Below are 144,179 nucleotides of genomic sequence, written 5' to 3'. Positions count from 1 at the left end.
GTGTGTGTGTGTGTGAGGGGAGATTTTTTTTTTTTAATGATAGATTCCTTAATTTCGGGGTTCTGGGACCTTTTGGACATGGTGTCTATTTGAACACCTTGAAAGTCTATCATCCTTGGGATGCTACTCGCCTAGTTTGTTGAAAATCTGTCATTACATGGGGTTTTTAAAGAGAATCTGAAAATGATTTTTGAAAATGTATGCATGACTGACGACCGGACGGCAGAAGATAAATGATGACTATTTGCAATATTAGCTTGAACCTTTGTTTTGCTGTCTTGAACCTTTGGCTAAGATAAATTTAAAATCTCATGAATCAAAGTCACTTAATTTCAAGAAAACTTTCTTTCGTTTCCAGTACATTATTTTCATTTTCTACCTTGTGATAATACAGATACTCAAGGTATGTAATGTGATCACTGAAAATATAGATCAATGATAAAAGTGTAAAACAAGCACACAAAACTCGCTTACACTCACAGTGTTCTATGCGTTTACCACAAATTCTGGACTAGGATAGTGTGAAATTGCAGTTGATTAACTTTAAAGCAAACAGGATCTCGGCTCCATTTCATACTGAAGCGTGGTAAGTCTCACGTTTGTTGTAAACTGTGTCGATGTCTTTTGAGAATGCTTCTTATTCCTAGTCACCAATTAGAACAGCATCATCTGACTCCTCACATATTTAAGAAACACAACATTACAAGTGTCTGATATATAATGGCCCACATCTGCCACTGGTATGGGTTGTGTGCAGTCAAATCTGTTTGCCCTGCAACTATACACTGCCAGTCGCTAAAAGCCTGTCTTGCAATTGCATCAGACTTCCTGCAGGAGTTCCTTAATAGCTGCAGCTTTGTCTGTAGTGATCAGAACATATTTTTGATTAAACATCTTCCTCAAATCGTCCAAATTCCAATGATTGTACAACTGTATGTCATTTCCCTTCCGCTGTTTAACATGAAAAAAAGCTGCTGCTGAAGTGGAGGGAAGGGACCTTTTGGAACAGGAACAGAAAATGATGTTATGTATTTTGTTTTGTTTTTAATCTGACTTAAGACTGCTTTTTTGCCAGCAAATTGAATTCAGTCTTCATGCTGCTCGCATTAACGAAAAAAAAAAAAGCCAGTGTGTTGATGAAAATGCTATTAGTGCGAAGCCTCAATGCAATAGGAAACATTTCTTTTAATAAAGCTGGAGATACACGTACAACGCGAAAAATGGTAAAAGTAAGATTTATAAGAATTCATACGTGTTGTACGAGCTTGAAGCCGATGAGAAGGATGCTGTTTGTATTAATTGACTGATGAATCCAGAGTAATAGTGATAGAAATGTTAAGGCATTTCCTTTTTTTCTTTTTTTTTAATCTGGCTGTAAATCACAATGTTTTACATTTTCAGTAAGTCACTGGGTCACCTGGTGAAACCGCGCAAAAATATGACAAAATCCACTTCCATACAAATTATCACTGTCATATGTTGCACATAGATAAACATGCCTTTACCGAAAGTTTTGCAACAAAAGACACAAGTATCGACTAAACATGGATACAAATCATCGCACACTTTGAAAGCTATATGAGATATGTCCAAACTCATGAAACTTTTGTAGAGTAGCTTATTGATAATCATGAACTTGATGACATGCCCCCCCCCCCCCCCCCCCCTTTGGCAACAAAAAAGGAATGAATAATGAATTGCAACATAGACACAATTATAAGCAGTAAACATGAGGGCAAATTACAAAATATACTACATTGAATATACATGAAATATTTTAACGATTCCTACTACATAATTTGAGACTTTAACATTTGTTTACCTATTGAGCACACTTTGGAAGCTACGTTGAGATTACAGTTAAATAAAGATGTTCTATTCGATGCTACTTACAGTTGTTTTCTGTTCTGAGGCTTTATGTCAAGAAAATGTGAGTACAATGTAATATAATACTTTTAATCAATGCAAGAATATAAACACTAGGTGCAAGGATAATCATCAAGGTTGTGAATGGTATCATAACAATTTTCCCTTGAAATCTTGGATGTATACATTACAGTACAATTAACGTTCTGCAGCTCATATTCGTATATCTGAAATTATATTCTCGGTAGCATTTGAATAGATTTGTGTATAAATATATGCAATTTTTTTTTGTGAAATATAGGTATTTATTCCTGAGTGGAACATATTCTACATCAGTGATTCTCAGCAGTAAAATTAAGACCACAGACACCATCACTAGGTACCTTTTACAGATAGAAATATAAGATGTAGTGGCATTATGGCGGCCATTTTGCATTTAATTGAATGCAAATATATGCAAAAAATGTATAAAGGGAAGTTTGAAATTTACTGCTTATATCAAAATTGTATTCCCCGACCTAAAAAACATAGGTTTAGACACCAGAATCTATTTTCTGCGGGTTTTATGTCCAGATATATAGCGACTTATTCCTGAGTGTACTACATTAATGGTATACGAAGATACGGGCTTGCAAAGGCAATTCGGCGGCCATTTTGCATGTAATTATATGCAAATATATGCAAAAACTATATAAAGGGATGCTTGAAAGTTGCTACAGATAACAAAATTGTATTCCTTGACCTAAAAAACATAGGTTTAGACACCGGAATTTACTTTCTGTGGGTTATATATCCCGAGATATGGGCATAAATAGGTTGTATGGCGGCCATTTTGAATTTATGCAAATTAGACACTGATCCACCACTCGAATTTTAGGGAACTTTTAATATGTTATTTTAGTTGCCCTTCCAGTTCAAATGCAAGTGGAATCGTTTCTGTTGCAATTAGTTGGGGATCATTTCATATTTTGACTGGACTATTGATAGCCTGGTATAAAGAACTTTGTTTTCGATTTCTTAAAAAGAAACAAAAAAAAAGAGAATCGCACTTGCTTTGCAATGTTTACAAGCACACTCATATTTTTCTTGCTCTTTTGTGGTTTTGTTTTACTCAGATCTGGACGGCAACTATTGTCGCAATCCTGCCTACGGTCCCAGACCATGGTGCTATGTCGCTGATGAGGACATTGACTGGAAGGAGTGTGACGTTCCTCAGTGCAACGGTAACATCATATCAAATTTAATTACTTATCTCTCCCTTTAAAGGTTTACAATATCAATTAAAAAAAAACACCTTCACAGAGTGTACACTGTTACACACAACCTATACACTCTATAGACACAATCTTTGTGTGTGCGTGTGTGTTTGTGTGTGTGTGTGTGAGAGAGAGAGAGAGAGAGGGAGGGAGAGAGAGAAAGAGAGAAAGAAGATGTCAATGATAAAAGCAAAATTAATGTGTAAAGCAGCACACACGTCTTGGTTTCAGTTTTAGAATGATGCGCAGTAATACGTAACCTGTATGTGGTCTGTACTGTGTCGGCGTTTCCAAAGATGTTTTTTTTTACGATCGTATTTCAGCGTTCTATCCTGCAATATCAAAAATCTAAGGCAAGGGAAGATGATAACTTTGGTAACAGAATCTTTATTTCGTTACAACGTTATTTCGTTATAACCGTGTTCGTTATGACGGGAGTGCATTGTAAAATGTAACCACTCGAGTACTGGAAGTCATTTCTAATGTTTGATTATTAGACAGGCTCGCACTCTGTCATTGTCTCTCGTTTAGCTCCTACTGATTGCTATGAGGGTGACGGCTACCTGTACAGAGGAAAAGCAGCGGAGACTTCCGGCGGGAACAAGTGTCTCCCCTGGTCCTCTCTGGACAACCGAGCTTACTACAGGCCGGAGACTTTCCCGGAAGAAGGTTGATGAACAGTTTACTTGCATGTCACATCTCCAGCTCGTTTATTTCAGATAGATCTAATCCTTTGCATGCAGAAACCAAATTGTGATGTCACAAAGACTTTGTAGGGATTTAGGAATACCAAAATGAAACGAGTTAGCTTTATCTCTACTCCCACTTCCACTTCTTTTAGCTATCTGCCTCCCACCCCCCCCCCCTCTCTCTCTCTCTCTCTCTCTCTCTCTCTCTCTCTATATATATATATATATATATATATATATGCATATATATAAGTAACACTTGGTCCTAGACCTTGTAGGATATATCCCTTTGTTGTAAGTTTGTGCCTGTTATTATGCACAACGTTTGGAATTGTTTGTTTCGTTTCTTTTAACCGGTGGCCTTCATTAACTAGACTCCGTTATAATGTATGTCATTTCTTGTATTTCGCCTTGTTGAAATTGGATTGAGCGTTCCTGAGTTATTGACATCCTGCATATTAGGAGGTCCCATTTCAAAGAAATAATTATGTCTTCTTGTTTGTTTAACTTTGTGTTTCCTATAAACTTGGACATAGAGTGATATTTTCCTACCTTCCCCTTCCTCTCTCTCTCTCTCTCTCTCTCTCCTCCCTCTCCTCTCTCCCCTTCTGTCTCTTTCTCTCTCATTACTCTCCTTCATTCCACTTATTTGGGATTTTCCCCTTGTATTTTCCCTCCATATTGCCAGGTCTTGAGGAAAACTATTGTCGAAACCCTAGCGGCTCTTCCTATGGCCCCTGGTGTTATTACAGCGAAATGATTTTCGGGTATATGTCGAGTTCCTGCGGCATAGAGAAATGCAACAGTGAGTGTGCAGTTTCCACCTCATTCATCCAAACGCAAAATGTCTGTTTATCGACACCCATTATTTTTTTTTCGCCCTACATGAGAAGACAGTTCTTATTCATTTCACTTCGTTTAGTTTGCACGTGTAACATTAGCTTGATACAAGGATTTATATCGTACGAAAAATGCAACAGACGTGGGCATGTTTGTTTTACACAAAAGTAATACACTGAATAACGTTGGATGGCATCAATGGAATTGTTGATCAGTATCATCAATCGTTTGTATTCACTGCATGAGTTTTCTACAGATTTAATGGCCCGAATTCACGAAGGTGGTACAATTAAAACCATGGTTTCAACCATGGACATATTGTATGGAGCGCCAAGTGTCGCATGGCCTATTTCGTTACGAAATCAGTCACGTTGTCGACACAATGGCCATTTCGTTAACGAAATAATCATCACATCAACGAAATGTTGTCATTTCGTTGACGCAATGATCATTTCATTGACGAAATGACTGATTTCGTAACGAAATAGGCCATGCGACTCTTGGCGCTCCATACAATTTGTCCATGGTTTAAACCATGGTTTCAATCGCACCACGTTCGTGAATTCGCGCCAAATCATCTGACATATTCAAATGATATATTTCCTTGACGAAGTGAGTCAGACTATCTCTTCAGATATGCTCTGTAACCGGAGGAAATTTGATTTAATTTGATTTTAGTGTGATTAATGTGATTTATTCTCTGTATGGCATCATTTACAACCTTTTTTTTAGCAATATAATAAAACATTATGTTCAAATATTTCTAGAATTTCAGTAACTTTCATTACACATACATCTGTGACATAATTACAAATAAAATTAAATCAAGCAAGGAACTACAATACAACCTCTTCAAAACAGTCTACCAATTCATTCTATTTGAACTTTACTTTTTCCTCTCTCCTTCTCTTTCCAACTCCATTCATTTCCGCGTGTAGCAACCGGATGTTACGAAGGAAATGGTCGCAACTACCGCGGAACGTTCAACACAGCAGCAGATGGCAGCGACTGTGTGCCTTGGGATCAAGCTACGTCCATGCCGTATAACCCGACAACATACAACAATTCAGGTAATTTGTCGGTATAATTTCCTGGAGCACAACTTCAGAAGTACAGTGGGAAAAGGTTAAGGCAGGTGCACGCATGCGCAATGACCTGATGTGGGCTTACACTTAGATTTATAGTAGTATTGAAAAGCCAAAATCCACAAGGTAGACCTATTATGCTTACTAATATAACCCTTAATCTCTCTCTCTCTCTCTCTCCCTCTCCCTCTCTTGCTCCATTTGTTACGTTTAGACGGGGATCTCGTTCCAAAATCGCGACCATGAGACACTTGGCGCCCCATAGAACTTATCGTCCCAGTTTGCTTTCACCGAAGGAAGGATCGTCGTTTGAAATGTCTACATGTCCCCCTTGAATTGTTCTGAATCAATAATGCGTCCATGTGATGTGTCATTCTTCTGATTCAGTTATGTATATAATGAATATAAATCAGAATGATGTTTTGATTTCTGACGAATATAGATAATAGCCCTTTGTTGACATATTATGTCAACAAAGGGCTATTATCTATATTCGTCGAGAAGTATGTTAACAAGAATGACCTGCACTATTCACGTTTGTCACAGGACTGGACGAGAACTACTGCCGGAATCCTAGCGGAGATGACGAGCCGTGGTGCTATGTCGACGTTGATTTAAAACTGGTGCAAGAAATGTGCGACGTGCCACACTGTTCGAGTGGGTGAACTCAGAACTCTTGATTCTTTCTTAGCATTTCTTGTCCGTCTTGATGTGGTTTTGTTTGTATTTGTGGTCTGTTTTAGACGTTTTAGACATTCTGCTCCGATAAGGCCCTGTCATAAGAAAAATCGTGTTTTAGATAGACGTTCGCTCTAGTAATAATTATTGTCATGTGATAAGAATTAGTCGTATAAGAGGAGAGTTCGAACCCAGAATCTCCTCTTTAACCCTCTCAGTGCCCTGGACGTTGAGCATTGTGTTCGACAGCTGATAATTCCTTGTTGCAACTCATTTTTTTTTTATAGCAACTTCGACTAGAATTCCACGCCACACAAGTTGGCCTATAATGCTTTTGTGTAGATTCCTCATATTTCACTTGGATTCATTCTCGCATTTGTTGGTGTCAATTTGCACATTTAATTATTGATATGTCTATTTTCAATTTGTGAAATGTAGAGTATGGGACAATAAAACCAAACCAAACCAAACAAACTTAAAGACCCGAATTCACGAATATGGTGCGATTGAAACCATGGTTTAAACCATGGTTTAAACTATGGACAATTTGTATGGAGCGCCAAGTGTCGCATGGGCTATTTCGTTATGAAATCAGTCATTTCATTTCGTCGACGAAATGTTGTCATTTCGTTACAAAATGGTCATTTCGTCGACGAGATGACTGATTTCGTAACGAAATAGGCCATACGACACTTGGCGCTCCATACAATTTGTCCTCGGTTTAAACCATGGTTTCAATTGTACCACCTTCTTGAATTCGGGCCAAAGTGACCCGATGGGCTTCTCTATGCCCGTTGGCACTTAAAGTGCACCAAGGGTTAAGAATCTGAAGCCCACATCCAACAGTGTCCAATACATCACAGGAAAATCACTTCTGATGTTTAAGTTGTCATTGACATTGAAGCCCTTGCTTTCAAATGTTGCGATCAATCTCGTTGCAGATGACGTTGGATGTTACGTTGGTCGGGGTTCGACCTATCGTGGAGAGGCCAACTACGTAACTATTGGTCGGAGTTGCTTAGACTGGGTTGATTTCATTGACGAGTTCTATCCAGGTGAGTCTTAACACTCGTTACTTACCTGCGAATATGTCAAAAGTATCTTTCCCGAACAGAAAAATAAGTCATAACACTTCAGATAATGTAGGTCGTTTCTAATAATATTCTTGGCAAATAAGAAAAAAAAATGTATGTATATGTTATTTGTTTATATCATTTCAAACATGTGGAGACAACGTTTTACTATTGACCTTCTTTGTGCATTAGAGTGTATTCCATACGTGACGTGAAGAAAGAGTGCGTGTTAGCCGGCCATGACACAATTATGATTATATGTCATATCATGCAGCATTATTTTAATGCCATTCTAATCATACCAGACAAAGTATTACTTTTTATGCCTTCACCATGGGAAGAGAGTTATCTATGGTGTTGTCGCTGCCGTTGTTGTTGTTGCTGTTGTTGTTGTTGTTGTTGTTGTTGTTGTTATTGTTCATGCGAACGTCTGCAATGAGAAAGAGCAACCACTTTTCATAACTTCTCATAAAGTACCCGAGAAAGAGTTCGCCGTGACTACCTTCCACTCCATCCGTGACGTCTCCGAGGTCATCGAAGACATCTCTCTCAGCCAGTGCGCGTACGAGTGCCTGCACGACCACTCGCACTTCTGCAAGTCGTTCAACTACTACTCGGGCTCTTCCGGCACCCAGTCGCTCTGCTCACTGAGTCAGTACAACGACCAGGACGGCGACATCATACCAGATGGCCACACCGACTACTATCAGCGCAACATGACTTACGGTCAGTGTGTTATTCATTTTAGCGGGCTGTAGAAAACCATGCAACGTTATTCTAGATTCATCGCCCGCCTTGTTTAGCTTTTGAATCTGCGTTTGTCCATCTCCGAGTTTTGTTTTTGCAATTCGACAGTTTTTCTTTTCCCCTGAAATTCTTGACTTCTACTTCTGATCCATGCTTTTTCACTTGAAGAGGTCTGAGATGTCGAAATTACAAAGATATTTCTTTTTCACTTCGTGAATTCATAGATATCCTAAATAACCCTTTACTTGGAATTAAGAAGTTAGAGTTTGCTGCGTTCACTCTTTCGGATAAGACCAGGCGTCCACTAGGGCGCGGACAAGACCCGGACAAGACCCGGAATGCAAATTTGGTATTCCGCACTCCTTCGGCAACCTGTGCGCACGGTCCTGAACGTGTCCGCTCACTGTCCTAAACATGTCCGGGCGTTTCCGCACCTTCGGGAGAGAGAAAAATTTCCGCGCCCAAGTGGACGTCCGTCCTAACAAACCGGAGCTATCTTTTCTCTGAGAAAATAAATGTCTGCTCATACTGCTGATTGTAGACCAATTCGGTTTGGGGACTGTTTTTATGGTAATTTCTAACTGAGGGACTTCAGGTATGCCTAACAAAAGATAGTTCATGCACTGACAAAGAAACGCACCTGGCTCATTGAATAACCCATTGACAGTGTTTTTGATCTTCGTAGGAAGATTCCCAGTAACGGCCGCCATAAGTTACAATGCCCTGAAGTCGGATTCATCTACCGTTTGTCCCCCCAAAATTACAATGATACCCTCCGCAACGATAACTTTGAAAATAGTGAATTAATCCAAATACGATTTCAGGGTATGAAGCTATAACTCAGTGCCCACATCTTACAGAAAAGCCCATTTGATTTGCTTTAATGGTCAAAGAGAAATGAGGAACAATTTTGTAGAGCATGTCAGGAATCTCTTCACTCCAAGTTCTGTCTATTGTGTTCACACATTAATTTGCGCTTCCAAGATCATCTAAGTGCTAAACTTGGACGAATCAGACTCATGACGTGCTTTACAACAATCCACATTTCTCTGTGACCGCTTAACCAAATTGAATGGGGCTTTCTGCAAAATATAGCTAGGATTTCATATTTTAAGATCCTGAAGTAGCATTTAGACACTTTAATTATATTGGGTGTTATCAATGCGAAAATCCGATTGTAATTTTTTTGGGGACATACTGTATAGTTTTCTGTAGTCAAGGTCGATGAAGCTACACATTGTTGCTGTTCTTTGATGTCTCAGTGGTTTACATAATCTATGTTCCATGCCCAACGATAACCAACAGGTCTTGAGGAAAACTACTGCAGAAACCCGAGCGATGCCGCCGCACCGTGGTGCTATTTCCACGATCCCCGAAATAACAGGACGGACTGGGGCTACTGCGGCGTACCAGAATGCAATCGTAAGAAAACAAAACAAACAGACAGAAAGTAAAATGTTTTCATGTAATCTTCCGTATAATGCAATCTGACATTGTCAAAGATTTAATATGCTCTACATTCGGTAAAGTATTTTTCCCTGCACTTTGAATACATTTTCTGTTTCACAACATTAACTCTTCTCGGTGTAATGATAGATGAGTGTGAGATCTTAAACATCACTTCAATAGCCGGGTTCACACGTACATCAATTAGCGGGATACAAATCTCGAGATTTGCATCGCGATCGTCATCCCGCTAATTTGTACGTGTGAACCCGGCTATTGACTTGATTTGTGAAACATTGCTGTTTCCCAATACCTAGTTTTCTTTTGTATTGAAATGTTCCCTGTATGCATTATGCGCTGCAATAATGTTTATCAGGGCCAAAAGTAATACTGTTGATTTCAGAATTCCCACAAACAATGACTAAGCTGCTACACATTGTATTCTATTGTTATGCAAATGTCCATAATGTATTTTTACAAGATTTACCAGGTGCATGTGGTCACAAGAATTTGACGGTGCAATGGGATAAAATGTTTTGTGTTTGTCTTTTTGGTACGTGACAATTTAGCCCAGGACGTTGGCTGTTACAACGCTCTGGATGATGGGGCTTCTTACCGGGGTGCGGCCCGTACCACTGCGTCAGGTCATGTCTGTTTGGAGTGGAAGGACACTTTTTACACACCGGACAGATATCCTAATTCAGGTAAAAGCAGCGTCTGTTTCATGACCAAAATATATCCATACAGTCATCACAGCTCATGATAAATTCAGTATTTACCCCCAAAGAGAAAAACATTTCACAGGAGAAGTATTTAGAGAGCGAGGGGAAATATTTTCCGTTGAGGAACGATTCGCTCGTTTTGTCAGTGTATCTCAATGCTGCGATGTTTTATCAAGACTATGTATATGGATAAGCTTGAATCACAGAGAACAATAACAACAACAAGAACAATTAATTAAAAACAAGGATTCATCTTTTAATCTCTCATGGAGAAATAACTGTGACAACAACAGTAATAATCTTCAAGTTTGCGCAGTATAACTTGTTTCATTGTGAAGATGTTTGCCCCCCCCCCCCCCGAAAACTATCCAATCGTCCCAAAATATATCCTCATATTACAACAGTAACCGAGAAGGAGACATTCGAGTAACTATGTTTGATCATGTCAACTGAGCGAACAGTCCCTATTTGCACAATAAGTGATAACACGATTAGACGATAACATGATACATTCAAACGATTAAGTTGGTCAACGGTTAAAGGGATGGACACATTGGTACAGTATTGGTGGAAATGAGAATTTGGCTTTTAACTTTTGCGGGATACCAAGAAAACACTTATGACATACATGTAGTACAGAGCATACCATTTTAAGAGGAATTCAAAGTTTATTTGATGAAAATCGGGTTTGGAATGACTGAAACATCCAAAAACAAAGTAAAACAAAGCGATCGCAATATAGTGTGACTCCCACACTATTAGAACCGCTCTTTCTTGGATATCTCAGCCATTTCAAAACCAATTTTCATCAAATAAACGTTGAATTCCTCATAGAATTACATGTTTTTTCATATTTCAGAAGAGGTTTCTCATTATCTCACCAAAAAATGTTATAAAACCTGAATTTAGGTCTCAACCAAAACTATACGATCCCTCTAATTCTATACCGTGTGAAGGAGCTGGGGTACCTTTGCTGAATACACATACATACAGTCGATCATAATCAATCTATACAATCTTATCTTTCTATTTTTGTTCAGTGTTTAATTGATGAATTGCTCTGTATGTGTGTATATATGTGTGCTTTGTTTTATTTTGTTTTACCATATCTCTTAATCTTTCCATGGCACAGGTCTTGAAGAGAATTATTGCCGAAATCCGACTTTCTTCAGATATGCTCCCTTCTGTTACTACAAGGGAACGTCCGGTATCGTGGCAGAGTACTGTGACATTCCAGAGTGTGAGGTTGAGGGTAAGGGAAGCTTTGAGGTCGTCCCATTGCCCCTTTCACTCCAAAAAGTTGGATATGTCTCCACTCTTTGCGGCGGTTGATTAGATTCGGTCTGATTTTTCTTGTTTGTTCTCTTTGTTTTCTGACTCTCTTTGGGGGAACTGGAAAGTGAGCCCCCTCCACTGATAGTTGGGGACTATTAAATGGGGAAATAGTAATACCTAAGTCTTTAGAATTGGGTGCTACACTTCACTTGCAATAACAAAAAGAGAAGGGAATTTACGGTTATGGATACTCCTTGGTGAAAGATAGTGAAAGGACTACTTTGACTGCAGAAACAAAAGTTTAGACATAATCATACTTATTTGGTGAAAGATGGTTTATTGATAAGTTGTTAAAACCGATGATATGACAGCATAATGCTCAAACCTTTTTTGTATGTTCTCTAGGTTGTTGTGAAGATCACACTGTAGAGTTAAAAACTTTCTGAAGCTGATCCACCACAATAGTGAAAAGTCAGTCTATAATCCATGTCTTGGGTCTGCCTATGTTATCCTGATAGAACTATGTGCCGGTGACGACTGGATGGTGGGCCCGACGGAGGAATGGTGCTACAAGGTGGACACAAACACCCAACAAACCTTCGAGGAAGCACAGGAGAAGTGTGCCGCTGAGAGCGCTTCACTCACCAGCATCACGTCGGAATCCGAGTCCACGTTTCTCTTCGGTAATCCGCCGCAGACTGCCGCAGCCTCTCCTGCCGTTTTATGACCTTGTCTCTGCACCTTTGGTTTATCTCATTGAACCATTAGTTTATCTAATAATTTGTTTGAATATCTAGCTATTTGTTTTCATTTTAATGACAGTGGGGGCGCTATGGAATATTGGATAAAAATGGACAAAATGATTTTACCCACTGTCCTTCTCGACCCAGGTGTATGAATGGGTACCTGGCAACGCTAGGGTAATAATAATAGCAGGGCCCTCTGGTAGAGCAGTGGCAACGCTGAAGAGGCTACCCTGGATAAATAAGACATTATTATTACTACTATCACTATAGTGGCATTTTGAAGTTTGTAACGGTTTCTTTCGTCTTTGGCAGGAAATTTCACTAAAGGATATTGTACAGTGAAGTCACAGTGAAGACGCCTACTTATTAACTGAAAACTTTAAAAACCTATTTGAGTTCTAGCCATGTTTTTACAAGTATGTATATCACTTTTCTAGATAGGTTATAAATAGCTTCTGGAATGCATGAAGAGGATGTACAAGAGAAAGTACTTTCGATGGCCAGATATGCTACATGTACTTCTGTTTCTATCTCAAACACAGGCATGGTGCAAGATCTGAATCAGCTTGGGTTCTGGATCGGGGCCACGGACATACAGCAGGAGGCCGGGTGGGAGTGGACGGACGGAAGTCCGTTTGCCTACCTTCACTGGGGGCCGGGTAAATAAACATGATAGAAATTGTATGAAAAAGTCAGATTGTGACAATGATGGTAATGATTGTTGTGATGATGATGATGATGATGATGATGATGTGGTGGTGGTGGTGGTGGTGAGGGTGATGATGATGATGATGGCGATGACCACGACGAGATCACACTGACATTAGATATAGCAATATCAATGGAAGTGACAGAAAAATACCAGTGATTGAAATACTTCTGTCAATGAAGACGTAGTCAGGATAATTACTATAGATAACAATCATCCTAAGCACCGCGACCATGACTATCACATTATCTATTTTGAAAACGTGAAATCGAAATATGATTAATTTTGTTATCAGTCTACCATGTGTATGTTGAATGTCTTACTGTTCTAGGGAGGGGGGATGTAATACACTTGTCTTTTCAACGAAAAAAAAAAAACAAGTACACGTGATATATGGCGATGGACAAACCAAATGCATGCAGGTCTTTGTGAGTTATGAAAGTAACAATTGATGCCTTTAAAACTTCAATTTCAACTACACTGTATTGCACTTTCTTCCATCTTGTTTCCCTGTTCAAACGAAAACTTCAATAAATTTAAAGGGGATGGCTAGTAACTGATCATTGGGAATCGGTGGGAATGCTGGGGGATGATGGCTCCAATTCTTGTGAGATTCATTTAAGAGTATATTATATATCTATTGTTGTGTGAAAATTATTTGCTTCAGAACAGTCTCGTATTCAAGTAATGTGCAGTTTAATGCCCCGTCACTGTACGGGCATGCTAACATGGAAACATTAAACTGCACATTACTTGAATATGAGACCATTCTGAAGCAAATAATTTTCACAAAACGATAGATATATAATGTACTCTTGAATGAATCCCACAAGAATTGGAACAATCATCCCCCAGCATTTCCTCTGATTCCCTCTGATCAGTTACTTGCCATCCCCTTTAAGAACAGTGTAGATCTAAATAGCTAACTAGCTGAACATCAATACATATCAACATACGTTTTCTTGTCTTAGTTTGATTCGAGTAGGATTTCTGATCCTCGGATATAGTTAGTGCTAGTATTGGTTTAGGATATTCAACAATATAGGTAGGTAAGGGGACAGAATTTTGTTATAAATACTTATGAGCGCCATCTCCGTTTCCCTCAGGTCAGCCAGACAATGTGCACGGGACCGAGGCCTGTGCTTTGATGTCAGGCATCGACGGCAAGTGGACTGACGAGGACTGCGATTTGACTTTCTCACACATCTGCAAGAAGCGAAGTAAGAGCAGTTAATATCCAGTCAAAAAGGGTCAATAATTACTTACCCATGCATCATCCACACATATTAATATTATGATGAGTGACTTGACTTCTTGGCAAACTATTGCCAAAGGACAGCATCGATTTGCTAATGTAGTTGTATGAAAGGCGGATCCCCTGTACAGGGACATGGCATATCTACCCCTCATCTCTGCTGGTTTCACTGGACGTTGAACCCAAGACTCGCGATTAGAAAGCAACCCAGCTATCAAAAAGCGTGTAGTTTAAATCTGTTTGACTGGACTTACTTGTGAAAATCACGGAGAGAACAGTTTCGTGACTCGTCCGAGTCACTTCTTCAGCTCTGTCTAGCTGGCGGGTACAGATTTGATTTACACGCTATGGATGAATCAAAATCTACATCGATAAAAACCCAGCTATCTACTTTATAGCTTTATCTCACCGTTTGAGTAAATTGACTCATCTCTACCTTTATGCCCACGTGACAGTTTATTCTATCATATTTACCAATCCTTGCAGCTTACGTCTACCTTTCCATCTTCTTTTATGGCCATTAATCTGTATGTCAACTCATCTTGCCGACAAATGATGCCTCAAAATATTGTCATTTGTCGCGCCTTGAATATGTCTAAACGAACATCTTTCGCCCATAATGTATACAAAATAATATTACTGCCATATGAACTTGCATGCTCTCGATATGTGCCTTCACTAGGTGATACAGGTTCTTGCAGTTAAGACTGATAGCTCCCAACATTAACACTTACCGTAATCATAGTACTCAGTTAACTCTTACATTCGGAACCAAAGTGATTAAAGAGATGCTGTCATGTTCTTCTCCTATTTTCTTCCCTTATCCAGGCGACAAACCGTTCACAACCATGGAACCAACAACGCTAGGTAAACAAAGAGGACTACGCATGAGGCAAAAAGTACTATACATGAGGCAAAAAACAGAAGGCATACTAAATCAGAACGGAAGACACTATAGGATACAGTGTTTAATTCGGCACTAGTATCCGTTCTACAACTGCATTAACCATTGACATTGAAGGGGTAAAGTGAGAAAATAACATCTTTTTTGTGTGGTTGAGTCATCTGATTAATCCCATTCATCTGTTTGGATGGATTGTACGTTCCTGGTATGTATTTATGGCAATGAATCCCTCCTCTTATTTTTTAATGTTTTTCCGTTATCTTGATTTGATGATATTCGTTTAGCTTGTCGAAAATTCAGTTTCACTGGTTAGTTTTTGTACATTTCTTTGTCTTCTTCTTGCTCTCTCTCTCTCTCTCTCTCTCCCTCTCTCTCGGTTTTGCTTAAAATTTGAAATTAAAATTTGTTTAATACACCTTCAACTTTTCCACGTAGAGTAGAAAATGTGACCAAGAATATTATTATATACGTTCATTACAGCCTTCACTAAAATTCCATGTCTGTTCCTTGTAATTTCCCATTCTCAAGACTCAGTTCCAGCCACAGTGTGTATTAGAGCAAACTGAAATGCAGGAAAAGTTATTTATGAGAGGACGTAATCAATAGTCGTTTTCACATCAGCTCGATGTTTCGAAATAGCGCGCTATTTTCTGACTTGGGAAATTGGAAAATAACTCGAGCTTGGATTTTTATCGGGCTGATGTGAAAACGCCTAATGCCTGATTTTAATCGGTTATGCGATATTGTCCTCCAACCACTTGTTACCAGTTCTTAGGGAATATGTTCAGTGCTCAAGGAATATGATCAACCTAGAAGTCCAGACTTATGTCTTATACGTGTTATGGGCAGAAACATAATTATGTAGTGAAAGCTTGGAAATTTATTATGGGATTGAAAGAAAGGTTGTATGCATCATATACATGCATTATCTCCAGTTATCATGGCAGATGCTCTGTTTATTATTGTTTTGCTGTTGTTATCATTATTTTTATACCTTACTAGCCCCTGGTATTCGTTGCCCAACGGACTGGTCTCGCTACGGCTCGCACTGCTACCTGGTTCAGCAGGACCAGACGGATTGGTACACCGCTTCCAGGGCGTGTGAAGACCTGGACTCCTCGCTGGCCTCAGTGCACAGTGACGAAGAGATGAAACACATCGTCAGCAAGCTTGAAGAAGGTTAGGGGAAAATCTTCATGTTCTTGAAACTGAAGACTTACTCTCAAACTTTGTAAGTATCTTGTCAATGATGCGCTGAGCAGAAATGGGATACAACGTATACAACAGGAGTCACATTGAAATGCAGGGTGCGTTTAGTTAAATATGGCCGTGCTAGCAAAGATAATAATAATTATTTCTCGGGACATAGAATGACCATAGGTTGTAATTCAACGTTGGTCAGTCCGGACAATGAGATTGAAACCATAGGAAAGCAGCAACTGATAGTCCTCTTCGAAGTCTTTGTCAGGTTAGCCTTTACAAAGTTATAAACAAGCGGCGGAGTTGATCCAGAGCCATCAAGTTTGACAGGTGATTGAGGGCCCTTGGTGTTTTTTAGTAAGATATATAAATCTTTTCCATGTTCTGATAACATATATCGTCTTTTCGTGCTGTTGTTTTGTTCGTTTTTGGACGTTACAGCCGGCAGAGAGTATTATTTCTTTGGAGCGAACAGCATCACTAACCAAGATCAGTGGGTCTTTGGAAACGGGACGGGAGAAACACCAATCAGCTACACCAACTGGGCGGACGGACAGCCCGACAATTTCGGAGCTGACGGCGAAGATTGTGTTGCCATGTTGTAAGTTATTGACCGTACGCGCGTTTAAATAGTAATCATTAATCATTAATTATTTCATCATGCACGCTGAAATTTTCTGGCCTGTGATGAGGTTTTGAGGTAGAGCTGTGTTTATGTTTGTCCGTGCATATGCGTGTGAGTTAGTTTGAAACACTAGAGGCGAATGCTCGTACAAGGGTGCGTCATTGTTGTGTTTGTACGAGATGGATTCGTGACAAGAAAGGGAAGGGTAACGATAAGTACTACGACCCATTTGACGTCATACGATTTCTAATAGTGTCATGACCCACGCTGAATCTAAGGCTATTAATCAGTTCACGCAATGAAAAAAAAAGTGAGTCGACTTATTTTTGTTTTCTGAAAGACGATTGTTTTCATTTTAGCATTCTCACTGGGTGATCTCAAGAGAGATGGAGATGGAGAGAGAAAACGACAAAAAAAGAGAGTGATGGAGAGGAGACATCACAACATAACCTATTCCCTTATTCACGTGGTTTCTCACTGCCCGTCTTCCCCGAAAGGTACTCGTGGAACTGGCAGTGGAACGATGCAGACTGCGAGTCGCGGTACCAGGTGGTCTGTGAGGACGAGAACAACTCTGGCGACATGCAGCTCGGCCGCTACACGGCTCACCGAGAGTCCATGACCTTCGCAGAAGCTCAGGACCACTGCAAGAAGTACGATGGCACGATGGCCACCATGCTGAATGATGACGACCGAGACACGATGAAAGAACTGCTGAATGCTTTCTACGACCCTTTCTGTAAGTCGAGGCAGAGATCTTGTTAAACAACATTAGTTGTCAAATTGGCCTTACATCTGATGGACTACACGTTTTCTCTTTTTTCCTCTCTCATGGTTCTCCATGAAGGTCTTACTGATCGATCCTGGGCCCGTTTCATAAAACTTGTCATCAGTGACAAGTTGTCTGATTGGCTGAGAGAAAATTTGTCATAGAAATGTGGCAGTTGTCACTTATGACAAGTTTTATGAAACGGGCCCCTGTTCGTTCGTTTTAAGGAACTGCTCTTTAAGACACATTTGAATACTGTGAATCCGCTTTCCATGCATCACTCGTACCACAAAGCTCTGTTGGGCAACATTTGGACTAGCTAACCGGTAGTCATTAGCAAGCGTTTTCATATCTAACGGGGATGCATGATATTTGATGTACTATTATCCAGTCTATTCGGACTTGACGTCATCAGTTGATTAAAGACGGACATCTGTGAGAATCCGAGCAATAAGCTTGGAAAGATTGATGAGACAAAGACGTGGTTCTCGTCCAGGGGACCGTGGCAGTGAGCACGTCGACTCTATACCAGTTGGCACATGCTCGACAGATTTCTGTTGCAATCGGCGTGGTTGTTTAGCCGGGAGATGGCAGTGTGACATGACTACTTAAACTAGGTCGGCAAAAACATAGGGGCGAGAACGAACTTGCCTCGGGTTACTGACAGCTGAGACGAAGTAACTAAGCACATGCAGAGCTTCAAATGACATCATTACATGACACTTCACCACGCCGACGTGCATATTACAAAATAATCTTACAAGTACTTGAATACATCAACAAAATATAATCATTTTTTGGGGGGGGGGGGGGGCGGCGTAAACACCAATTTCCTGTAAGTCTCCTAATAAATCTATTTAGTGTATTAGGAGAAAAGCAATGCACTGACGATTAAAGCACGAAGACAGAACATGAATACCGTCAGATTCATGGTAATTATTTATCTACTCTCTGCTTGTATGCCTGTCTCTGTCTTTCCCTTTCTCGTTCTCTTTCCTGCACCTTTTCATTTAAGATCCCGACATCTTCTGGCTGGGTGTGAATGACATCAAGTCCGAGAATTCCTGGGTGACGGGAGGTGACCCGGATAGTAAGACGCCACAGACATACACGGACTGGCACGCTGGCGAGCCGAACAACTATAAAACAGATGGTGAACGCTGCGGCATGATGGCGTAAGATTTTCATTCCATTATAAAGCCAGTTGCAATGCACTCATGTCTGGTTTTTTTTGTCCGTCCGTGTGTGCGTCCGTGTGTGATCAAAACGTTCAAAATGCTACTCCTTCGTCATTTCTAACCCAATTTTGATTCTGTTTGCTTTATATGATAGCACTACATGGGAGCTTTGAAACTTCTATACAGAATTTCAATTGTGACCTTTGACCTTGACCTTTGACCTATATTGTACATTTTGCTTCAAAATGCTACTCCTTCGCCATTTCTAACCCGATTTTGATTCCGTTTGCTTTATATGATGGCACTAGGTGAGGGCTTCAAAACTTCTACACAGAATTTTGACCTTTGACTTCTTTGACCTTTGACCTTGATTTTTGACCTATATTGTACATTTTGCTACAAAATGCTACTCCTTTGCCATTTGTAACCCGATTTCAATTCCGTTTGCTTTAAGTGATGGCACTAGGTGAGGGCTTCAAAACTTCTACACAGAATTTTGACCTTTGACTTCTTTAACCTTTGACCTTGATTTTTGACCTATATTGCACATTGCCTACAAAATGCTACTCCTTCGCCATTTCTAACCCGATTTTGATTCCGTTTGCTTTATGTGATGGCACTAGGTGAGGGCTTCAAAACTTCTACACAGAATTTTGACCTTTGACTTCTTTGACCTTTGACCTTGATTTTTGACCTATATTGTACATTTTGCTACAAAATGCTACTCCTTTGCCATTTGTAACCCGATTTCAATTCCGTTTGCTTTAAGTGATGGCACTAGCTGAGGGCTTCAAAACTTCTACACAGAATTTTGACCTTTGACTTCTTTGACCTTTGACCTTGATTTTTGACCTATATTGCACATTGCCTACAAAATGCTACTCCTTCGCCATTTCTAACCCGATTTCGATTCCGTTTGCTTTATGTGATGGCACTAGGTGAGGGCTTCAAAACTTCTACATAGAATTTTGACCTTTGACTTCTTTGACCTTTGACCTTCATCTTTTTACCTATATTGTGCATTTTGCTACTAAATGCTACTTCCGGCGGGGACACTTCATATTTTTTTTTTCCTTGAATGTGGGCGGCTTTTTTTTTTTTGGTATCACAGCATAAAGTCATTAAGGAGACATGGAATAGGCTATACTTAATCTTTGTATTCGACTGCCATGATTTGGATGGCATAACACAACGTCTATCCATGTTTATGATATTATAATTCAATGTAAATTTGTTTTATTTTATCTCCAACAAATTTTGGATACAATGAAATATTGAGTATACAAATGATTTTACAAAATCAGTACAACAATATAATGAACAAAATAACATGTAATAAAGGCACAGGTAATTGTTAACAGAGATACAAATAAATGCTATATCTTTATGGTAAACTCCGAAACAGAGTTGTCCCGGAAGTTTTTTTTTTTTATCCCAACAAAACTTGGCAGACTCGTTTCACTTCATCCATGTCAGTCGTATTATCATAAAACTGCATTTTTAATTCTATTTCAAACCAGTACACCATTGTTTACATGTGCTTGCTTGTAAGATTCCTCAAACAATAATTTGACTTTGAAAATAGATACATGTGCTATTTTGGTACATAATGTACCTTCAGAAAAGGGATCGGAAAGGTTCGCAAGACGTCTACTAGTAGATAATTCCACGTTGTATATCCATTCAAGATTTTCTTTTTTTTTGAAGTAGTGTGGTGTCTAACTGTGGTGTCTAACTGTGGTGTCTAACTGTGGTGTCTAACTGAACAGTTCTCATAGCCAGACTGCGTGTAGATCATAATTATTATAACATTTTTTTCCCCCATGAAGACTGCAACATCAAGTGTTTACTTCGTGGGAAAATGCGAAACAGTAAACTGTAAACTAACTTAAGGTAATAAAGCAAGTTTTTGCCACTTCTTTACGAAGTTATTCTGCAGAAATCGTTGTAAGCATGATCATTATTGCCAGGCGTTGCTCTGTGATTCATTAACGTTCAAGGGGTCCATGATGCTCCTTGTATGGTTCTATCAATATACGTGCATTTCTCAGGCTATGTGATTCTGGAGAATTCGTAGTTGCTTGTGGACATTAACCACTAGATGTTATTATAAGCCGGTCTTGCCTGTGTGTTCCTTTCATACATGAACTCATGCTCTATCCCTTCATTGTCTTGTTTTCTAAAGTCCACAGGATGATTCTGATTCGGACAATGAGCAATTCGAATGGTATGACTGGGGTTGCGGGAATGCAGAACGCTACATCTGCGAGAACATTGACCCGGAGAGCCAGTACACTGGAGATAATGGTACGCACAAGTCTCTGCCATGAACTCAATGTAAAATCCCCCCTTTTTCCCGTTATTACTCTATCATGATTAGGTTAAAACACACATAAAAAGAAGAAAAATGGCAACACATAGAACATGAGTCCAGGGTCCCGTTTCATAAAACTTGTTATCAGTGACAACCGCCACATTTCTGTGACAAATTTGTTCTTGACCAATCATACTTGTCATATGCAAGGATTTCAGTAGCTTATAACAACTCAGACAACTTGTCACTGATAACAAGTTTTATGAAACGGGGCCCAGGTCTTGCCTTGCGGTTGACAAATATATCTGATAATTGTCCGAAAGGTCGATGATTAAGGTATTACGAGATAAGATATAAGTCCTAGAATTCTTACGATTTGAAAACCTTTTTTACTTTAATTTAAGAAGAATTTTAGGATATTGGATAGAATCGACCATTTCCGTTGGAAACATGTTGAGTGAACATACATATGTCTTATTCGATAAAGTCGATTCTGGAGAGTGGAGAGTGAGCACTGTCAGTAATGGTCGGAAATAATGTATCCAGTGACCTGGGTAATATTATCTATAAAGCTCATTGAGATACTAAACAAGTGTGAAATGCGCTATGTAAGAAAACATCTATTATTATTATTATTATTATTATTATTAGTATTAGTATTATTATTATTATTATTATCATTATCATTATCACTATTATTAAGTCTTTGTATTCGAGGATGCTTTCCCAGCGTTAGCTTGCTAAATTTTCAAGAGCGAATTGTGATGAATAACATCCCAAAGCCTAATAAAGAAGTCTCCTGTCTGATGAAGTCGACAGCTCTCTTTTTAGTATCACTGTAGTGACATCACAGCATATCGGAGTACATGTTTGAGGAGCTGTTCAGACTTGGCTCGATGAACAAGACCAAAGATTATCAATTATAGAGCCGACGGTCTCGTACATTGTAGTTGTGCCAATAGGCAAGGCACGTTAAACATGTATCCTCATCGTTCAGTCCTCGGCAGGGGACGACGTAAAACAACTCATGATCCATATTGATTAAATTCAATGGTGTCTTCTTGTTTCAGATCGAACCTTTACTGTTGTCAACGAGGCGCTGACTTGGGCAGAGGCTAACGCTGACTGCCAGAAGAGACAGGGCCGCCTCGCTCAAGTACTCTCTTCTTATGACCAGAGGACCATCAACTACATGCTTTATGACAACAAGGAGAAGCGTAAGGAAACGAAAGAAAGAAAAGAAGACAAATACGATACTTTATACTCTGGCTCATGTAGAACTGTCATTGACGGTAACTTGCGATGCATAGCTTTGCCGCTCTTTTCGGGAGCAGCTTAAACTATTACCCGGTCATAGGGTTTTTTTTTTCTTTTTTTTTTCTTCCAAGTATTACAAGTTGTCTTAAAGGCAACACAAACATACGAACAAACCAATACGGGGCAGAGCAAAACAAAAACAAAAACAAATACTCTTTCCCATTCAGTCAACCTGGGTGAGGTCACCAGAGCTGCATTATAATTATGTACTGTGGTGATTTAAGATGATTTCAGTTGATGTCCAATAGACATCTCGACATGACCGCCTTTGGAACTTGACTATGACGTCACATATGATGTCACATTGAAGCGCTCCTGCCCCCCCATGACCAATGAATGTTATACTATATCTTTATATATATATATATATATATATATATAGGTGAGAATAATGAAGAGGCGGTGGATGTAGCTTTTGAAGCCAACAATATGATTTTATCATATTATGAGGATTCAAAAGCTACGTCTACCCCTTCTTCATTATTCTCACCTACACGTACACTATTAAGATGCGACGGCCCAGGGGTTTGGCAACTGAAAACACACCCCTCTCTCTCTCTCTCTCTCTCTCTCTCTCTCTCTCTCTATATATATATATATATATATATATATATATATATATATATATATATTACATATATATATTTTTTTTTTTTTCATTTGCCAAGTTATGACATATCTATGTATAGTTGTTAATGCCATCTGCGTGTGTATGCTGTGTTTAAGTTGAACCTTAAAGGGTGTGTACAGTTCTGGTCGAGGTGAGGATTCAGCATTTAATGTTTTGTGAGAAATTCAGAAACCGCTCTATGGGATGTCAAAGAGCGTGCAATTCTAAGGGGTATCAAAAGTTTATTTGATGATAATCGGTTTTGGAATGTCTGAGATATTAAAAAGCAAGATGAAACAAAGAGATCCTAATAAAAGGCGTGGCCTGTCACCTTTATTATTGTCACTTTTTTTTTTGATATCTCAGCCATTTCAAAACCGATTTTCATCAAATAAACGTTGAATCCTTCTTAAGATAACATGCTCTTTCATATTTCATAAGAGGTTTCTCATTATCTCAATTAGGAATGTTCAAAACATGAATCCCCACCTCAACCAGTACTGTACAGTCCCTTTAAGATGTATAGGCATTCTCAAGGGAAGGAAAACAATACGCGGACGAAATTATTTACCCGTTAGATCATTTGTTTTGCTTTCTCTTTTCTTTTTTCTTTCTGTAATCGTAAGTTTTGACCAGCAAAGGAGCCTGGCTTGGGTTGAACGATCGCATGCACCAGATGACGTATGAATGGGTTGATGGTTCAGAAGTCACATACACCAACTGGAACTCGGGCGAACCGGACGATTTCGCCGAGGCTCAGGACTGCATCTTCACGTACTCTCAGGTACGCTGTAGTTCGGGATTCTTCACTATTTCTCCACTCTTAGGTCTGAGAATAACAGTGTGAGGGGGCCTTTTTCCGCCAGGCCTTTATTGAGGGGCCAGATGCTGAGGGATATTATCAGTTCTTCAAAATGAATGTACTAAAGTCATAATGACACGCCCTACAAGGTCGCAAGTGCAATTCTGAAAACAATAGATTCATGTTTGCAGATCGGGTAGTAATGTAAAACCACTTCATCTACCATTCATATTCATGTGCTCTCAGTTTACTTTGTTTTGCTTTATTCTCTGTAACCAACGAAAGTGAAATGTCTATGTTCTTTTCTAAAGATAAAATGAAATTTGAATTGAATTGAATTGATCTGCAAACATCAGACTGCTGAGCATGGATCGATGGATGAAATAAAAGAAGTATCGGTGCAACCATGGAAAACAAAGCAGTGACGGAATATTTGGTCATATTTTCGTACAACTGATTCAAGAAAGCAAGCTTTTGCTATTTTGTCAGCCTTCGCAGAATAGTTTTCGTCCATTGTTTTGATACCCTCATCCATTCAAGTGATGACATTTTCTGTCCGTTTCTTTGCCCCCTCAGAATGGCAAAGAGAGCACAGGACGGAAGTACTATGCCGGTAAGTGGGCAGACTACCAGTGCGATGACGAAGATTTCGGCTACGTGTGCAAGAAAACGGCATCTGCCTTTGGTCCATCCGAGATTCCACCACCAGAATTTGACTGTCCAATGGTAATTCATGGGAAAAACACCACACAGCAATCTTTCACCAGACTATACAGGACACGTAAAATAGAATGAAAATGAAGAAAAGGGGGATTCGAAATAGGACCTGGACTGTTTGATGCATTTACACACCCAGCCTAAAATGTTGAACAGGTCTACCGGTCTGTGCAAAGACCGAAAATAAGTAGTCTATTAGGATCGAAACAACGTGATTCAAACGCTAAGATGGCGAGCAATCTAGAAGTTAGAATTGCTCACATCATGTAAACGGACGCACAGCAGTGTATCAAAACAGGTTGTTCAACCGGTTATTTTACCACAGAACGAAGATAGAACGTATGGGTGATTACGCACTCATGTTCCATACCTTAAGAACGTCTAAACTTCTCTCGTCCTACAGGGTTGGTTCGGCAGCGACACGTTCTGTTACCTGCTCCTAGAGACACAGCTGAGCTGGGAAGATGCCGTGGCAGAGTGCAAGTCCTACACGGATCACGGCAAATCTACCAACACAACCATAGCCTACATTCCCAACAGGTAAATCGAGTTCTAATATGTTGCTTGTTGGAGTGATCAGGACTTGCTTACATTCGGCTTGCAAACCTTTTCATAACTTCATTTCACACAACTGTCTTTGGCTCAATCTGAGGTTGTTTAAAGCCCAAATTGTTGTTAAGCGTACTTTTATCTTAGTTCATAGTTACATTGTTTCTCTATTCCTATTTTTTTCATTGTCTCGTTGATATTGCTCTCAACAATGACATCATTATGACAGTTTATGGTATTTGAAGAGTAGAAGCAGTGATGGGGTGAGAAAATTCTGTCTTTCTGGCCTTTCTTTCGCATATTAAAGTGAAGAGGAAATTGCAATCATGGACGCTCTGTCTGGTAAGAACGGCCTGTACTGGATTGGACTTCACGATCCGAATCGGGAAGGAACTTACCACTGGGAAGGCGGACAACCCGTGACGTACACTTACTGGGACACCAGACAGCCAGGTAAGGGATCTAGAATTCACACACACACACACACACATACACACACACACACACACACACACATGCACACACATGCACACACAACCAGTGTGATGTCTAGAAATGTATATATGTATGTATGTATGTATGTATGTATGAATGTATGTATAGGCATATGGCCTTTGAAATTATAGAAAATGTGTTTTATAACTTTATGCATATTGATGTATGGAATATGGAAGCGTGAACCCTTACCACGAAAGGTTCAGCAAATCGTGTGTTTGGTTTTTGTTTTTTTTTTTGAAATTTTCTATGTATATGTATTCGGAAAGGAGCTCTGATGATATCAATAAATATCCTAGAATTTACTGTCTGTGAGTCACAATAGTCGAGAGTAAACATTTATGGATATTTGATCTCCACACCTACACAGCAACTTGGCGGTAGTGTAAAGTAGTAAATGACGCCCATTACTAACAAGTTAGAAACATTATGTAAGAGGAATATTTACCAAATAACGCCCAGGGCTGAAGGAGACATGAAACTTTCTTTCCCTCTGTCTTCTTCACATGGTAGGCAATGACCAGCATCCGTGTGTAGCTGTGAGTGCAGGGGAGGACAGCAATGGTAGGTGGGACGACCAATCGTGTGACAGCAGGTATTCCGCCATATGTCAGAAACCACGACGTGATGACTACGTCCCAGAGTACCCACCAACACCCTCACCAGACGGGTCTTGCGCACCTGGCTGGGTGGGCTACGAGTCTTATTGCTACTTGGTAAGATACCAACCAATATACTGTACGTTACGAACTATAGAAAGTATAAAGTTCAGAAGAAAAACAATACACAAACAGTGACACGAAAAAATTTGAGAATTTGATTGCATAACGATTTGTTATCATTCTTTTTCTTCACACACACGCACACACACACAAAAAAAAATTATTCGCATACAAACACTTAAGTACCAAACGTGAGAATAAACATTCGAATTTAACAGTGTAATGATGATTTCACTCTCTGAATGATGATTCACAATGTGTTCACAATGTTAAAGAAAGACTCAAAGACAGTTCACACTGCACTGTGTTCACAATGTGTTCACATCGTGTTCACACTGTGTTTCACATCGCGTTCACAATGTGTTCACATCGTGTTCATACTGTGTTTCACATCGTGTTCACAATGTGTTCACATCGTGTTCATACTGTGTTTCACATCGTGTTCACACTGTGTTTCACATCGTGTTCATACTGTGTTCACATCGTGTTCACACTGTGTTTCACATCGTGTTCACACTGTGTTTCACATCGTGTTCACAATGTTTTCACATCATGTTGACACTGTGTTTCACATCGTGTTCACACTGTGTTTCACATCGTGTTCACAATGTGTTCACATCGTGTTCACACTGTGTTTCACATTGTTCCATTCTGTGGGACACTGTGTTCTTTCCAAGAGAGAGAGAGGGAGAGAGAGAGAGAGAGAGAAGTTAATTACATTCTTTTTTTCCCCTTCCACAGGGTGTTTTATTTATACACATATTCAGAAAGTGACATTTACAAATATTTCTTTGAATACAAAACAGAATAATAATTCAGTCATCGACAAAAAGTGGCCTACTGCACTTGTACATAATTACAATAACAACATTTCTTTAACTTTTTTACAACATACCATTTATGTTACTTCTTTTTTCATTGGCAGAAACAACCCTGAAAACATTTGATAAATAATTTTGATTAACATTTTTAGTTACATTCTTGTTAAATTGAGATATTTCCGATTAAACTTGCTGGAAAAAAAAGAAAGTGTGGAATATGTTTGATTACGACTCCAGGAATATTATGTATATGCATGTTTTTTTACCAAAGGGTAGGACTAGAAATGTTTAATTTGCATCTAATGATGCATGTTTGAAAATGGGGCATGGCCAATATTACCATCAAACTCATATGTGTTGAGTGTATGTCAGTCGATGAATAAGTAAACTTAAGTCATGCTCAAACTGGGCCGCAAATGTAAGTAAATGATAAACAATTACATAAAACATAAAATAACGTCTTCTCGATATGATGTGTTATTAAAAAAAATATCACGAAGGGTATACTCGAAAGTTTCAGTACTAAACCTATTTTAAATCTCCGCTTCAAACCTATCACTAGATTCAGCGGGAGCAAAATGAGACCAACCGTCTTTCTTTCATCAACGCCCTCTACGACTGCTTTTATCGCACCTCTGACTGGTCCTCATACTTGGCCAGCCTTCACAGCCATAGGGAAGAGCTGTTTATACAGGAGCAAGTCCAAGCACTGACACCAGAGTACTGCTCAGCCCAATTATTTTGTCAGAATACTTTAAAGTCAAAACATAGTTCTCGGAAGGGCTCAAAATTCATCGTTTGAAATTTCCTTTCAGTACATCGAAGGGGTCTACCAGGAACCTGGCTGACGCGATCTGCCACGATGATGATTTGTTTAGCGTTTCGAGATTTAACTATAAAAGTGTAGAATAATTTCGATCGCAGTACACGACTTTTACTACAGAAGAGCCCTCCCCGTAAACCTCCCGTTCAGCCTAGAACGTTAACGTGGTGATCGATCGCATGCCCTTGCTGTCTTATTTTCCAACAAGCTGCATAATAGTATTCAATCTAGCGTGGAAGATCAATGGATATCGTTGTGGCCTAATTTGTCAATTACTAAAATAATCGATTATGACAAAAAAAAAGTAGCAACCACTATGGGGTAACCTCTAAGATTGTTGACTTGCGGCACTTTTTGTGTGTGTGTGTGTCAATATTTCGCATTTTGGGCGTAACCCAACTGAAATCGTGTACATGTAGGCTTATTACAACGTTATTTCACACATTTCTTATGTATAAGCATACATTTAAGAACAATAATCAACAGTTATGCTTGCATACGAGAACTATGTTTTGGCTTCAAGTCTTACAATTGCTTTGAGTAGCAGTAAAGTATGACTACCTCAATTCTAAATAAATCTTATGCCAGTTGTTAGTTTGTCTTTAGTTGTATTAGTCCTAGCGTAAACATTCAAAAAAAGGTATACTAAAGGGAAGAATTTGCGTTGATGAGGAGGATGTGGAAGAATATTTTCTTTCTGTACAGATATCGTACAGGCACCCTGAGCTTCTTGCTTGGAGTTGGCGCGATACATGTAGCTTTTTTTTTTATTTGTACAACCATCATTATCACAATATCCATGTCTCTCTTAATTCAATTCGAAATACATGTTATGCATAGTTTGACGCTAAGTATATGCCGCAAATCCCTATTGCTTTTTGGGTTTAAGAATATGTATGAAAATTCAAATCCATATCATGGCTTATCATGGCTACTACTAAACACTGATCAATTCAGTGCTTATTCACGTCGATGTAGGGCAATTTGTCTATCATTTGCAATGAAAACATCTCGACGGAAGATTTTCATGAATTTGAATAATTACGCAGTACCCACTGCATGCTATAAGGATTAGAACCAACACTTGCTGTCGGGCGAAAGCTCGGCGGTCTAGTGGAGATGACGCCTGTCCGGAGATCAGGAGGTCGTAGGTTCGAATTATGCTCGAGTACGTACGCCCATGATTTTATCGTGGCTACTACTAAAACACTGATCAATTCAGTGTTTATTTACGTCGATGTAGGGCAATTTGTCAATCAGTTGCAATATATGAAAATGTTTTGTACTTCTGTGTATTTGTTTCAAGTATGAGATAACTACCTTCTTATCTCATTTTGTTTCTTTTTGGTTTCTTTTAGGGTTAACGTGGAGGAAGAATTCTGGCTTGGTCTCACAGAATATGGCGGAGGGTGTATGTGCTATTTGACGTTTAAATCTATAGATACCATTATAATTAGTGACGAAATTATGAATCACCACGCGATCATGATGGAAGTTATCGTGCAGTCTTTCTTCAGACTATTTACATCACGAATAGAATAGCTTTAAGTACATAACATTAAGGAGACGATATTAAAATGTTTTTAAAAATTCTTACGAACTACATACTGTACAGTTTGTAGAGGATAAAGCTCAACAAATTGCACATCAAGCAAGGTGAATTAAATGAATGAATGAAAAAAAAAGAATGAAGGAAACTGAATGAAATGAAAGAAGCATTAATTTGTCTGCTTTTCGTCGTCGGTCGCAAAATAATACTCTTTTTTCCATGGGCTTAAGACGCTTGCGGCAAATGACTTTTCAACCTTTATTTATTAATAAGATCAAAACAAAGTGTTCACCTGGCCGGAAATACACTTAAATAAAGGGTCCGTATCATGTTGTGCTGTGTATTTGTCTTGCAAGCAAGTGAACGATACAAAAATCTCGAAATTGCCTTGCTCCACTTGCCAGCACTCTTGTGGTTTTCTGTGAAACCTGTGTTGTCTGTCTTGCCCATTGCAGATTTCCAGTGGTACGATGGCAGTGAGCTGAACTATGTGAACTGGGGACCTGGTGTACCGGACGATTTAGAGGACGGACAGTATCTAGCGGCTGTGATGTACCCCGCAAATATAGACAATGGTTGGCAATTCATACCTATGGAATCCAAGAGGAGCTGGATATGTAAAGCGCCAAAAGGTGACGTCGTCTGCTATCCCCCCTACTCTCAGAAACCACTCGGGTCCTAATACCTGTGATTTGTTGTTGTATAAAGTTTATTATTTTTTCTCTTTTATGTAGTTTGAAATTGTATGTATATGGTGGAGTTAAGAAAAAAAGTAAGTCCTAGTTGATCACGTTTAATTGTGATGGTTGCAGAATTTTCAAAATCCTCTTATTCAATAAGATTAACCTAAGACTGGTTCTTAGCCTGACTTTATCGTTTTAGAAAACTGACGTTTAAGTTTCCCTGTCATGATAATTTTCTTTTCTTTTTGTGAATTCACATTGAGTGACCATTTTTTTTAAATATTTTTTTTTCACTTTGAAATAAGCATCCGAATAAATGGTCATTGGCATAGAATCGGAGCGTGTTACTTTCAATTGGTTCAATGATGCAAGGTCACATATTTTCGCAAAAGTGTTACTAGTATAACAAACTTCGTAATTCTGATGATAAAAAACAAATAATAATTTGATGTCCTGACGTGTCTCTCGTTGACTACCGCTCAAATCTCTTCTACAATTCTATATCTTTATGGCATGAAATCGAGGGGAATATCTATAATCGTACCGTTACGGATTTTGATCGCGTTGCGATGCCGACTTTCAGAAAGTTATAATCTTTACTTTATCTTGAAAAGATGCAGAATACTAGTACACTGAAATGTTGAATGGAAATTTTTAGGTATATAAGTATGGTATTAGATTAACGATGAGAATGACTACGATTATTTTCAATGTATTTTGTCTTATCTGTGCAGGTTCAGAGATGTACACAACGATGCCCCCTGTTTCGCCAGGAAAATGTGAGTCTATAGAATGGAGTTCGGCAGCACTCACTCAAGACGATGTTGTGTGAACTGCTATTTTTGCAAAGTTATCATTTTTTTCTTATCCACTTCACATAGTGGCAGAGTCATTGAACTGAATAATATTTGATAGACGTATTAGTGTCTTGTAGATAGTAGACATGTGATGTAATGGATTGATACATTGAACATTCTGTTGAATACTTTCCGACAACGTAGAACATTGTGTTGACATGTGCAATTGTGATAATACTGATGACTTTACATATTTACGCCCGTTTACTATGAAATAATTGTATAAAACCCTCCTACTATAGAGGGGCAAAATAAACAACAACAACAACAACAAAAATAACCAAACCGCGCCCCCGATAAAAAACAACAACAACAACACAACAACAACAAGAACAAGACAACATTGATCTCGTATTCAACGTACTATTGTCAGGTTTGTCCGAGAGTCAACATTTCGCTATTTATTCCAACTTGCATGTTCACTATTTGAATTACGTTGTCTTTTTTTTTTTCATTTGCATTTGCGCCAATCTTTTTATTTTTTTCTTTCTTCTTTTTATAGCCGAGCGGTGCGAGGAGGGCGGAAATTGGCAACGCTGGGACTACAATGCGGATCTCGACACGTGTTACCTATTCATGGGTAGTGATTCGGCCAACCGCGTTACGTGGTTCGACGCCCTCTCTCGCTGCTCCGCGGAGCAATCGAACATGGTGTCTGTGCACAGCAAGGACGAAAATTACTTCGTCCAGGAATTGGTGAGTCTTATCATCTAAAAACAGATTTGTAAAGCACAAGTTAATATGAACAACATTAACGACAGATGTAGTCAGAAATTACTGAAAGTTGACATAATAGTGGTTGATTAAAGTATAATCTAATTTCTGGTAAACTCTGCGAAACATCCGTATGAAGTGTCTAATAAATGTATTGTATCATTATTGATATTGTTTTTTTCCTTCTTCTTCTTATTATTATTACTATTATCATTATCATTGTTATTATGATCATTATTGTATTATCATTATCATCATCATCAGTAATAGTAGTAGTAGTAGTAATAGTGGTTGAATTGGGCAGCTTGGCAAGAATTCATCCTAGCAAAATGAAGTGAAGTATAGAGTTCGAACGTTTTGGCCGAGGTCAAGATATATTTCCAAATAGTGTTCCACAAAGTGGTAGAAAGATTTTTCATAAGAACCCCAAATTTTATCCATGTACATGTGTATATATATATATATATATATATATATATATATATGTCACTTATAGGCATAGTTTTCAGTATCGGAATGACCTTGAGATTTAGTTTCTCCTAGGCATTGAAAAACAGCTCCCATTTCAAAAGTTGAGACGCACACTATGTCGAACTTTTTTTGTCATACTTTGGAGCTGCGACAAGTTTAGATAGCGGTTCAAGAGAGGGAGACAGACAGACAGACAGACAGACAGACACACACACACACACACACACACACACACACGAACCGTTCGCCTCGCCTAATATTGTACCGTAACTCTTAAAATTCCTATCCTCTACATCTTTCACTTTAATAGGTTAAGACGAATGGGGTCACTGTGATGTGGCTTGGAATGTACGATCAAGAGACACATGGAGGATTTCAGTAAGTTACTTCTTGTTTAACCCTAAAAAGACTGGCCCCCCCCCCCCTTCGGCATTTCGCGCGATTACTCTGCAACACGCAATGCTCTCGCCGCGATGCTCTGTGACTTTTTTCTTTCGAGTTTCCCGCACATTTTGACACCAAATTTGTGACGCCCGGGGGTACGGTTCTGAAGTTACATAACTTTTTGTACATGCACGTGAGGCCGAAAATGGCTCAAAAATGTGATTTTGTGTACAAAGTCAATGCAAATTGAGTTTTTGTCACATGGTCCATATAATATGCTTAATTTTACTCTCAATGGCTAAAATTAACTTGTTTTAGGAGTATCATGCTTCAAAAAGTGTCTGCCACAAATTTTGTAAAAAAACAACAAAAACAAAAGGTCGAAAAAACAGAGAAATACATAAGAAATTCATGAAACAATAAAATAAGTAAGAAATTAATTTTGATACCGATTTTTTTTTCAAGTACATTTGCTAAGAATGCCACAAAGAATAAATACACCAGAAATGAGCACTTTTGGAGCTTTATTTACTGATTTAGATCAAAGAGTCTGATTTCTCGCATAAATTAGCATAATTAATCAAAATAAAATAAAAAAAAGGCAATTTTCGAAAATTTGAATATACCATCTTGTGGATTACATCGCACACTACCACTGTGCAAATTTCCGCGGCGATCGCGCGATCCACGACCGAGATCTTATGGGGGGCCCTTTAGCCCCCCCCCCCCCCCCCGTCTTACCAAAATAGCCCAGTCTTTTTAGGGTTAAAGGGGATGACTAGTAACTGATTAATGGTAATCGGTGGGAATACTGGGGATGATAGTTCCAATTCTTGTGGGATTCATTTAAGAGTACATTATATATATATATATATATATATATATATATATATTATATTATATATATATATATATATTCTTGAGTGAAAATTATTTGCTTCAGAACGGTCTCATATTCAGGTAATGTGCAAATGCCCCGTCTCTCTACAGGCATGCTAACCTGGAAACATTAAACTGTACATTACTTGAATATAAGACCATTCTGAAGCAAACCATTTTCACACAACAATAGATATATAATGTACTCTTAAATGAATTCCACAAGGATTGGAACAATCATCCCCAGCATTCCCACTGATTCCCACTGATCAGTAGCCATCCCCTTTAAATTTTCAGCGGTTACCATGTTCGGCTTACCTTCAATCCAGTCACATGGCTTGAAATGTTCACTCATTATTCCATACCGTTAAGTGTGTTCCTTGCATAATCCTTCAAACGCACAATCTGATCCGCAAGATTTGGTTTACATGACTCAGCATTTCATTGTAATTCCATATAAATTATGGTTCTTGACGCAGATGTTAACAATGCTCCGCGTCATCATGTTGCCCGTGTACAGACGAAGGTCATAAAAGGAAGAAAAAAGCACGCAAAGCCGACTTTGGCGTTACTAAGTATATTCTTTTAAAATTTTCTAATTTTTAATTCTGGAATATTTTCTTGTAATGAAGTAGGGCAAAGTATATATAAATTTGAAGCTTAGCATCTAACAAATACATATCTGCATTATTTGCCAAAAACCAGAAATATATTTTCTGGACATTATAATGGCTTTTGTGATGACGAATAACAAGTAACTAGTTACTGAGAAGAGACAAACTAAAAAAAAAAAAAAAAAAAATGATCAAATATGGAATGTAATGGCAAGCACATATTCCCGGATCGTGATTTCAGCGCCATCAGAAAGGTTAACTCTTAAAATGAGTATATATATATCTGAGAGTAGATTTAAGTATGAACAAAGATATCAATAACATTTATACCATGCGCCTAATTATAGACAACAGATTATCATGTCATGCATGTGTGTTTCTGTTTTATATAATTTTCTATGCTTTGTGTGTGGTATACATTAAAATGGATTCTTATCATTAATTCTAGTTCTAATTATATATTCAGTTTTAAAATTCACTTGTAATGTTGAGTTTATATTCATTTTTTACCATTTTCTAGCTATTCATCTTTTCTTTTTCTTTTTCCTCTTCTTCCTCTTCTTCTTTTTTGGCAATTTCCGTGAAAATTAGATGGACAGACGAATCACCTGCCAACTATTTCAAATGGGACGCCAACGAACCTGGTAACAGTGTGACGTCCTGCATTTCCATGGACTCTGAGACGGGTAAGCAGGAAAATAGTTATCTTATTTTTTTATTGAATAAGTATTCAGATATTTTTTTCACAAATATGTATACAACGTAACTCTCATAAAGTAGGTTGCAAATTAGCTTGCTAGAAATTTGCTAACCCAACCCTAACCATACCAATAACTTACACAGATATCTGGAACTAATCGGTTGAATAATGATTAGAGATTATCCAATCCAGATCTAATCCCTATCGTATGACCGTGGCCAATTTCTCTCGTACTTATGCACATATTACTACATACGAGTGGGCTTTTTAACGTTAAAGTAGATCAGGCATGGAGGAATTACTCAATGCTGACTATAAAGATTTAGCAAGTACAGTGCCTGCTATATGGACACATGAAGGCTAAAGTAACTTGGTTTAAATTTCGTTAATACCAAGTGAAATTATTAGTTGAGAGTAAATTACTTCCAATTTCCAATTTCCCCTCCACTCACATCCAAGAGGACCGAGCTGCTGATAGCAATTCATACATGTGGCGCTCAGCAAGTATATATTATTCTCCACATGTGTGTTCTTAAACATTTTGTTCTTGTTTTTTTCCGTTCTTTGTTACAGGTGGCTGGAAGCTAAAAGACTGCGGAGAGACAATGTCGTTCATGTGTAAAAAGAACCTTGGAGGAGGGTCGGTGACTCCTGCTCCGACCGAGCGCGCCGCCGGATACTGCCCGAAGGGGTGGGTGACGTGGGGCAACAAGTGCCTACAGGTCCAGGACCACTTGGACTCCTGGACTTCGGCTAGGAACCACTGTATGGTCCTTGGGGGAGACCTGGCCTCCATACGTGATGACAAAGAAGAAGGTATAGCATAATATGTTCCCAAAGAAAGAATATAGGTCTTGACAACTTGGTCGTGTTTAGAACGAGACCTATCGTTATATGGAAAGACAAGACCTCGTGCGTGTTCCCTAAATCTCCGGTAAAGAGGTTCGTACTTTCCGCGCCACGAAATCCAACCTCACGAATTTGAAGAAGGACCCCCTGGCTGTCTTTATGGGTATTTCAGAGATTTTGATCTGTCTTCCTCTTTGGACTCCTGAGAATTAAAAAAAAAAGGTCTACAATGCCTGCAAATGCATTGAATAAGTAAAAAAAAAAATACAAGTACGTAGGCTTAATGAGATTGTAATTTTTGATTGGTTACTTAACACTTTGTACTTTATGCGCCACCGTGTAAACCCCCTGTATGCCACATTATTCTGGACCGCAACGGAGGTATGCTATGCGAAAGCATTCCGTTTTTCAAATCTATGTATCTTGACAAATGGTATAGAGTGGGGGTGGCGGAGGCGGGGGGTGGGGTGCGGTTAGACATTGCTCCAGCATCTGGAATGCTGTTAATGAAAGCAGATAGCGACAAAATTCTTTGATATTTCGTTTTGTCGATGGAGCAGCAATTGAAAGATATTACGGTCTACGCGTATTGCACACAGACGGTGTTAAGAAAAACGAAACGAGGAAAAAAATAATCATACCTACATGTATTACTGACATTTTTTATCGACTAAATGTAACTACTAGAAGGAGCAAAAGACCCATATTTACAAATATTTCTGTTTATGCTGGTTTCACCAATGTACCTTCCCTGCCCTTTTGGTTGATGTTGTAAAGCGCTCGCCGTGTCCCTCCTCGAAAACGTCGCGGGACCCGTCTGGCTCGGCCTGAATGACCGTGACCACGAGGGCTTGTTCACGTGGTCTGACGGCTCGCCGGTCTTCCACACCAACTGGGCTACTAACGAGCCTAACAACTGGGGTGGCGTGAGTAAACCTTCATTCATACGTTCAAAATTAATTCACAAGCGCCTATTAATCGAGCCACAAAAAGATAGCCTTTTGAAACTTGGTCGCCACCGAGCCAACGCTAATATAGAGCCTTGTTTTAATATAAGAATACTTTCTTTCCCTCTATGGATTTTAGGAATATGCAGTAATGCGTTTGTATTTGATGTGTGTATGCACATAGTTCCCCCCTCCCCCGGTCTCACAGCACCAGTGATGATATCGGTCATCAGTTACTCTGTTTGAAGCTCCTTGTTCATACTCTTGCTCATGCAGTTGTGTGTGTGTGTGTGTGTGTGTGTGTGTGTGTGTGTGTGTGTGTGTCTGTGTGTGTTTGTGTGTTATAGATAATATGTATGCTGTAACAATTTGAATTACGTATGGTTCAAAGTGTCAAATGTGTAATTGAAATAATCATCTACATTGTCACACCCTACAGCTAGAGAATTGTGTCCACATGTACGGATCTGATGGTGCCTTACCAGGCACGTGGAACGACGCTGAGTGTACCCAGCAGTACTATGCTTTGTGCCAACGTCCTCGAGGTAAGCATTGAACTTAAATGCTAGACTGCTTTATACCATCAGCATTGTATACGTCACAAACATTCAAACACCGCTTATGGGAAGTTATTAACACTTTACAGGCTGGCATAGTGGATAAGACTATCGACTTTTAATCTGATGACCGAGTTCGAATCCCGTCCAGTAGCCTACATACTTGGACAAGATGTTTTTTCCCACCATGTCCCTCTCGACCCAGGTGTATAAATGTGTACCTGGGAACGCTAGAGTGATAAAGGCAGGGCTCGTTGGCAGAGCAGTGGTAACACTGAAGAATCGACTACCCTGGATAAAGAAAACCGTATTATTTTAGGGATCACAGGTAATTGAAGGAATAAGTTAAAATAGATTTTCCTGAACGAAAACGGGATGAGTGTATGTTAGGTAGCCACGGATTAAACTGCAGAACTAAAAGACAATATAATACGACGAAACAGACAGACAGAAATTCAGATAATGTACAGTGAATATGAAGTATTCTGTCCTAAAAAGAAATCTCACTGGTGAATGCATCAGGCGATGAAAAACAAAAAACAAAAAAACAAGCGTCACCATGGGAACAACTTGTATGCTCACATTCCAATATACTTTATTGTCGTTTTTCCCCTTTTCCATATAAAGATTTTTTCCACATTCAAATTTTCCAACTCAGGTTTTCTTTAAGGCCTATACCGTATACTCGTATACTCAGATGAATAATCAGATCTCGTTCTCTTGTATTTTTTTCACGCTTTATGCGTCTTCATAGCATAGTATACAACATGTACAATGTACGTACTATGTTGACGCCGCAACACGTATTTGGTATGTCGCTGGTAATCGGGGAGCACTAACGCTGTGATGGATGATACACGATGGTATAATTTAATATTACGTGACTTATTCTTTTTTCTTTCTTAACAAGGTTAGATATGGCGCCTTAAATATCATAATCAATATCATTGAATATCAACGTAGTTTTGATATTTTGTATCCCCTGCTGATTATACCACTCAGATCCTGATGGCACTCCCGTGGCACCAACGTTGTCACTGTGCCAGAGTTACTATCACTATGGCAACTCGTGCTTTAAACTCCACAACGGATCGTACACACGGGATGAAGCTGAGGCGTGAGTCCCTTTCCTTCATCTCTCCTACTCCTTTTTCCTCTCAATTCCCCCCCCCCCCTCCGGGCTCCTCTTACGCTCTCTCTCTCCATGTCTTTCCTCTTTTAATTATCATTCAAATGTTGTTTTCCCTATAATTGATATGTGTGTCATGAAAAAGTTTCTGCTATGTCTTTTCTATTTTTTTTATTTCTAAATTTTAAAATTTCTTTCAAATTATGCTACTCCTCTGAACGAAATTATATTTCAAGACTTCGCTTTGTTTTAGCGTTTTGCATAACAAACTTGCCTCTTTTATTGAAAGTTAACCAGAAGGTTTGTTTTTCCCCGTCAACTGTCTCGTTGTTTTTTTTTTTTAAGACAAAAAAAAGTATTGCAAAGCTATCGAGTTTCGTGCTCTGTTTCTGACAGGTTATGATATAACATAATTTCTAATATTAAACATAACTCTGCTCTAGAAGGCATTGCACAAAATGTCAGCTGCACTTTTACCAGACAAGTTTGGGGTCTTTTTCCTGCAAAAATTAACCCTAGGTAGTCATCGCATCGGCAACCGCATTTTACTCCGTGTCGTATGGTGGAGAAAAAGTAGATGATAAATATTCAAATTTATTTTATTTGCGTGAAAACAGAAAGAAAAAAATTCACCAGATTGCTAGAGTAGAAATATATTTAAACTTCTGGAAAAGTGTTACCAACAATTAGATAATCTGTTGCAAATCCTGCCCATTTTGATAGACTATGCGTATCGGATGGGCTTGACAGCACACTTGCTTCAATAAACTCCGTCTATGAGCACGAAAATATTCTCCTCATGATGGCTTCTGAAGGTATCACCTCCCCCATGTACATTGGGCTCACCTTCGTAAGTATTCAATCATTTCTATAAATTCGTATTCCTCTGCTTCTTTGTCGCTGAAAAGGGTGGGGTTGGGACATACCCCCCCCCCCCCGCCTTCAACACACAACATACATACACACACACTCACACATTTATACTTTGAAAATGGAAAAATATGTATTTATATGTATATTTTCTATTTACAGTTAAAAAGTAAGCTCAATGTGATACATACTTTCAAACATGAAAGGCACAAAACATATCTGAAAGCAAATTATCATTATTATTCTGAAATATTGCAGCTTGTACAATAATAATGAAACACTCATTAGCTTCCAAGGTTCCACTTTAGATCCTTCGCCCTTCAACAGACGTACACACATAGATCCACTTAATAAAATGAAAGTCCTCCTGTCAATTATATTCCAAACTGTCGACTAGGATTGATCGATTTTATTTCAGGGCTTCATTTTTAACAGAAAAATGTAACCCAAAGTCTATCGAAGAAAGTATTTCTCGAGTATTGTTTGGACCTTGCATCAGAAGTGATTGATGAAATATATATTTTTTCTCTATGGAAAAAAATAAAGATAATGTTTACAGTGAAATGTTATTATTTTCATTGTAAATGACAGAGTTTGCCATCTAGTTTTTAGTTTGTTTGTTTGTTTGTTTTACTGGTATTCTTCACGAATATAACAATGTAAATATCCGGTAGTTAAGTTTTGCTGTTACGACTTTTGTCATTTGTAGCAGTGGTATGAAAAAACAACAAACAAACAAACGCCATGTTATACAGAATAACAAGAAACAACTTCATGGAAACAAGTTTCTTTTATCCATGAGTGACAGCTACTAATGCAGTCTATCAACCATTGTAAATCTTCAGAAGATACAGTGGCATGGCTTGAAAACGAGACCAACCTACCTTTTGATGTACCACAAACAAGTGAATTAGTAAAACGAATGTATCTCACATTAGTAAATGCATAAGTATATTATGTAGGTATTCGTGAAAGTGTGAGGACCAACGATACTGCGAAAAAAAACCACGTGATAGATAATCTTTAGGTCTATAATAGTAGTACGTATGCTTTCAGAGGCATAGATTGTCATGGTTGTAGTATTATTTGATGAAAATCGGTTTTTGAATAGCTGAGATATCCAAAATAAAGTAAAACAACATGGTCTTAATAAACGTAGGACCCACCTTTTATTGGACCTCTTTGTTTTGGGATATCTCAGCCTTTTCAAAACCAATTTTAATCAAATAAACTTTTGATTCCTTTTATATTTGTATGCTCATTAATATTTCATAATTAATGGTTTCTAATCAACATGCAGAAAGATAAAACCTGAATCCCCATCTCAAGCAAAACTGTATCATCCCTTTAATAGTTAATGGTTGGACGATTATTGGAATTGCATTGTGTGTTTTTCATGTTTTGAAGTTTGATGTGGGCCATGGCGTTAAGGGGTTGGGATCAGGAGTTAAGTGATATTTTTTTTTTTTTTTTACTTTTGAATGATTGTTAAATGTTTCTTAGGGGCAACGTATGTGGGTTTGCATGCCTACGGGCAATAGTACATGTATTTACTTTTGTGTGCCCTGACCCCTTGTAGCCTCCATTCATTTCATTTTCATTTTGTGTAACGTATACAGTGCAGTGTATCCTTTGTAATGTTAATTCTGGTTTTTGTTTCATGTTTGTAATGTTTATGATTTGTATCCTATATTCTTTACCTGGTCGAATAAATACTACTACTACTACTACTACTAAAAATGATGATGATGATAATAATAATAATAATAAAAAATTATAATAATATTAATAATAATTGTAATAATAATAATAATTATAATAATAATAATGAAAAATAATAATAATAATAATAATTATTATTATTATTATTATAATTACAATGATAATAATAATGATAAGAATAATAATAATACGGATCCATACTTCCCTGATCGCACACTGAATGCAGGCTGATCATAGATTTAGCTGGGATGACGGTTGGCCTGTGTCCTACACTAACTGGGGCCACGGCGAGCCAAGCTTGGGCCCGCTCGAGACCTGCACCATTCTGGACCCTGCCACCGACCGCTGGAGCGATGTCATGTGCAACGAAACGCACGGTGCCGTCTGCAAGTTCACGTTCGGTAATGATCAAGACCTTGAACATGTTGAAGTTTTTGCAACTGCGAGGTTGAGAAAAAACAAAGAGGTTCAAGAGATTGGTGTTACAATAACTGTCTTATTCCCTTTGAACCCATATTCGATGCCGCAACTAAATATAATGATAACAAAAATACATAGATAAATGAATGAAATATCTGAAGTATATATCAAACTGGATCTGCCTCACGTACCGGCCATGCACGTAAAGATAATATTCATGTCTCATTGCATAATGACAAGCCACTCTCTAAGGAAAATAATTACCTGTAATAGTATGTCTTTATGACGGTGATTACCCTGTACGTTCCGTCATCACTACTTGCAAAAAAATGAGCAGTAGGTCTATCTATAATTGTAAGGACAATGCTTTGGGATGCTAATGAGATGTGTTCAAATTCATGAATTTCTTCCGTCGAGATGTTTTCTTTGCAACTGATTGACAAATTGCCCTACATCGACGTAAATAACCGCTGAATTGATCAGTGTTTTAGTAGTAGCCATGGTAAAAAATCATAATGAGATGTGCTTGTAGAAATTGCGCAAATATTGATGAAACAGAGATCAAAATTGCTCGACTATGAATGTCCGGGCACTAATCTGACATATATCACTAAGTGGGAAAGGGATAAAGTAGGTTTTACTGGAGGGTTCAGTTTCAAAAACTTTTACAACATATATGGAGTTCTGACTTTTGCCGCTACATCTGGACAGGAGTAACTTTTGTTCCATTTTCCCGATGTTATATTAGAGCTAAAAACAAAATCTTCAGATTGCTCAGACAGATGGCGGCTATACAGCGAACATCACAGGCACAAATGCACTTTCTTTGCGTATCAATAGCAAACTCAGCTGACAGCTGTTTGAATGGTAACAGCCAGTTGATTGGCTAATTCGTATTGATTACACCTGTTTCTCCATAACAAGTTCGTCTCAAACAGATGATCGTTATAAATAATGACTTCGGAATGCGCACCTGCTTGAAATCTCTACAAGAGACATGACAAGTGAAGGTGATAGGCGAATTCCGGGAGAGGTTGAGGCAGTCAGTAAACGATTGATTTTTATACAAATAGTGAATGGTCACGAGTGCAATGGTATGAAATCTTGCACGAGTAAAGACCATACACTATTTGTTTTATACAACGTCCAAGTACTTAAGAAGATCTTTTTGGTTGGAGGATTGTTGGGTAGGTCTAAGTAGGCCTAGAAGTCTATGTATGTATGAAAAATATAGCCATACTTACATGTGGATCCACTTCGATTCTCTTTCTGGCTGGCTTGAGCAATCAGTGAAGATACAGGTCGCTCATACACATACACTAGCACTACGTAGGCCTACAGACGCGCATGCATGACCGCACACGTACACTGCGCTCGCTGCATGCGATCCTCAATAATATGCAACACACAGTACATGCAGTACCGTACAATTTCTCGAACTGTGGAATAGAACGAAAAAATAGAACCAAGTTGCACGCAAAAATAGAACCAAAATTGCACGGCGCGTTGAATGGAGTACTTATTGAATATCACGTCACGAACAATCCCAATCAAATTAAGGATCTACTTGGACGTTGTATAATGAGAGCTGATGACCGAAGAACAAAAGCTAAAGTTTGGTTTGGAATGAAAATAGGCTACAAATAATCGAAGTCTGCCACAGATTTTGAATAAATGAAATAACTCGGCATATTAATGCAGATAAGCTCAATAATTTATGCAGTTTAGTTTCACACGATCTCCGTGTTCTATTAGGATATCATCCATATAAATATTTCCTCTCAAAATAGCAGTCATGATGTCAAATTTGAAAGCAAACTGCTTGTGAGATTTGGCAGTGACAATGGCTTCCATTCATGTATTCCAATAATTACTTCAGATCTCGTCATTTTAATCTAGACGAATTTTTCCTTGGTGTTAAGGATGATATAACAGTTTGCAGCTGGCATGTTTGTCCATGTTTTGGGTTTTTTTTTTCTTCAGTTATTGTTTTGTTTGTTTGTTTGTTTTACTGGCTAACTATTCTCTTCCAAAAACTCTCTTGAAGCATTGCATATATGAACTCAATTTTCGAAGCAATTCATTATAATACTTGTGTTATCGTCCATTTTCTTACTCCAGTCACCTTGTCTATTAGTTGTATCAGTGCAGATGTATAGAACAGCGGGATATGAATTGTCTTCCGACGTGAAATTTTTCATTGCTGTTCTTGAGTTTAGCGTTCAGGTAGCAGATACGTGAAACACGAGGTTTCTTTATGTCAAAGTAACCGTTGTTTCATTGGTATCTGTGGAATCACACCATCCCCCAACACACACACACACACACACACACACACACACATACACACAAAGTAAAATCAATCTCTGCATGTTATCTACAAAACTTACAAATCTGGGGAACATGGAGGAAGCCATATTCCGAATTCTGCAGGGCACTTCTATTGTCATTTTCTGTACATTATGATGGCAAACAATGTCACGATTTGTTTGCCAAACAGACACTAGACCAGTGCAGCCAACTGTATCTCCGGAGGACTGTCCCAGCGAAGAATGGGTGCCGTTCGGAGGCGCGTGCTACCGGGGTTTCTTCAACGACGATCAATGGGTTCGCTGGGCGGGGGCCGAGTATGCCTGCCCCACCTACGACTCACACATGGTCAGTCTCCATAGCGACGAGGAAGTCGATTTCGTCCTCTCTCTGATCCCAGATGGCATCTACAGCATCTGGATCGGCCTCAACCGCATCGAAGGCATGGGTGAGGGGAATTGCCGAAGAATCATTGGGCCGGATGCATAAAAGCTAGCAATTGCTTGTGCTAGCCTTTTACTTGAATCCGTATGCATAAACACAAGCAATTTATTGCGAATAAAACCTTTTGCTAGCAAGTAGAAGCAACTGCTTGCTGCCCGAAAGCAATTGCTTCGAGACCAAGCCTTTGCTTAAAAACGTATGCATAAAACATACCTTTTGCTTGTTCTTGCTAGCAATTGCTTACGATTTTCCGAGCTCTGTGAAATGAGCTTGAGCTTCTGCTTAACTTGGACGTTCCCTTTAAAGTATCATTTTCATATTCATAAAAGAAAGCAAAGCTTGTGCAGGACTTGTATAAATCTACAAGAAGTAACTCTTACGTAGTGTAAGAAAATTTTTCGTTTCAACAACATGAATGCCCAGTGGTTAGCACGCAAAATATGATGAGAAACAGGTAGGATGTCTGACTTCGGTGGGGAGCAAGGAGACCTCTCTCCACGTGCGACCTGGCAGATCCGGGCTAGCGTAAGCAGTGATGGGAATTACCTAGTACGTGTGTCTGTATAGATGTGTGTGTGCGTCTGTGTGTGTGCATTTATGAGTGTCATTTCATCGAGCTCCTTTGCTATGTCAGGAAATGTTTCCGCATACACACGCACTTTCAAATACATGCTGTCACACCCGCCTTAGGCGTGAAGTCCCTTTTGTTGAAAACGCAAGCAATTGCTTGTGCGGGACAAGCAAAAGGTATAAGCACAAGCAAATATGCATATGGATTTAAGCAATTTCTTGAGCTAGATCTTTTGCTACACGATCTTGTGCTTTTGCTAGAAGCAATTGCTAGTCAGTTTTATGCATTCGGCCCATTGTCATATACTCCGTTTATTCGTTCTACGCAGAAGCCTTATTTCTGTTTCAAACAATATTATGGTACAATTCACATAAAATCATATAGTTGCACACGCATATCAGTATGAAATGTGTTTATTTCTTGATACCAATGCGGAAACAAGTATATCTTGCATAGTGTAATGGAGTTTTCATATTTTATTTCTCGTAAGGAAGGTTTCTGGAGAGCATACGGTATAGGCCTATTATGTAAACGCCTATACTATATAAATGTCCATTTGGTTCGTACCATGGGCGATCGATTTGATTTGATTTGATTTGATTTTGTTTTTATTCTTTAACGTTACTGCACCCTCACACCATGTCCAGGTCGGCCTCAATAAAATAAGTAGATTGACATGGCCTAATTTCTCATATTACTCCATAATAATATTCAAGGCAGTTGGAGCAGAGTGAAGAATTGCACTTTAAGTACAACATGATTCATCAGTGTCAAATCTTCCCTCCCACAAAAAACAAACAACAACAAAACAAACAACAACAAAACAAACAAACAAACAAACAAAATGACAGCATTTGAATGGGAGGACAACAGCCCATTTGAGTACATCATGTGGGCCCCCGGTGAGCCCAGCGGTACCGGCGGGGACAGCCAGGAGGAGGAATGCACCCAGATGTACACCAGAGGGGACAGTGCAGGCCAGTGGAATGATCTCAACTGCTACGAGAAACTTCCCTATGTTTGCAAGTACACAGGTATTTTTCTCTTTTTTTTAATGATTGTCCACTTTGATTACACAATTATTGATTTATTGTGCAATTTACAAAAACGATATTAAGCGGATGAAAGATTAACAATCTAATTCCCTTTGAACATATATGTACAAACTGGATCTGCCACACAGATTGGAAGACAATTGATTCATGTCTCATTATAATTATAACGACGAGCCTTTCTCTAAAGAATGTATTAAGTCTTAATTGTGGTAATTACTTTTTGCCATCCCTGTTCACAAAAGATGAGCCGTAATTTATACATGATGGCAAAGACTCACGGGAAGTTTTACGATACGCGAAAAGAGATCGCGCGAGTATTTATGAAATGAAGAATCAAAATAACTCGAATTAAAATGTCGGGGCACTAATCTGACACACCGATCTTAAAAGGATTATATAATGGAAGATTATACCATATCAGTGTCATTAGTTGAAAGTACGTCCTAATCGAAACGGTGATAAGATTGGATGTCAATGAGGACACAGCTTCAAACACTTTCCCAAATATTTTACCAAAATACAGCTCTGGTTTACCCTTTGGCACATAATGATTATTTCTTGAGGGATTGACTGTTGTTTTTATATTTTTTTATCGTCAGGTGAAATATAAGTTTTATCAAGAACATAATCAGAATAGCTTGTAACGTGCGTTTCGTGTGTTATGTCAAATCATATTCGCACTGCCTGTTGTCTATGATATTACAACACTCAACAACTGATTATGTCCAACTGACATGACTGACTGGTAAAATTATGACGCGTCCAGGTGGCGTAAATAAAGTGATACCCGTCTGACAACAGGCAAATAGAACAGTAAGGTTGATGACTATATTTTATACATTGCAGACTACATTATGCCAGATCAGATGACATCACTTTCTAGTCAGAATTATTACATTTTTAAATAGCTAATTATAATGTTAACATGAGGTAGATATAATATTATACCGTTTCTGTAATCTATTGTAAAATCTATGGATGCTTCTTTTCCTACAGTCTAGTAACGAAATAGTTCATTCTTCTGCCCCCTCCCTAAAATTCCGTAGGCAGGATCTCACTATTGAAGTGGTTGCTATGTCGGGGAAGCTCTGTAGTCGGTGATAGCAAATTTTGTGAACAAAGCATGCATACAATCTGAATACATTAAAGAACCGATCTATTGTACGACAAGATTACATCTAGATCATCACAACCAACGTTGGAGGCAGCAGAGCCAACTTCTCTGCCTTTAAAATGTAATCGACAGTCAATCCATCCAGAGTGTCCACTGCAACATTGCCACGCACCGTCGAAGAAACGTTCATGTGTGTAGATGGTGGGCTATACAGGTGCAGTCCACAAGTATGACATCTCTTCCTCTGGATTATCTTGGTCATTGTCATCAATTTCCATTTTTTGCACAGTCTATGGTCTTCGCCCTGGAACTACTCCAGATGGAAGGGATAACCCAGGTTAGTTCAATTTTATTTTCATTTTGTATGTGACGGTGGAATACACGATTAAGGAGTGTGGTAATTCACATGCAGTCGTCAGAAAATAGACAGCCTACCTAAAAAAAATAAAGAATACAATTTACTTAAAACAATCGTTGGAATAATATTGTAAATCATTCACATTCTTAAGCATCTTCATTTGTTCATTTCATTCAGTATTTTTCTGTTATCAATCTCAAGTTTACCTTTGGAAAAGCTTTCAGATCATAAGCACATGAGTTTTTCGTTCATCGTCTACATGTTTTTCTGAAATATTCTGAACAGCAAACTTAACAGAAATAGAAACATCGCTTTAGCAGTAATATGTCCAAGAGCATTTTGCGTACTATTATCAACCGCTAATTGGTAAACTCCACGCCAAAGGGCACAGTTTCTACACTGAACTCTTAAACATTCCTAGTTGTACGATTGCATTGTCATGTAAATTCCTCTGTTGCTATGAAACCTTTTTTTTTGAAGTGTCAGCATTATAATAACAATGATATTCTTTGTAAATGACGTTGTACAGGCGCTGATATCAACATTGGTTTGGTTGTCGGTGCCACCTTGGGCGGAGTTGTGTTCCTCGTGGTTCTGGTTATCCTCCTCGCCTTGCTGAAGCGACAGAAGCGAATGGTGGCATACTTTCGCTCCGTGGCCGGCCTCGAGGTCGCGCCAGAGGAACTCTTCAACGAAGACGAAGGACGACGGGGCGATATCGACGACGACGAGTCCGCCCGCGAGAACTTCGGGCGCAACGATAGTCAGAGATCGTTTGATGACGCCATGTTGTCGATTAATTGATCTGAAAATTAGAAACGAATAGGAGGATGCGAGACTACAGCGGATCTACGCTGTCACAGTGCGTCAGGTGCCTCTGTACTACGCGTCCTTAATACATGGCATTCATTACTTTGCTATGGTATGTCACCACGTTGAATAATAGTGCTCTCTTTGGATGAGTGTGTCATACTATAAAGTAAGTGCTGATCCAGAGTCCTTCACGCACGCGTTTGATGTTTGATGACTTAATCGTCCAACGCATGCGATTCATGTCAAGACAAATACAAATTGTATATTATAGATTGATAATTTTAATGAAGTAACATATGATATTGCATTTGACGTGAAATTTTATGCAACGTTAGTCCACTGTGTTAAGCTTGGGGATGATATGCCATTGTTCATAAACATGTAAGCGTACTGTCATATACATTTTGCTGACTTCTTTCCACAGATTCATTTTCATGTGTATTTCATTACGCTGCAATAACGATTAAGATTAGCGGCGTATAGCGAAGGTAATCCTGCTTCTGTCAGTACTTTCAGTATATTAATAGGTTTATACATGTGCGTTTGCCGTCCTTATAATCTCTTTTTGTAAAATATAATGGAAATTCCAAGAATATGGTAATTTATAGATTCTCTCGGCTAACAGGCACCTATAAACTGACTTCAGATCAATCATTTTGTCTGATGCAAAAGTAGTCAAGCCATCACAATTATCGTTGCGTCTAATACAGGGATGATTTACTTTACAACATCACTCATTAACTTTCGTCATGTCTGTTCTTTACATTCTTGAATTTGTCAACTACTTACTACTCTCTTTCAACCAACGATGAATATTACTTCACGCATTTATTCTTTGGTACATAATTATGTCAAAGACAGGGACAAATTTTATACAATATTTTATGTTTGTATTCAATTAACACCTTTTTTTTTTATCATCGAAGACCTTGTCTGTCCAGGCGTGAGAGAAATCAAAGTGCACCCGTATCTTATTATTTTCAAAGTTAATATCTTAGCCTATGATGAAAAGCTCATATGTGTGTACAGGCCCGTAGCCAGGATCTTTCAAGGGGGGGGGGGGGGGGGGGGGGGGTGCGGTCACTAAAAAAAACGGACCTTCGGTACCAATACCAATGATGACACACACACACACACACACACACACACACAATTATATATATATATATATATATATATATATATATATATATATTCTTTGGACGACCGAACTACAAAAGTTGTACACGTGTATAAGAATTTGCGCGCGAAGCGCGCCGCAAATTGTGAATTTTGACTGTTTTAATGACGTTTTAAAGTCTCGAGGAAATTTGTATTTTTGTCTGTTGCATGCAATCGCGTTACGGTATTTCATCTAGGAAATAGTAAAAACTCATTTTGCCAGGAAGTTGCAAAGTTTAATTGTGTTCGAGACTCTGCGCGCGTAGCGCGCCGCAAATTGAGAATAGTGATTTTCCTGGTGTTGTTTTAAGTTTTATTTTTTCTATTGTATACCCGCGTTAGCAGGCCTGAAGCCAGGATTTTTAAAGGAAGGGGGGAGTGCGTTAATTAACAAAACGGTCCTTTGATACTGTCCCGAAAGGGGTAGCGACAATTAAAAGGTGGACACCATGCTCATACATGGACTTTCAAAATGGCCCCTAAACGAGTAATGATCATTATGATTTTTTCGGGCCTTGAAAACAAGTATTCCTTAAATGTTTCCTGCACCCTAAAGAAGTACTTCATCATGATTGAACAATATACCATTTTCCCAAATTTCGGCCTTTTTGATACCCTTTGATTATATACGCTCGTACATCACACTTTCCATCTAATCCGTGAGAAAAAACGACCCTATTACGCGTTTTCTTTAGCGAGTATGGTCACGGTGTCCACCTTTCAGTTGGAGTTTTCCTTCCCATTGGATGCTGTTTGGAAGATGAAACATTCACTTTACTATACAGTATATCAGCCGTTGGTATGCGAGTTTGTCAAAAACGAAAATAAATAAGAACATTTGTAAAACAAAATGAATTGTAAATGTGAACCATTTATATTTTGCCTCCTTGTGGTAGGATATTTCCAGCATTTCCGAACTTTCAAATAATCATTTTAGATTTAATAATATTAAAGGTAGTAGATCCGATTCGCAAACATCTCCAATATCAGTCAAATGTCATATTAACCATCATGCTGAGAAGGTTTTCTTTGTGAAATTTGGAGGTCAGTGAAATTCAAAAAATTAAACATCCGTTAGCCATTGAAGAAGTTGAGTGCAAATTCAGACCTCAGGCTTAGTGCTCAGATGTTTTCCTACTTGATTTGATCTGTCTTACTGTGCACACTAAGATACATACTGGAATGGTTATTTCTTATTTATCAAATTATAGTAGCATATTTGGTTACTAGCTGTCTCTAGGCATTTTCGAATTTGGGCTGCAAAGAGATCCACTACCTTTAAGTTAGAAGAGAGATAAGTAAATAATGATAAAATAAACAAACAAAAAAGAATGAGTTTCTTTTGTAATACTATCTGACAAACTTTTTACTTTACCATTTTACTTCATAGCTCAGCACTTTCCATTCTCTCTCATACCCTCTTACCCATTACATTTAAATGAAATACAACTAAAATGAGTTTGCGTGCCTGCATAATACTTTTTGAAAATTATAAGTGAAAATGTTCTTAGGTTTTGGCTCACTTTAAAATGAGAACCAATAGAACTGTCACAACATGAGAAAATGTATAAGTAATAATCAACACTACATTTCCGAATTTGGCCTGCAAAGAAATCCGCTACCTGTAAGTTAGAAAAGAGATTAGTAAATAATGATAAAATAAACAACAAAAAAGAATGAGTTTCTACCGCCGTATCCAGAACAGAGCCTGAAACGGTGCAGGCTCAAGAAATCGTTTGTACTATAATACGTCTTGAAGTACTGTGTGATACTGTTGACTCAGACTTCTACAAATCTGTAAGTGAGAATTGTAATCCAATCCGACTCATTACCTGAGATATTTATGAAAATATATCAATAAAGAATGTAAATTAAATAAACGATGCGTCACAATGCAGTCTAACGCTCTCACAATGCTATCATACATAGGGTTTTTCACTGACTGTTTTTACTCCGGAGCTCTTGCAATATTCAGGCTTTTGTAATACTATCTGACAAACTTTTTACTTTACCATTTTACTTCATAGCTCAGCACTTTCCATTCTCTCTCATACCCTCTTACCCATTACATTTAAATGAAATACAACTAAAATGAGTTTGCGTGCCTGCATAATACTCTTTGGAAATTATAAGTGAGAATGTTCTTAGGTTTTGGCTCACTTTAAAATGAGAACCAATAGAACTGTCACAACATGAGAAAATGTATAAGTAATAATCAACAGTACATTTCCGAATTTGGCCTGCAAAGAAATCTGCTACCTGTAAGTTAGAAAAGAGATAATTGGACATTGTTCTCTTCAAGAGCATTGTACTTAGCAATGCATGAAACCAGTGATGCAAATGAGGTATCGTTGGAAAAAGAGTTGTTCTTTATTATTAATATACTTATAAATCTCTATCATTTATGACTTATGGATACTTACTCTCTAAAAATGGATTACCTTTATTTTGATACGCACTGTATGTTGTTCTTCAATTTTTACTAGGTACCATTTTTCAAAGTTTTAACCCCTGGGCCCAAGGTGACCTTGAGTAAAAAGTGGTATAACTAACCCGCCCTTCCACTACACTCAACAGCATGCAACACCAGAAATCGCTCCCTTCGCGCACATGAAATGCGCCTTTGTTCATTTTCGCACAGGCGTGACGGTCGGGTGAATTCTTTTGTTGGAACCGTAAGCAAATGCCAGCTGAAGGCGAGTAGGCAAGTGTGTTTAAAAGCATTAGATTATGCACGGAGATCGTACAGTTACTTGATAGATGATCTTTTCTCGAATGTTGGTACTAGCAAAAGGGCTAGAAAAAGCAGCTATTATAATTCGTTAGGCATGCATAATGGCCCAATGAGTGTTACAAGAGAACTGGTTTTCGATTTATAGTAATTTCGAGGAAATTTCTTTAATTTTTATCATATATGTAAACTTGAGGCTATTAGATTTTCATCCACTTACCTCTGTTCCTGTGAAAAAATGCAAGTGTCAACCTCAATGTCATCCACGAATCGCACGTACTCGGGCGGCCAGTGGAAAAAAAAAAAAAAACACCGGTCACACGCGCCAAGGGCCATGGCATGCAGTGCCAATATAATAATAGCTCGCACAAATTGATACATAACATTTGTGTTTGTGTGCATGGGGACGATCCGATGGTTCATACAACAAAAGGGTTTCGTACAATTATTTTTAACATTGTTAAACGTACTCTTCCACATTTACGTAGCATATAATGTGTCTTTATATTTATTTGGATTGTTATCTTGAGAATTGCTAAAAACCGTTATTATGAAAAAGTGGACCTTTCAGAATTTGGGGCCGTGCGTACGCACCCGACGCACGCCCCCCCCCCCCCCCCCCTCCCTGGCTACGGGCCTGGTGTATTATAATGCATGATTTGCAGGATTTATAATAACCGTGACGGTTGGAATTGTACCTCTCGACCAGTTTTACAGAGTCCCCATACAACTCTAGACATGTATTAGATAAGGCCTTCCGTGACCATTGTTTGTATAAGTAACTTTAAAAAAATCTGTAATCTTTCAATCATTGTTGTTCACTCTTCCTCCGTTTCGTATTCGAAATGCACTGTGCACCTCATCCATTAATTAACTCGAGATAGCGCTAACGAATCGTTAGGTGTGTATCGGTAGGTGTGGTCAGGTGTGGTGGATTATACTACGGTACATTACAGAGATGTGTGAACGTTGTCATTATTGTTGCGTTTATTTCTATAAAAGTTATTCATATAGTCTACATACCGCAAACTTAGTCGGAATAACTGAAGATTGAAAGTGTGCAAACGTCATGAATCACTCATTATGTTCATCACAGTTGATTGATTTCACAAAGGGTGCAAGGTGTAATACCGAAAATAAAATGACATCAGTACTATTACAGCCTTATTGATATACTGACCAAAAAGAATAGATTGATTCTTTGTGTGTTGCCTTTATACACCGCCTTCAATGTACCGTATGTCCCCCCCCCCAAAAAAAAAAAAAATAAATAAATAAATAAACAAATGAAAAAATACAACGGGACCTTCCGCAATGATAACTTAAAAATAGTGAATCAATCCAAATACAATTTCACGGTATGAAACTATAACTCATTGCCCACATCTTACAGAAATTCCCATTCGATTTGATTCAGTGGTTAAAGAGAAATGAGGAATTTTGTAGAGCATGTCAGGAATCTCTTCCCTCCATGTTCTGTCCATTGTGTTAAGAGTCCAAGAGCATCCAAGTGCTAAACTTGGAAGAACCAGACTCATGACATGTTTCACCACAAGCCACATTTCTCTGTGACCGCATAACCAAATTGAATGAGGTTTTCTGCAAAATAGAGCTAAGATGTTATATTTTAAAACCCTGAAGTAGCATTTAGACAGTGTAATCATATTTGGAGTTTCAATGCGAAAATCCGATTGTATTTTTTTTTTTTAATTGGGGGGGGGGACATACTGTAGTGAGTTAACTTTCACTCGTTAGTAAATTTGACTGAAATGAGCAGACTGAGATCAAACAAACACGCAGTACAGTATTTATTTCAATCGGACATGAAGCGCGAAAGCTTATACAATATTGCAAATCATGTAAAGAGTCTTTAAATAATCATAAGTGATGAAGAGGTTATTGTACGCAGGGCAGTTTGAGACTTAATAGACTACGGCGTCATTATCTCATGTAATTTCCCATTAAGAATTATGGATTGTGACAAGTATCACTGTTTTTGTTTTAAAAAAATGTCAAGTCTCAATTTCAATTCACTCTTTTTTGGGAGAGGAGGATCCTCTGTGTCGTTTTCCTCTGCTCTATCCGTCGTCCATTACGCGTACTTTTTCTCCGATGATTTTATTTATTTCGATTTCAGTTATTGCTCTACATTCCACTTGAACGATGATTATGTGCAAAATAAATATACGAAACGTATCTCCTGTCAAGGAATACACCTGAATATTGCACCTAAATGTTTAGATGAACAAAATACAATTACGCACATGATATATCATATATGCAAAATACAATGTAAATAATTCAAATATTATATCTCCCGTGACTGAAATCTTTTATTGTAAAAAACAAACAAACAAAAACAAACAACATCATTCATATTTAACGGAGAAATCGTATTGGGAACATTTACCATGTATGATTTCACAGCCCAGTGTTCATGCGTGACTTCCACTCTCCAACATGAAATATAAAACTAATTTGTACACACTGGTGGGTGTAAATTTAGAGCATTTCAGCATCCCGTGTTTGTCATCGGCGGCCAAGTAAAAGTTATCATGTAGTTACTAGCCTAATAGGCAGTTTTACCTTGTTTATGAATAATGCTATTAGTAACTTAAAGGGGCTGTACAGTACTGGTTGAGGTGGGGATTCATGTTTTTTACATTCGTAAGTGAGATAATGAGAAACCTCTTATGAAATATAATGAAAGAGCATGTAATTTTAAGAAGGATTCAACGTTTATTTGATGAAAATTGGCTTTCAAATGGCTGAGATATCTAAAAAAGTGATAATAACAAAAGACTGCATGCCACGCCTTTTATTAGGATCTCTTTGTTTCACCTTGTTTTTTGGATATCTCAGCCATTTCAAAACCGATTTTCATCAAATAAACTTTTGATACCCCTTAGAATTGCATGCTCTTTGACATCTCATAGAGTGGTTTCTGAATATCTCGCAAAACGTTAAAAGCTAAATCCTCACCTCGACCAGAACTGTACACACCATTTAAAGGGCACTGACCCCGTGGAGACACATTTGAAGCTAACGAGTCTTCCTTCTGAGTTCGGCAAGTTTTGCCAGAAAGCAACAACCAGAAAACACACAAACCCAAGACGAATGGGTGAAAACAAGCAAAGGGGGATAAAAAACTTGGATCTTAGAAGGAAACACAAAGCTGCTGCGTGACAAGATAGGCCCTTTGTGTATGCAGCCGCTCTGCCTAAATTGCTTGTCAACATCTTTGCTTCTTTTCATGCTTTGTTTGTTCACCCAATCGTTGTAGTGAGAGTAGTTCCATCCAACATACACAAGTAGCTGTCCATAGAATTTGTACACAGCTCAGCCCAGCTCATATATGGTTGTAGAAATGTAGGCCAACTTGAGTCACGTGACTAAAGATGACGTCATATGACTTGATATAGTGCCATGGTTGGTTTGACATTGACTTTGATAGTCAGTGTCCTGAAAATTCAGTAAAAAAAAACAAACAAATAAATTATCACGACAAGTGAAAACGAACACAAAGAAACACATTAGTGCTCTAATCACTATCGAACTAATTTCACATCTTATTATTGAAAGCATGGAGATCACAACAATTAGACATTTTTTTTTTTTGCATGGTATCTCTCTGCATTTCTGCAACTGAGATCATTAAGACAACAGTTACCAAAATAATAGAGAACAAATGAAATAACTTAAATCTTTATTTTCTTTAAAAAATGAAGATTAATGTTTGCAAATATATTTCAAACGCAAATTAAAGACAGGGAGATTTTGAGTTGATTTTCAAGATAATCCTTAATTCTAGAGTATATGTTAGCAAGAAGCAATCATACTGGATAATATGGTGCGTAAAGAGTGTTACATCGCCATGTATAGCAAAATGAATACTATTTTTCCTAATACTCATTCTTTCGAAAAGTTGAGTTAGGTACCACGAAAATAACTTCGAGAATACGTAACAGATGCAAATTGTTTCGCTTAGGATTATTTTGCAAAGAAAAATCTATGAATGCCCAAACCGAGTTAAATGTTTCGAATATCATAGTGCAATAATTTGTTCCTCATGAATTTTCAAAGGAGTGGAGCGAAGCTCGGACTTTATTTTATTTTATTTTTTTTTTTTTTGGTGACCCTTCCCTTTGGCAAAGACGAAGGAAACAGAAAGGAGCAAAACAACAACAACAACAACAACAACAACGACAACAACATCAACAACAACAACAAAGACCGTTTAAGAATGAGACTCAGAAACATGAGAACAGTGTAAGGTATGTGATTCGCATATACAAAGCAACCTTAGCAGCGGAGCTCCTTCGCACGTCTGCTATGTGTGTTGGGGCTTCTGTGCCAGGACGCTATGACATCACATCCCGTACCCTCGTTCCGCACCCCTTCCCGATCCGCAAAGTCTTTGACTTTCTGTTGCCGGATTCTGCCAATTAACTGATCTTCGTCAACGCAACGAGCTGAAGGAAGAGTAGATAAAACAAGGAAAATATAAAGAGTGACGCGAATAGTTTCTTCACAACAAATCTACTCTGTAGGTAGTGAGGTTGTCCTTCTCCCTTTCTCTCCATGTTTTCAATGTGGAGCCGAATTAGGAGCGCGCGCGTGAGGGGGAAGAGAGGAATTTAGGGAAATTTGTTCCAGGTCCCTGGCTGAGTTAGCGTTCTCTGTCTACATGGACTTCTACTCTATTTCATCACCACGCAGGCAGCAGAGCTCGCTGGCTTCGCAGTATCAACCCCGCATCCCGCCGCCGTATGTTATTAGGGATAACTTTTGTCGTCGTCAACCTCGTCTACGTCCGTCCAATCAACCAACGGGTTCAGGTCTCGCTTCGGCTTCCGACGTTGTTCCGACTAAGTTCTCTGGAGAGTTGCTGCGTGTGTGGCGGTATACGACGGGGAAAATGGCGGGGGATAAGAATGTTGAGAAGTTGGACGCTATGGTGCAAAGTTTGTCGCGAGTGGAGGACACACTCAAACAAATCGAGATCAACGGACGGCCGGGAGAGACCGAGGACTTTCACGTGCAAAGAGATGACAAACAGAAGGTATCGGTGTTATTCTTTTGAAATAATTCAGCTTCAGCCTCATGCAAGGGATTGCACTAGTAGGTACTTTGTGCTTATTATAACTCGATAGTGAACTACTAGGACGTAAAAAAGCGCGAAAGATGAAACCATAACTCTTGTTCTTGCTGATGTTGTTTTTTGGTTAATGTTGTTTTGTGTCTGCATGGGCTTGCACCCTTCAGGGAGAATGCGACTATGAGGAATATTGATAGCAAAATCTTTTTCTTTTCTTACATGTTGGCTTTTAGTTTTCAAGGTTTGCAGTCATTTATTCCGTAGCGTCGCTATAAATATTTTAGAAGAAGGAAAGTATTGCAAAGGCAGTACAGCAGTAGTATCCCTAGCCGAAAGAACAGGTCACTGCAGCCGCTCTGGCGGCGACTGCAGTAGCAGTAACAATAGCAGCAGGAGTACAGTGTATATACCTGTATAACCAAGCAGCAGTGGTTGAAATAGAAATAACAGTATCAGCATAATTATGGTGCCTATACCAGTAAACGTGTCATCATTGTTGTTATTGTAAAGTCGGTGTTGTTGCATTTGGTCTTCTAGTTGTTCGAAGATTGAATGATAATGTTCGCTGCGGTTGTACATTTCAAAGACATAAAGAACTGGTACTCGTGCAGCATGATAAACCATAATCTCATAACCAACCAATGGCTTCACTAGAGCAGTCTCATGATATGCAACACACCACAGGGTGCAACACAGGATATCGCGCGATATGAGAATAATGTCCTTAATGTAGGTCGTACTTTAAGAAGTGACAGCGTTGGATAATTCCTTGCGTATCCCGGGTGAGCAACACCCTATGTTTTGAATCAGTTAGATTTGTGATGATCCGCGTTGACACTTTTTACAGCCACTCAGCTGCTAGATCATGAGTGTCAGCAGTGCGAGACACATTTTCAATCTTTTTTCAATCTGTTAATTTCTGCAGGGTTATTTACATAGGTAAGTTTTTTTTTTTTTTTTTTTTGCGAGACACCATCAGGATTGATGACAAGGAGCTATGACGCGCTTACATACTTCACAATGTAATAATACATTAGATTTGAAATGAAACTACTAGTATTAAGCAACTACGGAAAGCGTACTTTTCATGTCTGTTCTTAACTGTATTAGTTATTTTGAATTTATTAGTACTTTGATGTCATTACTTTTCCATTTCGTATGCCTCAAAACACCTCGGATTGAATGGAAACTGCAAGGAAATAAACTTACGTTTGTAAGGCCCACCATATCATTAGACCCTGCCATTTCTGAACCAATGACCATCTTGTCAACTTATGCTATAGTTAAAAATAAGATGTTGTATCATGATTATTCTAATTTTGATGTATAAGATTGTAACATATAGTAACTGCGTCACGTTGTCAATTTGCGTTTATGCATCAGAAAACCATAATATAATTGTCTCGTGGGCCTATTTGGTGTTTGATGAATCTTCATTAATGAGAATTACAAAAATTCATGGACTGAACAATGAACAGGCAGCAATGTCCCTGATCCCTATCCGATCCATAGATAAACAATTTATTTGTTAGAAATCCCTTTGTCAAATAAAATATTTTCTCAAATCCCCATTATAATCGCATCAATTCAGTCATTCAAGATGGTAAAAATAATAATAATAACGATAGTTACATTTTAATGACTGTAATCATATCAAAGCATTTTGCCAAAAGTAGGGTGAATGCTAGCGAAAGATCATCCATCAAAGATATTAAGAGTAAAAATGTAGAGAAGCTACATATTTCTTTCTTCATTAGCGATGTGCAAATAGTTCTTCAGACGCGATGCTTTCGTGATAGCTAGTACTGTATCTTATAGTCGCCGAGTAAAATGCAAAAGCGGAGAGTAGGCATATACAACGGCTGTTCGTTCCTCTAGCTGATGTCATTTCGTATTCTTTGTCATGACGTAACCATTTGGTAAGGTGTTCTATTACAACACTTTATTTCGACAACATCCCCTGTAGATTTTCTTGTATAAGTGAATGTGTCGTTTACAATGAGTTTAAACAAACGGAATATTTCAAGTTTCATAGAAATCCAACAAAAAAATAAAGCACATGATATGGGACATTCTTAAAGTTTCAAGATTGCTACATGCAAATGGGATGAGCTGTGCTTGCCTGTTTATCATTATTTTTATTTATGTTTATTTGTAAAATCACAGCTGCAGGATAATGATACTACACTATCAAAACCATCATTAGCTAGGGGAAAATGAAGGGGTGCAATAAACTGATCGGTGTCTACTTGGCCGTGGGTCCAGCTTGAGATGCACAATGACATCTAGGAATGAACACAATTAATGAAATCAATTGAAAAAACAAGTCATATCATAATAACACTACATCTGCACGATACATCTGCACGACAGTGAAACAACGTTACAAGAGAACCGTTAGAGTATATTGAACATTGTTAAACAGTTCCTGGTTCAAGTCAAGCGGCAACATTAGTTGTACTCACAGACAACCAGTTCAAACTCATTGCAAAGTCCTTCAGACATTGTCGGAGGGGACGTCGAAATGTGGGAAGAGAACTCAGAAATAGAATGCATGCTTATCATCCTCCGAAGTTAAAGCGATTGGAAATTTGCCATCATTTCCTGATTGCTAGAGAATCATTAGATGTAATTCTGAAACTAGTGCGGACATCGGATTGCAAGGGAATGTGACTGTGATTTGGTCATTGCATATAATTAAACAGGAAAACATCAAGCATTGAAACAGTCCAACATCCTGCAAATCAACAAACTTCAATTGTTGGGATCTGTTCTTGTTGGGCGTGGTTCATTATCACATCATCTAGATATTGGATTATTTACTTTCACAAACGACCATTAACTCACAAATGTATAAAAGGCTCGAGTCAGAGATTTAGTTTTGCATTAACCTGTGGATAAAGAAGAATAATTTATCATTCAAAAGGCCTATAGGCCTACACATACACATTCCTGAAACGGTTAATGGAACTGAATGGCTGGTCAATACAGAAAATTGGTATTGGAGGCATCCTCTGACTGCAGTATATTTATACAATTATATGATATATATACGTCTGCTATATGTTACACAAGAGCAAGAGAATGTCACAGGCGAACACTGAATTTCCTCAGCAAGCTACTTCAGATGACGTAAACAGATATTCTGCGTTCTACAGCCTCGTTATGAGAGACATTAATGGACCAAATCAACAGGCGTCATAGTTACAGATAGCTAGCGCGACTTGCTTTTTCCATTCTGAAGTACAGGATTTCCCACAATTTTTCACAAAGGTAATTAGTTGGGAATGATCCAAATTGTACAGCCCTTTCATGGACAACTCATATCAAAGCCGTTGCCAAGTGTTATTTAATAATAGCGAAATTTTGGTCTATAGATATCAACATTTTCTTTACAGGAAATCTTGATAACCATCTTTATGATATTGATTTCCTAGATAAAATGAATTCCTAGGTGACCTTTCCAGGTTTGCTTCTCTTTAGTTTATGTTTTATTTTTGCATAAGCGTGAAAAGGTGCCAAGTATTTCCTGGCAGTAACATGCCAAGGAAAGGATTATTTATTTCAAGAATCTGTTGCTATTTTTTTTCCTTGATGTTTTCTGTGTTTTTATCAAGCCTTCTCTTCTTTCACTATTTAGATCATTATCAATGAGAGAATCAAATTCAAAATTTCACAATTGTGGCTAATTTGACTCTAGATAATGAACCTTGATATACAAAAATAAACGAGGCCCTCAAGCATCAGTAACAATGGCTATAACAATAACACGGCCTCCTCTAGAGTCGATTACTATAAGAGTGGATATCAAGGTGACCTTAATCTGAGACTATTCTTTTGATCAGAAAAAAGATAGCACCTTGAAATTCCACCACAATAAAGGTTATTACACCATCCGTTGATACTACAGATTCATTTATGATCCAATCGATCAATTTAGTTGGCAACCAATTGATTTCATGGGATATCATAGTATTTCTGAACCTATTTTGCATCTATTCCAGAAGCACCCATCTTTATGACCACACCTGATAAAAAAACAAACAAACAAACAAAAACAAAAAACGAAAATGTTGAAGAGGTGTGTAAAGACAAACGACAAAAATGTGTACAGCAGCATTTAGAGTTGCAAAGAGACACAATGTAAAGCATCTCGGAGTACTGTAAATCAGTTGGACATATAAAATAAGGGACTTGCACTGAGAGTGAATATTAAACAATTAGTGCTCGGGAAAACAAGCCGACTGTATAGAGTGAATTGAGAAATGAGCTGCTACACCCAAGTGTCGTTTCAAAACCGTGACCTAAAATTACTCCTGACGGCGTATATAACTAGATGAATAGGGCTGGGTCAGATCATACAGAGACATCGCGATGGGTAGTCGTTAAGTTTCGTGCCGTCGTAGCCCAATTGTACATGGACAGAGACGTTTAATTTATTCTCGCAGCAGGTTGGATAGGTTAATAATATTAATTACCGTGCTGATACGACACACTACAGATAATGATAAAACCACTTCATGTATTTAGAGGTTTGTCGACTCCTATAGGCCTTTTCAGTAGGGTCACGCAATGACCGGACGACCGAAGAATAATATTGATCTATATAATATGCATAAGGGCATAAACGAGTTTTTTCTCTCGCGATTACGTTATTATTATTATTATTATTATTATTATTATTATCATTATTATTATTATTATTATTATTATTGTTATTACTATTATTATCATTATTCTTATTATTATTATTATTATTATTATTATTATTGTTATTATTGTTATTATTATTATTATTTTGTGCAATCAATCCTCAAATAATGCAACAAAGATCCGATAACCGAAATGAACTATAGTGCATGTGGTGACATGGAACTTTTGCAGTGTATTATAGTTACCTATGATCAATGGCCTTTTTTTTTTTTGTCGTTGTGTTCTGTTTGTTGTTGCTTTGCATTCAACGTAGTGAAATAGAAGTGGCAAACAAACAGGCACGGATGCCAGCGTCTCCTCTTCCCTCAACGAAATGGTGATAATTGAATTCCAGCCAGCCAATCAGATTTGCGCTTGCCAGCCGCGTGGGAGGGAGAGGATGTTTTTCAAACGGAAGCGCTGATGGATCGACATTCTGCGTCTCAACTGAGGGGTCCTGACAGCAGCGCTTGACAGCAATCTCATCCAAGGGCCTTTAGAAATAGCAAGATGAGATCTAAAAATCATAACCACCTAGCTGATAATTTTGTTCTTTATTATCTCTCATTTGTTGTTTCCGTGAGTACCGTCTTTTGCAAGAAAATGACATGATGCTATTATAAAAAAAAAAAAAAAAAAACTTTCGTTTGTCGGGTGATCAGATCTATTCAGGTAAGATGTCACCAACTTTCGTACCATCATGACGAGATAACATAATGTATCTTTGCAAAGTAAAATTTGTATCAGTGGTATTTTGCCATAACTGTTAATAATTCATGCAACAGTCACACAATAATTGGATAAAGTATACATTTCATAATGTCATAAAATATGACACTTTCATCGTATAATCAAGATGCTGCATCTGTCATTTTGTGGTATTATGATAAAGTCCAACAGAGTGAATAAGTTCCGTTTTTTACTTGTTTTATTGCAAATTATTACTGCAATGGAAAATCTTGTAACTCTTTAACTTTCCTAAGACGTCATTGTAAATGATTATGCTCTTACAAGTTGGAATTCTACTGAGATAAGACCTTACAAAGAGTGAAGTCGAGCGTTGGACCTTATAACTCCAATCATGGGGCAACTCAATATTTTAGAAGGGTTCAAATTCATATCCAAAGCCTTTATGGTCTTGTGGTGTTACAGTTGTGGAAACGTATAATTAAGGGAATTTTAACAATGCATCTGATTTTGTAAGATCATGGAAATTTAACTATATAAAAATATCTTTACTTGATTGCTCTCCTAAAAAGAAAAAAAAATCGACTTCAGAAGCTGGCATTTATTCTATTGAGTGTGATGCTGCCATTGTGTTTCTCTTTACGACCCCCGCCCCAAAAGAACTAAATAGCATTATAAGTAATCAAAAAGGAAGCTTTGAAGGATTTCTAATTGTCCTTGTATATCAAGCATATCGGTTGTTTATATTGACTGCGTGTAAGAACATCTCTGATTTATTTCAGGTAACCAAACATAACAAAACTTGAATATATACCGTGGGTGCAAAGTACCCTGACATCTCAAACTGAAGCACGCCAACATACATCCAAATCGCTCATACGTATACAATGATTCTAGGATTGATAATTCTCACTGATTCTAGAATGATAATTCCATATGAATACAATATTTGTGGGATTCTTCCTGAAACACTGTCGATGCATTTTGGCTAGATGGTCTTGAAATCCATATGCATAATACAACAATCTTCTTCACAGGTGAGAGCACTCCGGGAATGGTGGATCATCATTGGTTCGATTCCTGTTCTTGCACAAAATGTTTTCCATTCGTTTTGATCCACAGCTTTGCTTTTTCAACTGGTATTGGAAGGCAATGGTAAATGCAGAGGTGTGTAACGCCAAAGCATTTATCCTCGTTGCGAGAAACTACTGTTATCGTTACCATTTTCTAGGGCGATAGTACAGTTGATTTTTCTTTAAACAGTATTAAAATGAAACAAACAAACAAACAGGCAAACAAACAAGCAGAACAAAAAACATTATTGTTGACACAGTATGAATTTTCAAAGTGCCACAAAATATGCAGCTTGCAAATATCTTTTCGGTATTGTAGCTCGCTTTTGTGCCATGCCTGCTTCCCATCCATCACCCTTTAAGGCTGTTAATATCAAAATTTGCATGCTATTCATGTCTCCATTCAGTACATGCCACTCCGCACGTATCATAACGTCAGTGTATGTGAGTTTCCCATGTGAGTTTCGGCTTGACGCAAATAATTCCCTTTAGTAGTTATGTTTGCGTGGTAACCTGTCAACACAGGAAGTAGATGGAGAACGGAAGATGTTGCTTCATACTCCAGAAAGACAGCCAAAGATTCTCATGGTTTACGAAACGTTAATCGTAATTTCCTGTAATTTTGTTCGGGAAATGCAAGGAGTATACAAATACGATATGAAACGCTTTACTAAACTAAAATGTTGGAATATTCTTGATAAAACAACCACGGTTCTTATATTCGCGTGCGTGTGTGTGTGTTTATCATTTCATTCGAAGAAGAAACAAATATGCATTAGAAGTAAACAAAACATGGAAATAGTCATGAAGCAACAGTACTATCAAACAACGAAAATGATACCCATGGATAATGAAAACTAGATTTGAATGATATGCTTTACTTTGTGACATACACATGTAGTTATAATTCGTTTGAGTTTCGTTTGGCTCTTCGGGATAGCTGTACACCATGAATCTTCCAAATGTTAGAGTTTACAAATGATGGTACAGAAATACAAAGACTACTTGTACGGCTGTGTAGCGCTCTTGTTTTACTATTTTAGTATTAATTTATCGAAGACTGTTTGAAGCTGCCCCATAGTTCATTGACATGATGTCATGAGGAATTGTGTAAGATTTTACAAGTAGATAGGAGCAAGGCTGTAATCATGCTTGTGTATGAGTACATTAGACCAGTGACTTTGGACACTTTCTATACCTAAAAAAGTCTATGGTATGGTAATGGCCTCTTGATAACTGAAACCATTAAGATCAAGATTTAGATAAGAAATTAATCGATTCACCTATAGTATGATGTCTGAATCTATCTATCTATACCTAACATTTCTTTTTTTTTAACTTTTCAAGTATCAGTACAAGTTTGTAGCACAAAAAGAATGACGCTAGTAATCGTCAATATAAGGTTCATCGTCAGTAGAGTACTAATGATACAGCAAAATAAAAGAAAAGAAAAGACAAAAATGGACGTGTCATGACAGCAGCAGCTTGAGGAGTTGATAGATCCACATTTGTCGGGAAAATTAGAAATGCAATCAACACATCATAATCTTCGTAAACAGTTGCCCTTACACGTCATAACACGACAAACACGATCACGACAGTGAAATCCATTCATATAATACATGATTATTAAAAAAAGCCAGGCGTTGGCTCCTTTTGGCTCTAGTGATTCAGTTCCTTGGATTTACTCCTCATTCCACCCTCTTGGTGATAAACGATCCCACTTCTCGTACCCCAGTGTATTTCCGCACACATTTCTCCAGTGCTAACACAGAAGACTCTATGCGCGTGGCCACAAACCTGTCTGGCTGGTTGCGTGTCAGTGGTGACGTGTATGTAGATACATGTATGGTGCTCGCTATTTTGAAAGCTGCCGCGGCATTTGTTGTTGATGAAAAATGCTGAACAATACGGCAAAGTAGGTGGGGTGAAAATCATGATTTATTGGACACAAGTTATAATAGTATATTGTCCTGCATAACACGCATGGGTCAACTTGCAGCTTTGTAAACTTGTATCAAGTGCGTGACCTGGATGTGCATGCTATGGATTGTCTTCAATGAATCACATTTACGCTGTATAATAACTACATTCCGTCACCTTTGGTGTGCGCGTGTGTGTTTTGGAAAGATGAGCACTCACCACGTTCTTGTATACAGGCGCGCCGGAAGCAGTTTTGGATTGGGGGGGGGGGGGGGGCAAACATTGGAGGGGGCTCAAGATTAGACCATGCATATGTTACACAATATACACATACACACACACACACACACGCACACCCACACACGCACACATACATCTATTATATATATATATAGTATATATATGTAAAGTGGCGTACGGTGGGTCGAAACATGGGGGGAACCATAAAGTAATTTTGACGGTCTGTATGCTTGTGCGTGTGTGCGTGAGCAATAATGGGACTACAATACATTACGGAATGTGATACATTCAACAACGCAGTCATTGAGGAACATTGTAAGTTTTCCTTACATGGATTATGGAATGACGGTGTGAAACGATCGACAAATTAGATACTGTCAGCAACATAAGGTGAATGGCATAACAATAAAATGCGAGCGAGCGAAGCGAGCGAGCTTGAAAATTTTGATATTCTACAGTTCCAAAACTGGAGTTTTAATTGTAGCTACATATTTCGCTTTGAAATAAATGGGGGCGCATCGGGCGCAACTGCTGGCAGTTATTGGCAGCAACACTAGGAGAATGGCATAACGATTCAATGCGAGCGAGCGAAGCGAGCAAGCTTGAAAATTTTGACATTCTACAGTCCCAAAACTGGGGTTTAGCTTTATCTTTCACTTTGGAAATAAATGGGGCGGCGCATCGGGCGCAACTGCTGGCAATTACTGGCAGCAACATTAGGAGAATGGCATAACGATTCAATGCGAGCGAGCAAAGCGAGCGAGCTTGAGAATTTTGACATTTTACAGTCCAAAAACTCCCGTTTGTAGCTATATCTTTCGCTTTGGAAATTAAGGGGGGCATCGGACGCAACTGCTGGCAATTACTGGCAGCAACATTAGCAGAGTGGCATAACGATTCAATGCGAGCGAGCGAAGCGAGCGAGCTTGAAAATTTTGACATTTTACAGTCCCCAAACTCTCGTTTGTAGCTATATTTATCTTTCGCCTTGGAAATTAAGGGGTGGGGGCATCGGGCGCAACTACTGGCAATTACTGTCAGCAACATTAGGAGAATGGCATAACGATTCAATGTGAGCGAGCGAAGCGAGCGAGCTTGAAAATTTTGACATTCTAGAGTCCAACAACTGCCGTCGTAGCTATGTTTTTCGCTTTAGAAATTAAGGGGGAGACGCACCGGGCTCAACTGCTGGATGCGAGCGAGCGAAGCGAGCGAGCTTGAAAATTTTGACATTTTACAGTCCAAAAGCTGCCGTTTGTAGCCATAATTTTTCCCTTTTATTCATATACATATTTATTTTATTTTCTTTGTTTATTCATTTATTTTTATTATCATTATTATTTTTTTTTTTTTTTTGGGGGGGGGGGCTTTTTGGGGGGCAAAAATGCGTTTTGCCCCCCCCCCCACTTTTTGGATTGGGGGGGGCGGCCGCCCCCTGCCCCCCCCCACTTCCGGCGCCTGTGCTTGTATATGTGCATTTGTCCTCGTGTACCCGTGTATGACCTATATTTTCCCATTGTGTAATACATGTAGGTCCTAAGACTACCTTTCCACTTCAAGCCATCATCCAGTAGTCTTCATTTTGGAATATTCTGGTGCCTATAATATAGCTGAGAATCAGGCACTTCTCATGTACGAGCAACTTATTGTCACCATTTCCATCTAGTGTTACTTCCAGTCAGCTTCGTATTTGTTTATCGACATCTCTTTTCATTGTTAGTTTTGATTTCTGCACCTTTCTTTATCATGTCAAAATAAAATAATGATACATGCTTCGATACTTCAATGTACTATTCTATCTGGCTTTTCAGAATTAGACCGGTATTCTTAAATATACCAAACGAAAGTGCATTACTGGCCCAAGAACAAATGGTGAGCAAGAATCGGCCAGTATTTGCGTTCTAGCATTTGCTAACTGGCGTCTCACCTGGCTAGGAATTGGACGCAGAAATGACTCCTCCTTACTCAAAAATCTCACTAATCTCTCTATCATTCTCATTCTTTGAGCGAATGTGACTTTCACACACACGCAATCTATCTGTTCTGGCAAGCACCCAGAAAGAGAGAGAGAGAGAGAGAGAGAGAGAGAGAGAGAGAGAGAGAGAGAGAGAGTTTGCAATGTTAGATAGGATGTCACCGCTAATTTTGCCTTGGACGATTTCCATCTTGGTTAGACCCTAAATGTGACAAGGGAAATTTGAAGGACTTTAGCAATCAGCGTAAGATTTGTCCATGCTGGTTTTTTTTTACGTTAATGGTTAATAAAATAATGATGTGTGTGCTTATTTGATTCTTGATCATTTTGATACGTGATCCTTATGGTGATAACTTGTGATAGTATCTTTATTTAGTTTGAGTATTAAATGAAAAGTTGGGGAACAAAATTTCCTCTCTTATTTCATTTTTTTAAAGCACGCTATCAAGCAAGATCGTTTTTTCCTTATGTGTCGCATTTTTCGTTATTTTCCGCTGCGTCAATATGATACTAATAGTACGGTATCTGCCTTTATTCGATTAAAGTCTATATGGATCCATGATCAAAATACTTGCCAACTCTTTTGGGGGTTGCTCACCGCTTGTGAGGGATTTGTGTACCAATTGTTAAAGAGAAAAATCTACCAGTTTTGTTTTGCCTTTTGTTACTTTTGTAAATCCGTCATCAAACCAAATGACTGAATAAAGAGCAGGTGCCCTGCGTTTGTAAGCCAAATGAAAGACACTTGTAAATTGTCCATGGAGCGGTCCCATCAATAATTAATGATCACAAATACGGGACCTTCTAGTAGCCTGAAATGCACCTATTTTATTCCTTAAATTTCACATTTCAGAGCATTCCCCGTCGGTTGATTTGGTCCCCGAAGCCGGGATTATACCGATTTCTCAAATCAAAATACAGTTGCAAGTACGCAACCAGATTTAATCGGGCAATACTACACTCTATAAAGCAAGGGTTTAAAATCTAAATCAAAGGTGAGATTACAAAATGTATAAATATTTATAGTACACTGCAATAATCGTTAATCTAGAGGGCTTAAAACTCGCGCAAAATCAATAATTTTGATGTAAATAATGACTTACTGGAACCATTTTATTCAAAATTCCATGGAAGTTACAATTTGTGATTGATTTGAAATCAAATGCAACTGTTGACAGATTTGTGACGAATCCAGGGTACGGGCTGAGATTGATATACAATGCAACTTCTATCAGATGCATTTGCAATCAAACGTAAAATACTAGGACCGCAAGACTGCAGGGCTTTTACAACTAATTTCAATTAGGTCGTATACCTATAAGGCGGGCCGTATACATGGGGTCACAATGCATAACAATAACACATTGTATGTCAGCAATTGTTGAAAGGTATCAAACTGTGTTTTCTGAAAGTCAGATGTTATACACTCAATTAGATTCATATATACGCAGTGTTATGTGAAGGTTGATTATGTAGGTCTATTTGCTTATGGGATAGTGTTCATGTGTGTATGAAGAAGGTTAGATAGATAGATATAGATAGACAGATAGATAGATAGATAGATAGATAGATAGATAGATAGATAGATAGATAAATGGATAGATAGATAGATAGATAGATAGATAGATAGAGATAGATAGATAGATAGATAGATAGACATAGAGAGACAGATAGACGAATTATATACGTGTGCCCTCGCGTCATTTCCTATAGTGTGTGTGTGTGTTTGTGTGTGTGTGCATTCGTGTTTGATATGTTCATCAAAGAAGTCTGCGTGACCGAAATGTACCAAATAATAAGGAAATGAATGTTTATGACCATACGTCATACAGCTGAACGAACATCCAGATAATAGGTAATTTATAGTTCATAAATTTGTAATGGTGAATCGAGATGATTATGCCTAGGCCTAAATTTTTACTTCGAAAGCCAGTATAGCGATCGAACTACAGTATGAGCTATTGAACCGAGGGACCATTATCAATACGGTTTTTTAGGCCTTGTTTACTCTCGATATTCATGTCAATAAACATGTTTGTTTACAAATCATGAACTGATTATCATGATTACATAATCATAAAGGTCCTATCAACGGAAGTCGAGTTTACGGTGGGAAGTCTCTCTTCGATAATTAGAATCCTCGAATTTGGCAAAATATACACCCGTTCGTGTCTATACTCGTCACAGTAGCATGCGCTAAGCCCATAAAGCTGTCATTTCATTCTCTCTTTTTCTCTTTCTTATTCTTTCTTTTTTTTTGTCTCAGCCGAGAGGAAGAAAGGAAGTCTGATACCTCGCCTACCTATTTCCTTGAAGAAAATCTGACCTCATGAAAGTTCACATCCTGAACGGCTCTATTAATTCATGACATACGATACAATGAATGTTGCACGCACAGAGTGCATATGTGGCAGGGTATTATACTGGTAGAGTGGGTATAGTTGCGAAGGTAATCACTTGGTATATTGCAATAATTAGAGGAGTACATGGATACGGATATGAAAATAAAGAGAGCAAGGCTATGATCATACCGATTAAAAATGCGTGATTTTTGCTGCATCAGTAAGAATACAAGTCCATATACTACACAAGTGCAATTGTGTTCATTTATTATTAGTTGGCTTTCATACAATCGACTACTAAACTAGTGCGTATTCAAGCCTACATTTCACTTTTGTTCCTTTTATTCATTAAAAACACATCAACAACCGATCGTGTAATTCAATAAAAATGTCCTACGGGATTAACTCAATCGATCACAAATCATGACTGTTGTGCATACCCTTTTTACTTCATGCAATAATGGGATGGGTCTCTCTTTCCCTCCCCCGTTACACTTCGAATCGGCAGGTCTTCGCGCGGATAAGGTGCAACATAATCACGGTTGGTGACATCGACACGGTGACTCAACAGTTCACTGCCGAGATCTACCTCAGTGTCACGTGGAAGGAGCCAAAGGTCAAAGGTCTCAAAAGAGAGGTATGTTATAATTCATCAGTAGCTTGCAACCTCATGATCGACATCCTTGTTTAATGACATAATGGACGACGGTCATGGTGTAGTATAAGCAATCCAAGGTACTTCTTACGCCGAATCGTCATTTGGCTTGGATGTGGATCTAATAAGTACATGTCAAACATCCATGCTGTGAGTTGTAATGCCAACAATAAAACGACAAAAGCATCTGCAGAATCACAATAGTTAAAAGGAGAATCTTAGAGCAGTGTCAGGACTACTTGCGGAGATGTGGCTTTTTCGAGCTTTGAATGAACAGTGCCTAAGCCATGGATTTACGTCGTTGACAAGTTCGCTCTATGATGCATTGCCATCGAGAAAAATATGAATGACATTACCCTTAGCACTTAAATCACTGGTTGATTGACATGTATTTCTGTGAATAGCCATGGAAAGTAGTATTAAAGACAGACAGTATCTGGGTTGACGAAACATGTATCAGTTAGTGAGCTGAAAGCTCTGAGAAACTGTAATTTTGAACAAAAAGAAATAAGGTATCGCGTACAATGTATATGTCTCTTCAGGTCTTCCCTCAACCCTTCCCATCTCTTTCACGGTTGATTACAAACATTTGAGATACACTCATCACCTCTTTCTCTCATTCACATTGCCACCTTTTATCCATTTTTTTCTTTTTATCTTCTTAAAAAACTTGTAATTTCTTATCTTCTTAAAAAGCAAAACAAAGCAAAAAAAATTCCCCTCAAAATCCTCGATTTTCTTGCTCCACCCTTTTATAGGAAGTAAAATGGGAGGAAATGTGGGACCCTCGATTCTACTTCTTCAACGCAGTCAGCATCGACAAGATGCAGACCAACCATTACATCGTCCCAAACAACGATGACGAAGCTGGCGGCATCCCAGACGTCCGACTCTCGATCCGGATGAAGGGCACCTTCAAGTGTAGCATGGAGCTCAAGGATTTCCCCTTCGACTACCAGGTAGGCCTATATTATGAAAAGCGGATGGTGGGGTGAGGGATGCTTGACCTTGATTTCATTTCGTCTGATATGATTTCATTTGATTCACTTTGATTTAATTTGATTTAATTTGACTCGATTTGACGAGAAGTGCCCCCTTTTCTACAAAGTGACAACCAAATGGCAAAATAAGACGTAATGCTACTCAAAACCTGAACATAATCCATTTCATAACATTGTTTGTTTTCTAGAAATTGCAAAATTATAGATAAAAAGAAGACCAAGAATTTTAAAGATCATGTCAATGTGGAGAAGAATACACAAGGGGCCCACAGTCAACAAGCAGAGCTTAGCTTTGGTGAGAGATGTCTATACATCTATAATACGCATTTGTCACACCATCAGCTGAAAAATAAATAGGCCTATGTGTTTTACACACACACACACACACACACACACACACACACACATATATATATATATATATATATATATATATATATATATATATACATATATATATATATATATAATGGTAATCATTGGTAATCATGAATTTCTTTTTCAAAGGAATTGACGATCAAACTGATGTCTGACTGGCCAGTTGAGGATGTCGAATTTGTTAAGGATATGAATATCAAGGACAGCATCCGACTTGACACATTTACAGGTGAGCAGACTGAAATTATTGCATTACACACTATTCACCGGACAGCACATGATGATCAAGACGGTCACCAGGTCACTGGAGCTGTGGGCTTACTTTAGATTTCTTCAAACGATACAATGATGAAAATATATTGCGTGAAAAGGTTCCCTGTTGACAAACGATAATTCTCGTCTGCTCGTGGTCATCCGCACAGCAAATATCTGGAGTCAAATTGATTACTGTTTTCTCCTTCACTTTTACTCATCAGCTGTGACATAGAATTGTCAATGGTGGTATGACTTTGCTCTTAAGTCTACACTTCGAGCGTTTTTTTTTTATCATTAGTGTCACGTGATCACCTGTTCTCACAGTGGAAAGAGGAAGTTCCGTGACTATTCTAGCATCAATTATAATGACAGAAGTATGAAGCTCTCAAATATTCCCCGATGTAATGTAATCTCTGTAAGTCTTGGGGTCCGTTTCATGAAAGTCTTATGAGAGACTTCATGAAATTGTTTTTACTTCTCCTCAAAAGTCTCTCGTGATAGCTACGGACGACTTTGGCCATATTGAGATTTGTGTAAAGACTTTTATGCGATGACTTCTTGAAACGGACCCCTGGCTGTGAAGGCCTTTTAAATGGTCTTTAAACAAAATACTGCACATTGATGTAAATGGATCGACCTTGTGCGAGCCAGGAATTTTAACGCATCATTCATTTTGAAATTGAGCTTTAAGTCTGAGGAGGAAAGAGAGACTGAGGGTTCGCTGAAAGTGATATCTCGTTCTGCTTCCGGCCTTTCGTCTGATGACGTCAATGTGCAAGGAGTGCGGTCTAAAGCAGGACTTTTTTGTTGTTTTGGGGTGTTTTTTTTTTTCTAGGAGGAAAAGTGTTTTCCCCACTCACGCAGGAGAGATCACTGATGGTCTGTTTTCTACCTTTTCAAAAGAAGTTATTCATAAATGTGATCCTACGATATAATTTTTTTTTATTAATGCATCAGCCTGTTGGAATATATACTGAAAACATATCTTTGCACTCTCTACCTTGGGTCATTTTACAAATTCACTATGAAAACTCACATTCACAAGAGATATCTTAAAAGCATATAAGATAACTCGTCAGTTTAGGGTTGGTTTAGTGTAGTTCCAGAACCTTATCAAAGTAATTGTTTAGATATGATTTAATCTCTGTATGCATCTTTAGGAGAAATTTTCATTGTTTTTTTATACATTGTTTAACTTCTATTTTGTTTTTGCCTTCTGACAGTGTCTAAACTGGACTAAGCTGTATACAGCAGCACAACTATTTGTAAAAAAAAAAAATCCATGAGTGTTATTGAGTATCAGTGTTCTCATTATGGATCAATAGCATAATATGTACTTTACATCATTTTCATACAGTGCAGTTCTAACAAATAAACAAATACAAAAATACAAGAGAAAACATGAACCTTTTTGGATCCACAAGCTGATCGTATGAAACTTATAATGTGACTTACCATAAATGATATTATAATATTGTCTGATATTTGCGTCCCTCGTCTCATGAGTGTCAAGTAGAAAAGTACCAAAAGGAAGATGTAAACACAAATCTGTCTAGAATTCTAATCTGTGTATGGTGAAACCTGTATCACTTCTGTTTGCCTGATTCCCTCCTATAGAGCCTACGCCCCCGCCCCCATGAGATTTTTCAAATAGAACAGACTTCGCAACCTTGTGATGCATGTGGTTAGATTCACTATAGAGGGATCGTGACGGTGAGAACTATAGTGGATATTCTGTCAGATTATAGATTGATCTAAACCGACTAAAACTTGTCAGGAAACCAACAATGGAAGCTGTGGAAACACGTGATCGCCCAGCCTATCGAAGAAGACAAGTCGCTGGTTGGCGCTCACCGAAGCTATCCAATCTACCACATCACGACGCACGTCCAGCGGAAACCTGGATTCTACATCTGGAACATTGCCCTCATAATGGTGAGTTGTTGTTAATGTTGTTCTGGGTGAGAGTTGTTTTCTACGTTTCCGTATCCCACAAACTGAATGATGAGATCACGCTCACATGAATCTTTTTCATAATCATGAACTGCTACACAAATTCGATGTCTTACCCCATGACCTGCTTTTGCTGAAATTGTCCTACTTCGGCATAGACAAAACTGAACTAATGTGGTTTGAATCTTACGTATAAGATAGGGAGAGAGCAATGCGTTTCTTTTTAAAGGCAAGAGATCCGAATTTCTCCCCGTTCAAACAGGAGTCCAACAGGGTTCAATACTAGGGCCGTTGCTCTTTTGTATGTTCATAATGATGTTCCTAGCTTAAACTTTATTCCTTGGACTAAAGTATCTCTTCATGCAGACGACAAGGCAATATTTCACCCAGGTCGTGATGCTTACAAAGTACAGGAACAACTTCAAGCAGACACTCTACTCCTCAGTAAATTGTTTTCAGATAATGGTATGATTGTTGATTTAGAAAAAAAAAACCCACGAAAGTCTTGTTATTCAGACCTCGCCGAGGAAAACAGAGACATTCTTTTCAAATTTGTATAAATGGCAGGCCTTTGCATGGAAACTATCAAGAGACTCAAAACACCTTGGGGTAATTGTTGAACAAACTCTTGACTGGCGGGTCTCCCCACATCGATGAAGTAGTCATGAAAATTTCTCGTTCTATTGTGTGTATACGAAGAATCAAATCGTGTTTAACACGTAAAATCACGAATCAGCTGTATTTTCATTTCATACTTCCACATATTGAATACTGTTGTGCTGTATGGGGGTCACTAACAAAGACAAATTTAAACAGATTGCAACGAAAAATATATTGCTACCTTAAACAAGTGTTACTGTTTCACGTCGATAAAACGCGCAAAAACATGCATCAAATTGCACCATTTGCAACATCAAAATGCAAAAAGTTCTCACCGTGGGAGGGGGGGGGGACACCCCCCTCCCACACCCTCCCCTCCACCCTCGCTCGCTCCGCTCGCTCGGGTTCAGTCGCGTTCATGATAATCAGTGAAAAGAATTAAATACAAGAAGTGTATTTACATTATACCTTTTGTATAGGCAAATTGTTCAATAATAATCTACACTAAAATACACTGCTACCTTAAACAAGTGGGACTGTTTCACGTCGATACAACGCGCAAAACATGCATCAAATTGCACCATTTGCAACATCAAAATGCAAAAAGTTCTTACCGTGGGAGGGGGGACACACCCTCCCCTCCCCCTCGCTCGCTCCGCTCGCTCGGGTTCAGTCGCGTTCATGATATTCAGTAAAAAGAATTAATACAAAAAGTGTATTTAAATTATACCATTTTATAGGCAAATTGTTCAATAGAAATCTACACTAAAATACGCTGCTACCTTAAACAAGTGTTACTGTTTCACGTCGATAAAACGCGCAAAAACATGCATCAAATTCCACCATTTGCAACATCAAAATGCAAAAAGTTCTCACCGTGGGAGGGGGTCACCCCCCTCCGACACCCTCCCCTCCCCCTCGCTCGCTCCGCTCGCTCGGGTTCAGTCGCGTTCATGATATTCAGTGAAAAGAATTAATACAAGAAGTGTATTTAAATTACACCATTTTATAGGCAAATATTGTTCAATAACAATCTACACTAAAATATACTGCTACCTTAAACAAGTGTTACTGTTTCACGTCGATAAAACGCGCAAAAACATGCATCAAATTGCACCATTTACAACATCAAAATGCAAAAAAGTTCTTACCGAGGGAGGGGGTACACCCCCCCCCCCTTAAAGATGAAATCCTGGCTACGCCGTTTTGTCCTGGTGTACAAATTGTTACGCTATATTTAGCTCCACCGTACATAGTCAAACTTGTGACCAAACGCCTATACTATTACCACTCGATATGCCCTTTCTTGCCAATTACATATATCCAAACCTAGAAATGAATATAAGAAATGCTCGTTAACATTATGCTGCAAGCAATTAAGCATTTAATGAGTTACCCATTTTTATTCAAACAGCCTCCTCATTGCAAACATTTAAGAATCGTGTACGCCAACATCAATCTCTCATTTGATGTGAACCCTTTGCACTAGCTATGAATAATTCAGATATCTATTTTCTCCGCTCGTTTTATGTTCTTTCTTATGTGTTTTATGTTCTTACGAACCGATTGTTCTTTAGCTGTATCATATCTATGTTCGTTTTGTTCTTTTTTTTATTGTGTGCACATGTAATATATAATGTATATCAACGCAGGGCTCCCTTGTAAAGCAGGCCTTTGTGGCACTGAATGGGACTATACCCTGCTTTTAAAGAAGACTTAATGAATGAATGAATGAATGAATGAATAAATAAATAAATAAATAGATAAATAAACAAATAAATAAGTATATAAATGAATGAATAAATAAATAGAAAATCAAATATATAAACAAATTAACATTGGTGAATTACAATGGTATAACTGTTTTACGTCTTACACAGCAGGCAAATGTTTTTGTTTTTGTTTTTGTAAGTGGGGAGACGTACAAGTTTTACAGTATTTAGCAGGATGTGAATAGTGGTAGAATATAAAGGTGGAATAATCTCTGAGCCATCTCCCTTATCAAGAAAATTAATGTTTTTTATTGTGGATACCGTGGATATGATTTTGCCTATATGGCGTATTCGATCTGCAGTACGTATCAAACGCTGAACTCTCGCAACTTATTGATTTGGGTAATTTGCGTAAAGTTGCATCTTTTCATCTAATGAGATCCTGATCCGACAAGTGTTTTACCAGAATGACTGAGCTAGCTCGTATAGTCAAGACCTGAAAATGCGTTTATTTCTGACATGTATTTATTTCTCATATGTGACCGTGCACCTCAAAACGAACATAAAGTCGCACACACTGATTTTGCGTGAGGACTAAAAATAAGTGAAATGGGTAGCCGAACTTGACTTTTTCATATTTTCTGAAAGAGCGGGTCTTCTTTTACATTATGCAAAAATTTGGTATCATGAAACGGGCAGGAAAGTGTATGTTTTTTTTTTTTAGCAGTTTATCTCGAACATTTTTGGTAGAATAGTCTGATCAGGTGTGTCTTTAGAATCCCTTTTTCATTTCTGAAAAACCTTGTCCACGCTCTTCACTTTCAACTCTAATAACTTTTGAAAGGATAGTGCTACTGCTTTGAAAGTTGGCATTAATTATGGGCAGAATGTGTTCATGAGGCATGCTTAATTTCAGTTCAATTTGATAATCCCTTCATTGTTGTTACTCTGGTGGTTTACTTCCTGTTTTTTGTCCCATTCATCGCACAGCCAGCACGGTTTGGTAAAGATTAAGCGCTTGAATAGACACTGTACTTCAGAGCCTCTTTTCTCAGTTCCCACTTTTCCTGAGTTTGTGCTTTCTTTCCAATATTTAGATAGGTTAGGAGAGTCCATTTGATTTGAGTTATACACCATTTAAAGCTTAAAGTCTGCTCTTTCAGAATATGGTCTTAACTAAAAATTCATGTCTGGCGACTTTTTGTTTGTTTTGAGGTGCAGGGTCACATATGCAGTGGACTCCCGTTATGACGAAGTCCTCGGGACCGGCACTTTTTCGTTATATCGAAATTTCGTTAGAACCAAACAAATAAACAATGAAAATACATACAGCCGATAATGTACAGGCCTGAATGTTTATGTCGTTGTGACTTGAAAATCGTTATAACCGCGTTCGTTATAACGGAGTGCACTGTATTGCACACCGTTTTTATTCTCTTCTGTATAGCTGCTCATAGTCCTCCTGACGTTTTCGTCCTTCGTCGTGGACCGCACCCTCCCGGCTGATCGACTCAGCGTCACGGTCACCCTGCTCCTCACAGCTGTGGCATTCAAGTATGTGGTCAGCCAGTCGCTTCCGCTCATCTCATATCTTACGCTGCTAGTAAGTATGGCTTTGGTTTTATCCTCTGTCAGTGAACAAGGATCCATTCTATTGTCTCCTCTCGCATATATTTATTCAGGTAGAGACAAATTGTAAATGTCACAATAATTGCCCTGTCCGCTCATCACGGATATCCCCCCCCCCCCCGACGTTCACCTCGTATTTCTCATAGACTTTTAATGGAATCCCGCATGGGACTGATGAATTAATGACCAACTCAACACAGGGTAAAAATTCACCTCCGTTTTGTAGTCTTTATCAATCTCTTCTTTTCTCTGTTGCCGACTACTGAGCCCTTACAAAACTTCACTATCGATTCATTGAAAAAAAAAAAGTACAAGCGATAATGAATTAATCGGAGAGAATTTGTGTCCTGCCTGCTCTTGTGTATTGCTATTGTCATTTGCATTCTTTTAAGTCTTTTATAAGAATAGGACTTTCAAATGCTAAGTAAAAACGTTGAATCTAATCCAATATAACTGGGATGTAAACTAATTCATAAACATTGCACACAGTCTACCTGAATAGATATATGCCACTGTATGCGAGAGTCCCATTGCAAACAGTCCCAGGATGCATGTAGTAGCCATACATCGCCTGTAGAAACAAAACTGAAAATATCATTTTCAGCGTTCAGCATCATTATTCAAATTAAAATATCAATACAGGACAAGTTCGTACTCTGCTGTCTGATCTTCCACTGTCTGGTCGTCGGCCAGAATGCCCTCTCCTCCGTCGTCGAGCTCAACGACCCCGATGCCGACAAGGACTGGGCCAAGTGGTTCGACTTCATCTCAATCATCATCCTGGCTGGTATGGTGTTCAACATCACAGTCGGGTTCATTCTCACGAGCTTCGTCAAGGTACAATCTCTTCACCCTTACCAAATTATTTTCACAAGTAATCCAAACATCTGGAAAGAAAGACGTACCCTCGATTGCATGAGTAAATTCGTAATTGATGTTATTAATATTTATAATGTTGATAGCAATAATAAGATAATGATAATGAAGAAAATTTGAAGTTATCTTAACCCTATTGTGAACTTTCGATGGTTCTGCAAGTTTTACTAGCACTAAAATTGCATGAAGTAGTGGAACAGTGATACTGATGAATTTTCAGGTCTGCAGAATCATTTTCCGCTTATGAAAGGGCCACACATCTGTTATCACGGTCTTACAAAATGAAATAAAAAACGCATTTTTATTAATCTATGTTTTTATGGCTCAAATGGGTAAAAGGACACTGACTTATTAAGTTACTCCGTCGAATATTGTACTTCAATGTGGAGTTGTTATTTTGCCAGTCAACGGACATTATGATCCAAATCAAGTCTTACTTTGTAATTTCCCTCCTTTTTCATTTTCTATGTCCTTACACTAAGTCTTGTAGCCATTAATGTCGTTGATATTCACTCATTTCAATTTGCAGCAAAATAATGCCAGGAAAAGGATGGAGAAAGCAACAGCAGAATATGACGTAAGCACAAGCACATTTTTAATTCATTTTTCCTACCTCATGCAAAAATCAGAACATAGGTCTCCATTCTTGATTATCCTCTTTATATAGTATACAAGATTGTACTGACAGTTTGCCGGTTTTTCATAAATTAATGTTATGCAACAATATTTTTTTTTCTCTGATTTGTTTGTTTGCTTGTTTGACTTTATTTTTCTTCAACATAAACTCATACTTTATCAAATTTATTTTCAGTATAAAACAGGAAATGTCAAAAGGATTAGGATTACAATGTACAAGATACAAAGAAAGAAAATAAATGTAATTAATTACACTTTTAAAATTTATGTCATAAAACAAATTAGCAAGCCATGGTCTTAGTCGGATATGAGAACGTGGTACGTAAAGACTTAACTAAGAAATTGTGCAGAGGAAGGATCGCCACTACAAGTTTTTGCTCAAACACGTGGCGGCCCAGTGCTTGATATCATAATGACATTCAGACTTTAGCACGGAAATTTAGTGCCTAAATTAACGCTTTAGTTATCAACAATTTAACCGGTTTATACCATAATCATTATGTCTTCTCGTATCAACTACCCATCGAAATATTCCGGGAAATCAAACACATCTCCTATGACACTGAACTCACCCTATTTCTCTCCTTCCTCCTCCCCCCCCCCCCCCCCCCCGCTCTCTCACGACTGTTTCTCTTTATTTCAGGCTAAGTGTGAGGAGATCAACCAGAACTGGTTAGCTCGCCAGCGCAGCACCGAGGCGAAGAAGAAGAAGCGTAATGAGCAAAACATTCCTCCCACGGAGAAAGCGGTGCAGGCCGGCGCCTCGGCCAAGGGACTGAGCTGGAAGCGGTCCAGCAAGGATCCCAACGGGAAAAATGGCGTGGAGCTCCAGGGAGTCAAGGTATCATAATAAGACATTTCCATGGCAATGTTGCACTATCAAGCATATAGGCATCTACGTACTTCAATATTGAAATCAACAATTCGCACTAGCCTAGTTGCACAATATCCCCTCTTTTCTCCCAGATTGTAACACAAATAATGAACCTAAGAAATACTAAGGAATAAATACACCGTTATCGACATGCTTCTCAGACATTTTGATTGTTACTCTTGATCTTTGACGATCCATCTATTCTTTCGTGTATCATGCAATAAAGTTATATCAAATCATTGTAATAACAACTTTCCTCCATTTTTTTTTTTCCTGTTTGTAGACCGATGGCGGTCAGAAGGCCGAACCAAGTTCTCAACAGTCCGTAAGCAGTTCAAAGCAAACCACGGCAACGTTTGCAGTCTAGTGCGGAGAGCGCCATATTTTTCCTTCATGGCGGGATGACGTCACTCTATCGTGTGCAGGGATGCCGAGACAATGTGTTAAAGCATAATGGAGATATAGCAATCAAGATGTGGCCTTGGTCGATGAATGTGTACAAAATGCCAATATTAAGTCCAACTTGTACAACTTGTTTTTGTATGCCCCGCTCTTGCGATCTATTGTTTGTCATACCTAATGTCCCAGTGTGATTTCACATAACAAAGAAAAGAACAGAAAATGAATTCTGGTGCTAGTTGTTCTAACAGTATCATTGCAAATCAGTATATAATGAGTGAACATTTTATCGATTTCTTTTTTTTTTCACTGCATTCATTAAAGCTAACAACGAAACGTTCGGTTGAGTTTCATCCAGTGTGAGTTGAAAATGGGGTATCATCAATAATACGAAGTGCAATAGAGTGGAGACTGAATAAATGCTTGGTACTGCAAAATCGGAAAATAGCATTCAATACAGACATACTAAAGCTATGTCTGTGTTGAACGTATGTGTTGAATGTCTGTGTTGAATGCTATTTTCCGAGAGTGGAGACTCTCTCCATGTTTGTTCTTTGTTTGTTTCTCATTCTTCTTCCTCCTTATCCTCCTCCTCACTCTTCTTCCTTCTTCTCTAATTCCTTCTTTTTGTCACATGGACCAGGGCTGTGAAAGAAAATTTGTCAAAACAACCGAATATAGTATTGTTGGTAGGTCTATGCCACAAATCACAAGCTTTAACTAACAAAAACAAACGTGGAGGCGCCATCATAAAGACAGAATGACAATAGTTTCGATATGATCATTTTGATTCACTGAAATCAACCCTAATGACGTAATTTGAATGAGTGCAATTACAAACGGTTATCGTTTTTCATTGTTCAGCTTTTTTTTTCGTTGCTAATTTCGATTCACATTTTCTTTTTAACATGTTTAATGAACTCGTCAACCACACGACGTTTCAGGAGGTATGATATATCATGCACATAGTCGTTTGTGAGTAATGTGTAAACTGCTTGCATGTTTTCCAGCGTGTTTACTGTTTGAATGTATGCTTGGCTATCAGTCCAGTCCAGTTCATGTATTCACGGTCGTCTGTATTATGTCGAACGACGCACTGTTAGAATCTGCCGCCGTGGTTGCAGTTGTGGTATAATGATATAATCATTCGATATGGGAAATACTTGTATATGGATGCTCAGAGATTGCAATGTACCAGTATGAAAACGAAGAGAAGGAAAAGCAAAATGTAGCACCGTCCGTACAATGTCTTGATGTCTTTGACTAGACCGGACAGCAGTCTTCTTAATGTATTATAGACAAGGGTTATGAGGTTCCTCTCTAATAACGTGATTATATCCAACCTCAAAACGGCAACAAAGTTATTTTGATTGCTTTATTATTGTACAGTTTGTTGAAGGTATGTCATGATGCGAAAGGACTCCGAAATGTTTATAGCTGCCCATAAAGTAGCATCCATTATTTTGCTAAGCATTAATTTTGTAGGCTTTCGAATATAGAGTGAATGACTTTCATAATACAGGACAATAGTTTCCGGTGTGGAATGATTTTAGTACTTGGTTGAGAATGCAACAATGTGATGTCAAATGCGATGTATTCATTACCTTTAATCGAGACTACGTAAGGTTGAGATCGTACAAAGGTCTCCCGAAGCTTTTTAGAATTACAAGTATTGATCCGTTCAATTGACACTATCACACGTTTTACGATTACGCTTCTAATCCAAGATCGAAAACAAACAAAACCTTTGGACGCCTTCAGGCGAACTGAAACTGAACTGCCTCGTCATTTTATACACGTGCATGGAAGTGGTATTCATATCAGTTGTAAAGATGAAAACACGTTATAGCACAATGCAATAAAAATTCATAATCCAATGATATGCTGCTTTGGAGAGTGAAAGAGATCGAGATATTCCTCGTGAATCCATTCTTTTGCCTGGAGCAAATGACGGTACTCTGAATAGTGCTGCCGTGTTCACAGTGGTATTGCCGATTATGTCGAAGGTCCAAAGTGCAATAATATAACAGAATTGGACCTATTCTTTCAACGTCCTTGTTTGATCGGGTCAGCGGAACGCAGACAACAATCCTATAGCTTGAATATTGCTTCGTTAATATTCAATGCTATTTTTAGAAAAACACGAGGCCACAGAAGTCTTCCCTAATGTTACTGTATCAAATCTGAATGCTCTGCTGTTCAGCAACATTTATGGGAGATTTAACTTGTAGGCCTAGTTTTTCTTTTTTTTTTTTTTCCAAATGAGGTTAGTATACTATATTTCTAAATGGGTTAATTCAACTTCTCTAGAACCTTTTGTAATGGTTCTTAAGGATAAACGCTTGCCTTGCATTCAGACTATGATATCCAAACTTTAAAGTTGTAATTTGATAACCACAGTCAAAGAAAGATTAATGTTTAACTTAACTCTACCCACACATTTGAAAGAATATCATAGAAAGTGTTTAACCAAGATGGTACACTGCGGATAATGTGACTGTCACAGTAGCAAGGATACAGTCACTAAAATGAAATATCCTTGAATTACTGTCATTTGTAATTTTCGGAAAAGTATAATAGATACACTCTTGTGTATGCCATGTGGTTGTAGTTTTCATATGATAAAAATTCACTGAAAATACTACAGGCCTTACTCGTCTCATGTTTATGTCGTTGTATTGCACTATACGCTGCCGCCTCCCCCTTCTCTCTCTTTCTTTCTCTCCTCAACCCAATATCTTTTGCTCTCCTTCTCTCCCAATGCCAAGAATGAGTACTAAGTATATAACACTTGCTGGAATTATCATTTTTAACTTCTTCTAATAATCTCCCTCTCTCAATACACACACACACTTGTCTATCTATCTATATATAGATATATAAACATATATATATATATATATATATATATATATAACATATCAATATATACTATTTATATATATTGATATACACAAATATATATTGAGATCAAAATGTCAATTATATATATATACAGATATATAGATAATATAGTATTAGCACTTGAGAAAGAGCGTATCGCCCGAAAATTTGTGTGCAAGAATAAACCGTTGGTGAATACAGCATGAACTTTGTTCCAGTTTTGTTTTTTATCTTATTTCGCCAACACGTGGACAACCTACTCATTATATACACACATGCAAGTATATAGATTCACAGAAACAGATTTTTTTAAAATCTAATCAAACTGAATGTTTTGTTGTTTGCTTAAATATCAAAATATTTTGTGTGTAGTATTCAACGTGTTCCATCCGAGTTCCTCATTCCACTCATATCCCACCCGGGTATGCTCACCATATTTTCGTTAACCTTTCTATTGATGGTGACCTTGAATCTACTGCAACACTGTAATACACTTTCCAGGTTTAAAGTTCTATACAAACAGAGTGTATTTAGACAGATGGTATCCGAGACTGACTAGAGTTCCTTTCTTCCTCTGCCTTTCTTTCTCTCATATCCTATTCTCTGTGCACTTTAATAGGATGGACGTGTGAGCGAGTGTGTGTGTGTGTGTGTGTGTGTGTGTGTGTCAACAAATCAAGCCAAGGTATATTTTTGTTTTAGTTAACTGATGAATTATGTACGTACAATTTGGACTGATCTTGTGTATGAATTGGTCCATATCACAAGTGTTGGTTGAGCGTATTTCACCTTTTTTTTTTTTTTTTTTTTTTTTTTTTAGGGCTCCAGCTGCAAAGCAAATACTTCTTGGCATGTATTTGTTTCTTTGTAATGATTTGTATATTGTTTTATATTTTGCCAAATAAACGAAATGAAATGACAAATCAAATGAAATGAAATCTTAGATAACAACGCTAATGATGATGATGCAGTGACATTATCACGACGGATATAAGCCGCCAAATACCGATTTCTTGCCCTTCCAAATAACATAGAATACCACAGAAATAGTACTGGGCATAGGTTTGAACTCAAAATCTCGATAGTCAAATCTAAAAAGTCATTAATAACATGCCTCATTTAATCATAAATGTATAACTTTTTTTTCAAAACATTCACAGATTTCCGATACTTTGGCATGAGTTGGGTAAAATACAAAGCCTTTCATCCCAGCATATAATTACAACATAATTATCTGAGTCAACTACCTCTTAGTAATTTCTCTCCTTTAACGTCAGCGACTATATCAGGAAATTGTGTGATGTAATCATATTAAGATGATGTTAATGATAATGCAATATCAAAAAACTATCGTAACGTATGTATTGATAGACAAATCGAAGTAATTTTTTTTTGTCTCATCTCTCAACCAACGTTGTACTAAGTTTAGCTGTAACATTATAGTGTTTTTATTTCCAGTACAGAAAAGTGCGAGAAATAAAATACACTCAACACGAGAACAGGCAAACAGACTTAAATGCATCGAATCGTACCAAAACATGGGTCTCCAGTGATCGAATATCAATGGATACAATGCGATATACTTAGTATATACTGAAATGTTCTAATTACAGGGTAGAAATAACACCAAAAGTATTTTCTTGTTCTATTTTCAAAGATCATGCAAACAAATTCATCTACAAGACCATTCGTCAATAGCACCGCTTTAAGCTTGATGATTTTGGAGTGTATAAACCTGTTTGCTAAATTTCGAAATTCTATCAGGCCATCAATTATGCTTGACATAGCAGTCATACGAACATTTTTTTTTTTTAAAGCTATACTGTCCCTAAACATTCATCACAAGATCAGCTCATTAATGAAGCTCATTAACTGCTCTACCTTACATATAAGTGTGGCATTTGATGCCACGTACATGTAGTTGTGGTTTCCATTTTATGTCATGTGGACTTGTGAGCCATGCACTCTAGTGAGTGAGGTGATCTAACAGTAAATTACAACTTTCAAATTAGTATACTACTTTCAGCTGTTCAAGATAGAATCAATACAGAATAATAGTTATATGAATGAATGACGTTACAGGAAATATACGAAAGAAACAAATGCAGCGAACTGCACCCCTCCAAGCTGCGTATGGTACACTTTGAAGCATCAGCGATGACATTACTGATTGCACTGGTTATCGCAAAAATAGTCAGCCTACTTGATAAGATAGTAATGACAGTTATGATTGCGATTATACCTTCTTTTTTTTTTGGGGGGGGGGGGTAATATCAATGCTCATTTGTCATGTTCGTATGTACCTTTTGCAACAATCACAATCGTAAAATATTAAAATCGAGTTTGAAACAGTCCTTCCGTTCACAAGGAAGTTGACTGCTAAACTCTTGTAACAATCAAAATCAGCCTCAAATGTAGAAAACTTGATATTGGAAACAATAAAAAATCGTCCTGGAGAGATTTACGCTTTGACAATGGTGGGTGTAATCATGAAATTGTGGGAGTAGTAGCGGCATTCAGCTGGAGGGCTTATCGGCAGGAGCGCCGTGGATATATTTTCTTCAGCAAAGCCAGCTTTCACCAGATGATGAACTTGGGTCTCCTGCAAAACAACAGCAAAAAGAGATCGTTATCAAAGCAAGCAGAGACCAACCAAACAGTCAATGAGCGCTCACTCAAAGACATTCACTATTAAGGAAGGGACTCGTCCGGGATTGGACCTTTATGACGCTCACGAGCTGCGAGCCGGGTGGGGGGAATGCTCCCCTCTCCCACAAACATACCCAATGACACACACACACACACACACACACACACACACACACATATACCCACTTCGACGGGAAGAATTCCTGGATTTGACTCTCGGACAGTTCTGGGCTTAGTTATAATCGTGTATGAATTATTATTCTTTAAAGTTTATCATTACTATTATCATTTTCTTAAGAAACACGTTTTGCGGTCCCTAACTGACTGGTTGGTCCCCCTGACTGCTACCAAATGGATACCAATTTGAAGATCTGCAGACATCTACATAAGGATGGTTTGCTTTGTGTGTATAGAGTGAGCTGTGAGGATATAGAAGAGAATGCAGATGGAAAAATTGAATTCTCACTGTTCTTTATCCAATCTAGTGGGTTTTTATTTTCCCTATTCAACTGCCCCTGAGACAAAACTGCAACCATCTTGAGATAAATCATCAACAATCATCAACAATCACCGTCACAACAATCTAGCAATTTTCAAAGTGAAGAATCTGAATTAGGTAGGCCTACTTACTTACCCACTCATCATTAATATAAACATGTATGCCCCACAATTCAACCTCTCTGGGCTGTAGAGGCACCCTGAACAAAGGCAGCATTTTTTTTTTTCAAGAAATCGAATTCAGTGCACACTGCTTCAATAACGTCATACAACCCCTCCCCTCTTCTATACAACATGTACATCGGAATGAAGTGAAAGATACAGGGACCGTATGCCCACTACATACTTATTATTCAATCACTAATGATACTACATGCTATAAAAGATCAACGCTACATGTTCCGCATCTCATGAGTAGTTCAAATGAGCTGATGTTCTTTCAGCATGATATCGCAGCCAAATAAATGACTTTCCCTATCTATGGAATGCTTCTCCTTCGTAAGCAGATAATGATATTTACTAGTACGTTCCCGTTTTGAATCAGTGATTGTACTCCTGCATGGATCAAGACCACAAAATTGAAACTAGCAAACAAACACACAAAACAAACAAACAAACAAAGAAAATGTTGGACATAGTGTGTGGTACCTTGAACATCTCCTCGATGTCAGTGTACTTGGTCTTCATCAGCTCGCCCCATGAGGTCAAATTGCAATAGGTGAGTACCCCTCCAGGCTTCAGGAGTCGGTGGGCGTGGTTCTCGATGAAATCAAACTGATGGGTGTGCCAAGTGTCCTCTGAGAGCGGATACGTATCGTAGAGTATGCCTGGTGACAAACCAATAATGATTTAAAAAAATCGTCACTGTACGGCCTGCTTGTATTCTGGGAGAAGAGAAGAGAAGAATGAACTTGAAACGGCAAAGAACACATTTCTTACAAATCGGGTATGAAATCTGAAAGATATCAGATTTCAAAAGTTAAAGACGAGGCGATGTTATCCCTTCACGACTTTCCCATTTACCTCACATACATCTACATGCAATTTCTTTTTTTCTTCCTTTTTCTTTTTCTGGAGGGTTCTGTAGAAGTAAGTCTACAAAAGAAGCAATTACATCTTTCTAACTGTCTCAGCGAACAGCTGGTGAATATAAATGTTGCAATAACCCAGCAATGACGATGTTCACGCGGGAAAGGGTTGTAGCTGCAGAACTGTAGAACAAAAAGGACTATTTCCGTAAATTTTGTTTGAACCAATGGAAGAGCTGCCAGTTGATGACAAAATTTTAAGAGCGTTTATTTGACTGCCTTTTTGGTTTTGTTTTTATTTCATAAGCTTATCTACTCGTTTTTGTACATTTGTATCTCTATCCCTTGATATCGAGGGAAAATTCTTGCGAACAGATTGAATAACGGAAAGACTGACAATGAAGCAGACGTACAAAGAGTATCTGAAGTCGAAAAAGCAGTGAATAAATACATTGGAAAAGTACCCAGATTTGGGAATCAAACTATTTTTAGACCCCTTTATCGTCTCTCACTACTGCAGATACCAGTACTACCCTGGTGGCAAATTGAAAGAAGAAAGGGACATGTGAGAATCATAAGTGATTTTGATATTTGCCAAGGTAAAATACATTTTCTTCTAGAATATTAGCAATTTATGATATCCAGGTTGAATGAACAATGAAATATCATTGCCACACGTCTTATGACAGCCAATTTGTCGAAATGTAGGCGTGGGTAGCAGTAGACGTCGCGTATGTAAAAATAAATAAATAAATGAATTAAACAAAAAGATAAGGAGCATCACGATTGCCACTCTGGACCAACCCATAGAAAAGAAAATGACAATGATACTCTGGAGTATAGAAAATACCAGTACCTGTAAAAACAAAATAGATAACAAGATAAATCTTCTCTCAGTACTGTTTACATATTTATATACGTACATACATACATACATACATGTATGCAATTGTGCGAAGCAGTAGTTTAAATGGTGTTAATATCTGTTAAAAAAAACAATAAAAAAAACAAACATTGCATGTACCATCGAATTGGCAGTCCGATAGAGTTGGTACTACATTCTCCCAGAATCCCTTGAGAGGTGTCACCGGGCGGGGCTGCGTCTTGCGCCATTCTTCCAGGCGCTCCAACACACCATCGTTGCATTCGATGATGACGTGCTCGTCAATCGGGGCTCTTTGAATCTTGGTGGCCGCAATGGCTAATCCGAAACCAATTTCCAGCACACGACCCCCTTTTGAAAGGCGACATTATAAAACACAAAATACTCAAAATTACAAATAAGATGGACTGCTGAAAAATGGGGGGGGGGGGGGGCCCTCCGGCCTAGTTTTGGTTAAATTGAGAGTGAATGACGAAGTACAGGACTGGTATAATATTGTTAAGGACCTTTGTGGCATTCGTGTTGATTGGGACTGGGAGGTAAAATTTCCGAGATCTCAAGACTTGGAATACTCATGAACAATCACAGAGCATAATAGAATGCTTATTATTTCCATTGCACCTTTATGATGGCTTGTGGTTATCCTGAAGAAAGCGAACCGTACAATACCCTCTGATAATAATCTAATGACTGTGTTCATATGCGACTTCATTGCGTCACATACACTCTGTAGTGTGCTCAAGGCGCATAATTATACTAGTGTACCCTGCCAGCAAGGGCATAGAGGGAAGAGGTGATGGCCCGTACAAACATCCCTCTGAAATTGGCATAAAAAATGAAAGAAGAAGAAATGTGATATGCACTTGTATTAATTTCGGTATACTGCATGTCACTTGCTCGCTCGTAAATAGAAATATCGACTTTAAAAAATAAATGGTTCAGATGTTGAAATATATACCATACATGTACCAGCATACCTGCTATGCCGAGCACCACTCGAGACCATCTAAAAAAAAAAAAAAAAAATTACCCACGAAAAACAAAACAAAACAAAACAAAATGAAACCAAACGGCAAACGATGATGACTCAGTCAGGATACATGGTAGCCCAGGGATGATCAGAGGCGACGATCCTACGGGAGCGAAGGGGCAGTTTCCCTCCTCCTCATGAAAATGTTGTGGGCAAACATATTATATAAATGACACCTTACTTGCTACGATTGGGTGTTCCTGGAATGCACAATATGACCGAGTATGAGGGAAGGTCAAATGTGAAATATTGCAAAATAGAGCAAACGTGTTATGTCAAACATTATAATTCCCATTTGCTTTGTCGTTTCAGGGAAGGAATGTGCTTCAAAAGAATGCATTGTGAGATTATCATTAAATTCCAGGCTTCGTGCATGAATTGAAAACTGCAGTAGTATGTGCAGATTCAAATAAAACATAAAGGTTGACGAAACAGTCATCTAATGTCTAGGAAATGGGAGTTTTTGAAAGTTCTGTCATTTTAGCAGTGCTTATTCCATTGGACTTTTTCCACCAAAACTATTATTATCAATAGCAGAATTTTTGCGACTTTTCACTTTTAATCTGTCCCCATACTTAGCTGTTTTGCACATTCCAACGAATCCAAGAATACCCAATCATAGCAAGAGAGGTGTCGTTTTAAAGATGATTAATCAGGCTTTCTTATGTCATATTTAATGAAGATGATGCGGGTATAAGAGAAATATGATACATCGAACTTTAATTACAGAACTTACTTTGAGGACTTTATAACACCTAAAGTGTGCGCCAAATCGGTGAATGACAATCATAACATTAACAATGCAAAAACTCCCTCGTATGAGAGGGTTATATCCCCCTCCTTGATCCCACACCCTCCACACGCAGGCTTGTGCCGAAAGGGTGGGTTGGGTGGTGGCGCGTCGCGTTAATGGGAACACCACCCTTCGTCCAAAGCCCCCCCCCCCCCCCCCCCCGGTTTTGCCGAAAGGGTGCGTTGGGAGCGTTGGGTCGCGTCGCGTTGACTGGAACCCCACCCTTCGTCCAAAGCCCCCCCCCCCCCCCCCCGGTTTTGCCGAAAGCGTGCGTTGGTACTTTTTCTCATGTAATATTAAAAGACGAGTTTTGAATTTATATTTAACCTTCAAACAACCATTTCAAAGAGGCTATCGTCCGGATCGGTTTACACTCTATTACCACTTGGTCTACAGCCAGTTGGTCTAATAGACTGTTCAATATCAGTTGGTCTAATAACCAGTTGGTCTAGCCATCATTATTATTTTGATAGGCCACTACTAATTGTTAGTGTCTATTGAACGTTGGACTCGGCTTGTGCCGAAAGGGTGGGTTGGGTGGTGGCGCGTCGCGTTAATGGGAACACCACCCTTCGTCCAAAGCCCCCCCCCCCCCCCCGGTTTTGCCGAAAGGGTGCGTTGGTACTTTTTCTCATGTAATATTAACCCTAAAAAAGCCCAAGCTATTTTGACCCTTCCCAGGCCCAAGGGGGGGGGGGGGGGGGGCACATTGTGCCCCACCCCCTATATAACTTTGTTATTGTTTGATGTTTCATCGTCATATTTGGCACATGGGTAGAGCAACTCATAGTCTACATGACCGCATACTTGATTTTTTTAAGGTCACACATAGAGGGCGCTATTTACCAACATATAAAGAAATACATAGGAAGTATGCTAAAAACATGATTTTTCTGTATAATTTCTTTATCCCCAGTATATATGTCTTATCATAGACCAATATTTTTCATATTTGCCGCAAATGATCTGCAAGTCAAAGCTCATTATCTTTTATGGTTGAAATTTCTCAAGGTCACCACATGGGGGGGGGGGGCTATTCATAACAAAATAAAGAAATAATACATTGTGAGACCTGTGATGTATTGTTTGGGATAGGTACATGCATAGCTATCACATTTCATATTCCCTTAATATCGGAATTTTAAGTTTGCAGATTGATAACGTGATAAACAAATTATATTAGAGGTATAACCACGCCGGATATTTTGCCCATACCAATTGTTTTTTTTCCATCAAAACAGAATTCTGAAAATTTCAGACTTATTTTATTATAATCTCGGAATTTTCATGTATAAACTGACAACTAATGAATTACCATCTGTTTCTATCCCCATGTTCAAAAGGAATCGTTCTATCCACTGTTATCCCACTCGCCAGAGTGACGCCTATCACCTTCCCCGTACTCGCACTATTTTTGCAAAGAAGACAATTATATTTACTGGACCTAGATAATGGAATGATCTCCCTCTAGATATCACTTCTTCCTTATCTTTATTCACCTTCAAACGCAAATTAAAACAGTTATTACTTAGTGGATACACACTACCAAGCCTTTAGCAACCTTTTTATGCTCCCAGTCTTTTGTCCTTGTCCGCAGCACCAAGTTATTCAAGTGATTTCATGGTACCGATACATCTTTTAATAATATAGCATTTTTGTTATTCAAACACTGCGAGATTTGTATGCAGTCTGGTTTGTGCGATATCTATGTGGTTCATTAGTTTATTACTCATCGATATTTTGTACTGGTGTAATTTTAGTTGGTCAAGACAAACATATCCGTTCTCCGTGTAAAATTATATGCCTAACTCGGGAACCTACAGTTTTACAAGCTTTAAAGCTTTTATGTAGGCCCCATCATATTTCTTATACTTACTAGTGACATTTTCATACGATGTGACCATGTACATTTGTGTCAAGTATATTTTCTTTTTCTTCTACAATCAAAAGACATGATTGTATATATTTTGTACTCTTGTTTTGTTGTCAATAATTTTGTAATGTCATCTTTGAGAAAAAGGAAATATGAAATAAAATTGAACTGAACTGAATTGAATAACTTGGGTGAAGGAATCAAAATGACACAAAATAGAATGGCAATCTTTTGAAAATACTGTTATTTTCAAGTATCTCTATTATATCTATTGTTTTATGGCATTGTCACAGAAAAACAAAGGAAATAATAGGAAAAACATTTCAGGGCCATAATTACTTCATATTTTGCTCCTTCAGCAAATTTCAGCCAAGAAACGCCCATTTCATACATTATAATAAAATTATTATGGTTAATTGGAATTGGAACAGAAAAATATGAAAATCTGACTGACATGGTGGTCAGTTTATTGTTGCCATGGCAACCAGCAATATCAAATATAGCTAAATTATATATCAAAATGTTTGGAATAAGATTTTAGGAAAAGTCATCAAATTTGGTTAAAACTGGGGCGAAGGAGTGGCGGATGAAAACCTGGTAGGGGGCAAAATGTGCCCCCCCCCCCCCTCCCTTGGGCTTTAAAGGGTTAAAAGACGAGTTTTGAATTTATATTTAACCAACTGATATTAAACAACAAATAATAATTAGACCAAACAGTAATTGGACGAAATGATGACTAGACCAACTGGTTATTAGACCAACTGGCTGTAGACCAAGTGGTAATAGAGTGTAAACCGATCCAGACGATAGCCTCTTTGAAATGGTTGTTTGAAGGTTAAATATAAATTCAAAACTCGTCTTTTAATATTACATGAGAAAAAGACAAGTACCAACGCACCCTTTCGGCAAAACTGAGGGGACTTTGGACGAAGGGTGGGGTTCCAGTCAACGCGAAGCGATCCAACGCTCCCAACGCACCCTTTCGGCAAAACGGGGGGGGGGGGGGGGGGGGCTTTGGACGAAGGGTGGTGTTCCCATTAACGCGACGCGCCACCACCCAACCCACCCTTTCTGCACATTCCAGTAGATCTACCGGGGCACTCCTGTGTGTAGTGTACAGTAAACCCGTGAATGCCCTCGTCCTCGTCACTACAATACTCACTAACACCAAACAGACACTTTCATCGTTTACCCTACTTCACGTTACATGTTAGAAACTTTAAAAAAAAAAAGATGTGTTTAAAAGTCTCGCAATGCTGTCATCCCCGACCAACTAAAAAATAATAAACCTAGATCTAATGTAGATTTCCAGAACAAAGGGAAAGTAGGCCTAACACGTTTTTAGAGACCTGAATTTTTATGAAACAGAATCTGGTCTACATACCAGTCTAGTACTGTAGTAGTACCGGTACCAGGTACCCGGTACTAAAGAACTCGTTAGTTCTACTCAGTTTTAGAGTTTCTAAATCTAACGCTAACGTTATAGATTAGAGGCAGAAAAAGTGTTGTTAATGTTAGTGTCCGTTATGTGGCGTTAGTATTAGATCCTACTCAGTTAAGGCCGTAAGCAGGCCTTAAACGTTAAACTAGCACGAGTATTAACACGACATCTAACGTGAACACGTACAGACAGTAGACTATCCCATTAAAGTACTGTAAAAAAGTGTAAATACTGGTAAGATTTCTAGATCTTACCAGTACCAACACCATTGCACTAGGGCTAGGCCTACTTACTGTTATTATATGCCTAGCCCTAACTCAGTAACTGTTAGCTAGATCGTCTACTATAGCACAGTAGGGTCTAAGTTTACTAGTCTGTACAGAATTCCTCTAGTGAGTAGTAACGGTTAGTAGGGCCTACGGTACTTGTTAGTGTCTTAAAACTACAATGTACTAACTGTTACTGTTAGCACTAGAACCCCTAGCAATAGGACCTACTGCGACCAGCAGCCCCATACGCATATATGCGTATGGGGCTGGTCGCAGTAATACTAACTTAGCACTTATCTAGTTCTATCTGGGCCCTACATCTTAACCATGGCGCCACTCCCGTCGATTACTAGGCCTACACTACCTAGCCCTAGCACTAACGTTAGCAGTCTAAACGATTGTAAGGGGTCCTACCACTGTAAGTCTGTAGATACCAGAATCGAAAAGTAAACACACGTTAGTTGTCTAACTAACTGCTAACACTAGTAACGGTTAGTTTTTCTCTTTTCTTTTTTGTTACTAGCGTTAGTACTACTCTGACTAGGCCTACGTAGTAGCGTTAGAACTTAGAAGAACAGGCTAAACTCGCTGTGACTTTAGAAGTTCTAACATCTGGTTAGGGTTTTACAAGCCCTATATAGACGTCTACTAACGTTAGTTAGACTCTATCACTCAGTCTATTAAAGTAACAATACTGATTAGAGTATAACGTTACAACTTTGTCAATTTTGTCGGATTGAATGTTGATTGAAATCTAACTTCACATTCTAACAGTGAAACTTAACGTTAGCAGAACACAGCCTAATATGTGTCAGATTTTTTTTTCCGGTTTTTTTTTTTTTTTTTATTCAACAGCAATGAACGTTAAAGATTCGAACAATACCTTTCGAAGAGGCGACCTTGGCTAATTCGTGCATGTAGGGTGTTTCCCATCGTTCCATCACCGGCTTCCCCATAATTTCAAGATGAGTGTCCGACCGATTGTAGTTGGCCATTGCGTCTTTCCAGCTCATCTTGCAGTTTTCACCCGAGTCAAATATTGTTTGCTTTTCGATGATGAGGTCTGCCATTATTCCTGCTTCCCGTGATTTTGGAGACTGGGAAAAGCTATGAGCTCGGGTTGTGCGAATTTAGTAGCTTTGTAAATTGTTTCGCTTCGGTAGGTAACTTAAATCACAGTTCGCAAAGAGTTTGTACATGCACTTCAACTCGTCGAGTTGTGAATATCACAACTGTACAGACTACTGCAGACACAGGTAGCTACCCTTGCCTTGGGCCTTGCTGGCTATGCTCAGTTGCGTCTATAAACTGATTAGACGCTAGTAACGTGTTTTATGTCGTCAGTACATGTATTAAAAGTTAGAAGGTCGATGTCATCTCATCAGTATCCAAAACGATCAAGACAAACAATCACTACTATACGTACGATATCACTAATCAAGAACAGGTCACAATCACAGGGCAGAGGTAAGTGATAACGAAGACTACTCGATACTCACTAGAATGTAGGGCCTACGGTGTACTCAAAGATATTTTTCCCTCCTCTCACACTCATCTAAGCTCTTTGAATGTTCCCTACCAAAGACCACAATAATGATTGCACAATCTGTACGCGCAGCTATTGTGTACGTGTACACTGCCATAACATACAAAGAGTATAGGGTGCACACACACCTGCGCTTCACTGGTTACTGGAATACAGTACGTAGCAGCCGGCTAGCAACATCATTGAGTAATGCGTGTAATTTCACAAATTAGGGCCTGTCTTATAAAGACTTGTGATAGAAATCAATCACAAGTTTCTTGTGAGCTGCAATGCAAGTTGCGATTGATTTGGGGACTTGTGATTGATTTGAAGGCTTTATATAGACGGGGCCCTGATTATAGATAAAGCCTGATTATAGTACGTACTCGACAAAATATTTAGATGTAAAAAAGGACTATCTGGCCAAATCATTACATAAGATAATATGCGGAAACAATCATATCACATGCTTCAGTCCCGCGACATTCGACACAGATCGCGGCGCTCTTGAAGGTCCTGTACTCAGCACTTTCGTATCCATAGGTAAGCCTATAATCTCAAATTCCACATACTAGTAACCAAATTGCATTGATTAAAAGTCACAAGACTGAGATACTTTATAGTTTAGGCCTATTTCCAATCACTCGCTGTTTTTATTTAGGCACTCTCGTCAATATCCGTTCCTCTTCACTGATCTCACGTGGATACACCCAAGTCATACCAACATGATAATAATGTCAATTTTACCTTTCCCCAAAATCTCCCATAGGCTTATGAGTTGCCTCTCACCATAAAACTGCCAGCTCGCTCAACAACTTCAAAACCACGTTAAAGAATCATCTTAGTTTATCATGTTGTCTTATTCCACAATACTTTCTTATGACTTCACGAATGATGATCTGAATTAAGGGTCCTACAAAGTGTAATCATGTTTAATATTTTTCTTACAGACACTATAGCCGCATGAATCGTTTTACTGCCTGAGATGGCTGTCCTCTATTATCCATTTTCTGTATAGGGCCTACTCTCCCTGTAGCAATCTCCCTGTATAACAAGTCTGTTGGGCCCCATGTCCCTATTATTTTTTATTGTTTTCATTGTGTAAGTCGAAGTTGATGTCCCTGTCAATGTCGTCAATGTCCGTATGTCCCTGTCTTTGTTTCTATCTTTGTCTATGTCTCTGTCATTGTTCTTACTCTGTTTTTTATCTCCATTTACATGTACTATCATCGCATATTATGGAATATCAAATATCATGTCATCATCATGTTCAGGGCACACTCGTCACAAGTTTGTTTGTTTTGTTACTATACAGATGTGCCTCTGCATTTTCACATTGATTGCATGTTATTTGTTCTTTTTATAATGCCCCTATATCATATGGGGAAAAAAAAGTAATTGGACTTGAGGTACGAACTAAATCGGTCATCGGCAAGCATTGCTATTCCACTATCACGACTATGTCGAGTTGCATGTCGTCACTTAAAGTGACTTTACTCTTCTTCGCGAGCATCACAGCGAACAGATTTTAGTGATCGTGCCATAGATCTTAGTTTTACAGAGGCATTTGAGTGAAGTCGGCAGTCCAAAATTAACCCCTACGTAACTCCTATGAGATACAGTATCCTGAACCACACAATGGAAACCGCAAACATAATTAATTTATAGACATGAGATCATTCTGTACCCCAGGGATCTGTGTCTGGATGGACTAAGAATTGATTATACCATGATAACGTTAAATATACTGTATGTGTATGGGAAGGGTTTCGAAAAATAGGAAAAGTTTTGAAGTTTGACATTTGTATTTTTCTGTTTTGTATATAGGCACCTCTGACTGATTTTGTATCTGTAAGATTGTCAAAAGTACCAATGTGATGGAAATAATTTTCTCCAACTTAATGGGGGATTCAAATTTACACTTCGTATAGGCCCTATATTTTATGTCACGTATATCCGTCAAAGAGTAATTTACAGCTAATCTATAACATGGACAGCTATAGGCTCTTATATCATATCGCATGTAATCACCTCATTAAGATTAATAATGTGATTGATTACAGTGTAACACATTTGCCTAAAAAGATATATCAATTACGTTTAACAAATCACCCTTCCGGGTATGAGATAATAAGGAAGATTCTAGTCCAAATGACAAATTTTGTTTTATTTTCTTTGATTCATTGAAGCATCCGACAGATGATTTAAGAAGCAAAATCTGATAACTGTCGCAGTCAGTTTTCCAGTCATGTCTTGCATGGGTACGTCTATGCATGGTTAAGTGCATTATTGTGCGATTAGGTATTTGTTAAAACCTTCATTGCAGCACTTCATTGTATCTGATCATTTGTGCGAAGTAGGGGTGTACTAGTACTTAAAATGGAAGGTAAGGCTTTTTCAAATTAGTGATGGGCCTATTTATTTATGTATTTATTTATCTATCTATCTATCATTATTATTATTATTATTATCATTATCGTTATTATCATTATTATTATAATTATAATTATTATTGTTATTGTTATTATTATTATTATTATTATTATTATTAGTATTATTTTGTTATTCGTTGATTCGCGCGAGGGTACGATAAGGACTAAATTGTCGTGGCTTCAGGATCTTTATCACCTCGAGCTAAATTTTGGCCGCCGTGATCGTACTGTTACAGATACACAATCTTCCAACCAAGAGATGGCGGCACACTTTAAAAAACACATTGCATACCCAGGGGCACCGCGCTTTGTGCTTTTAACAAATTCTGTCTGGCGCATTAAATAACCAGATGGATTAACACATGGACAAACAAAATGCACAAACAGATGCACAACTCGCACAAGTCGCTTTGGTTTTCTTATGTTTGTATGTATAACGTGTAATCATAATGTATATATTATGTGTTATATATATATATATATATATATATATATATATATATTATATAATATAATTGATATATATATAAATACAGTGCGAGAAGAAGAGCATTCGTGGACGTAGCTATAGTGATCAACGTGCGTGTTTACTGCCGAGCTTTCGGTCTCGCACTGAATATAAATGATGAAGGAGCTACACTGCTGTTGTAAATGGACGAGACCCCTTCTCGCTCTCTCTCTCTCTCTCTCTCTGTCTATTACATATATATATATAATCATTATTATTATATGCCTCATTAAAAGGGATGCATGCACGATTGTACGAATTACTAGAAACAAGGAATGCGTTTCTGATAAACGTATGTACATCAGATTAAAAGATAGTATTCATATATGAATTTTGCTGAAAATTTGTTCTCTCCTGAATAAGCGAATTAGCACAAAAAGAAACAATATAACAAAATACATAGGCAAGTCTGAAATACAAATCGCTCCTCAAGCAAAAGCCACTTGATCAAGCCAAGAAATAATCACTAATGCACGGCAACATTTAATTTGTAAGTGCTTTAATGGCTAATGATCCAGTGTGATAACTACAGAATTAATTTTCCATAATCGTTTTCATCATTATTTTGATGATATATTTTGTCTCTTTGTATACGCTATATAGCACCTTACCATGAAAAATTATACATGTTGAATGAATTTCTAAATTTAGTATTATGTTTCAACAGCACCGACAGTATTCAAAACCCGGGCCGTGTTATACCGGAGGTCATTTCCGAACCATTTTTATAGCGATCTGAAAAAGGGGAGTAAAATTGTGCTTAGGCACAACAGTGAACATTTTATCGAAATCGGATGCAAATTAGGGAACTAGGGAAGTTGCCCTAATCTTACAAGACAGTTTTTTTTTTCAGCATCAGTCACTATAAACATGCGAATGAGTTAGTTGATGATGACATCGCCTCACAACTTGCCATGCACATTGTGTACACAATCTTGGAAGTTTCCAGTTTTGTTTTTTGTTTAAGCGCAATGGGCAATTATGCGCCAGTCCCATATCTAGATTTTTGGAGGTTATTCAGTTTAGAATGATATCATGATCTTACCTTTCAAATAATATAATAAGAAAAAAAATATTGTCATTTTCTCTGAACACGATTAATACAAAATTGTAAGGTGATGACATGTCAGCTCATCCTTACTGTTTGAGAACTGTTCAGTATTAAAAGTAAAAAATGAAATAGCAACATTTCACAATTTCCTAATGTTTTCAACTTTTTTTCATAATTTTGATTAAATGTTCACTGGTGTGGTGGAAAAAAAATAAAGGTATTCTTTCTCTTTATATTAGTCGTTAACTAGTACGGAATTTGCTCTTTAGGAAACGAGGGCGTACAAAGTATATTATTTTGCTTAATAACTGAATTGACGATTAAACAAGCTTACACATGGAATGAAAGATATGTTGTTGTTTTTCTGCGTAGGAAACTAACAATCTTCTCAGCATTTCATATCCCTTCAAACATGAAAATTATTTACAACGGAGCCTTCCACACTTGGCATGATACATCCATACGGAGAAAATACACAACTATATCAACAATCAAGGGGTATAAGCAAACGAAAGACAATCGGGAATTTACGACATAAACATGATAAATATGACAAAATAGAATCAACTGTCAACTGAAAGACAGAGAAAAGACTTAAAAGACAAACAACGCTGCAATGGCTGACTGAGACATGCTTCTTCGTTCACACATGTAAAAGTTGCAAAAGCTCATACAAATATAGCATAACAATGAAAAGAAAACAGAAAATTTTTAATAAAGGGTATAAGGACTATAATTGTATTAGACCGATAGTTCTTTGTCATTTTTTTTCTGTTGCTCTTTGTATATTCTTATTCCGCTTGCTTCGTGTCTGCCACGTGTACTTTCAGAATTTATGTGCTTGAGGAATATTGCAATATGCTACGTGTTAACTGATAAAAAAAAAAATATGCTGGTCTGCAATTTAGTTGTTACTGAGTGTTAAGCTGACGCATGAATAATGGCTCATCGTCAAAGAGATTGATAGTATAATTGATGCTCAGATTGTGTTAATATCAAATAGAATAAGAGTTGCAAAATATTAACAAATTCTTCAGTGAGTACTTGTAATCTGTAATGCATGTAATATTTATCTCATGTCAAGCTATTGCATTTCATCGCACTCTATATGCTTTATGTGTGTGAGCTCTATGTTAAGATCGTTGTGTGTGTGTGTATGTGTGTGTGTGTATGTGTTTGTGCGTGTGTGCGTAACATATGAGTTATCATTGTTACCCAAGTGACAATGCCATGGTTCATTTTGTCGTATATTCAGACTATATCTAAGGAAAAAAATATGAATGATTTTTTTGTGTGTGTATTACAACATCTAAATTCGTTGACACATGCACTAAGTAAATACAGTTGTATAAGTAGTTCTTATATTGGCAAGTACGGATATAAAACAGGCAAGAAACTCAGCAATTGTGTGCCAATTTTAAAACGTAATGGTCATTTCTGTTCCACAATGATTTTCAAGTCTGGCATTATGACTAATGAAAGCGCGATGGGGTTTATTATGGTACAAGCAAATAAAAAAAAAAATCCATCGCAATACTGCAGAGCATTTCGGAAAAAATATGCATAAAGGTGTACTTACAATTTCGTGTACACCATCTAGATTAAGTATCACTTCATATGGAGTTACAAGAAAACAAGATATTCCATACCATAATAATCATAGTAAATTTGTTCGCACGTATATTATATTGCATGCTCGTGCAATGGTTGTCTAATGCGCGAAGGTTAAAAAGGGTTCCATGGTATCTATTATCTTCCATGCATTTATGTATGAGCTAAACACATGGCTATTACGAGTAACCGTAGCTATTTAGCATTGCTATCCTGGGCACAATAGTGACCTACAAACAATGGATCACGCTGGTTTATACGAAAACACACTATCAATTCTAGAAATTACACGTGTCTTAGAATTAACCAAACCAAGCCACAGGAATGCTTTGGTATATTTTCGTAAAATTCTCGAAATTACTGAAATATTTTGCTGCTGAAAAAGCAAAGAAGAAGACAGAGCTGCTGCTACTGAACTCTATCTTGGCCCGCTCACGCTGTAAAAATCTGACGCCGTCACGCCGTCATGTTACTAAGATCACGTGTTGTCGTGAGCTCCACACACAAGTGAATGGGCGATGTTCAAGATGGTGGTATTAAAGTGGCTTCAAAGCAATTGGAAAACGAGATATCCAGGTGGTTACTTTACTTTTCTTGGGAATAGCTGATGCGAAGCTTCTTTCAAAGTTTCCCCCAAATTCAGTGCATCGGGGTTTTAGAGGTTTGCTGTGGTGGCTATGGGTCCCTCCTGCACTGGCGAGGTTTCCTCTTTTGGCTGCGGAAGAACAAAACATTATCTTAAAGACCACTATTGTCTATATTTTTTCCCGTTTTGCTTTGGTTTTTTTTTTTCGTCCTTAAATGTCTTTTATCCATATACGCTACTTGAAGGTTTTCTTGCATGTTGCATTTGATGTTCTGGCGCGATGAACTCAACTTTTGATTTCGCTTCGTTTTTGTTTTTCTCTTATTTTTTTTTTCCAAAGCCAGTATTCTCCCCTTGAGTGAACGTCAATAGTTGACCACTGCGCTGCCATGTAGCGCACGATCGTGATGAACAAGTAGAACATGATGTTTTTAAATGCGAGGACTATGTCTTTTCTCATATTTTGTCAATAACACTCTAAGAATCTCTCAAAAGATTGAACGAAAGTGAAAAAGAAAACATATTGCATGCAACATCTTCTCTTAAAGCGGTAACAGTGCACTGCCCAAACGGAACTAACAGATTGTGATGGTGAAGGGAAAAAATAATGTTTATACATGTTATACGCTTAAAATCATAGTCAAATAATAATGAGTGAGTGTACAGAAAGACGACTGCAAAGCACAGACACATCACCGCTACGTTTCATCACAATTATAACACGAACAAAGATGAGGAAGCAGAAGAAGAAGAAGAAAAATGAAGATAAGGTAGAGAAACAAATTTACATTAACTGGAAATATTACTGATATACCAACAAACCACACTCCTGAACACTAATCTTTACCGGCAAATGCAAAACATGATATACGTTCTAGTATGATTTGTTTTTCCTTCAGAAAAAAGAAGAAGAAAAGTGTCATAGTACACTTTAAATGAAAACTAAAATGCCGGTGTTGCTTTATTATATTGAGGTCGCGAACTCTAGGAAGAGCTGTGCTTTACATAATGATAATGTGATGACTTAAGATATCACCTTAGATATTTCTATTACTTTCTTTTATGCTCTTCAACGAGTAGCAGTGTTTACCTTTGTTGGTTATGTTACGGAATTGACAACTCCTACATTATCTTTTCTACTGTCTACATAATCTTCATGAATAATACTTCGCTGCTCTTAATGGAAGAAAGAAATACACAAACTTAAAGAATAAAACCTGAACTAAGCTTTTCTTTTTCTCAATGTCCACTTTATTTCAATAATGAAAACAAGACCTATTATGACATACATAATTATGAAAGTGAAATGTTTATGTTCTTTTCGAAAAACGAAATAGAGTTTGAATTGAATTGAAATGAATTGAATTGAATTGAATTGATTTGAATTTAATTGAATTGAATTGATTTGAATTGAATTGAATTGATTTGAATTGAATTGAATTGAGTTGACATTCCTATCAAACATGCACTGGACTTATGCTGTCACTGCCAGGTAATTGTATTTTTCATATTGGCTATCAGAGATGACATCTCATGGCGCTTTATATCCAGTGGAAAAGGCGCTCAACAAATATCAACTATTATTACCATTTTTCTTGCTTGTTTGCTTGCCACGGGCTGACCTGAAACTGATCCACTTCAAACCATTGGCAGACTACCCGAATTTATGCATTCTAGTCATCCGATTCCTATTCATCGCAAAGTGTTCTGTGTAATGATTGCATATGATTATTGTATATCAAATGTTATGAAAGATTTACTCTAGGTAGTAGTACATTGGTAAGACATAATGCCCATCTCTATGTTTACATATTCCCAACCAAATATCCCTTTACATGTATCTAGAAGGGAAAATGGCTACGGTTAGCAATTTACCTTCGACTTGGCTTCCAGTCTTGACTTGATTTCATTGCACAAATCCTATACATATACAAACAAGGAGATATGAAAAGGGATTCAATGTTTTAATGCATGTATATCCCCTAATGAAATTATGTACATCATTCTTCTTATGCTCATTAGGGGAAGTATTTCCACTTCAAAACTAAAATGCATCAAGTTCATATAGGTATAGGAGCGTACTGAAAACGATCGGAACCCCATAAGTGGACGTTTCAGGCGCAACATTAACAAGGAACATAGCTGACATAGAATTTTGTTTCTTGCATATTGGTATTGCACTGACTCATTATCATGAAATACTGAAAAACAACAACTTGGATTTCATGTGATTCAATTTAATGTTCTTTGAATTTATACTTACGTTGTATTTCTTTGTTGTTTTCTTCATGTGGCTCCATACTCTCCATGACTGTAAATCAAACAACGAAAATGTGAAATGTGGCTGATCAAAACAAGATATATGTAGTATAATCAGAGAGAAAAAAATATGAGAAAGGACTCGGCTGCAAATTATTTTGTGCAGTAGAATTAGCTACAAATTTAACCACAGAGCAATCAGATTATAATATCTATAATTTCTCATCGTTCTAAACAAGATTTTAAACGTGATTATTACATCGGGTATTTGCTTTTTTTTCTCTCTCTCTCATTCTCTTGTGTTTGGAAAATATGCTGCAATTTTGGAGGAGAAAATCAACCTGAAAACAATCATGTTGGTTATTATTTGACATGTTTGACGGGATCAATTCTTTTAGCCAAATTCAAGATGATAAGAACCTCTATTTGACGAGGGAAGATGGGAAGGGTATTTTCTTTTTTGTCTTGCAACTTCAAATGCTAGCATTTCAACAGAGTATGTGAGAGAATGGAGGAGAATTATCTTTACGTTTACTCAGGGTTTGATATCTTGTTCGTCACGGCTACCTTCCCGACACGTCCAGCTTTAAAGAAGAAATCTAGTCCAAATATAAGTTAGTCTGATAAAAATGAGTAAAATCTTACGAGTTCAACAGTAAGAAATTGACTTAAATCGGATGAAAAATAAGGAAGTTATTATAATTTGAAATTTTGCTAATTTCTCCAAAACAGTTTTTGTATAGTGGATGTGAACATGCAAATGAGTGAGCTAAACATTGTCATACCCTTACAATTTGATCGTGTACAAAAACATGACGAATATTCAATGTTTTTGTCATTGAAGTCTGAAACATGACGATATTCCTGGTTGAATAACTTCAGAGTAGTAATGAGTTAGAGATACGAGGAGTTGAGCCTCGGGCATAATTGCGTTTGAATGAAAAACGGGAAATTTCAAAATTTTTGTGTACAAATCATATATGGTAAATTGTGAGGGAATGGCATGCTTACTTTGCCTATTGCACATTCATTTTGACTGTTCAAGAACTGTTTTCCCCGAAAATAGCGGAATTTCAAAATGTCATAACTTCCCTATTTTTCATCTGATTTTAATCAAATTTATACCGTTGAACTCGTATTATTTTACTCTTTCTTATCAAACTAACTTATATTTGGACTGAATTCCCCCCCTTTATGGGTGCGTCACGAGTCTGACATCCAAGAGTCATGGACAGCCAACTAGTCACAGAGCCGCCGAATCATACAGCTCATGAGTCATACAGTCCACGACCTCAACAATATAGGCAAACAAGTCCTATATGAATCCGACACTAGGCGAACAAAGCCAATGAGTCCGAAACAGGCCAAAAAGGCACATGAATCCGACAATAGGCAAGCACGACACTCGAGTCCGACACTAGCGCAAGACAAAAATAAAAAAGAGCCCATGGGACCGACATTACATCATGGAGAATAATGCACGCATTTCTGTTTTTGTTTTTGTTTTTTGTTGCCTATTGACGGACTCATGGGCCTCATATGCCTATAGCTCGATCATGGACTGTAACATACGAGTCATGGACCGTGTGACTCGCGGGTGTCGGGCTCGCGGGATGGCCCATGACAAACAGGCTCAAGTGTGCTTTAAAGTGCTGTTTGATAAGTCCAACAGCACCTCCTCTGCGATATTTTATATGGTTACACGTATTGACCTCGTGACTCGTTAATTGAAAATTCTGAGTCTCTCAAGATATTTTTACGGGCTGTGTCCCTCCTGACCAAGATCCACTTACCTGGCAGTATAGTAGGACAAAGATGACGACAGAGTCATTGGTAGGGTAGATTTTATAAATTTCCTTTGTTAAATGAGGCCATTTACTGGCGAATTTCAAATTCAGTTGCTGCTATCATGATTACCAACGATATATTACTTTATCAGTAATAATTGTTTAATAATGGTATAGTAAGAGTCAGTTGTTGTTGTAGAATAGTGTCATTGTCCTTGTTAGTAACTGATAGACATGCATACCTTCACACAAGCCATGATAACGAAGACGACGTTGAATATGATCAGGGCTCCCGCCAGAAAGATGCCTGACACCAAGTCGAAGAATATGGCGTCAACGGAGTTGGTGAAGACTGACACGATGGCGTTTTGGATGACGACCCCACACAAAAGAACCATACAGCACAGGACGTAATAGTCCTAGAATGACAAAAATGTGATGTCACGCAAACATACCCCCAATTTCATTCTGAAATTCTTTGATTTTCTAAGAAAGTATCTTTGATAAAAACAACTCTTCCTGCAATAACCGAGAACATGTAAACACGCAAAATTGTAGTAAAACGTGCTTATACATAACCTCTGTTTCTACACGATCAATATAACATAATTAAAATCATCGGTGTCGTCAGAGTCATCAGCAAAATTACCATTGGTGTTATCTTAAATTCGTTCTGTGCATGTTAGCTTGTAAACGTTAGATTGGGTTCAGTTGCAATAACAAAGATACACGGATAATAGTACTAACCAGTAGCGTCTGGTATGATGTGTTGGGAAGACTCTGGGCGACAACGAATTTGAAGGCCACGGCTGTGAGAAGCAGGGTGAGAGTAACGCCCAGCCGGTCCTCGGGCGCCGACAAGTCCACAGCGAAGGATGAGAAGGCGAGCGGCGTGATGAAAAACTAGTAGGAATCAAAGCGAATTATTAAACATGGAATTATGCCTCGAAAGCCCATTTGAGGTCACATCTACTCCGTCTAGGTTGGGGCATTAAAAGTATCGGAGTCATGGTGTGACAATTTATTTCCACATTATTATTTGTTTGTTTGTTTGTTTAATCATCTGTAATGTATACGATTCGGGAAAAAGATGTACATACATAAATTCCATGAATACAAATATAAATTGTATCACCAAATTTGCAAATATACCTTAGGAATTATGCAGAAGAAGGACTGTCACTATAAGCGGATGCTTGAACAAGTGGCAGCCGAGGAAAGCTATACATATTTATACATAATTTGGTTGGCAATATGGGGAAAAGACCTAAACATATTTATTATAATACATAAGGGTTTTGTATGTTTTATTTCCTAGATGCAAGGAAAGATATGGTAAGCTATGATTAGGATAAGAGGATGATGATGTTGAAATGCTGAAGGTGATGGTAACAAAATAATTATTATCATTACAGACAGAACGTAAGCCTCTTTACCTGCTGGATTCAACGCTCTAATCTCTTAGCCATAGAGGAAGAAATGAATACAAAGATTCAAAAGCTTATAGCTGTATTACTTGTCTGTAATGGCAAAGCAGAATTTCAAAGTCTCGCACTTGGAAGAGGTTTATTCTTGTATACATTTTGATTTTTGATACGATACATCAAACATCACGCAAACCAGTACATGAGGACTAGTAATACATTGCCTGTTTGTGAAACATTATTCGAAGTGGCTTCAACAAGTTGAGCACCATAGATTGAGAACCGCCCCCCCCCCCCAACACACACCTTTCTAATTCGCTCACAATGCAATGAGTAACTACTGACTTCAAAATTACCATGATGAAGGCGACGTTCCACATGTAGTAGTTCGGGATCCTCTTTACGTTCACGGTGATGTTGTAGAGGGGGTACGCGTTGACCGCCCCTGAACTCATCTTCTCTTCCTCCACTGGGGCTGCATCAACATGCTTCATCAGCCGCCACTCTTGTCCTCCTGCTCAGCCATCAGCAGATAGGGAGAACAATCATCACTATGGCAACAATGTTGTGTATAGAGACAATAAGTGACAGTGCAGCGATAGAAGGATGGGGATCGGAGCATGAAAATAAGTGAAAATGAAGAAATGAGAAAGATTTTTTTGCATGAAGAAAGGAACGATTTTTAAATATACAACATTCTGAAAGAAAAGGGAACTTACACAGTTTGGGCTACTGTTTACGTGCGGGGCACTGGTCGTGAAATTTTGGTAGCGAAAAAGAAAAGAACAAAACAGCAACAACAGCCAAGTGAGCATACAGGCTCTTACGATAGTTCTGTGAAGCATCATTTTTCCTTAAATTCCGTAGTCTTATGGGAAATCAATCTATAAGAAAGTGGTGCGGGACCAATCCAAAATTGGATTGAGAAAAAGAATGAATTCTAAACTCTATTACATCGAAAATTTCAACGTAATTTTGGATTGGTTCCTCATCAGGATCTAAAGAATTTGTAGAGAGTTGTAACGCAAAACCGATAATATTGAATATGAAAAAATAAAGTTTCGATTTTTTTGTTTTACAACATGATTTGTATTTCATGCCAACTAAACGTCACTCAATGACCATAATCCGTTGTTATGTAATATTATACGCTTTCCAATTACAAGGAAATAATTTAAGAAAATGTAATGTAAGTTGGAAATAGACCGAAATCATATGACAAGAAAATCCAATGCTTTATGCCATCCACTTTACAGACTCCGTGACGATTTAAATTTGCACTTGATTGAAGAGCGCCATCTGTGGATATTACAGTCACAAAAATACATCAAAAGATTTTATATCAATTAAATGACATAATATATAGTGTACATGAATGATGTATTGATGTAAACCATCACGTATGATAAAACTATTAGTCTGTTCAACAAACAATGAAAAATTCACCAGGAAAAACAGCTGACTGGTGTTTACATGTCTCACCTGTGAATGTGTCCGTTCGGACGCTGTCCTTCTGAGTCATGTCCTTGCTAAACTCGATCACTTTCTTTGGCCAGTCAGACATGATTTTGATGGTCAGATTCTGCATAATCATCGTCACAATAATCATTAAAGCATTCATTTTTTTTCTCGAATAGGTACCAGACAAACAGGATTAAGAAGAAGATTTTAAGAAGCGGGGTAAATCTGACCAGAAAAAAAAAATGTAAACGATCAATGGATTCGATGGCATAATTACGTCGCAACGTCATCAGTGTCAAATCATTGAAACTCTGGTGTTGAAAATCAGAAGGATACAATTTCTCCTTAGAAATAAGTCCAATAAAGAACGAAGATCTAGCACAAATTTGAGTGCAAGTGAAAAATAAAAAAAACTTATATTTTTATCATTACCGTCAACTTTTCTTATTTGCATTTAGATGTTAATTAACGTACCATGATTGCTATTTTTCTGGAAACAAATTCTGCAAAAATGAAAAAGAAAATGCATAACTTCGTTGTTTGTCTGATTTTGATGAAACTTTTACGATGCCGATTGATTGATTCCGTCATAGATACAATGCAGGCAGAGGGAGAGAGAGAGAGAGAGATAGTTAGAAATATAATTGCATTTATTCTGTTAGTGTATATAATATCAAGGAAGAATACTATGCAGGTGTGAGTTTCTTCAATATTTGTCTCCCTCTATATACAAATCAAATTTGTTAAGATCGCAACTGCTGATCTGTAAATTAACGAGGGGCAGACAAATGGAAGAAACTCATACCTGAACCTTCAACCCCTCTGAATGATAGCTTTCTTTCATTTAACCCTATAAAGCCCAAATCAACTATTCTTAAAAATAGCACTCTATATTCGGCGCCGAGATTATTCATTACATTACCAACAGAAACAAGATCCTTAACTTCAACAACTGCATTCTCAAGAGCAATTTCGCACATCTTCTTTGCTAATTATTCTACTTGATTATATTAAATTTATTAAAGTACACAATGCTTATGTAATTATTATCTCCTAATAACTTGTCACATGTTTCATTTTCATTTTTTTTTTTTTTTTGCCTGTACTTACACAATGTATACTCTATGACTTTTTTTTTCCATTTTTTTTTTTCTGGCGTTCGTTGGTAATGATTATTCTGTGTTTTTTATGTGCATTCTCTTCAATGTATGATTTCTATGTTTTGTTATCATTTCACGGCCTTGCTGAAAAACAGCTTATAGCTGATAGCAGGCTTTTTACTGTGGTCAAATAAATAAATTCAATTCAATTCAATTTTGACCCCTTAGAAGCCAAGGGGGGGGGGCACAGTGTCCCCCCCCCCCCATATAAGTTCTGTATTATATGATGTATGACCGTCATATTTGGCACGTGGGTAGAGCAACTCATACTCCACATGACCCAACATTTTAAATTTCTCAAGGTTATCCACTGAGGGCGCTATCTGCCAAAAATTTATAGAAAAATAGTGGATGACACAAAATCCTGCTTTATGTACACGCAATACCTGTAGACATTTGACTATCAAACATGGACACAATACAAATCGTGTATCTGCAGTATTAAGACACCGGTATCCACCTCGGAGTCGTGTAAAGCTCACACAGTGTGGTTGAAGCTTGGAGAATTTTGAAATTTAAAGCCTTACCAGCCAGCGGCTCGACTGTGGCAGTCGTGCAAGTGATACGTATCTGTATTGTCCAACCCACCTGGTAGTCGAAAGGGAAGTCGGTCAGCCTCATGACGGACTTGAAGGTGCCTTTCATCCTGATCGACAGCTGAGCGTCCGGAATCGGGTCTGTCTCGTCATCGTACGGCGACTTGAGTCCCACGCGGTGCTTCACCTCATACTTGTCAATGCTGACGGCGTTGAAGAAATAGATTCGGGGGTCCCAGTGTTCGCTCCAGTCTATCTCCTGCAGAAATACGAGTCAATCAGAAGGCACATCAGTTATACGCAATTCCATAATAATCATATTTTTGTACAGTCCTGTATTCATACAGAATTATTCTCCTGAAAAAGAAAATATACATTTACATTATACTAATGGGTTAATGTTTAAATGATCTTTCCCTTTATAAAACACATAACAAAAAAATATAACTTTATACTTGAAGTAAAATACTCCTTGTGGAGCCGGGAAATGTGCAAACGCCGGGAAATGTGCAAACGCCGGGAATTGTGCAAACGTCTCGCCGGGAAATGTGCAAACGCCGGGAAATGTGCAAACGTCTCGCCGGGAAATGTGCAAATTTCATCAACGGGAAATGTGCGAACATGACGCCGGGAAATGTGCAAAAGTTCAATTTTGCCGGGAAATGTGCAAAACGTCGCCGGGAAATGTGCAAATCATTTACTTTAGCGATATTGTGTATAAAGATAATAGATAAACTCCATATCCAAACTGCCCATGAACTTCCACCATTTAGATTTTCTTAATAAAATCCTTGGCAGATTTTCAACAAAATTGGCAGGTAGTACGATTATGGCAATGGGATCTCAATTTGTTTATATAGTAGCCACCCACCCCCCCCCCCCCCCCCGAAAAAGGGGAGGGGGGCTCAATTAAGTCCCAAAACTACGGTATTATCGAAATTCTTCTTGTATTATATAACAAAATAAGAATGAGCTAGGATGGTTCTTTAACCCTAAAGGGTCCGGGCTTTTTTTGCTATGCTCAGACCGGGGGGGGGGGGGGGAATGGATTCCGCGCCCCCCCCCCCCCCCCATGAGATCTCGGCCATTGGTGGTGCGGTCGCGATGAAATTTCGCATGCGTGAGACCCACGTCATAATCTACAAGATTGTGTCATAAGATTTTTTGAAACAATCAATTTCTAATTCTAATTCATTAATTATGCAAATTAAGCTCAAGATGATATTTTAGCCCAATTAAAAGCATTGAGAGTCTAATTTTTGATCTGTAAATCTGTTTTTGCATATTCAACAATTGTACATCACAAAAACTTCCAAAACTCATTTCAATTCTTATGTATTTCATTGTTTTCAGAATTTCTTATGTATTTCTTTGTTTTTAAACTTTTTTTTCCTTTTTTTTTCATTGGAAATTGTCACTGACCACTCTTCTACCATAATTAGCACAAAATTAATAAATAAAAGTGATTAATTGTAAAAATAATCAGGTTCTTATGACTTTCATGACAGAATATTCTTTTCCATAGGAAATGTACACAAAATCACAAAATTGTGCCCGTTTTGGGGCGACATTCCGTTACAAAAATGGGCGTGGCTTCGCAAAAGTATGCGCGGACGTTGCAAATTTGGTCTCAAAAGTTGCGCGAGACTTGAACGAAAAAAGTCAAGAAGCCTCGCGACGAAGCCTTCTCGCGTTACAGATTTATAGCGCGAAACGTCGGGGGGGGGGGGGAATCCGCCCCCCCTCCCCGCCCTTTTAGGGTTAAAGATATTGATGACAGGAGTTCACGTTTAATGGCAGATCCAGGGATGCAGGGCACGGGGCCATAAGTGGGGAGGAGTCTTCAAATTGAAGCCTCAGAGTCCCTAAACTAGTGCTATGAAGACATTAATGACTGAAATTGCATGTTTGATTATGACGGATCCAGGGGTGTCCGGATCGCGGGGGAGGGGGTGAGGGGAGGAGAGCGATTTTCTACATTGTCAGTATCTTCTTGAAAAGTCTAGGACAGATTTTCACGAAACTTGTCAGATAGCCTCATTACGGTGATATGATCTTTATGAATTGAAATTAGCCCCCAATCCTCCCCCCCCCCCCCCTCACCCCCGGCCGAAAAGGGGGGGGGGGGTTAAGCCTCAGAGTCCCTAAACTCTAGATTTTTAAAAATCTTTTTTCTGTCGAACAAAAAAAAAAAGATAGAGCTAAGTTAGTGCCTTGCATGACTGAAATTTCATGTTTGATTATGGCAGATCCAGGGGTGCCCTGATTGGGGGTGGGGGGGGGGGGGAGGGGAAGTGATGGAGAGGAGGGGGATTGTCCACATTTACTGCATCTTCTTGATAAATCCCAAGAAGGATTTTCACCAAACTTGGCAGATACCATCTTTACGGTGATTTGATTATGGTCTTATATGGTAAAATGAGCTCCACCCCCTCCCACCGCCAAGGGGGGGGGGGGGGGAGGAGGAGTTGAAGTTTTAGGTCCCTAAACTCTGGAATCTGTAATCTTCTGTTGAACCGAAGAATATGGAACTACGTTATACACTACAGTTACTAAAATTTCAGGTTTGATTATGACGGGTCCAGGAGTGCGCTGATAAGGGGTGTGAGGGGGATTTTCCACATTTTCTGCATAGTCTTGTAAAATATATGACGGATTTTATACCAAACTTGGCAGATAGTATATTTATGGTGATTCGATCTTAATTTCTTAAATTGAATCCCCCTCCCCCCCCCCCCTCCCCGCCGACGAGGGGGGGGGGGGGTTGAAACCTCAGAGTCCCTATATTCTCTTGATTTTTTTTTTTTACTTCTGTCGAACCAAAAAAGTTAGTGCTGTAAAGACATTAATGACCGAAATCTCAGGTTTGATTATGGCGGATCTACGCGTGCTCTGATCGGGGGTAGGTGAGGGTGAGGGTGAGGGGTGCTGTTCGTTATTCCGAAGGTTCGCTGTTCCGAAGGTACGTTATTCCAAAGGGTCGTTAATCCGAAATACGCAAAGTCCCTATACCTAGAGGTTCGTTAATCCGAAAATGAAAAAGGGTTCGTTAATCCGAAAATTTGTGGCTTTATTCCGAAGGTTCGTTATTCCGAAGACTGGTTAATCCGTAAATAAAATTCGGAACAATGAACCTTCGGAATAACGAATCTTAGGAATAAAAGAGCCCTCGGAATAACGATCCTTCGGAATAACGAGCTGTAACCAGGGGGAGGAGGGGGATTTTCAAAATTTTCTCCATCTTCTTGAAAAATCTATGACGAATTTTCACCAAACTTGGCCATAGCATCTTTATGGTGATAGTACTGTAAATACAGTTAATGCATGATGTACAAGTAGGCTCAAGTTTACAATGACAGATGAAGGGATGCCCAACAAGGTGAGTTGGTATGAAGGAGGCTTAATTTTCACATTTTTTGTCTTTTTCCTGAAAACTCAAGACGCATCCCTCGGATAATAAAATTATATATCAGCTTTAAAAAGAAGAAAAAAACCTTCTATACAAAAATGATGGAGCTAATAGAGTACTGGTGCCTGTTATGGTAAGTTAATTCATGAATATTAACGTTAAGTGCGGCGGAGGCGGATTTGTCACTTATTCAGCTTCTTCTTGAAACCCTTATAATAGATATTTGCCAAGCTTGAAACGTAGCGTAGCGTATTTATCTGGTGATATGACTTCAATTTGTCTAAATGAGCACTGCCCCAACCCGTAAAGTGGGAGGAGATGGAGCCCCCCCCCCCCCTACCTCATCTCCGCCCCTTGAACTTGAAAGGGACCAACACGAGGGGGGTGGGGTCGTTCGGGTGGAATTCAGAATTTTGTTGAAAACCCTATACATATGAAAAAAAAAACCCGGAATACATACTTTTTAAAGAAATTTTCTATACAACCAAGAGTAATAGAACACAATCTTATCACATTTTTAGAAGGTAGATCTATACTTTGATGAAATTTCACTTCTGCTTACTAAATGATGTGGGGGCTACCCTGGTCTTATCCCTATAGCTTTGGGGAAGGGGAACAACTTAGACTTGTTGCCCCTTCGAACAAAGTGGGGCTCTATTACCCTATGAGAGATGCTGCCTCCCACGTTCGGTGGAAATCCGTCAAAGATTTCTCAAGAGGATGCAGAATGTGTGAAAATCCCCCTCCTCCCCCTCAACCCCCCCCCCCCCGATAAAAACACCCCTCGATCCGCCACAATCAAACGTGAAATAAAATTTCAGCCATTAATGTCTTCATAGCACTAACTAAGCTCTCTTTTCTGGTTTGACAGAAGAAGAAAAAAATTGAGTTTAGGGACGCCGAGGCTTCAACCCCGCCCCCCCCCCCCCCAAGCAGTGTGTGTGTGTGTGTGTGTGTGTGTGTGTGTGTGTATGGAAGGGGGGGGGCTCATTTTAACAAATTAAGTGCATATCACCGTAAAGAGGCAATCTGCCAATTTTGGTGAAAATCTGTCGTAGATTTTTCAAGAAGATGCTGAAAATGTGGAAAATTCCTCTCTTTGCCCTCACCCCCTCGATCTGGAGACCCCTTGATTCGCGCCATAACCAAACATGAAATTTCATTCATTAACGCTGTGTCTTCATAGCACTAACTTAGCTCTGGTTTAGTTTGGGGAAATCCCTCATAGATATTTCAAGAAGATGCTAAAAATGTGGAATATCCCCAGCCACCCATCACCCTCCCCCCCCCCCCGAACTGGGCACCCCTTGATCCGCCATAATCAAACATGAAATTTCATTCATTAATCACGTTAATGTCTTCATAGCACTAACGCTATCTTTTTCGGTTTGACAGAAGAAGATTAAAAAAAAAATCCAGATTTTTGGGATGTTAAAAGTGAAGCTTTAATCCCCCTCCCCCTTCGGCGAGGGGGGGGGGGCGCATTTTAACAAATCAAGATTATATTACCATAAATATGACTGTCTCTATATTTCACAAGTTGGGTGAAAATCCGTCCTAGATTTTTCGAGAATGTGCTGAAAATGTGGAAAATCCCCCTCCTCCCCCTCACCCCCGATAAGGGCACCCCTGGGTCCGCCATAATCAAACATGAAATTTTAGTCATTAATGTCTTCATAGCACTAACTTAGCTCTTTCTTTTTCGGTTCGACAGATGAAGAAAAAAAATCAAGCGTTTATACATGGTATAGGGACTCTGAGGCTTCAACTCCTCCCCCCCCCCCCCCCCTCCTTAGGACTGGTGTGTGTGTGGGGGGGGGGGGCTCATTTTGACAAATTACGATCATATCACCATTAAGATGTTATCTGCCAAATCTGGTGAAAAATCGTTGCAAGGTTTGCAAGGAAATGCTGAAAATGTAATAAAAAACTAGAAATGTCGCTATGGCGACTGATGCCTCCGCCATAATGCATGATTCCCCCAATAGGTGTATAGTACAATGTCTTCACAATGTGTGATGACAGTTTCACATAACTGGCAAAATATTGAAATGACAGGTTTGTCAGAAATATCTTGAATGTTCACTTTCCTTGAACTGGGTTTGCTATAATTATTGTCTAAGAGTGCAGGTACACATATTTAGGGAATTGAGAATTTTTATTTGACTTCTGACGGACCCTTTTATAAGTTTATGCATTGAGTAATTTCCAAGGTATGAAAAAAGAATGTAATTACAGTACAAGATAGTTTTTTTTTTGTTTTTTTTTGGGGGGGGGCATTGAAACCTGGCCCTTGACACTTAACCTTTGACCTTTGATCTTCTGGCTGGAAATTTCCCGGAGAATCTCCATTAGGTAATGCACGTATATATTAAGTTTTAAAACTAATAATGCAAGCATTGCATATACTAGTATATGAGGGAAATAGTAAAATTTGGAGGAGTTGACCTTGACCTTTGACCCCCTGACTATTGACCCACGACCTCTAAATTCCCTAGATAATCCCTGCCAGTCAGTACATGCGTGCACCAAGTTCCATGAAGATACATTGAACCATTTGCGAGAAAAGTGATATTGCAACATTTTCACCTAACCTTTGACCTTTTGACCTTTGACCTTATGACACGAAACTCTCTTTGGAGAATCTTTACGCAGTAGTACATGTCTACACTAAGTTTCAAGAAAATACCTTTGGGCATTGCATAGATATGGAGGAAATAGCAACATTTTTAGCATTTGACCTAGACCTTTTGACCTTTGACCTCTTGCCAATGTCACTAAAATCTACTTAACTAATTGTTCCATCATACATCATCCTTGGACCAAGTTTGGTGAAAGCTGCTTCATCCAGTTTTGAGTTATCACGTAAACAGATAAATTTTAGGATTTGACCTTGATATTTGACCTTTGACCTCTGTCCGATTTCACTAGAAAACTAATCAAGTAATTGCCCCATCATACATCATCCTCCGACAAAGTTTGGTGAAATTTGCTCGATCCAGTCTTGAGTTATCGCATAAACGGATACAATTTCATGATTTGACCTTGACCTTTGACCTCTGACCTTAGGCCGATTTCACCCAAAATCTTATCAAATAATAACCCTATCATACTTTATACTTGGACCAAATTTGGTAAAATTCCAGTCAATATTACTCAAGTTATCGCGTAAACGAAAGCGGATGGACGTACGTACGGACGGACAACCCGAAAACATAATGCCTCCGGCACCACTTCGTGGCGGAGGCATAAAAAGACAGATGGTCGCTAAGACAGGTGGTAAAGATGGTAATGGTGCGTGCGCAGCTTTGATTGAGAGTTTCTCTTCCATCTCTACATAATATAGGTGAAATGAATGGTTTGCACATTTCCCGGCGACGTTTTGCACATTTCCCGGCAAAATTGAACATTTGCACATTTCCCGGCGTCACGTTTGCACATTTCCCGTTGATGAAATTTAGAGATTTGCACATTTCCCGGCAAGACGTTTGCACATTTCCCGGCGTTTGCACATTTCCCGGCGAGACGTTTGCACATTTCCAGGCGTTTGCACATTTCCCGGCGTTTGCACATTTCCCGGCTCCACACTCCTTCCCATTCGGAATTTACTTGTACAATCACGTATAACTCTAGTGTGCACGTAACCAGTGGATGAAATTTCTTGGATTTGATTATTCTCCCTTACAAGATTTTTGCAATGTGTAACTCGATCCTCCTACACTCTTTGGTTATTTTCATATCAATTTTTAATCTACTTAACTCTTTATGTGCCATGTTCGCACGTCCTACTCAGTCGACGGCGTGCCAACTTCGCATATTCTGCTCAAACCCACTAATCCGCTTAAACCGATCGATAAATCGCCTAATCCCGCGGTACAATGAAAGCTTTTCTGGCGCTTTTGTTCCTTTTACATACAGCTTGCATTCTATGTGGTGATTGACTATCAAGCGGTGTTCCCTACTACATTTGCGTGTAAATTCTAAGTTTCTCTCACGGTTTCATGTGCAAAAGTCATGCCTTCACAGTAATGTAGCAACTGGTCATTATAGAAATAGAAATAGAAATACATTTGTCATACACTTTATATCAAGGCAAAGCTTGGCATTCCTCTTCATCTTTGCTCACTATTATGTCAAGCTTAACAGAAATTTGTAGAAGTTATATAGATTGGAAAAGCAGAATTCTTTTCCAAAGCATGACTACCTTCGTGTCCCAGAATAACGTGGCACACAGGGGGTTTCCACCATGGCAAATAAAGAGTTAAGCTAGTGACTTTCAATTTGATATCACAAAAAAGTTATGCTATACTCACGTCAGCTTTGAGCCCCTTGATGCTTGGTTCCTTCCATTTGATGGTCAGGGCGAGTTCGCAGTTGAATTCCTCCTTCAACGTGTCGATGTCGCCGACGGTGATGATGTTTACCCGGACTCGGGCATCAACCTATAGATCAAAAGCACAACAACGGAACAAAAAAGACAGAAAAGACTTAGAAAACTTATCCTATCCTCCATAATCATGCGGATACTTTGATAGAACGAACAATCACAAGTGATTTCGACTTCCCATGGTGAACTGCATGCATGCGACAGTCTGAATACCTGCTTTATCATGCTTATTGTTTCTGCGGTTTCTCTGTTGCAATTAAAGCTTTCTCTAATTAAAGCACATCTAAATGCTTTCACTATGGTTTCATAAGACATTTCTGTAGCATTTAAAACGAAAGCAACAAATCACATCAAAGAGTGGCGTTGGGTTAGAATTTGGCTCATTAAAACACGAAAGAAGGATTTATCTTCTGTCATACAAGAAACACTCATTATTACTGATGATTTCATACCTCATGTGCTTGTATGCTTGTTTTGGCTTCATCAAGTATATCTCCTTAGACCGGTATAAAATCTCTTGAAAGTGAAGAAATTGGGTGATACTGTATTCTGTATACGTGTTTATCATTAATATAGCCGTTTCCTCTTTGTTACCACTGACAGATAATTCGTCTGACGCGAGTACCACTGCAGTATCATGGCATCAGTTATATAGCTAACATTCATATTAACGTACATCATGCATATAAAAATATGTATTGTATAAATAGGTAAAATATTATTCAAGAATTCTATTCTCAATTAAGTCTACAGGGGAAAGCAGTTTCTGATATTTTTCAACTCACTCACCTCAACTCCCCCCCCCCCCCGTTTCTCTCTCTCTCTCTCCCTCTCTCTCTCTCTCTCCCTCTGTAGCAGGTGGCAATCCAAATGCAATTGAAAGTAATATAGTTTATGCTTATATTCTTGTTGTTGTTTGTTTGTTTGTTTGTTTGTTTGTTTGTTCGTTTGCTGTTGTTTTTTCTCTTTGGAGGGGGGGGGGGTAGCTTATTAAACCTGAACTTTATCTCAGTAATAATTCCATAAGCGTTGGTGTGTGGCTACACCTTTTAGGTATAAGTAGGGTTCATTTTAAGGCACGTGTTCTTACTGACTTACATTATAACGTACGAAAGCACAGGGAAGCTTACAATTATTCTTTGATTATTTCTAGTACAGGGAAATTCATGGATACCTTTAATGAATGGGATTATGAGTCACAGGGTGTGTTGAAGGGGCTGGGTTCCTGGCACACGATTACGTGCCTCTTTGCCAATAACATGACATTTCGAAGTGAAGTAACGTTGGGAAATCCCGACATCCATCCAATCCCCCCCCCCCCCCATTCGAAAGCGCAACTATAGGCCTACAATGTAATGTACCTGTCCGTGACGGGTGATTGTAAAATGAGACCACACGCAATTCAAAAGATTCTCAATCAATAGTTATTGCTCATTGAAACATGTTATTTGAAATTCACCCGGTGTATCGAGAAGGTCCTTTGCGAAAGTGAACAATGCCGTACGTGTGTTGTTTTCCCCTGCCAGTCCTATTCGATTAGTTTCAAATTGTCAATCTATATGCTTCTACGCCATGCGATCAAAGTCCATATTAATTATCTTCATTTCGATTTGTTTCAAGGTGTGTCTCTGTGCAATTTCATAAAGAGCAGGAAGGGTTTCTGACCCTTTGCAGTAATCAGAAGGAATTGTACAGATGTATGCAGGGTATATATTATAATATTTTAAATTGCCTTTTCTGACTCTGTTCACGACTGAAAAAGAGGATCCATTTTTTACAAATCCTGAGGAACGCAAACAAGCAAGTGTTATCAAAACTCAGTTCCGACATCACTAACTTGTGACATAATAATTTCGATAATAGCATTAGCGTATATGGAGGACGGTCATGTCAAGTAAATGGGAATGTTCTAGAATGGCGTAATGTTGACGTAAGAAGTGTGAATGAATCCATTCAATCCATTATGCGTCTGAAGTGGATTCAAAATGTCTGCTTGATTCAATACCAATGACGTGAATGAGGAGTGGACATACAAAAAAAGAATCACCACCCATACTTACCCTTATAAAAAGAATCGCATGAGAGAAGATAATGGTAACAAGTGATTGCTCTTCTGAAAAAAAAAAAATCTAGATTACATCTAATTAGATAATAAGTTCATTATTATCAACATTTTCCGAAAAAAATAAGGACACTTTATAATTCTGAAGCTAATCGGTGATTAGAATAAATTGATAGGCCTACGCGAGAAGTTGGCTTTGGCCAACGTAAAAAACAGACTATTTAATCATTGACATAATTACCAGTATATGACTCCCTGATTGTTAAAAAGTAGGCAACAGGACATAAGAAATTTTCATTCAATGACTTGTACTATATAGCTATACATAATTATACCATAATGAACTTGATTGAACGTTTCAGTCTCGATTCTTAATCGTCGCCTTATAATCAATCACAACATTGAAATATAGAAGAACAATGAGTTGTTTGGTCAGGGAATGTGGCGAGAATAATCCTTGCCATTGTTTAGAGAATAATGAAAGAAAGTATGTTTTAATCAACCATATTCAGCGTCATTAGTGCTTTTGCGATTCTAATCGTCTGACCAGAAGAGCAATCAGATTCTTGTACCTTCATGCCGTCGTCTCTCTTCTTGTGAACCACCTCATTCGGTTTGTCTCTCCCGTTCTCCTCAATCTTCTGCAAGAGCTTCTCCATATTTGCCATGGATGCCTTCACTTCCTCTAGACTGGATGCCGACGCCATTTTGTTTTACAGCTCGCACTGGAATAATAAGAAACTAGTAAATTCACGAAGCAGCGAAGAGAACAGAGTTACCTCACATTGACTGGTATATTGGGAATTCTCGGAAACAAAATGATGTTAGGTACATGTATTAGCGCCAGACAAGATTCGGACGATCCCCATGACAGCAAAGGCATGAAAGTTGTCTAGAATCGCAATCGTTTTCCATAACATTCAGTTTGTTCTTGATGAATGTTGTGCCAGTCTTGCAATACTTCTGTCAACGTTTACAAACTATTTTTTGAAGTCGGAAGTTTTTGATGGAATTTTTATCTTCACTTTCTTGAAAATTCCGCATTGTCTGTTAGGTTGAAGAAACAACAGCAGGTAATAATGTACATCGTAGGGCCTACTCCCTAACTTAATGTCAGGTATTTACAATAGCGCCAGCCGCCGAACAAGATTCGGATGATCTCCATGATAGCAAAGACATGAAAGTTGTCTAGATTTGCAATCGTTTTCCACTACATTTAGTTTTTCCCTGATGAATTTTGTTTTGCATGCCAGTCTTGCATTACTTCTGTCAACGTTTGAAGTCGGAAGTTTTTGATGAAATCTTTTTGTTTTCATTTCACCTTCACTTTCTTGAAAATTCCGCATTGTCTGTTAGGTTGAAGAAAACAACAGCAGGTATGTATAGATAATACAATGTAGGCCCTACTCCCGAACGAGCGTCCGACAATCAAGGAACTACTGATTACTGCGAGTATACCGTTAACTACTCTATGCCGTCCAACTCTATCCCTCCCTCCCCCTTCTCCTCCTTTCCCCCTCCCCCCCCCCCTTCTCTTTCCCGAGCTATGTTGAATCACCAAAGCGACGGTATAAATACATGAAGACGAAACCAAGGCTTGGGGGTAATTACAGGTTCGCGATTAGTAACTGTATTAGGTGTCCCAAATGTGACCGTGCATAAAAAACAAACAAACAAACAACAACAACAACAACAACAACAACACTAACAACAACAAAACATTTTGCACGCATTGCTTTTTGGGAGGACTAAAATAGGTGAAACGGATCAACCCATCAGTCAGTTTTGATTTGTTCATAGTTTCTGAATGAGTAAGTCTCGATACATTATGTTATAAAGTTGGGAATCATAAAACAAAGGGGAAATCGTGTCTAGCAGTTTTTCTACAACACTGTTTGTAGGATGACGTGATTAGAGTCCACTTTTTGATTTGTAAAAACACTTTACACAGTCTTCAATTTCAACTGTAATAACTTTTGGAATAATGATGCTACTGTTTTTAAAGTTTATATTAGACTTGGACAGAATGCGTTAATAGAGCATGGTTAATTTCAACTTAATCTGATAATCTCTTTTTTGTTGTTGCTGTAAAATTCAACACCCTCTTTTTAGTCCCACTCATTTCACGCCGCCAGTTAACGATCAGATTATCAAAGCACTTGACTATAGACCCTATACTTCAGAGCCTCTTTTTGTCAGTAGGACTATACAATGTACACACTTTTCCAGAGTGTGTGCATTCTGTCCAATGGTTTATAGAGATAGGTGATAGGAGAGTCCATTTGAACTGCGTTATACATTATATATCACTTTAAAGCGTAAAGTAGGCCCTTTCAGAATATGCTCTAAATTAAAGATGCTTGCCTGGCGAGTTTTTGGTGGTCTTACAAGTGATGCAGGGTCATAATAATCAAGATTATGCACAGTAATCGACCTGTCATATTTACATATCATTGATATAATACGGTGATAAATATCAAAGACAGAAAGACAGACATCAGACAGGCAAACAGACGGATATATAGATATGATAGATAGATATTACATGGAACGTGAGTGCATTATGTTAAAATGCTGCATGTGCAAGGAGGTGCGTGATGATAGGGAGTTTAAAACACTTCAAATACAGAAACAGAAAGTGAGAGGGAAGAAGAGTGCATGAGAGAGTGAATTGAAAGATGAGGAGGGATGCATGATTCTCTTTATTTAATGAGAAGCCTCATTATCCTGGTACAACGGCAGTATAACGTGATTACAAAGCACGGACGCTTGCAAGTCTTATTGCCAAGTGAATACACATGAGCTATCGATCGAGTGCTATTTTTGTCATGCTTCGGGATTCCCTTGCGAACGCGTCCCTCAAAATGTCATAGGTCATGATACGATTCTGTGACCGTGCACCTACGTGTATTTTTAGTTCTCCTGTACGTCTGTGACATCAACATAAATAACACGGAAAGGCATCACAATAGCAGCCCAGATCTAGATTTTTAGTAATCTTATATGATGGACGTATTAACGTGTATTTAGTTGATTAAGCAGAACAAAACAATGTCATGATATTATGTCCGGCATTATGCGTCAGTGCAGGGAGGTCCTTCCTAGTCAGTGTAGTTACACCTCTAAATGCACTGTCACGTAAACGTAATACTAAAGAGCCTTTACACTGCCCCATCAACTAGTCGTGTCATATTTATTTCCATTAGGCCTGCAAATCACAGATTACCGTTTTCACTCACCATTGATGACTTGAACAAAAGGTATCAAAGTATCTGCACTTCAGCGATTGGTAAATATCAGCGATTAATAGCATCACACTAGGCTCTACACACGCAAAAGCGCTGCTATAGGTTAAGGTACGTATCAGGTTTTGATGATGTTACTTTGTCCTCGCCTTGTTTCGGTCTCCTTCAGGGTTTGCATCAGTCTCGTACTCACTACAGCATGTCAGAGAGTGAATATGAAGTGTTGATGACGAAATGGTAATTCTCACTTTTTAACTATAACTTGTAGGCCGAAAAGGGGAATACAAGTAATATTTTGCGGGAGTAAGCTGTAGCTTACTCGTATTTCTGCACAACGGGAGCTGCACATTCTTAAGGGATGCACCACGCACCGTCATTCAATATTCTTATAGTTCAGGTATCGCTCGTCCCTGCTGTGCGGCGAAAGCTGTACGATGTCTGTGCAAATAGAAATTATGCAGAAAGCGCCTTGCTATGGGTAGAGTCACAGCCTTCTCGACCAGACACACACGAGCCCATAAATACTGTAATTCTTTGCGCCGGGGAGACATGCTATCAGACTCGATCGATATGAGAGCAACATCGTAGAAAGGGAATCATAATTGCTTTAATGTGGATAAATAGTGACAAAAATCAACCTTACCGTTTGTCGACTAACTTGCGTAGAAGGTATATGGCGCACTCACTTGCGCTACAGGGGCGTGCGAATCTCTGATATGGGAAATGAGGAAACTCCTCTTACGGCGTACCTCGGATGCGCGAGGTAATTGCTCGGGATGCAACTCATTTCGATGAATTAATGCTGTTAGTTGTTGTAGTTGTTCTATTCTTAGCAAAGAACATAAAGAGATTCCGCAATGTTCTTGAGATTTGCTACACGCAAACAAGAGCGCTGCAGAGAGAATAATGCAAATCGGCTTCATGTTCGAGTGTTTCAGAATGGAATGGCAGAAGTTAAGAGCGAGAAGATCAGTCATGAAAACAGCAAACATTAATTCAGTTCAATTCAATTTATTTTCAAATTTCTCAATGAAGGAATGTAAATCAAATATTATAATAAAACATAGTGAATCATGATATCCGGCTTGGATGCACGGTAAATTAATGTAAACATATAAAACATAGCGGTCAATCATCGTAAGTTTGGCTCAATAACGCTAAAGAAATATGATGGAACCTACATGTGTATACTTAAGAGCGAGCTTGTTTAGAGTAGGTCCCAAATTCTGAACAGAGTGTAAGATACAGATGAGGAGCACGGATGCAACTTAGGACAAAAAAGAAAAAAAAAAGAAGAAACAAAAATGAAAGGCAAAAATACCCGGGGCAATAACAGAATCTTCTCAATACAAATAGTGAAAGATATTATACAGACAACCACATTCTGCAGACGTGACTTAAGTGCCGTAACTTACGTGCCGTACAATGTAATTTCTCACTGTCACATGACAATCCCGAAGTATGTCATTTTGATGAATATGTTTTTGTAATAGCTGTGTTGGTGATTTTGTCTCCTTTGTTTGTTTGTTTTTTTAAATGTCATGTGCAATGAATCTTATGAAGTATAAGATGCTTATCCTACAACTTTTCAAAGCTCACTCATTAAACTGTTAGACGGCGTAGATTATGCATCAGTGTATAAGTGTTTGTCACTGATTTCAAGATTAAAACTTTTTTTTATAGTTTGATCTTTAGTTGTACTCGTGTTCCTCGTCCTGTTCTTTACACTTGGCTGTTGTTGACACCTACCCTCAACAAGCTTGCTTTCAAGTAGGTTCCATCGTATTTCTCTACAGCAGTCTTTTAATTCTATTGATACATTGTACTGACACATCGACCGCTATGCACTCCGTATTTTTTCTTGTATATCAAAGCTTGACATTATGTATTATCGTAATTTGATATGATATATGTACTTTCCATCGAGAGATACGAAAATAAATCAAAATTTGAATAAAAAACTACAAACGAGCATGGTGCAATGATTATTATAGTCATGACAGTCGTGTGATGATGGTAACAATAATGGTAACATATAGTAGAATAGAATAATAGTATAAACTTCTCGCAGTAATAACAAAATTGATGATTAGAATAAAGTATCTTCGGATTGCAGCAAAGCAGGTATGTATCGTCACATTATACAGATACTCGTGAAATATGGCCCCAAGTCTATTCAGCAGACATTTGCTTTATTCATTTTGTGTATTATACTAACCCCGTTTTCCCTCTTTAAAAAAAAAAAATCAGTTGCGCAAGCCTTCCTCAAAATCCTCACTTTTTCCAAACAAAACGATATTCAGTTCGTTGATATTTGGATGTATAGGTACGACGCTCTATATGAAGAGCTTGCTTCCAAAATGCGCTAAATCCATCAATTTTCAGTTGATTTGGCCCTTTTTGGAAGCAAGCTTTTCATATCTACTCTTGAAATAGATCTCCGAAATTAGCATTTTTCATCTCGTATGAACATTTTGGTGATAGTGTCGCAGAAGAATGTTATATTCTTGTATACACGCTTGAGATAGACCTACATCGTGAGTTACTCGTCTCGGTCAGGCGGAATAGGACCCTCGATGCATGGAGTAATTTTTCACGATAATGCATTATTTTATTGTTGAGGTATAACATGAACAAAGCGTAAAAAAGGAGGATGAGATGTCTCTGCTACACATGAAAAAAAAAATACGCATCAGCATGGCAGTGTGAGATATGGTCCTCTCACGTTCTTTTTTTTCTCTCCTTTATCTATTTTCTTTTTCACCTCCCTTATTTCAATTCTGCTAAAATAAATGAGAAGGGAAAGGCAACCCCCTCTCGTGTACATTGTATTCGTAATCCGCAAGTAAAATGGTTGTGCTTCAATCAAGACATAAACCTGTAATTCCTACAGAGCTGTGCCTTTTCGTTGGTTTCTTTCATCTCTCTCTCTCTCTCTCTCTCTCCTCTATTACATCTCCACAGTCAGTAATGACCGTTAATGTAACTTTTACTATTTATTTTTATGAGATCTGTTTTGTGCATGTAATATGTCTTTTTGTTTTAACAAAATGTTCTTAATGTTATCTTTACATGTTTGTACTATTTTTAATTTTTCGATATATGGAAAAAATAACTGAACAGAAACTTTAACCTGATTAAAGAATGCACTCAATATCATCCTGTATGCGACATACAGACTTCCATTATTGATTAGCACGACTCTCTAAAAGACCAACAGTTAAAAAAAAATCTAAAAAGGCTTTTTCAGTTTACAAATATCTATAAGTGAAAAGAAAAGGGTATTCATTTCCTTAAAATAACTGTGGAAAATCAAACAAGAGAAAGATTAAACATGAGAAATATACATAAATGTAGATATAGATATATGCATTATGGCATTCTCTCTTCAGTTCATGACTATTATTCCTCAACACAGTGCACTATGTGTGAATTCCCCCTTCACACTAGGCCCAATGTTTGTCACTGTTTATCAACAATCCCATCAGACCCATACAAACAACTTTACGTTGAATCAAGTTTTTGAAGATTTTCTTTTTTGTTCACATTAGCGAGGCATTTACTGATTTCACTGTTGCTACTCATTTGGAAAGTACAGATGTTAATTATTATTGTGGTTTACTGAATTTGTGTTTATTGTGCTATATTATCCGGTACTGCATGTCAGTCAACCAAGTTCACAGTTTTGAAACACTACTATAGATAAAACTACTTTTTGATTGTTCTTATGAATATGAATCATCGTCACCTCAAAGACATGTAATATTTATATATACATGCCTAAATAGTGTAGCTTGCTGTCAATAAAACCAATGTCATGAGTAGAATCATACTATAGGTTTTCCTGCCCAATTTCATCAGATTTGCTTTCGAATTAATGACAAGGCGGTCAAATTAAAGCGATTTTTGTCACTGCTCTACTCTCACGGTTCGTTTCAATTATCTGAGTATTCGATTTCATTTCATGTCGTTCCTTTCAGATTTTATTTCATTCAATTTAGAGAGAAATTTATTCAATTTAACGGCTTAAAGTTGGCATTTAATTTTGCGCCAGCTGGATAGACGTTCAAATTCGCGCCAAATACCAGACGTGAGTTTCAATTTCATTTATAAGAACACGACTTCGCACTTTTAACGTTCAAATTCAATCAACATACACAACTTCCAAGGGACTTTTTTTTCACTGTCATTTATTGGATGATAAAATTTCATTTTCATGTCGAAATCTAATTTAATCATCTTTATTGTAATATAAGTATTTCTTTCCTATCGACCTTTCTTTCATTTTCAATTCACCCCTAACAGTATGGATGTAACATTTAGGAAAAAGCCATATCCCAGAACACCTTAGTGGTCTTATAGGACCCCTAATGTATTATACGTCCAAATCCATATTGATCCATTTTGATTCCATTCCTTAGTTCCTTGTGCATGTGCATATTATAAATTTCCGCGATCGGATCAGGTGAAGATAAACCTATTTCACCAAAAGGTTATATATTCAGTTTTGCTGGTTGTCAAAGTCATGTTTCATCCACTAATTTTGTCCTTATTCAAGATAATGACGCATACTCTGTATAGCAGCGCGCTAAAATCGTGTATGAATAAAGTGTTAATGCTTGTGTCTGAAAGTTGGGTTATAACCAATTATTAGCTACCAGTATGAGTCAAAAATCACATTTCAAGGTATATCAAATTTGCATATTCAAACAGCTGAGTAACTACAAAGAATAAAGCAACAACGAAAAAGACTGCCCATACTCAGCAATTGTTTGCCTTATAGTGAATTTGAATTTCTTAAAGCTCTCTCTCGCGGTGCTGATGCGAATTTGAACATCGTTTAATTTGTTGAACTTGCATTTTTAATTTGAATGCCCTTTTTACACCCTTGTGTGAGAAACTCAGGAAATGCTGATAAAATTAAATTGTATGAACTAGATACCTTTCTGAATGTCGATCTCGGTGATCATTCAATTTTACTCGAATTTGAATGCCCGCATCGTTAAATCGCATGCAAATCTGATGAAATTGGGAGGAAAACTTTATAGTATACAGGATATTGTATGAAAATCTGTCAAATCAATGTACTTAAACATACCGAATGCATTCACGTCACATCAAAGACATCTATTAACTTGTCTGAATAGTGTATTTTACTATAAGTAAAACCAATGTAGACTAATTGAAACCAATATTCAATACTATACAGCTTTGCATGATGACAACCCGTCGAATGTACAGTATGAATAAAAGAGTTTTCAAAACAGCACTAATAAAGCTAAGCAACATTTTTTGGAGGCAACCTATTCACATGATTCAGTCGTACTTATGCTATCCATACAATATTTTCTTCTCATCAAAGACAGAGCTTATCTGAATATAGTATAGTTTTTTGCTCTAAGTATTAGAAATTCAATGTCGTGAGGAATCAATGAAACCCATATTTTAATAAGATACAGTACTGCATCACAATCTGTAAAATATTATGTAAGCAGTTTGAAAGAGCATATAAATCTATCAACACTAATAGATAAATTTTACTGTTGTAATTCGAACCATGTATGGCAGTGTCCTCACATCAAAGACATATATTAACTTGTCTGAATACTGTATGCTTCTATGAAGTAAAATTAATGTCAGAAGAAAAGTCGACGAACACATATTCTTATAATGATAAGCAATGTTGTTTGAAAATGAGTTTAAACGGTTTCATAACAGCACATAGATCTCGGAACGCTATAAGTAAAGGTGACCTTTTTATTTGTGCCTAAGTATGTTATTCATACATTATGCAGTTTCGTCACATCAAAGAAATCTATTAACGTCTCTGAAAAGTTTTGATATAAGTAAAATCAATTTCATAATTAGAATCAACGATACCCATTGTCATAGTGGCGTCAATCGTCGAGTAGTTCGTGCGGTGTCCCAAGCACCTACTATCTTGACTATACGTTTTCCCGGCCAATTTCGCATTTTTGTTAGGCCATTAAATTTTGATAGAAGGTTCATTTAATTTTTTTTTTTAGTATAAAAAACGCAAAAAAAAAACCTTCGCTATCGCACAATCTGTCTTTTAAAATTTCAACTTGTGCGTTCAACATAGCACTTCGACCAATGAAATCTGCACATGTGGCTGTCGAATTTGTGAAACGGGTATTCAAATTGGCTGGTATTCTACGTTCATTCAAATTCGCCATCACTCGCCGAAATGGGTATTTGAGTCGTTCAATTTCGCGAATGGGCAGTCAAATTCCAAACGTATATATTCATGTTTATTTATAAGGAGAGAACACACAAATGTGTACTTCTATGTGACTTTTTGTTTCATCCACATACCGTTATAAGAAGTAAAAATATTATATCAACTGATAATTTTGACCCTATGTAACTCGAGCTGGTTGTTTTGTAACACCCCTTTTCTTTATACATGTCATTATAATAGCCCTACAGCTACCAGTATACTACAAATTAACTTCATCTTCTTACAGTCATGCATGAACGCGCAAGTTAGATACAGATGTATATCTCAAGAAGACAGAGAAAGAATTATAGAAACATTTGAGGATTATAACCTTGATATCGTAACTAGCCGACACTATCGAAATAGAGCGCTCAACCATGTCAACGGCCAGATAAGTTGTGGCCACCTCTTCGGACCGGGAGACTCATTAAGCACATTGGAGAACAAAAAACGGTTGCCAAAATCTCTACAATGTGACTATAATTATCATTCTGAATTGAATGAAGGAATGGTATCATAAAATGATGCTTGTTAGGTGTTTGTTAATTGTGAAATGTTAATTAGAATGAGGTAAGAGGGAATGCTCCAAAATTGATTTTAATGAAGAGATAATAAAATTGGAATACCGAACTGATTTAGGTACAATTTTGCTAAATTGCATGCAGTAATAAAGGATTAGAAAGAAAAAGGTGCGAAATTGGTTGGGAAAACCTTTAGGTGACACCCGGAGGTGTTAATTTAACACTAAAAGTGAGCATCAGAAATGTAATACCAGCTCGATCTTTCATATTCAACGATGGACTTCTTGCAATGTAATCATAAAGCCTTTGTGAGTGGTGTATACCGGTGTGCTGATAAAAGTTACCCTCGCCCTTTTCATTCCCATTCTTAAATCCATTACCCTTTCTTTAATATTTCATTCCATTTCCTTCATTAAATAGTCTTAATTGCACGAAGTAAGAAATTGAAACTTTAAAATGAAATTGAACCCCCAAGAAAGGTCAACGGGACTATAGCGTGAATTTGAAGGCACGAGTAGGTATTGCAGTGCTCGCATTTGGAAATTGAACGCACATGCGTGAGTTTGACTTGAAGAAAACGAAATAGAGTTCCCATTTATGAAATTGATTGCTCAGATTCTGAATTTGAATGCCCGAATATGAATGCAATTAGAATGACAAAAGTATGAAACTGACCAAGAAAATCTACATTAAAGGCTACGAGGAACCGAGTGTGGGGGGAGGTAGGGAGATTTTGCATTTTCAAAATTGAATTATTTATGGCTGAAATAATCATTAAGAAGATGTTTTTTTCTTTTGCACAAAAAAGAATAGCAGGTCTATATACTGTCACTTAGTAGGCCTAATGATACTATTAAGAAAGTGGTGGTTTTGCAGTAGTATCATAATATTATAGGGATTGCCATTGATAAGGTTATCATATAAAACATGTATATTATTATAATGAATACAAGCAATGTATCAATACTGTTATCATTATTATATTTACCCTATATGAATATATATATATATGTATATATCATATATATTCTTTATAGCGGAGATAGGTGCTCATGTAATTGTCTTGTTAGTAATCACTCATTTTTTTTAGCCCTTTATTGTCACCCTTTTTACTCTATCTTTTGTTAGAATTCAGTTTCTTTCAGTATCCTTTCACCCCCCTTTTTCTTTCCATCCTTTCTGGGTTTTTTTTTTCACCTTTAGAATATTGGTTATGCAGTCTATTGATGCGGTTGTATTCCAACAGCCATGATCGATTGTTTATGCATGCATCCAGGCTTTACCCAATGATGAAATCTCTTTCTTCTTCTCTCCCTCACTGTTTTTCTCTCACTTTATTCTCCCGCTGTCGCATTATGATTACACTTCCTTCTCCTCTCCCATCAGAATTGTCGACATGAACACATTCGCACCTACTCAACATGATACGTATATATATTGATTTTGATTTCAATCTTAACGCTTACAATGATATTTGTGAATATTATGTACGATGGCATTAAATTTCCTCTCCCTATCTTGTGTAATGCTTATTGATGCCGCAATATGGATGTAAATAAAAGCCAATGTATTATTGTGTTGAAACCATATATCGGGATTTAGCTTAGATTTTGCCTTCACTAGAGGATTAAACGTTATTCAACATTGTATTTCTCTCTCCCTACTCTCTCTCTCCTCCCTCTATCCATTCATCTTTTTTTTTCTCTCTCTCTCTTTCCCTGCCTTCCTTCTTCTTCACTCTATTTATCATTCTTTCTGTGTTTTTGTGATAATTTCTATTCTCTTTCTCCTCTCTTTTCTTTCCCCCTTCCCTTCTCTTTATTTTTCTCTCTTCATTGTTCTTCTGATGTTATAACCTCCTTCTTCTCACACATTAAAATGGAACACAAGATCAGCAAATATCAGGATGAAATAAGATTTTTTTTTATTTCTTTCGTTATCATTACACAATTGATGTGGAATCATATTCATTGTTCATTCACCGTCTATTCATATTCGATGTTTTAAAAATTTGGACAGTTGCATCAGGGTTTAACTTGTCACAATGTGTATGTGTACTCATTATCAAAGCTTTATACTTATAACTGATATTTTTCAATGTATCATATTGCATAATATTGTGAAGTGACCAGCAGGTCAGCTTATTGGCTGTTATGCTCTACTGTGCATGTTATTTAATAAACCACTTCAATCAATCATATCAATCCTTCATTCAATCAATCAATCAACCAACCAATCAATCAATCAATCAATCAATCAATCAATCAATCAATCAACCAATCAATCAATCAAAAATGTTTAAGTCTGAAAATCATTCCGAGGTCTTATTTTACTTGTCTGAATAGTGTATCTTGCTATTAGTATTAATATCATTCTCATAATTAGAATGAAATGTACGGTAGTATGTACTTAAATAGTTTCCATAAAAAGCATATAAATCTAGCAACGCAACTTTTAGATGAAAGCGACCTATTTATTCCTTCTAATGTTACTCATGGGATATGTCAGACATACATCAAACGACATCTATCAACTCGTCTGAATATATATATAGTTTGTCTTTCCAGGTAGAATACAATCAATACCATCAATAGAACACATGTTATATAGATATTTGATAAATCATGTTTACATTATTGCATGGCAATACATTTGTGCAGTATTAAAACACGATCTTTTTTTAACAGCAAGTACATGCAGCAACACTAAACTTATGGGGAAAAACCCCATGTATTCAGTTGTATTTATCTTACTTATACAAATATGCACTGTGGTCACATCAGAAACATCTACTGATTTGCTATGAAGTAATATCAATATCATAAGTAGAATCAGAAAATCCACATTAAAATCCTATTCTATATGCAGCATTGCATGACAATCCATTAAATGAAAAACATGTAAACAGTTTTCATAATAGCATATCTATATCTAGCAACATTACTTACAAATAAAGGCGGCACATTTAACGTTACTTATATGTTATCCATACAATATACATTATACTAGCTTACTTTACTTAATAGTTTATAAGTAAAATTGAATTTCATAAGTAGAACCAACAAAACCCATAATGATGATAAACAACATTGCATGACAATCCATTAAGTGCACAATATGTAAACAGTTTTCAATAGCATCATAGCAACATTACTTATAGATAAAGGCGGCATGTTTAACTTTACTTATGTTATCCATACAATATACATTACTAACTTACTTTACTTAATAGTTTATAGGTAAAATTGAATTTCATAAGTAGAACCAACAAAACCCATATTATAATAATGATAATGTCTGCTGCCAAATACTCTGATACAGGAAGGGTGAATTTATAGTTATAAAAGGAAACTGTTTGACTTGTTCTCTCTTAACAAATCTTTTAAGATGAAACTAAATCAGATTGAATATGAAAGTGGATCAAGCTCATGCAAATAGCAAAAACAATGAAAACATTCTTTGAATATTCTCTTTTATTCAATTCTTGGTTCATGCCTGTCATGTGTGCTTTCTGAGTTTGAGTGTCTGAAATATACATTGATAAATGACTAATATGTGACCGTGCCCTCAAAACGAACATAAAGTCGCACACACTGATTTAGCGTGAAATGGGTCAAACTAGCCGAACTTGACTTTTTCATATTTTGTGGAAGAGCGGGTCTTCTTATACATTATGCTAAAATTTGGTATCATAAAACGGGCAGGAAAGTGTGTGTTTTTAGCAGTTTATCACGAACATTTTTGGTAGAATAGTGTGATTAGGTGTGTCTTTAGAATCCCTTTTTCATTTCTGAAAAACTTTGTCCACACTCTTCACTTTCAACTCTTATAACTTTTAAAAGGATAATGCTACTACTGTGAAAGTTGGCATTAATTATGAACAGAATGTGTTGATAAAGCATGTTTAATTTCAGTTTAATCTGATAATCCCTTCATTGTTGTTAGTCTGGTGGGTTACTTCCTGTTTTTGTCCCATTCATCGCACAGCCAGCACGGTTCGGTAAAGATTAAGCGCTTGAATATACACTGTACAAGTCAAAGCCTCTTTTCTCAGTTCACATTTTTCCTGAGTTTGTGCTTTCTTTACCATTATTTAGATAGGTTAGGAAAGTCCATTTGATTTGAGTTATACATCATTTCAAAGCTTAAAGTCTGCTCTTTCAGAATATGGTCTTAACTAAAAATTAATGTCTGGTGACTTTTTGTTTCTCTTTAGGTGCAGGGTCACATATCATTTTACACGCTGATCATTACACATTTTGCTGTTCTGCAAGATGTTCATGTGAAACATGCATAATGGTACATTGTCAAACAGATTGATATTATCTTGAAATTTAGACGATGTTGATGACAAGGAGACTGAAAAAACACTTGCAATTTCTGCAACTTGGATCTTATATAATATAATTGCATACATCATTTTCCACATAATAAACAGATAAGCTACGTGTTCTAATTATCAGCGTGAACGTCTATGTGCGTTAAATATATGTAATCATGTGCGCGTTGACACAGACCCGAGTATGACCGAAGAATAACAATTTCTTATTATTTTGTTTTTTGTCTCAATACTGGGGAAAATTTACTTGTACAGATATTGAAAAGAAAATTATATGGCACACTCATTAATGAATTGAATGTTGAGCGATCCTCCTGTACGCAAAAGTACATATAAGTCAATAATCAAAAAAAAAATGTAAATGATGTTTGCTTTTTTTGCGTAGCGCTTTAAAGATTTTTTTTTCTAGATATGCCATCAACAATCAAGCAACAATCCTGTAACAATGATTATACAACTACTTATGATTATACTGAACAAAATTTAATATCACATGGCAATTATGTTAGCACATTATGAAAAAATGCCTATGCATTGTTTGTCTGTCTTGCACTTAAATAACTTATACACTATTTGCTGAGCTAAAACACCAAATCACACCGGTAACGAATGTACATTTAAAGTCAGATACGATTTGTCTCAAAATCAACACATACGCACGTTCTGATTTATTCAGTGGTTAGTCAAGGCAATGATGTTGGTGTCTGTCAAACTTTCGATTTTTGCTTCGATGTTTACACCTTGCTGCGCTCTGTTCCCCATTAGAGAATCAAACCATCGTTCAGTCTCAGAAAATGTCCTTTTTGTCCGTTTTTTCATTTGTCTGAAACCTAACGCATTTAAATGTGTTTATGCGTAATTGCAGTGCGTGTTGCTTGCTCGCTGATCAACTAAGACTGATCTCACACTTTTAAAATAAGTTTGTGTATAAAATCTAAACGAACAGGAAAGGGAATGTTTCAGCAAATTCTGATCACAGGACATTCATTATTATGTGTTTTAAATATCGAGCAATCAAACACTCAAATTGATTTTCCGTGATGTCACACGCGAGTTCAATATCACCCATTTGCACAATATGATAAGAAATTATGATTTTACCGTCACTAATGCGTGAGTGCTAAGATATACTGAGTTAATAAGCACTCTAATCTATTGTTCATTTTCTTTCATTACATCTAACGTCATATACCTTAAGATTGTATCTAATGTATATTTTAGGTTGTATTTGTTTACTGCAGCACTGAGAATTTGTATATGTAATTATGTTGCTTCAACTTTATAGTGTGTTAATCATTACCAGTTATCTTCCAAACTTTTCATGTGTTCATTTTGTGTCATGTCTATACGCGTAACAGATGGAAATATGAATGATGAAAGCGAATTTCCAATCCCTCATGCAGCCTCAAAGGGATGGTTTAGTTTTGGTTGAGATAGACACTCAACTTTTTGACTTTTTTGTGACATAATGATATTAGAAACCACTCATGAAATCTCAAAGAACATGGATAAACAATAGAGGAATTCAATTCATTTGATGAAAATTGAAATGGCTGCGATATCCAAAAGCGAAGTAAAATAAATTGATTCTACTAAAGGAAGGCGTATCTCACCTTTTATTAGGATCACTTTGTTTTAGATATCTAATTTTTCCCTTTTTCTTTATCCTTAAATAAGAAACCTGAAGCCCCATATCAACCACACTATATCATACCTTATAACACTACCACTGTTAATATGCTGTGCTTTGCAATCCCTGCATTGTATGCAAAACGTTGTTAACTTGTTATCAAGAAAGAGAGAGAGAGAGAGAGAGAGAGAGAGAGAGAGAGAGAGAGATTGCATGGAATTCTATTCACGAGCCAAATAGTAGATGAGCTCACGCGTTTCTTTTTTAGGTGTCTTTTTTGTGTGATCAATCACATCATCAGAAAATCAGAAAATGAAAATAATTTTCAGGAAATATGGTGAATTACTGTATCATTCAACTCTTTGACTGTAAAGTATCTAATGAAGGCTAAGTAATATGAGATTAGATTTAAGCAATTGTAAGCATCTGCTCAACATGAGAGAAAAAACAAAGCAAAACAAAACTTGCCGGAGCTCATTCTAAAGTTGGAAAGGAGTTGTGAGTTAAATATAAGAAACACGGCCAAGTAGGAAGTTAACAGGGCTTATTGACATTATGTCAACACAATGTTTTCCTTGAGTGATAATAGGGGAAAAAAAAAAACCCTCCACCGATAATCATTGTTGATGGAAATGTGGATGATAAACCAGCACAGATTGTTGAGCGTTTTTTTTTTGTAAATACTTTGAATCTGTATGCAATTCCGATTCAATTCTGATATTTCATGTACGCCAGAAATACCAAGTGTTTGTGAGTTGCTTATGTACCTTTGAGTTCCAGGGAATTCTCATTAAAATAGATCGAGAGGCTCAAAGTTAAAATTAATTGCAAATGGACAAATCTCCAGGGCTTGATGGCATTACAGCTGACTGTCACGGTTTTGCATGCTTTGGACCACAAGAGTAGTCTTTCCATTATCCTTTAGACTAGTAAGGTAGATAAGCCCAACTGGCCGATGATTACGGACATCTTATACCAGCTTTGTGAACAGGTGTTGCTACAATTTTCTCCCATTGTGTTTTATTCATAATGTCTGTTTCCTGTTTCCGTATATCCTTTATTTCACAAACATGTTTTGACATACATGTAGTTGATTGGATGTTGGGTAGGAAGACCTGCGGGTCTTATTATTCCGCCCTCGGCAGACTATTTGTCTATGTCACAATCAAAAACTTTTTTTTTTTTTTTTTTTTTTTTTTGGGGGGGGGGTCATTTGTGCTTTGTTGCTGTATGTGTTATGATCTACCTTATTATTGATTCAAATCTGTTTTGTGTTTGTATACTCATGTCTGAAATGCCGAAAAAATCATTCATCATCATCACCATTTTCAAGCTTTAAGTCTGCTCTTTCAGAATCCATGTTTGGTGACTTTCTGTAGGTTTTGTGGTACATGTTGACATAATTATGGTAATCTGTTTGTTGAAGTGATTTGTACCTAAATGTTCCAGTACATGTATAACGAAAGGAAATAAACGGGAGGGCAATAACGAGAAAATGTCCAGAATTGGGCTTCTTCGGTTCCACTGCTTCATTCCTCCGGTGGACACAAATCCTGCAAAGAGAGAGAGAGAGAGAGAGAGAGATAAAGACATGACGAATATTTTTTAATATATTTTATATCAAATATGCATGTATACTAAATTGTTGTAATCATGTCTTTACTGGCTATAAAAACAAAGAATATGTTAACATTATGCCACATCCATGGTCCTATTCTGGTCACATGGCAGGTAATGATATACAAAGGCTAAAGGAGAAAATGCTTTTTCTTTATTGTAATAATAATTCGCATATCAATTGTTTGTGATTGACAAAACTATTAGATAATTTATCCAGTAACAATAATAATATTTCCGATTCTAAGTGTTAAAATGTCAAGCCCACAAACAATTCTTATGTTTGTCCAGGATACAGTCGTATCGTATTCCATTGCATTCAGGATACATGTTGCATTTCAAAGTGTTTCAATACTTACATATTACATTGCTAAGTGTGTGATTTTGCTACACCCCCCCCCCCCCCCGTTCTTATCATGCGTAGAATATTGCGAAGATAGACACTATCGCTTGTTTTTAATAGTCTGGCGAGACTTGAATTGGCTTGATTTACATCTTCAATACAAGAAGGCCTTTCAGGCCCTGTCTATTTTCAGTAGTTGATTCCAATTGGGACTGTAAGTTCGTTAGTTGTAAGTTTTTGTTTCGCTGGTTCTTGTAGTGCTACTAGGTCCGGTCCGACTCGTTATGAGTGGTTGTAGAATTGTTCTGCCTGCCACATTGCATCCTTCTTTATGTATCGGCCTTTACTACTGAACAGTGAGAAGAGAATTTCTGATTGTTATGGTAAATAATTGCAATAATTTTTTGCGCTTCAATTTAAACCTTTGAAAAAGTTTGATAACATGATGGAGAGCGGCGTTTGCTTATTTTTTCCCCACCTTTGAACATTGACATATGATTTTACGGAATCAATGCATGCATTTGTTACAAAACTAAACCGCTGAAGACCATTTTCGGCAAGTTGCACATGATTGGTCTCCAGGTGAGATTTTCGTCAGAAACGGCCAGAAGAATTACAAATTGACATCATACCAATATCGACTCGATACGTGTTTTCAAATCGGTTACTTTGTCTCCATCCCCCCGCCCCTCGATCGCTTCATTTCCAGAATTCCGCTGCTATTATTGACATCAATGGTGTCCTTGGTCTCTTCCAGACTTTCATGACATCGCATCATGGGCCATCATCAATAACTGCTAAGTGTACCATTGTGATTTTCAGTTGACAGTTCGATCATGCGTCCTTCACTAAAATAATTGTCCCCTTTCATTCTTGATCGTGCCTTTTAAATACTTGAGTACAATATGACACTCACGGTAGATGTCTAATGTATGATGTTCATTCCGTTGGGCATGTATAAAAGGCCGATGTTTGCTCCAAGGGATTAAATACCTTTCACTGAAATTTCCTAGATAGGTCAAGATCATCTAAAGGGATGACATTATTCTTTTTTTTTTTTTTTGGTGAGATAACAGGTAAAAAAAAAAATTGGATGGAGGGTTGGAAGTATCGGGTGCATATGGCAAGCTTAAAGTGTGATCTTATCGTTGCCTGGCTATATTCTTTCAAGTTTAGACTTGATTTTGCTTTCATCTAATATGCTTTAGACTACCTTTTTTTCGAAGGAACAAATCTGGGTTTCCAGAAGACAATGGGACTTATCTTTCAGTGATCAGAACCAGGAAACAAGATGACATCTTTCGGTGACCCACTGCGTGTTGATAAGCTACAACCTTTTGGCGGTTTTGAGAGGGAGGCCCATATATAAAAGTAAACCGATGGTGATTGCGGCTCGTCAATTATATTTTGGTTGTACCAAATTTATTGTGATGAGGTTAAGATCATCTGCATAGGGGTTTGTAACAACTCTCGCCCCTTGCAAATTGTATCCATAGTTTTCCTTTGAAATCTTTGAATTGAAATCTGAAACATGCTAAAAATATCTCCGACGAATTAGGGTTCCCCTGTAACCCATATTTTATGTGTATAGATCTTATTTGATTATTATTTTATATTATATATATAATATGATATACATATTTCATATGTTTGTATGCATAAATAATATATACACATTTGAAAAAATACACAGCAAAAACAGAATCAAACAGTTTCTGTAGTTTATATTGTTCATAGAATATTTAGCTAAAAGTTGATGTATTACACACCATATCAAAGGTGTTTTACTTGGTTATCAACGTGGAAAGTCAATAAAAAGGGGGAACTTTACGCAAGAGTGAACACCTTTTTTTTTCTCTTCAAAGGCACAAAAGTAAAACTTGTAAAAATGAACAAGATGTCATTCATGTGTAAGTGCTCTTTCACGTAACAATTAGAACAAAAGACGAATTAAACCTAATAATGAAACATGAATCAGTGTGCAACAGTAAACATATGATCTCTATAATATTTTTGAAGCTCGAAAGATCAAAAAAGGCTAAAATACCGGGAGGAAAATGAAGAATCTTCCGTCAAAACTGTAAATAATATTTGGTTCTTGAATTTGTGTCATGAATTCTCAAATAACTAAATCAAAGGAGTGAAATACAGATATTCTGTTCATTTGATTATGTCATTTGGAGCTTCAGTTGACAGAAAATTTTAATTTTCCCCCTTTAGTTTCCCGCTTTGATTTTGTTTAAGATTATAATGAGATAAAGGCAACGAAAAGTTATTATTGCTATTTCATTGAGGTCTCTCATTGTAGTCTTTTGTTATCATTGTTGTCTTGATGGGCATTTCCAAAGACAAGTTGTCAATTTTGCAATTTTACTTTTGTGTCTTGGAGGACAAAAGCAATGTGTTCACTCATGGGTAAAATTTCCCATTATATTGACCTTCTGGTTTGATAGCCTATTAAATTACCTTTAAATGGTACATTATATAGATGATGACTGGCGGGGGAGGGAACATACCGAATGTTCCACGGTTTGAAATGCTATGAGGGAGGTTATGAGTCCCGAGATGAAGTCCAAGGACTTGTAGCCTTCCGAAATAGCATTTCAAACCCTGAGGGTGGAACGTTTGGTACATGTTCCCGACAACAAAAGTCATCATCTGTTATATTATATGGGTTAGTCAAATACGTAAAATACGTCAAAGATTAACGTCAACCACCGCAGAATATTGCACTCGATCGCTCGCTCGCACAGAGCCAAATTCACTGTGCGCGCGCGGTCCTAGGCCTTCTGTCTTTTCCCATGGGAGAACATTACAAGAATGTTCGCCCATGAGCGAACATAACGAATGTACCTCCATCACGTGACTGTGTTTATCCAATCACTAACCGTTATTTGACTAACCCATTTAATATAATACATTGATTTTCAAAATATTCCTTTATGAAAAATATGAACTGAAAATAAGTGCTTCTTTCTTTCTTTCTTTCTTTTTTCGCTGAGTGTATAGTGTCCGGAAATGTGCTAAATCCACTAATAATGATTGTAAAACCTGCATTTTTCTTAATGCTTCAAAGTGTTTTGAAGGAATAACTTTCTTTCCTGGAGGATTCCATAATGGTGTATAAAAACAAAATGTGCCTCCGATAAATCTTCGTGGGCTCACTGATTTTAAAGCAAAGATATTTTGGGGTATTTTTGCGGATTTAGCATCATTTGCAACACACATTATCATAGTCTTTTACAACCTTAAATGATGTTTATTACAATACTGATTAGCTTTATTTGATTTGATTTGATTGCTTTGTTTTTCCTTAATCATACATAAAGTAACCGCCAATTTCTAAACATAATCATACTCTGGAAAAAAATGAAACAAAACATAACAAATCAATAAGTACAAAGCCCCTGTCTCTCCCTGTAGGCGCGGTCAGACTCAGTATCTACCGGTCACATTATCCGCGGCATTTTAGTGAGAATTGAGTAGAACATAATTCGACACAGTTTGGCAAAACTACTTCCTGTGACTTTTTTTGCGATTTTTCATGCATGATATGTCATCTCTGCATAGCCTAGTCCTTTTTTCTCCGTCTCTCCAAAAAGATTAACTTGAACAGAAATTATAATTATTTCAAAGCCAGTAATTAAGTAATATGAGGGTCATTAGTCTGACCTTACTGTCGCTGTCTAGTGATAGCACACATGAGTTTCTTATGGGTCCCAGTTGGATTTAAAATTTTTATAGAAAATTTCGTATTCCTTGGCTGATTTCTCAATTTTCTCACAAGAATATTGATACATATACTATAAAATGTACTCCATGGGACTGTTAAAGGTGAAATGAACTTTTTTTTTTCATTCAAAATATTCAAAAAGATGAGTAACAGGTTCAGCACCTTTCGGAAAAGAACTCCTCGTGTACGATTTTACTCATGGTCACAAGGGATATCGCTTCAATTCAAAACTAAAACGTACAATGTCCTCCTGAGAGCATGACAAAAAAACACAAAACAAAAACAATGAAGAACTATGAAAAGAAAAATTATCCACTCTTTCCCCGAACAAGTCGGGGCTTCAGGCACAATAATTGTCGTTAATTAAAGTAAAAATCTTCGCCATGGAATAATATTGGCCATATTATGGCCAAATCATCCAAAACTGTTCGTTTCACTTCACTTGACTTACCACTTCTCAGCTTTATACGTACTTTGTATTTCTCTTTTTCTTTCTTAATGCGTGTCCTGATCCTCTGACACTAGATTAGGGAGAGATCAAACAGGACATGTTGCCAAAAGCAGCCCCCGAAAACAACAACAACAACGAGCCATACTCATACAATTATCACTACAGTAAATATGAAATATCATATTTAGATCTAAATTGTTCTCTCTTTTGTGGCTTACGCTTTGAAATAAAATGCTGATAAAACATGATATCTTACAAATCTTCATTTTTTTTTTATTTTGATCTTGCGGCTTACACTGTGGCATTCATGGCTTGACATGAAGTTGTAGTTCTGGCGGAGAAAAGATTCACGTAGCAGTCATAAAGTACTTTTAACGGATTCAATATGATGGTATCATTCGTTAAATATTTGATTCGGGAGGTTTTAAAGTATTTCAAATACATAGTAACCAGGTTTGAGTTTCTTCAGTTTGTCTCCCTCTACAAATGAAAATTTGTTAAGATCGCAATTGCTGATCTGTAAATTAAAAAGTTTTCAACTGATAAATTTTCAAACTGATAACTCAACAAATTTTCATTTGTAGAGGGAGACAAACTGAAGAAACTCAAACCTGAGCTTTCGCCCCTCTGAATGATATCTTTCTTTCATTTATCCTATGCCTTGTCCGCCTTGGACTACTTAACATAACAATGTCGGAATCTCGGAGCTTGGGTATTTTGTTCCATATTCATCGTGTCACTGTCGGCAACCAGGGACAACCTGATGGTAGTGTCGCTGCCAGGAAAGCAGTAGCTGACAGGTTCGAGTCCCACTGGTTCTTTTTTTCCCCGACATATTTGTTAATCTACAGATCAGCAGTTGCGATCTTAACAAATGCTAGAGGGAGACAAACTGAAGAAACTCAAACCTGAGCCTTCGCCCCTCTGAATGATACCTTTCTTTCATACATAGTAATGTTATAGTATTTTGTAGCAAGGAAACTGAAAGGTATGTGCTTTATTATTTGTTTGTTTTGCTCAGATATTGCTGAATATTCGAGCTGTCATAACTACAAAGACATGGAAGGAATTGGAAGAATCAACACAGTGTTTTACAGAATTTATAGCAAGAACAACAACAACAACAACAACAACAACAACACACAGAAAAAGCAAACAAAAAACCTCTATATCTATACTGTACCGCTCGGCAAGACCAAGGAGGCAGGTACTATAGGGGAGCACCCCCTTAATAGGACCATGTTAAACAATTCCATGTTGAACGTCATCTTTGGACTGACGATGATGAACATAAAGAAGACTTTAGAGTATATCTAAACGTAGTGTGTAATGCAACAATGGACCACTCATTATATTAACTTATTCAGGCTGTTGAATCGTC

General features: G+C 37.8%; 5 protein-coding genes across 6 annotated transcripts in view; 3 read left to right on the top strand and 2 right to left on the bottom strand.

The window, feature by feature from the left end:
* Positions 1-3,796, top strand: part of LOC139734887 (macrophage mannose receptor 1-like) — a 17,083-nt gene extending 13,287 nt beyond the window's left edge. The window contains exons 14-15 of the mRNA XM_071645668.1: positions 2,982-3,089; positions 3,654-3,796. Of these exons, the coding sequence (XP_071501769.1) occupies positions 2,982-3,089; positions 3,654-3,796 (251 nt within the window). The remainder of the gene's footprint in view (positions 1-2,981; positions 3,090-3,653) is intronic.
* A 4,407-nt stretch (positions 3,797-8,203) lies between these two features.
* Positions 8,204-25,367, top strand: LOC139734886 (macrophage mannose receptor 1-like). Its single transcript, XM_071645667.1, has 17 exons — positions 8,204-8,213; positions 9,540-9,656; positions 10,250-10,384; positions 11,535-11,654; positions 12,196-12,360; positions 12,966-13,082; positions 14,239-14,352; positions 15,216-15,254; positions 16,294-16,470; positions 16,933-17,092; positions 17,614-17,855; positions 18,901-19,060; positions 21,249-21,370; positions 22,448-22,594; positions 23,931-24,088; positions 24,683-24,832; positions 25,227-25,367. Exons 1-17 carry the CDS (start codon positions 8,204-8,206, stop codon positions 25,365-25,367), a joined length of 2,274 nt encoding a protein of 757 aa, XP_071501768.1.
* A 31,455-nt stretch (positions 25,368-56,822) lies between these two features.
* On the top strand, positions 56,823-81,101 carry LOC139734885 (uncharacterized). Its single transcript, XM_071645666.1, has 10 exons — positions 56,823-57,197; positions 70,674-70,802; positions 71,579-71,779; positions 72,329-72,428; positions 74,232-74,389; positions 78,167-78,322; positions 78,991-79,185; positions 79,754-79,801; positions 80,504-80,701; positions 81,018-81,101. The coding sequence occupies exons 1-10, from the start codon at positions 56,823-56,825 to the stop codon at positions 81,099-81,101; spliced, it is 1,644 nt and encodes a 547-aa protein (XP_071501767.1).
* A 5,328-nt stretch (positions 81,102-86,429) lies between these two features.
* Positions 86,430-95,564, bottom strand: LOC139734842 (guanidinoacetate N-methyltransferase-like). The gene is made up of 4 exons (XM_071645629.1): positions 95,364-95,564; positions 89,216-89,425; positions 87,812-87,990; positions 86,430-86,618 (listed from the first exon to the last, which is right to left on the bottom strand). The coding sequence occupies exons 1-4, from the start codon at positions 95,548-95,550 to the stop codon at positions 86,478-86,480; spliced, it is 717 nt and encodes a 238-aa protein (XP_071501730.1). The 5' UTR covers positions 95,551-95,564; the 3' UTR covers positions 86,430-86,477.
* Positions 95,565-101,598: 6,034 nt separating this feature from the next.
* Positions 101,599-124,597, bottom strand: LOC139734841 (cys-loop ligand-gated ion channel-like). 2 transcript variants are annotated; one of them, XM_071645628.1, is made up of 11 exons: positions 124,567-124,597; positions 121,251-121,403; positions 118,543-118,671; positions 110,873-111,079; positions 109,146-109,245; positions 108,020-108,177; positions 106,987-107,142; positions 106,482-106,658; positions 104,457-104,504; positions 104,069-104,113; positions 101,599-102,322 (listed from the first exon to the last, which is right to left on the bottom strand). In XM_071645628.1, exons 2-11 carry the CDS (start codon positions 121,383-121,385, stop codon positions 102,263-102,265), a joined length of 1,215 nt encoding a protein of 404 aa, XP_071501729.1. In that variant the 5' UTR covers positions 121,386-121,403; positions 124,567-124,597; the 3' UTR covers positions 101,599-102,262. The 2 variants fall into 2 exon arrangements, with proteins under 2 accessions (XP_071501729.1, XP_071501728.1); XM_071645627.1 differs by lacking the exon at positions 124,567-124,597 and adding an exon at positions 123,918-124,029.
* Between the last annotated feature and the right edge of the window lie 19,582 nt (positions 124,598-144,179).

The sequence above is a fragment of the Diadema antillarum genome, unplaced genomic scaffold, assembly GCF_040938485.1.
Source record: "Diadema antillarum isolate AM-2024a unplaced genomic scaffold, OU_Dant_1.0 seq00000550_RagTag, whole genome shotgun sequence".
Taxonomy (NCBI): domain Eukaryota; kingdom Metazoa; phylum Echinodermata; class Echinoidea; order Diadematoida; family Diadematidae; genus Diadema; species Diadema antillarum.
Note: the sequence above shows the minus strand (reverse complement) of the source record. Positions and strands in the feature narration are given on the sequence as shown.

Excerpts from the sequence above, each read along its gene's own strand:
- LOC139734886 (XM_071645667.1), top strand. Across the intron at positions 11,655-12,195 it reads TCCAGAGTGTGAGGTTGAGG|AACTATGTGCCGGTGACGAC; the intron begins GTAAGGGAAGCT and ends TTATCCTGATAG. Across the intron at positions 24,833-25,226 it reads CAGAATTTGACTGTCCAATG|GGTTGGTTCGGCAGCGACAC; the intron begins GTAATTCATGGG and ends CTCGTCCTACAG.
- LOC139734885 (XM_071645666.1), top strand. The coding sequence starts at position 56,823 with ATGGACTTCTACTCTATTTCATCACCACGCAGGCAGCAGAGCTCGCTG. Across the intron at positions 72,429-74,231 it reads CCGACTTGACACATTTACAG|GAAACCAACAATGGAAGCTG; the intron begins GTGAGCAGACTG and ends AAAACTTGTCAG. Across the intron at positions 78,323-78,990 it reads TCTCATATCTTACGCTGCTA|GACAAGTTCGTACTCTGCTG; the intron begins GTAAGTATGGCT and ends ATATCAATACAG.
- LOC139734842 (XM_071645629.1), bottom strand. The coding sequence starts at position 95,550 with ATGGCAGACCTCATCATCGAAAAGCAAACAATATTTGACTCGGGTGAA. Across the intron at positions 89,426-95,363 it reads CAAGGTCGCCTCTTCGAAAG|GGGGTCGTGTGCTGGAAATT; the intron begins GTATTGTTCGAA and ends GCCTTTCAAAAG. Across the intron at positions 87,991-89,215 it reads ATCGGACTGCCAATTCGATG|GCATACTCTACGATACGTAT; the intron begins GTACATGCAATG and ends GTTTGTCACCAG.
- LOC139734841 (XM_071645628.1), bottom strand. The coding sequence starts at position 121,385 with ATGGCGTCGGCATCCAGTCTAGAGGAAGTGAAGGCATCCATGGCAAAT. Across the intron at positions 118,672-121,250 it reads AGAGAGACGACGGCATGAAG|GTTGATGCCCGAGTCCGGGT; the intron begins GTACAAGAATCT and ends TTTGATCTATAG. Across the intron at positions 106,659-106,986 it reads CATCATACCAGACGCTACTG|GACTATTACGTCCTGTGCTG; the intron begins GTTAGTACTATT and ends TTGTCATTCTAG.